This window comes from Mesoplodon bidens, assembly GCF_964165515.1.
Source record: "Mesoplodon bidens genome assembly, chromosome: 5".
NCBI lineage: Eukaryota > Metazoa > Chordata > Mammalia > Artiodactyla > Ziphiidae > Mesoplodon > Mesoplodon bidens.
In genome coordinates, this window is record NC_138161.1 from 8,200,961 (window position 1) to 8,345,139 (window position 144,179).

At 44.4% G+C, this 144,179-nt stretch overlaps 1 protein-coding gene across 1 annotated transcript; it reads left to right on the top strand.

The window, feature by feature from the left end:
* Positions 1-30,512: 30,512 nt before the first annotated feature.
* KCNJ6 (potassium inwardly rectifying channel subfamily J member 6) lies at positions 30,513-120,844 on the top strand (the record flags this gene model as incomplete). The annotated part of the gene is made up of 2 exons (XM_081234648.1): positions 30,513-31,433; positions 120,519-120,844. The coding sequence occupies exons 1-2, from the start codon at positions 30,536-30,538 to the stop codon at positions 120,842-120,844; spliced, it is 1,224 nt and encodes a 407-aa protein (XP_081090774.1). The 5' UTR covers positions 30,513-30,535.
* Between the last annotated feature and the right edge of the window lie 23,335 nt (positions 120,845-144,179).

Sequence of the window (144,179 nt, forward strand, 5' to 3'; positions counted from 1 at the left end):
CTTTGTCCTGCCCATTACACTACTTCCTTTGAAACCTCCAAAGATATCTTTTTTCTTTTTTTTTTTTTTTTTTTTTCCCGTACGCGGGCCTCTCACTGTCGTGACCTCTCCCGTTGCGGAGCACAGGCTCCGGACGTGCAGGCTCAGCGGCCATGGCTCACGGGCCCAGCCGCTCCGTGGCATGTGGGATCTTCCCGGACCGGGGCACGAACCCGTGTCCCCTGCATCGGCAGGCGGACTCTCAACCGCTGCGCCACCAGGGAAGCCCCAAAGATATCTTTTTTAATAAATATTTCTAATAAAATCTGTGGAAGGCATATCCTTGTTACCCCCCACACACACAAAAAAAAACAATACTGGGCTCAAATCAAGTTTTGTGCGGGACTGTGTCACTTCTGTAGGCTCTAGGGGGAAATCCATTTCCTTGACTTTTCCATTGTCTAGAAGCTGCCCACGTGACTCTTCCTCCACCTGCAGAACCAGCAACGTGGGGCCGAGCCCTTCCTGTGCTGCCATCTCTCTGGTTCTCCCTCTTCTACTTCCCTCCACCATGTACAAGGACCCTTGTAATTACAGTGGGCCACCTGGATAATCCAGGACAACCTCTCTACTTGAAGGTCATCCGATTAGCAACCGTAATACCACCTTCAAGCTTAATTCCCCTTTGCCATGTAACCTACATGTTCACAGGCTCCAAAGGTTGACGTGGGCATCTTTGGGGGGACGTTATCCTGCCCACCACACACTCCATCAGACATCCTGCCACTTCCCCACATAATGTGCTCAGGTGTCCGCTCCCACTTGCAAAACCAACCCCCTTTCCAGATCTTGGGGATTCCTCCCTGCCCTTAGCAAGGCCTCTACCAGCTTTTCCTGATTAAACCTCAAAGCTTCACCCCTTGAGAACAACCCAGCTCTTTGTTTCCTGAAGCCAAATCTTTGGAAAACAGAAGAACGTTGAAGAACTCCTCAAAGGCAAGACACACATCCCTCTGGCCTTCTCCAGGTGGGGAAAATACCTGCCCCTTTCAGGGAGGGAGAAAAGACAGCTGGTTTCTCAGCTGTCTTTCTGAGAATTGCCTTCTTGTGTCTGCTCGATGCCTGCAGTGTGCCTCTTCCTATCATTATGCTTGTCTGGGTTTGGGAACACATCTTATACTCCGGAACCTTCCACCAGAGCTCACACAGTGCCCTGCACCCATGTTCAAGCATTCACTGATTTCACACCAACACATGCAATGGGAGAGATTTTAGCTTTGTCTCGGCAGGGCTTCAAAAATCGTCAAAACTATAGAAGAATGTAGGGCTTTGCCACCAATCTCAATAGCCAACAAAATCCTACAACTGGAAAGCTTAAAACTTTTGCTTGGGATTTATTTGGATATTGTGCTAGAACATTTTAAAAAGCACAAGCCCTAGAGCAATCAAAGAGAATGAAGTACCATGTGGAGAGCATGAAAAAGTTGCAGACTACCATTCCAAATGCTTAGTCCTAAGGAAAGGAAATGACTCATCTGTCTATTCAAGAAACATTTATTGAGTTCCTATGATATGCAAGGCCTTGTTTGAAGTACCAAGTTTATGGTCACAGGAAACCTTGTGCTCTCTCTTGTTTCTCCACGGTTTAATCAGAGGGGAATTACTCAGAGTAGCGTGAGTATCGTGGAGGATGTGGGCTTTGACGTGAGACAGGAGGTCAGACGTCCTGGGTAAGCTACAAAACTTTCCAGAAACTTCTCCCCCCTATATCTTAACAATGGTAATACAAAGGACACCTGCTCACAGCATTTGGGAGAAGACAGAATTGCACACACAGAGTGAACTCCATAAATATCCCTCTTCACCCCTCTCGTCTCACAGAACACACTCAAAACAATCCCAGATCACTAGACTTCCAGGTAGAAAGAAGGAAGTGGCTCTCTTGTAATCCCAGGCTTTGTTTAAACTGTTCCCTGTGTCTGGGATGTTCCTAAGCCTCCGCTTTTCCACTTAAGAACTCCCTGCTTTCCTCAGCCTCTCCCTTCATACCTCATCCCAGACACTCAGTCCACCATCTCTGCATTCCCACATGCTACGGACTGAATTGTGTCTCCCCAAAATTCGTACGTTGAAGCCCTAACCCCCAGTGTGATGGTATTTGGAGGTGGCATCTTTAGGAGGCAACTAGATTGTGAGGGTGAAGCCCATTAATTGAATTAGTGCCTTCTAAGAAGAAAACACAGAGAGCATTCTCTCTCTCTCTCTCTCTCTCTCTCCATCATGTGAGGACATCTGCAAACTACAAAGAGAGTCCTCACCAGGAATTGAATCAACCAGAGCCTTGACCTAGGACTCAGCCTCCAGGACTGCAAGAAATAAGTGACTGCTGTTGAAGCCCCCCAGTCTGGTATTCTGGTATAGCAGCCTGAGCTGACTAAGACACCAGAGTCCTGGGATCACCACTGCTGCCCTAGTGGCCGTGTGCACCTACAGTTTCTTCAAGGCTGCGAACCCATAAGGGCAGGACTGTGTCCTTATTCCCCATCTTACCCCAAGCATTTAGCACAGGATCTACTGCCCTGAATTGTTTCCTGTCGCTGCCATAACAAATCATCGCAAACTTCTTGCACTAATAACACAGATGAATTATCTTACAGCCTTACTCAAAAGGCTGACATGAGTCTCACTGGGATAAAGTCAAAGTGACATTAGGGCTGTGCTCCTTGCTGGAGGCTCTAGATGAAGATCTGTTCGCTTGACTCCTCCAGCTTCTGAAGGCCACCTGCATTCCTGGACTTGTGGCTTCATTCTACCATCTTTGAAATTATGCTGCCATCTCTCCGGTCTTCTGTCTTCCACGTTTAAGGACCCAGGATAATCTCCCAACTGACTAACAACCTCACTTTCATCTTCAACCTCAATTTCCTTTTGCCGTGTAACATACATATTCACAAGTTTCAGGGAGTGGGATGTGAACACCATCGGGGCATTACCTTGCCCACTACAAGCCATAGAAGGAGAAATTGAATAAACCTGGATCTTAATTTATGATGCCTGCAACTCAGCAAAATCCTAGCACCCTCTTCCCGCTGCCATCCATTACAACCCATAGCCCCGATAAGCCTGGTCTCTGGTCTTGAATATCTCAGGAACTTATTCTGAAAAACATTGTGTTAGAGGTACAACACCAGTCCTATGATGCTTGAGTTTTTTCTTGCTGGCCTTTAGTCCAGCAACCACTTAATCTTCACTTGTCTCACTTGAATTACTACTGTAAGTGCAGGATAGCCTTCTGGGAAAGGTTCTGGAATGGGGATTCTGCCACTCTTCTTGCCCCTTCCACCTTCCCAAGAGGACACTGCTTCGTGAGTGGGGAACCCTAGAGAAAGCCCACACCTGATTTGTGCTTCTAGCAGGTTGGACCTCTAATTCTTTCTGTTTCTGGAAAATCATAGAGCATCTGCATTGCGTCCCAGTCATCTCTCCTGAAAGTCTCTCATCTGGGAAAATAGGGATGCATGCTATCTACTATTTATAAGGGAGTGTGGCTCCCTTGTTGATTTGGGGAAAAGTGAATTGTCCTGCAAAAAGCTCAAAGCGTTTTTATGAATATAACATTTTACTTCCCACAAGATCTTTACAGAGTTATAGACAGAAGAAATAAAAATGGCGGCAACTTATAGACGTAGTACTGAGCATATTTAAAGGCAATAACTGAGATTTTTAAGTGGTTTAAGTGGCCACCCCACAGAAGGTAGGTGTTGGCATTTTCTATTTGATACCCCAAATCAACCTGACATGCGACCAGTTCATCTACAGATAGATATGTGTGTGGAAACACACACATTCATATAATTTCATCCATCCACCAACTTACTCATTCAGGCAGTGTCTACTGAGCCTCCAATGTGTTCCCCACATCATCACAGGCACGGGGATGTGGAGAAAGTGGGTGAGACATAGCCACTTACCTTTGAGAGTTCAGGGTCTGCCAGGGCAGAGTGGCATGGAAGCGAGCCATAGTCATACGATGTGCTGAGTGCTATCCTTTGCAGGCACTGGGTGGGGAGGATGGGAACCAACAGTCTTGGGAGCTCCCCGGGGAGGGGAAGTTTGAGCTGAGTCCTGAGGACTCAGGTAAGTTGTAGGGGGTAAGAAAGAGCATGGAAGACAGTGGAAGTGAAAAGACATTGTCATGTGAAAGGACACATGTGTGAAAGAGCACCGTGCCCTAGAGCACCCTGGAAACTCTACGCTCAGGCAGAGAGAAAACCAAGGTCACATCGTCAGTGGCGTGGGCAGCCACTGCCAAGGAGCTTGGACTTTACCAGTGGGGTCCCTGAACGACGTAAAGCAGGACGGGAACACAATGGGATCTGAACTGGAAAGAGCCCATGAGGAAGCTCTGTGAAAAAGAAAGGAGAGTCTATTTCTGTTTTACACCTGAAACTAACACAACATTGTAAATCAACCATACCTCAATTAAAAAAAAAAAAAAAAAAGGAAGTGGAGGTAGGAAAGACTGGAGCCATGATCTAGACTTGGAGACACCTGCAACAATCCAGATGAAAACTGATAAGAGACTGCAGAACAGCATTTATGGGCTGATCACTTGTGTTTGAATGTGCGTTGATGCACAAAGGTACCTGGAAAGATGTCCATTAAAATGTTAACAAGAGTTACCTCTGGGGGCAGGACACAGGGTGAATTTTTTGCTTGCTTCTTTATACTTTCCTTGGTTGCTTGAAATTTTCTACCTGAGGATATGTTCTCTTTATAAGCAAGAACAAACAAAAAAAAGTTTTGTTTTTGTTGCTTATTAAAAACTGACAGTGACCCTGAGAGACTGAATATACAAATAGGCAATGGCCAGACCATGTATAAAAATAGAATGTTGACCCATATCCTGTAGCAATCTGCCCAGGAAGCCAACCCCTTATGTGCAATAAACAACCCAGGAAGCTAGCCTGCTTCCTGGGTCACACTGTAGTCAGAGGTGTAGAAACCCAGACTGTCATCTCTAGTAAAACCCAGGAAACTAAATATTGACTTCCATAACAACTGGCTCAAAATGACCGGGAGTTGATTAATAACTGACAGCTTTCCTAATTTTTATCTCTGCTTCCAACTTAGTACCAACTAAAGAAAGCTAACTATGCACCCCTAAGCAATCACATAGGATACCCCCCTACCCATTGGCCACCCATAGCTTCTCCAGACCTATAGCCTCCAATCAGGGCACACCTGAAGCCTTCCCTTTTCTCCACTATGAAGCTTTCCCACTCCTCTGCCTGCCTTTGAGTCTTTGCCAAAATTCAAGTTACATGGCTGACTCTCTTGCTATAGCAAACTCTAGTAGTCTTTGCTTTTCTCATGTGGTTGGTCTTCATGTATTCCACAACACAATCAGTTCTGCTACAGGGGGATAGTAAAGTGGGGACAAGAGGAAACGCTTTTAGGAAGAAGAAGCCATGGGATTTGGTGTCTACTGTCAGTGGGGTGAAGGAGAGAGAAGCAAGGATGCCTCTGGCTTCTGGCTTGGGATTCTGAGCAGATGCTGGTGGCATCCGTGGAGTCATGTAAAGGGAAGGAACACATGGGAGAGGTATGTGACAGGGTCTACAGGACACAGAAGGCACACATGGTGGAGGGGGTGTGGAGGTTAGGAGAGAGACTCTATGGAGGTGTGGGGAAATCTAGGGGAAACCGGCCAGGGATGGGGAGGCATCAGGGCTGGGAACAGCTGGAGCCATCACCACCCGGAGTCCACAGGTGCCAAAGAAGGAAACCAGAGAGAACTGTGGGAGAGAGGGCCACCGAACGGGACTGTGGTGGTAGGAAAAGGAACTCAATCCATTTCAATTCAACCTGGAGCCCACAGGAAGGCTCCACTGTCCACTTGCCCTTCCAACTCCTGTCAGTGCTTCCCATGAGCTAAACCCACCAGGAAATCAGAGGACGTGAGAGACCCAGTGCATCCATAATAGCCATTCTCCTGTGATGTGGAGAATCAAGAAGGGGTCAGGGAAGCTCTGCAGGGGCACTTAGAGAATACTTAGCCCAGACAGCCTGGGGATAATGAGCTCCATCTTGAAAATGCTCATTTTGAGGTTCCCATGGGAAATGCAGGTGGAGCTGTCTAGCAAGCAAGTCAATATGGCAGCATAGAAATTGAAAGATCTGAGTTGGAGAGGTGGGTGTGGAAGTCATCTAAATATCAGGAGAGTTTCAGCACAAGTGACCTCTCCCAGGGAAAGAGTGAGGGATGAGAAGAGAAGCAGGCTGAGGACAAACCCTGGGCGACCCCAGCACTGAGGTGGGAAAACAGGAGAAGGCGTCAGGGAAGGTCAATGGGAAGGAGAATGGATCAGAGACCTAGAGACAAGAATCAGGATGTTCATCAAATTTTCAGTCATACTTTTCAGCAGTCAGGTCTACCAATAAATTAGGGAAAGATCTAAACAAAGGTACAGGGTCAAACCAAACACAAATAACTTTTGAAGTTCATGGTCTTTGAGGGCTCTAGGGGCAAGGGCAATAAGGGAAGAGTTACTGGGAGTCACAGCATTTGCACTTCCTTGAACACATTTTCTAAAGTAATCCCAGCAAGGGACTTCCCTGGTGGTGCAGTGGTTAAGAATCTGCCTGCCAATGCAGGGGACACAGGTTCGAGCCCTGGTCCAGGAAGATCCCACATGCCATGGAGCAACTAAGCCCATGCACCACAACTACTGAAGCCCACGTGCCTAGAGCCCGTGCTCTGCAACGAGAGAATCCACTACAATGAGAAGCCCGTGCACCACAACAAAGAGTAGCCCCACTCTCCACAACTAGAGAAAGCCCATGTGCAGCAACAAAGACCCAACACAGCCAAAAATAAAAATAAATTAATTAATTAAAAATAATTTAAAAGATTTTTTAAATAAAGTAGTCCCAGCAAGCCCGTTTGACAAGCTGCCCTGGAGGAACTGATTTGGCGAGAAAGATTACGGTGACAAACTACGTGATTGTCAATACAGGCGACGTCACCAGTGCTTCGAATATGAGACTCATACCTTCAGCGCGGGATGCCAATCAGTGCTTGGTAATTATTGTTATTTTTCTTTCAAAATCCCCGAGGAAGTTTTAACGAACACAAAATTACAAATAAATTCATGAAACATCCAGTCGCCTAAAGCAAAAGACACACTGCCTTATCCTCACATCTCACTTCGTCCACTTGCAAGTGTCCGTTTTTCCAAGGGCTCTTCCTCTCTTCCAAGCCCCCTTGTTGTGCAGAGCACAAAAGTGAGGTGCTCTCAATGTCTATGTTCTCCAGCCAGGCACAAATTAGGTTATTGTTGATGTGCAGAAAGCCAGTCCATGCTTGAACAAATGGGTTAAATGGCCACCGTTTCCAAAGACGGAAAACGGTTCACACTAGCAGCAATTTCTTAACCCTTTTTCGACTAGTTGTGTTTAATTCTTATTCATTTTTTTCCCCAAATCCTGGGCCCCCAAGTTTGCTCCTCCCATAGAGCAGCCCTTTTTTTCTCACTTAAGCCAGGCAGTTGGCTGCTCCGAATAATTCCAGTCCCAGCACACTAGGAGTAGGCGTTGTTGAGGAGTGGATGTTCCACAACAGCCCTGTCCAGTAGAAACATAACGCCAGCCACTCGTGTTATCTTACAGCTTCTAGGAGGCACATTTAACTGGAAAATTAAATAGGTAAAATTGACGTAGTGATATATTTCATTTAACCCAATATAACAATACAAAGTATTATCATTCTAATGTAATCAATAGGAAAAGTATCGATGAGATATTTTACATTATTGCATTATTACTTTTCTCATTATGTCTTCAAATCCCCTGTTTCGACTGCACCTACAGCACATCTCAATTTGGGTCAGGCTCATTTCAAATGCCCAGTAGTAACAACGTGGCAGGTGGCTGTCATATTAGTGCAGATCCTGGACCCTCCTCTGGGGACCACCCCAGGGTTCTCTCCAGCAAAAGTTATTCATTCTTCCCAGAAAAAAATGAGCCCATCAGCCCATCCAAGGAGGAACTTGTGGGCTGCAAAGGCTCTCTTTGTTTTGCACGTATCAGGAAGTTATTAGAAATTATCATACTAAGTGAAGTAAGTCAGACAGAGAAGGACAAATACCCTTTGATATCACTTAGATGTGGAATCTAAAAAAAATGATACAAATGAACTTATTTATGAAAACAGAAACAGACTGATGGACATAGAAAACAAACTTAAGGTTACCAAAGGGAAAAGGTGAAGAAGGGATAAATTAGGAGTTTGAGATTAAAATATACACACTACTATATATGGAGTGGATAACCAACAAGGACCTACTGTATAGCACAGGGAGCCATATTCAATCAATAGCTTGTAATAATATATATATGTATAACTGAATCACTTTGCTGTACATCTGAAACTAATGCAACATTGTAAATCATCTGTATTTCAATAAAAATTTTTTGAAAAGAAAAAACCTAAAAAAAGGAAGTTATTAGAGATGGCTGGTGCAGGAAGGAGAGAGCTGGTACATCATCCAATATGCCTTATTGTGTGATGAACAGCATTATCCAAGCCAACGCAGGGTCCATTAAAGCAAACACACAAACAAAATCTCTCCTGGTCCACCTGAGCATTTATTTGAAAAATATATCTTGGGACTCGGGGAAAAGGAAATAAATAGGAACATTCGATTTATGGCTAGGAGCACCAGCATCTCTGGATTTATGATATAAGCCAAAAGTTTGCAAAGCTAGATAAAACATGACTTTCCGAGGACATATCATTTGCAACTGTTGACTTCCACAGGCAAGGCAAAGTCGAGAGAGGAACACCAATTTCTATTTTTCCTTTTAAAAAGAGCAGATGTAATTACTTCAGTGTATGTACTTGTGTTGAGAATTCAATCCAGTGACTTTAGAGAAAGCAAATGCACCTTTGCTGGAGAACCGAAAGCAAAGAGTGATTCAGTGGGAGGCTGAGCAAAACACACAGCACTGCCAATGGGCCCCAGGGGAGGAGCACAGGAGCAGGAGAAAATGCAATTTTGAAAGAACCATATCTCAAGAGCATGAAACCCAAACAGCATTTCAGCAGACAGACCCCAGGCACAGGAAGCGCAAGGCCATTTGCAATCTATGGGCTGTTAATAAGTCAGTCTCGGGAGATACAGAACACCAAATGGGCATCATAGTTACCCCCAAGGGCTGCCTGTTACCGTGACCTACGCCAGTTGTCAGTGGGAGCAGAGAATCAAAAAGAGCTCACTGTTTAAAAGGAGTGTGATGCAAACACTGAACACATACAGCAACAGAAAACCCCAGAAGCCCCTGTGCCAAACCCATCCCTCCACCCGGCTTCTCCGAGAGCTGACCAGGTGCACAGTCTAAGAAGTTCCTCTCGCTGAAGGTGGGAGTTTTCTCCCTTTCTACCAAAGTCATCTTCTGTGAGAAGCACACCTCAGCCACAGAACCTTCCAAGCTCATTCAAACGTAGACCTGAAAACCTAGGACCAGAATGGCCTTAAATTCCCAGACACAGCCATGTAGGGCTAAACAGCTTTATCGTGCAGTAATTTGCTGCTTTCTATACAGAAACAGTCCAGAGCTGTGGCTTCGTGGACCGAGAGCCTTTGCTGGTGTTCTGACCCCATCCCCAGAGCTCACTCAGGCTCCACCCTCACTAGCTGTGAATGGAAGGAATCAACAGTCTCCTTTCCAGATCTCTTTCCCTCCCAGGATGGAAGACTCAGTTTGAGTCCTACTGTGGTCAGAGCTGCCCAAAGGTGTTCCACGATGTAAGGCTGTTGCCTGGGAAAACTGTTTCTTCCTTTTAGCAAGATGAGACCAGAAAACAACACACAAAACTGGCAAAGAATCGCAGAGAAGTTGCCCTCTTGACTTTCCTTTGGCTTCACTTTACAAAGGTGCTTAATTTCACAAGAGAAACACACAGCCTGAGTTGGGAGAAGAAGGAAAAGGCAAATATTTCCAATGCCTGATGAATATGCACAAAGTATTGCAGGTTCAAGTGGGGAATCGTCGGCAAGGAGCGAATGAACGATAGGTAGAAATCCAGCCGACTTCTGGCCACTCTAACCCCAAATGAGACTTCCGTCTCCAGCAAACACACCCAAAGTGAGGCAAGATGAAACAGGTCTTCCCTTGGCATCAAGCCCGGATGGAGCGGGGGGGGGCCTCAAGGAAAGAACAAGCCATGCTTTCTGAGAACACTGCCATGCACCCCATGACATTAGTGCCAAGCCAGGAAGGCCAGCACCACAAAGGAAAAGATGATGCACCCAAAGTGATTTGTTGGGAAATTGATCTCAGGAGAAAAGCTCACTGTCACCCAGTCAACCGCAATGGCCCGTGGTGGCAACTTGTGTCTAATTTGCATAAGAACATGATTAAGGACGGCACCTCCCATCCAGTGAAATCGGTTGAAGCTCACAGGCATCCATCACAGTCACTGGTTATGAATGACTTGCCAGATGTTCTAAGCTGGCTTCGGCCCGATGGTCGGCACTGGAGCCTGTAGGGGTGAATGGTACATGAACAAGGTGCTGGGGGGACAGTCCTCACCCTCTGTCCATCTCCCTGCAAGGCCAGCGGCCCCGGGCAGGCATCCCAACACGATCCATCTCCCAGTTGCCCGTATGCTTCTCAGGCTTCGGCAGATGGGGAGGCATGACCTTCTGGATTTTTACCATCCAATGCAACTTTTCTTTTTAGGTGAAATCCACATAACATGAAAACTAATTTTTTTATTTTTATTTTTTGGCCACATCCTGTGGCATGCAGCATCTTAGTTCCCCGACCAGGGACTGAACCCGTGCCCCCTTGCAGTGAGAGCGGTGAGTCCTAACCACTGGACCTCCAGGGAATTCTGAAAACGAATCTTTTTGAAGTACATTTCAATAGCATTTAGTACACTGATAAAGGTGTGCAGCCAGCATCTCTATCAAGTTCCTAAACAGTCTCATCACCCCAAAAGGAAACCCCATGCCCATTAAGTGGACATCCCCTATTCCAACACAACCTTTAAAAGAACATCTTCCCTAATCACAAAAAAATATCTCCCCACACTCCTGCCCTGACCTCAGACCAGTTTCTAGCCACAAAAAAACGTGGCGTCCTCTGGCAGGGATTTAGGTTTTATTCATCTTCGTATCCCAGGGCCTAGCACAGTGGGTGGCATGTGGCTCCCAGTTGAAGTTATGGGGTCAAAAATGGTAGAGACAGGGCGCTAAGCCTGCACTTAAGGCGTCAGGGATGCATATTTCAGCTCATCTGTTTTGAGGCGAGCCCTGAAGCTGCACTTCACCCTAGACTCCGTGTGAAGTTCACCCAAGGCCTAAGCTGGCTGGGAAGCCAATGAGAGCCTCCAATGGGAGCCAGGAGGAGAGAATCCTCCTTCCTTTATGGAGTCCAGACCCCAAGGGCATCCCAAATGGCATGTCCACAGATGAGCTCCATAACACCGTTCCCTCTCCCCTTGGAAACCCAGCCATGGGTGGTCCATGGGATGCTGTGATATGATAATCACATCAGGAAACAGCAAGCATTTTTCAGGGATGGGCATTTGATTGTGGCATATTTTCCCCTAAGAATTCAGTCCATCTCCAATAGCAGCAGCAGCTGCCGCTCTAGGAATGGGGGCTTTGCCCTCATTCCCCACCAGCGAGGCTGCTGTGGCTCTTTCAGAGCAGATGTCCTTTTCTCTTTTGCTTCCAGCTGTGGGTTTCCACCAAATGAGTCACTTCAAGGACTTTAAGTCACTTGAGGCTTTAAGCACCCCTTCTGCCTGGCTGCCCCACACTGTGCCTCTGGGGAGGGTCCGGGACTTGCACTGACCTTTTGGGATGGGGTCTGGTCTGGAGGCTGCACTGGCCCTGGCACCAGCCTCCACCAGAGGCGAGAGCTTTGGGGAGAAGGGCTGGAGGGGATAAATACACAAAAATGCCCAAAGCCTGGGTGCTGAGGTCTGGGGTCTCCCTGGCGCCATGAGGGGTAGCACCACACTTAAACATAGAAGGATTGCATTTTCAAGCCCACAGGAAAAAATGCACTGGGTGAAAGCAGAAAAAGCCGCACAAAGAGTCTGTAGGTGATTCCCAGCCCTGGGCTGTACCTGTTTCTGGTTAAGTGATTCTATTTTAGAAGCTCGACTTCCATCTACCCTCTGAGTCTAGCAACAGAGTCTAAGGTAACCTCCCATGTGTGTCAGAGAATCTTCCTCTGTTTGGATAATATGTCAGTCTCGTCTTTGCTGTCACCGGGTGACTGAGTCTCTCTTTCCCAAGTCGAAGGGAGGGAGGAGGATCGTGGGTGGATGGGCCCCGAGAACAGTGGGTACGCTGAGAGTCAGAGCAGCCTGCAGTGCCAACCGTGTCAGCCAGACGGAGAGCGAGGGGGGCCAGCCCTGAGCAAATAGCAAAGAAGGCCAAGTGTGGACCCGACAGCCTCCAATTCCCACTGCACCCCAGGAACCAGCAAATCTGTATTTCAGATACATGTTCTGTGGAACCTAGATGTGGAATTCTGGGAGAAACACATTTAAGCAATTACAAATAATTGTAATATTCTATATCTATAAAGCAGGATGATTCGGAGCAAGCCTAGCTTGTTCTAGAATGCTCCAAGTGCGAGACAGGGTCGGCAGCATTTCCTAAACCTACTCTCCCTTCACTTTCCTTCCCCTTTGAAACAGGATCTCTTCACCCTCACTCTGGGATGCAGAACTTGTTCCAGCCGGGTGAAGAAGTCGGTTCATACTGGCTCATGAGAGGCAACTGTTACATATACAGGAATTTGGAGAGCTGGTCAACAGTTGATAGGTTGGAGTCAGCCGTCGTGGGAGTTTTCGCAGCACAGGAATAGGCAAAGTCTCTGATCAAGGCTTTACTTCCCCCCTCCCAGCCACCCCCCGTGGAGATGCTTTAGAGGCAAAACAGTGGTCTTAGCCCGATTTACGGAGTCTCCTGGACTTGGAGGGGGCGTCAGGGAGTCTGAGGATTCCCCATGTCTTGACGTCTCCTCCGTGGAATCCTTGGACTGGCTCCCCTTTGTGGGGCCTTTCGAGGCCTCAGCAGTTTCCCTTCTGCACAGACTGGAAGGGAGGAGGTGCGTTCCACTCCACCCCTCCCACTGGGAACACCTTGACCCAGCCCCCCCAGTCTCAGCCCCCCAACACTGTTTATGACATGTCCCCAGACAGTGACTTAATTATGAAAAGAAAAATGATATTCCTGGAGCCTGGCCAAATGGAGAACGAGAAACCGGCATCCAGCCTAGAGATTCAGGTTCTGCTTGCCAGCCCCTCAGAGCCTTGGGGGCAACACACGGCGACTCAAACAAATGAGAAAAACATTGAAAACCCAAAAGACTGTGGAAAGTGAAGGCAGTGAGATTTGATGCCTGCTCAGTCACCTGGTGGACTGCGTCCGTCAAGTGCCGTTTGAAGAGAACCCAGAATGCTGGTACAGGTTCACAGAAAACTGGGCTGCCCAGGAAGCTGGGGCAGAGGTGAGGGGATGGCCACACCTACCTGTCTGATGCAGGTGGAGGAGAGCCGTTCTCTTCTTTGAAACCTGGGGGAAGGCAAGCCTCAAGGAATGTAATCATATGTGTGAAAAATGGTGAGATGTGATTCTCACATCTACTGAAACCTCACGGAAGTCTTTTGAGAACTTATGGCTAAGATTGTATTTTATTTGCTTCCCAGGGAAAATAAGATGCAATGTAGTTCATTGGATAGAGACCATTCAAAAATACATCAAGCTTCCTTTTTTTTTTTAATTGAAGTATAGTTGATTTACAATGTTGTGTTAGTTTTTGGTATACAGCAAAGTGATTCAGTTATACATATATATATCTATTCTTTTTCGTATTCTTTTCCATTATGGTTTATTACAGGATATTGAATATAGTTCCCTGTGCTATACAGTTGATCCTTGTTGTTTATCTATTTTAAATACAGTGGTGTGTATCTGTTAATCCCAAACTCTTAATTTATCCCCCCCCTTCCCCTTTGGCAACCATAAATTTGTTGTCCATGTCTGGGAGTCTGTTTCTGTTTTGTAAATAAATTCATTTGTGTCATATTTTAGATTCCACATATAAGTGATGTCATATGATATTTGTCTTTCTCTGTCTGGCTCACTTAGTATGATAATCTCTAGGTCCATCTATGTTGCTGCAGATGGCATTATTTCATTCTTTTCAAGCTTCCTTTTAAAAGGAATTTCTTATTTCAGCCTGAAAAAAACAACTGTAGATGGGAAATATTTTTCAGGATGAAAGCTGATGGGGTAAGTTGTCTACCAGCAAAAAGGCACCTTTTGGGCTTCCCTGTTGGTGCAGTGGTTGAGAGTCCGCCTGCCGATGCAGGGGACATGGGTTCGTGCCCCGGTCCAGGAAGATCCCACGTGCCGCAGAGCGACTGGGCCCGTGAGCCATGGCCGCTGAGCCTGCGCGTCCAGAGCCTGTGCTCTGCAACGGGAGAGGCCACAGCAGTGAGAGGCCTACGTACTGCAAAAAAAAAAAAAAAAAAAAGGCACCTTTTTTGGAAAAAAAGGCGCCGAGAGGTGGGGAAGTAAGGTCAGTGGCCCAAGATAAGGGACCAAGTGGTTGTCTGGGGACTTGAGTCTCCAGACCCCAAATCCAGTGCATTTGCCCTCTGCAAAGCCCTGGCTGAGGACATACGCATTCCTGAGTGCTAAGGCAATGATTGCATGGAACAGGCTTCTTTTCAAAAGACTCTCAAATGCCAACAGCAGATTTTGCCAGAACAACACAGATTTAATGAAGTGCAAAATGTAGGCCTTTTGCATTCCAACCGGAATTTCACCAGGAATTTAAGCCACATCTCCAGTAAAAGCAATGCAGTTTCATTGATGCAGGAATTAGTGTAATCACTGAAATACTTTCGGAGGATACAAGCTTTCATAGGAAAAGAGGCCGTAGGCTTTAATCTGCTCGAAATGCTATCGCTTAAACTTTAAGTGCAAAATTAAACGACAGGATGCTTATAGATCGTGCAGTAAAGGTGAAGTTGAGGGGGGAAAGGATTCAGGGAAATAACCATTTTCTTGTAAAATTAAACATACCTTGTTAGAGCAGAGAAAATACCCTGAATCCTGCTCTCCATCCCCCCACAATTTTTTTGCTGGTAGCAGGTGGAGTCTCCCAACAGGTGTTTCATGATGGGGACCAGTTATCCTGAGCCCTCAATTACCTGGTCACTGCTCAGAGTGACCTGCCAGGACCCTTCTCCTGAAACCCAATTATTGTCGCTCCCGGGAAAGGGACAGCAGAGGAAACAAAATTCAGTTTTCCACTTGCTAGAATTCTGAACAGCAAGGGGTCTGTGGGAAGCAGTGAGCTGAAACAATTGTCCAAAGTTGGAACTCTGGCTAACGTGAGGGCTGAAGTCCTCCCTCCACTGTGAAAACCCGCGATGTGGTGTGGCCTGACTAGGCTCTGCCAGTCTTGCCCCAAAAAACTGACAGAAACGTCATGCCCATCAGTCAGGGAGGGACTGGATATTCTGAAACAGCTTCCCCTGTCCTCACCCTAGAGCTTACCAAACCCTTCATAGAAAATTTGGCACCTCACAGTTCTAGAATCTTCAGGAGGTCGTCTTGGAGCTCAGCTCTACTGCAGAGCTAAGAAACTACTTTCTCACCTCTCCCGGCCCCTCCTTGTCCCTCCTCAAGACTGGAAAGTCACATCTATTCTGTTGGCTCTCCAGGATGGAGGACCGCAGTCCAGGGACAGGAAGAAGAAAGGACTGGAACGGCTGTCCCCGTTCTGAGCTGGACACAGCCTGTCATCCTTCCTGTGCCAGGCACGGTGGCTTCAGCAGACAGGAAGGGGTGGTCCTCTCTCTGCGGGCGATGCTCGAATTCCACCCCTTCCCAACCCCGGGATATCTTATTCACTCCCATGCCAGTGCTTCCCTCCAGAATTCCCCATCGCTCCATTTCCACCAGCTCCTCCCCCACCTCATGTGAAAATCCAGGTCTCATGCTTATTATTCCCGGCCACCCTGCCCTCTCCCTCCACCTACAGACAAAATGTCTCCTGCCTCTTCAGCCCATCATCACCCTCTTCCCCTGCAGCCTGACTTGCATTCTGACCGGTCTATTCGGAGTCGCCAGTGGTCTCCTGGCTGCCAAACCCAATGACCTCTCCTCTGCTAAATGTGGGGCCTTGGCTTCCCTGACCTGGACCCTCCCCTCAGCAGAGCCTTCTCCCCTCTGCTAACTCCCTCTCTCACTCCCTCCTCAGACCACTCTCTGTCGATACCCCGTGGGTACCTGTGGTCTCGATTCCTTGGTGGTCCCTCTATGCTCTCATGTTCTGGGACAGTTCGCCCATCGCCCTCAACACCACTGGACTGGGACTTGCGCATCTCTGTGCTGTTTGATTAATGAAAAGGGTCCTAGATGCGCAGCCAGCACCCTGGACCAAACACAGTTCTAGCCATGTAACCTCAGGCGAAGACTTCAGTCTTTCTTTTTTTTTTTTTTACTGATTCTTCCTTTTGTTTCAGCACAGACTGTGACTGATCCTGTCTTTATTTACAATTTCGGTATTTTGCTCATCATGTATATTTTTGTGTTCATTTTGATTTTTTTTATTACTATTAGTTTCTGCTTTATAACAAAGTGAATCAGTCATACGTATACATCTGTTCCCCCATCCCTTCCCTCTTGCGTCTCCCTCCCTCCCACCCTCCCTATCCCACCCCTCCAGGCGGTCACAAAGCACTGAGCTGATCTCCCTGTGCTCTGCGGCTGCTTCCCACTATCTATCTACCTTACGTTTGGTAGTGTATATATGTCCATGCCTCTCTTTCGCTTTGTCACAGCTTACCCTTCCCCTCCCCATATCCTCAAGTCCATTCTCTAGTAGGTCTGTGTCTTTATTCCTGTTTGAGCCCTAGGATCTTCATGACATTTTTTTTTCTTAAATTCCATATATATGTGTTAGCATACAGTACTTGTTTTTCTCTTTCTGACTTACTTCACTCTGTATGACAGACTCTAGGTCTATCCACCTCATTACAAGTAGCTCAGTTTCGTTTCTTTTTATGGCTGAGTAATATTCCATTGTATATATGTGCCATATCTTCTTTATCCATTCATCCGATGATGGACACTTAGGTTGTTTCCATCTCTGGTTCAGCCTTTCTTGAATCACTGATTCAAGTCTGCCACACCGATTCCTGAAAGATGAGAATGAGCTGAAACAGCAGGTGAAGCCACAGAGCTCAACACTGACCCATAGGAAGGATTCGATAAATATTCACCCCGCCTTCCAACGGCCAGTCCCCCTTCCCAATTTAAAATTTTATAAAAGACACCAGAATTTTCCCACTTACCACACTGTTTTTGGACACACGAAGTCCTAGAAGGTCTTTTTCTTTGCACCCCTTTCCCTTCTCCTCCACCTTCCCCACCCTAGAGTGACCCTTACCCCCGACACCCCCCCGCAAATCCATCACTGCTTGATTTCGGTCTCTTCCACTCTACCGGGTAATTCACTCCAAGGGCACCCAAGTGAGGCAAGGTCCTTCTCACTGCCGCACTTTCCCTCGCGTTGCTCACACATGCATGCACATACTCACACACATCTTCACATCTCTCCACAGTAGCCGAAGGGAAAGAATATGAGCTTCAGAATTAGGCCAACCTGATGGAGAGTCCTATTTCAGCCCAATTTTAGATGCATAAGCTTCAGCAGATCACTCAACCCGACAGATCTTCATTGCCTCCCCTGCAAGGTGGGTCAACATTTCCTGGTGGCTATGATGCCCCACCCAGTACTTGGCACGTAGTATATGCTCATTAAAGGTTGGCTTTCATTTCCCACCTCCTTCAAGATGCCTTTGCTAATTAGCCCAGCCACTGCCTACCCCTGTCTCTGACATGCTGGCAAATTCTTAGTCTCTCATCCACCGTGTAGAGTGCAACTCACATTGATATGGGACAGTGTGCGCGTCTCGCATCACCAAGCAGGTTCTTCGCTTCCAGATGGGTCTACCCATCTGTGTCTTGAATTGCATCCGAATTTCTCACAGTTTCCAGGACAGTGTTGAGCTTATAAAAATGGTGATTATTACAGCTACAAATTGGGTATCTTCTTCAACCCAGACACTCATAATTTGTAACCATTTGTTCAATGTCTGCTATGGACCAGGTGACTTATTTCTTTTTCACAGTAACCCAGCAAAGTAGGTCTTATTATTCTCATTTTATAACTGAGGAAACGGACACTCAGAGACTGAAGTGCCCTGAGCAAATGCACACGGATTGGAGATGGGAAAGCAGTGTCCCAGAGAGGCCTGCCTGCTGCCAAAGGCCAGTGCCTTGTCCCAGGCCACACTGCCCAACGCAGTTATGTCATTTCATTCTCCCATCAACCCAGCAAGGCAGCATTTCACCCGTTTTACAAATAAAGAACCTGTAGCTCGAAGTCCCCCAGCTGGTGAGCAGCCCAACAGAGGTGCCTCAAGTCTGGCTGAGGCTAAGCCACGCACTGGACTAATCAGGAGAGAATCAGTGGAGGAATTCTCACTCCAGAAGGAAACCTCCAAGTCCAAGGTCTCTGAAGAAGGGGAAACCCTGAGGCAGCCCTGTCTTCAGAGAACAGGGAAGGTGGGAAAACTTAGACTAGAATCCATGGACTCAGAGCTCACTCTGGCACTGCCTCCTGGCAAGTCAGTTGGCTTCCCGGGGCCTCACTTTCTTCCTGTGTAATAAAAAGAGAATGAAATTTTGCCATTTGCAGCAACATGGATGGACTTGGGGGGCATTATATTAAGTGAAATAAGTCAGACAGAGAACGACAAATGCTGTATGGTATCACTTATATGTGGAAACTAAAAAATACAACAAACTGGCGAATATAACAGAAAAGAAGCAGATTCACAGACATAGAGAACAAACTAGTGGTTACCAGTGGGGAGAGGAGAGGCGGGGAGGGGCAACATAGGGGTAGAGGATTAACAGGTACAAACCATTAGGTATAAGTTACAGGGATATATTGTCCAACACAAGGAATATAGCCAATATTGTATCATAACTGGAGTATAACCTTTAAAAAATGTGAATCACTATATTGCACCTCTGTGACTTATAGACTATTATACGTCAACTATACTTCAATAAAAAAAATTTTAATTTAAATTTAAAAAGGAGGAGGACAAATAAATGATGCCCACAGCTCCAGAACTGCTAGCTAGGCACGCAAAGCACTGACTGGATCTCAGTCATCTTGCTCCCCTCCTCTGGGCACCCTTGTGCAGTACACACCCTACACAACTGTATGCAGTGGTCCTGAGAGGTTCTAACTGGTTCTCACTATCCAAGGTTCAGATTCTTGAAATCCAATGAGAAGAGAAATCATGGTATTGAATGTTGGTCTCCTTTGATCTGTCCAAAGTGACCTGTCACTTCCCTCCTTTGAGCACTGAACTTGCACGTTGTACAAAGTCATATCCACGTGCAGAGCAGCCAGGGTTAGTCCTCTGACCTGGCAGTGGCTACTAGACATTCTAAATTTAGGTTCATGTTGTGGAGCCCCCAAGCTAAGATTTTTAATAGGAACACTTGCCCTTTAGTTTCTGTCACATATTCCCAGTGGAACGTAGTCGCTGTTCTGCCACACGCACACACCTATGACTGTAAACATTCCAGTCTGTCAGAATTTCTGATTATTATAATGGTCTCCCATAGTTACAACAGCTCAAGGTACAGGACAAATAAAAACGACTTCACCTCCCTACGACACATCAGACGTCAGTGACAGGCATCACCACCAACCTCCAAGGAAGGAGACTCTTCAGATAAGGACTTATGCAAAATGACAAGCATCAGGGCAAGGAGCCAAAAGCAAACTACTGACTTTGAGCTTTAAGCACCACTTGTAACTACAGCTCTGAATTTTCTCTCAAATGTGTTCCAGTCGTCAATGGGAGCATCAATGGAAAAATGCAGGAATGAATATAACAGGAAAACCCCACCCTGTCCTCTGTCTGGAGCATCATCACCTGCAATTCATTATTGCTGTTTGTAAACCTTTTCCTGAAGTAAGACAAGAAAGCATTTTAGAAGCTAATCTTCCCCTCTCGTTTAGAAAATGGATATGCTTTTCTTTTTGTTAACACAATTTACTTTTTTATTGTGGTAAAATGCACGTAACATAGAATTTACCATTCCAACCATTCTATAGAATCTACAGTTCTGTGGCATTAAGTACATTCGTATTGTTGTGCCACCAACGCCATCATCCATCTACAGAGCTCATGATCTTCCCAAACTGAAGCTCCATGCCTATTAAACCCTAACTCCCCATTCCCCCCTCCCCCAGCCCCTGGTAACCACCATTCTAATTTCTGTCTCTAAGGATTTGACTACTCAAGGGACCTCATATAACTGAAATCATACAATATTTGTCCTTTTGTGACTTTATTTCACTTAGCATAATGTCCACAATGTTCATCCATGTTGTAGCCTTTTTAAGGCTGAATAATGTTTCATTGTATGTATAGACCACATTTTGCTTATCTATTCATCTGTTGATGGACACTTAGATGTCTTCCACCTTTTGGCTATTGTGACTAATGCTGCTGTGAACAGGAGTGTACAGGTATCTGTTTACATGTGCTTTTCTTGACCAGTAAGGATGGCGAAAGCTTTGGCTGATCTGTGATTACGCAGAGTTCAGTTATTTGCATTGTGAGATGCAGATTCAATTCAATGAGTCTGCTGACGTACAGATTTCTTGCAATTCACACTGGAAAATGAGCCCATCTGAAGCTCCTCCATGACACAGAGCCTGAGACAGATGTCGCCAATATTCCCTTCCCATCTTTCTCCTTTCCTCCTCATACCACACTTACCTCTCGGGAGGAAGCTTCATCCCTTTTTCTGTATGCGCCCATCCACCCTTGCTCTTGACAGCACTATGTGTTGACTTCCATTCCACCAGACCCCTCACTCCCACACTCCCCCCTTCCTTGTTGGGTCAGCTTCTCCGCTTCAGCTTCTTCTCAGGATGCAAATGTGCTAAAAACTCCCTGGGTTCAAAGTCACCAACTGTATTAGTTTCCTTGGCTGTCACAACAAGTTGCCACAAAGTGGGGGGCTTAAAACAATAGAAGTGTGTCCTCTCACAGTTCTGGAGGTCAGAGTCTGAAATTAAGGCATCAGCAGGACCATTCTTCCTCCAAAAGTTCTAGGGAAGAATCCTGCCTTGCTTCTCAGCTTCCAGGGGTTCCAGGGGTTCATTGCCTTGTGACCACATCACTCCACTCCCTGCCTTTGCCATCACATGGCCTTCTCTGTGTCTCTGCCTGTCCTTTTCTGTGTCATATGAGGATGTTTTAACTGGATTGGGGGCACACCCTACTCCGGTATGATCTCATCTTGATCCTTAACTACATCTGCAAAGACTCTACTGCCAAATAAGGTCACATTATGAGGTTCCGGTGGACATAAATTAGGGGGGTGGGACAAGGTTCAACCCACTACACTAGTAAATCCCAGTTGCCAAGCCCAATGGACATGGCTCAGTAGTTGTCTGCAGAATTTGTTTTGTTTATTTAGAAGAGAAATAGCTTTATATTTCCTACTGATTTTTTAGATGATAGAACTATTAACGGAAAGTTTAAACATAAAAAAATTGAAAGAAAGCAAAAACACCCACAAACTTACAACTCAGAGATTGATCTCAATTAACATTTTGGAGGACATTCTTCTACACACACACACTAATGCAAAAAGGCAATATATGCAAAGTAAACTATATGTTTTATTCTGTTTTTTCACTTAACGCTATGGCATGGACAACCTGCCAGGTTGATAAACACATACTCATTCATTCAATAAATAGGTGCTGGGGCTTGCTATGTGTCAGGCACTTTTTCCAGAGCCTGAGATCCATCAGTAGATAAAACACACAGAGATCTCTGCCCAGGAACTTCCTTTCTGACAGTGCTAACAGACAATAAGAAATTAACTCAATAAAAAAACTCTTTCATGCTGGAAGGTGAAAAGTGCTACAGAAAAAGTAAACAGTAGCATAAGGTAGAGAGGTGTGAGGATCTGAAGGAAGTGATTGAGATTTTTAAGAGGAGGTAAATGTCCTCATTAAGAGGTGATTTTTACACAAAGAGTTGAAGACCCCAAAACATTGGGAAATCATATTTAATAACTGCACAGTATTCCATTGATTATAGCTGCAACAATATGTTTAACTAGTGCTCTGTGGATAGACATTTAAGTTATTTCTAATTTTTAACTATTATAAATGAGGCTGCAATATCCCCTGCCTACCATAGATAAATGTTTGTAAAATTATTTTCTTAGAATAAATGTCTAGATCCAGAATTGCTAATACCAGGCATCTAATCATTTCTAAATTGTGAGACCTACTGTCACTCTCTCCTCCAGGAAGACTTTGCCAGTTCATACATCTGATAATACATGCAAGTTCACAATTCCACTGCCCCCAACACATACACTCCACATACTGTATTTATGGTTTATTTTTAATGTTACTAACTTTAGAGTAAAAAAATGTTATTATATTTGCGCTGCTTTTACTTTGCCATGGTTGAACATATGCTTTTCAGCTCCGAGTATTTCTTCTCTTATAAACTCCATATTCATTTCCTTTGATCATTTTTTTCTACGGGGGTATTTATTGCTTTTGTAAATCAGAAATATAGATGTGACGTGTGAAAATATTTTTTGTGGTTTGTCTTCTTGCTTTTTTTTTTTACAAACCTTTATAATTTTCATACTGACAAAAATACCAGCATTCCAAGATAGTTTCTGGATTCCTCTCATGGTTAGAAAGGCTTTCTCAACTCGGAGAACTATAAAAACACTCAAATCTTCCACTCCTTCTGTAGTTTTTATTTTTTTGCACTTAGATCTTTGATCCACTTGGAATTTATTCTGATATAAGGAAGAGGGAAGGGATGCATCATTTTTCTTCCAGTTGTCCCTACCGCGTGTGCCAAATGCCCCCTTTGCCCCCCTAAGACTCCAGTTCCGCCTGCCACCTGGCTACCTGCCTGCCCTCCCTCTTCTCCTCACATCTCTCATTCCTTCCTCAGCACCCGCTCTGGGTTCTCTACGTCCGGCTTCATATTGTAATTGTTTTCCAGAATCCTGTCTTCTATATCCTCTACTCACTCCACAGCCTCCAAAAGAACTTTCACCCATGCCCATAGTTACACTTCCACGCATATGTGCTAACAACCTCCAAATCTAGAGCTCGGTCCAGGTCACTGATAAGCTTCAGCCCGTAGGAGAGAGCAGACACTTGAAACGAAACCTGCCCAAACCACATCGTCCTCTGCCTTCTGGTCTCAACCATCCTGCCATCCCCCATTCTCCTGCCCACTCCCCTCCGCAGTCTCTAATCTCCAAATTATTTTAGTTTTGCTTCTTATTCAGCCCCCAATCCATTGCCGCCTCTTCACCCTCATGGCTGCTCCCTTGATCCAGCAGCCAGCCATTTCTTCTTACCAGCATGCCTCTAACCCAGAGGTCAGCAAGTGACAGCCCAGGGAGCCAGATCCAGCCTGCAGCTTCCTTCTGTGCTGCCCATGAGCTAAGAATAATTTTACATTTTTAAAGCATTGGAAAAAGTCTTTCAAAAAAAACAAAGAGTATGCAACAGAGACATGTGTTGCGTGCAAAGTCTAAACTGTTTACTATCGGCCCTCTGCAGAAAAAGTTTGCAGAACCTTGCCTCTAATCTACACTCCACTGGGAGCCTCCAGTGGTCTCAGACCTGCAGGCATTCTGTATACGCCCACCACTCCTCTGCCCACAAGCACCCCATGGGGGTTACTTATGATTTTCTTAGAGTCATGTGAAACAAATGTCTCAGTTTCTAAGTTACCAGATATATGGGATGGAACACCTTCAGATCAAGTACTTGATAATTATTTAGATTCTATGTGCTAAATTCCATTGATCACACGCCAGGAGAGTCTCAAGGATTTGTTAGAAAATATCTTTTTTTCTTTATGATGGTAAAAGGAATATAAAGTCATTCTGGAAAATTTGGAAAAATCAGAATGTTTAAGAGGAAAATGAAAAGCACCCATAGCCCCCCTCTCAGAAGTTCCCTATTAACACCTGTGTATTTCCTTCCAATCTTTGATTTTTCCTGTGCGTTTGAGATCCATCTCGTTTTTCCATTGGGTTTTTCCCCCACGATACTAAACATTCTTGAAGTGCTCTTTGGACATTTTCTTAGACAACCGTAAGTTTCCCCCATAGAATTCGTATATAATTTGCAATGTAGAATTTCCCATCAGGAGAGCATGTATTCACGGCAGCCTTCTCTCCACAAGCGGTGCCCCCAAAATTCGAGGTGCTTCCGGTAATTCTGGAATCAGGTCCTTTCCAGTTTGTAACTCAGTCACATGTTATTTCTTTGAGGTTAAAGTTCAACACCAGGCTATTTTGCACCTTACCTAGTTTTGTGTAAATTAGTCATCTTTCTAATAGAAAGAAAAAGAACATGGGGGTGGAGGGGGGCGGGAGAGTGGCTTTTTCACACAGAGTCACATTTACTCTAAACCAAAATAACTCAGGTTAAGTAAATCATCAAGATCCTTGGCGCCATTCCTCCCGTCCTTTTGCACGCTGTACAGCACTTCACAGTTAGCAGAGAGTTCCTCTACATTATCTCTGGTCAAGCCACGTGCACGATGCTGAAGGACCAGTGTGGCGGGTCTCACCGCAACTCTGAGGCGCATGCGCATGGCTGGGGGCCCGGGGCAAGATCCTGAGAGGCGGTGGGGGTCGAGGAGTGGGGGGGTGAAGTCGTCTGTGTCCCGGGCTGTGCAGGAACGCAGGGAGGTTTGTCTGCTTTCCCACCCGCAGCTGCAGCTCCCCACGCTGAGCAGCTCAAATGCTCTTGCAAATGCAATTCACACCACCCGGCCAAATTCACACCTGGGATTCCAAGAATGGTGGGAATGTAAATTGATACAGCCACTATGGAGAACAGTATGGAGGTTCCTTAAAAAACTACAAATAGAACTACCATACAACCCAGCAATCCCACTACTGGGCATATGCCCTGAGAAAACCATAATTCAAAAAGAGTCACGTACCAAAATGTTCATTGCAGCTCTATTTACAACAGTCAGGGGATGGAAGCAACCTAAGCGTCCATCATTGGGTGAATGGATAAAGAAGATGTGGCACATATATACAATGGAATATTACTCAGCCATAAAAAGAAATGAAATTGAGTTATTAGTAGTGAGGTGGATGGACCTAGAGTCTGTCATACAGAGTGAAATAAGTCAGAAAGAGAAAAACAAATACCGTATGTTAACACATATTTATGGAATTTAAGGGGGAAAAAAAAGGTCATGAAGAACCTAGGGGTAAGACGGGAATAAAGACACAGACCTACTAGAGAATGGACTTGAGGATATGGGGAGGGGGAAGGGTAAGCTGTGACAAAGCGAGAGAGTGGCATGGACATATATACACTACCAAATGTAAAATAGATAGCTAGTGGGAAGCAGCTGCATAGCACAGGGAGATCAGCTCGGTGCTTTGTGACCACCTAGAGGGGTGGGATAGGGAGGGTGGGAGGGAGGGAGACGCAAGAGGGAAGAGGTATGGGAACATATATATATGTATAACATTCACTTTGTTATAAAGCAGAAACTAACACACCATTGTAAAGCAGTAATACTCCAATAAAGACGTTAAAAAAAAAAAGGAAACAGAAAGAAACGTTAAGAGCTAGAGAATCAACCTTCCCTCTGTATCTCCCCTGCGCGCGCATTTGCATTCCTGCCCGGGTGCTGAAGCACGCTCACAGCTCAGACCTGGAACGGTCCTCTGCCCAGTCCAGGGCTCCCTGACACCGCTCTGGGCAAGGCCTGGAGGCTGTGCTGCCTTCCTCTGCTCACTCCACACCCCCCCACCTCTTCTCGCCGGCTTCACCCCTGCTGCCCCTGAGACTCCCACTTCAGTCGCCTCTACTCTCCAGGTACTCTCACATTTCATTGGCTGTTTTGGTTTCTCAACTCTGCCTGTTCCCCAGCAGCCACTGTAAAGGGGGAGGCCCAGCTCACCTCCCCATCTTCCCTTGGATGCATCTCACGTGCACTCACTGCCTCACCTGCAGTGGTGCCTCTGAGGCTGTTACCAAGTCCAAGCTCGTACTGCTTGCCCCACGACAGGCCGATAAATCAAGAGATGAGCTGTTGGGGCAAGGAATAACGATTTTATTCAGAAAGCCAGCAGACCGAGAAGATGACGGACTAGTGTCCCAAAGAACATCCTACCCAAGTTAGAATTCAGGCTTCTTTTGTACGAAAAAGGGACGGGGTGTGGTTGGTTGTTGCAGACTTCTTGGTGTTGGAATCCTTTGTTATTGCAGTTATTCACGGTAGGTCTGTGAATAGTCATGATGTTCCTATAAACCTCCAAGAAGACAGACTGTTATCCTCTGTTCTGCAACGTTTTATCTCATGAATGGAAAAGTGTTACACCTTTAAAGGTCAGAGCCTTGAGAATGGGCTATCCTGTATATTTCAGGCTCTAGGCAACATTCTTAACTTGTAGCAAAAGCAACAGAATACAAAGGTTAAAGTAAAAGAAACAGATCCCATATGGAGTCAGATTTGTGCTTCCCTACTCCAAAGCCACCTTTCCACCGTACTCCCTGGGATGTTCAGCTTTCTTTGTTTGCTTCCATTTTTGTTTGTTTTTAAAAGGCACTTAAGTAGCATAGGCATTGATACTTTTTCCCTCACACAAAACACAGACATTCAATTAACCACATGCTAGTTCATTACTGTCGACTAAACAAAAGTATATGCACACCTAAGAGTTGAGAGTTATGTTTTATTCAGCAGATACATTGAAGACTTCAAGCCTGGGAGGCCGCATCTCAAGTAACCCTCAGAGAACTGCTCTGAGGAGGTGGGGGGGGAGCTAGGATATACAGGAGTTTTACAGCAAAGGGCGGGTAGTGGGAGCAAAAGATTACTGTTAATAAAAGAAAACTAGGTATCTCAAATTAAGGAATTTAGTGCTTTTCTACACATAGGAAAATGCAAGAGTCTGGGCTCACTGAAATCATTCTTTTGATATGCACCTCAGCTATCCGGGGCCAATATCCCGTGTTTTCACATCCAGAGTCTCCTCAAGGCCCACCATGGGGAGTGGCCACAGTCTGATGGCTGCTTGATGGCAGATATTCTTTGTTTCCTTCCTGAGTTCCCTCAGGGCTCACCAGCTCACCATTGGAGGGCTGCAATTGCTGATGACTCTGGCATCCTCTGCTTACTGATATGGCTGGCAATGTTTTATTTCTCAAAAGACAATGTTAGAAAAACAAAATTCAACTGAGTACATTTGAAGATCAAGTTGGCTTTATTCAACAATTCATGAATCAGGCAGCATCCCATCTAGCAAACAGACAGGAGGGGCCCTGTACAAAATGGATGGTTTTTAAAGGCCTAAAGGGGTTGGGATAGGAAGTCATAAACAATGGAGGATTATTTCAAGCAAGGTCACTTGCCTTGGGGGAAGGCAGGGGTCTGTGTGGTAGGCTACCTCATCTGTGGCCAGGAAATTCCAGACTGACTGGTAAAAGGTCACATTCCTGGGAGGCACTGAACCCGGATAGGTATTCAGTCCCCATTGACTGATGTAGAGCTTAGCACAAGTGACTCCATTTTTGGATGCCTGTTTCTTTTCAACAACACCAAACCCAAACACCCCATCTTCACTCTCTTCCTCTCTCCCTGCTCTTTCCCACGCCAGCCCCCTAAGAACTCTTCTGTCTGCTTATCCATGTCAATACTGCTGCCCATAAAATTAGACAGAAGGCTCAATTTGATAACAGACACAAAATACATAGCCGCTCAAACACAATTTTTTTTTCTTGTTTCTAGTTGGATGGCAGCTCTCTGCCACCAGCTGGGGAGCCAGGCCCCTCCACCTCATGACTCCATCATCCCTCGTAGAAGGGGCAAGGGCATAGGAGGGGACACACCCACTATTTAAGGCCTTGGCCCAGAAGGGCACACCCACTCCTGATGGGCCGGGACTCGGCATGTGGCCACCCCTCAATGCAAAGGAGGCTGGGAAATGTGGTCCAGTGCTGAGCTAGGAGAAGGGAAAAAATGGATTTGGAGGATCAACTGTCAGGCTCCCTGGACTGTCCAGAGCACTTATCTCTAATCCTCCATTAACCCTTCAGACAGGAAGGTTACAACTGAGCCAGAAAATGGAGAAGACAGCTTCACACCGGGGGCTGGGGTATGTGTAGGTTGCCTCCATGAAATGTTAAAGCATGGAAGATGGCAGAAAAGTGTTGGGAGTCAGCTATTCAGACAAAACCCCCTCTTCCACTTCCCACTCCTGGGGAAACAAGAACCCAGGGTGACTCTGCACAGGCAGCGAGCTCCTCATCTGGGCCAGAGCCAGACCACACTGCAGCTCTGCAGACAAGGCTGCTCCACGCTGGCCGATCCTGAGCCGAATTCAGCCCACGTGAAGTCACACTTAGAGACTCCCTCTCAGGGCGAACTTAGCAGCAAGAGCTCAGACAAGAGGCCCCCTGGGCCACAAACATCCCACCTTGCCAGGGGTGCCTGCAGTGAGCAGGGACGTTGCCCATGACCTCCATCCAGATCCCCCAACCCCCTCCATCCTGTCCCAATCTCAGCTGCTTCCCTCGACTCCCGTCCTGGTATCTGCTTTGAAATAAAAGCAAGGCTTTATTTACAAATGAAGAGTTACTGAGGGTAGCGATCTACAGTCAAAGCTATCAAACCAAACATCAAGCTTGCAGACCAAATGCTGCCTCTCCCTTGTGCTGAAGTCTAAAACCAGGTCTCTGGGATTGATAATTAAGGAAACTATCCAACCATGAGCAAGGTTAATCCGTAAGTTAAGTTGGTACCACTCAAGTCCCATCCCCAGCTGTTTTCTTGTTCAGATAAATGTTTTTTCTCAACAGACTGTGTTTCTCCCTTAACCAAAGGGAGAAAATGCATGGCAAAGTCAAATGACACAGAATAAAAGCCTGAGGGAAGAAACTGCTTATAAAACTTTCAGAAAGCTTTGAAATTATTGGCTGAACAAGTAATTTCATACAGTGGTTTGTATGTATTTCACAGCAGCATCAGTTCCAAATGTCCCTTTGCACTCGGATTCCGGGAGAGTTTTCCTAATGCTTCGTCATCAAATGATTGTACTGATGCATTAATCATGAAGGCCATGAGAAAGAAAATAACCACAAGCCAAAACTGCAGATGTTAAGTGTTGAGGCAGAAACCAAATGAAATGTGTAAACACATAGAAAGAGAAAGAACATTTCCCCCACACTTTTCTTAACCTTGGCATTGCATCAACCATTAGGGTAAAATGCATGCATATTTACCAATAAAAACCAGAATTTTTTTAAAACTGAAATTTGGCTGACACCTTAAAGAGTTCACTCAAAATTCTTGCCCCTAAATATAAGGAGAGTGGCAAAGGAACAATTTATTACAAAAGAATATTTATTACATGTCTGTTCCATGCAGGCACAAATCATGCACGTGGTCTTGTTTAACTTTATAACAACCCTATGAATTGGCTATCATGATTACCATTTTGTAAATGTGAAAACTCAGGATCAGTCAATGAATTTTAATAGTCTATTGGTCTACTCAGGCTGCCATAACAGAATACTACAGACTGGGGGGCTTAAACAACAGCAATTTATTTTCTCACAGTTCTGGGGGCTGGAAGTTTAAGATCAAGGTGCCAGCAAGGTTGGTTTCTGGTGACCTCGGTCGGTTTGGAAGACCTTTCTTCCTGGCTTACAGACAGCTGCATTCTCACTGTGTCCTCACGTGGCCTTTCCCCTGTGTGCACACCCCAGGTGTCTCATCCTCTTGGATTAGGGCTCCACCCTTATGACCTCATTTAACCTTAATTATGTCCTCAAAGTCCCATCTCCAAATACAGTCACACTGGGGGTTAGGGCTTCAACATATTTGGGGGTGGAGTGGAGGTGCAATTTGGTCCATAACTGATAGCATGACCAGGAGCCCACAGTTGCTGAGTGGTAGAACCAATACTGTCTGAATCTAAACATTTCTTTATCCAGAGTGCACTGCCTCTCACATACCGCAGCATCTCAGAGAGAATGCGGACACATCCCACTGTAAAAGCTGACTCTCAGAACTTGCTGGCAGGGAGACAATTTCACAGCAGTTAAGCTCTGTCCCTGTGAGAAGGGTGATGAAGTCCTTACACAAGCTAGATCACAGAGCCCAGGAGTCCAAGGCAACCCATCCAGATGACATCCCCCAAAAAAGGCTTCATCTACACTGCTAATAGCTACACAAATGGTCAAATGATGGTTTCCTACCATATTCCATCCACAGTGGGATTTCCATGACCTCCAAAGAGCCAGCTTTTCATTCAGTTTTTCTTTTCTTTTTTCCAAACCACCAGCTAACGTCCTGGAGGGTGACTCCATGGACCAGGATGTTGAGAGCCCTGTGGCCATTCACCAGCCAAAGTTGCCTAAGCAGGCCAGGGACGACCTGCCAAGACACATCAGCCGAGACCGGACCAAAAGGAAAATCCAGAGGTACGTGCGGAAAGATGGAAAGTGCAACGTCCACCATGGCAACGTGAGGGAGACCTATCGCTACCTGACCGATATCTTCACCACCTTAGTAGACCTCAAGTGGAGATTCAACCTGTTGATTTTCGTCATGGTTTACACAGTGACATGGCTGTTTTTTGGAATGATCTGGTGGCTAATTGCATACATCCGAGGAGACATGGACCACATAGAGGACCCTTCATGGACTCCTTGCGTCACCAACCTCAATGGGTTCGTCTCTGCTTTTTTATTCTCCATAGAGACAGAAACCACCATTGGTTATGGCTACCGGGTCATCACGGACAAGTGCCCAGAGGGAATTATTCTCCTCTTAATCCAATCTGTTTTGGGGTCCATTGTCAATGCATTCATGGTGGGATGCATGTTTGTAAAAATATCGCAACCCAAGAAGAGGGCAGAGACCCTGGTTTTTTCCACCCATGCGGTGATCTCCATGAGGGATGGGAAACTGTGCCTGATGTTTCGCGTAGGGGATCTGAGGAATTCCCACATCGTGGAGGCTTCCATCAGAGCTAAGTTGATCAAATCCAAACAGACCTCAGAGGGGGAGTTCATCCCCTTGAACCAGACGGATATCAACGTAGGGTATTACACCGGCGATGACCGTCTCTTTCTGGTGTCACCACTCATTATTAGCCACGAAATTAACCAGCAGAGTCCTTTCTGGGAGATCTCCAAAGCCCAGCTGCCCAAAGAGGAACTGGAAATCGTGGTCATCCTAGAAGGCATGGTGGAAGCTACAGGTAAGGTGTGCCCCATCCGGGGGTATCTCTGGAATCGATGCTCATTTTAAACTGAACCTCACATTCTTATGTTGACAAAATATGGAAAACTGAACCTCACTCACTATTGACGCCACCTCTTTATTCATGAAGTTGTATGTGGCCTATAACCTTAAGTATGTCCACCACAAAGTCTAACAAATTAGCTTTTTAAAAACCCTCGGGAAAATAAATTAATAAACAATTTTTTAAAACACCTCTTAATATATTTTAAATTTTCAAATATTTACTTAAATTAAAATTTGATCTCTCTCTAAAGCAATTTTTAGATGGTTTTAAAGCATTGTTTAAATTAAATACTTGAGGTTATTTATTGCCAAGCCAGGAGGAAGAAGTTAAGCCTTTCAAAGGAAGCCTGACAAATTGCTTTAATAAAAATACATGTTTGCCCCTTCTTTGGGAGCCATTTGCAAGAACCACAGCCTTACGTTTTCTTTTATATCAAGTGAGCACTTGGTATCTTTTCTCTATACTCTAACTGCCAAATCCCCTATAGATATAATAATGCAGACCCAGTAAATAACTCTAACAGGAAAGAAAAAAATTGAGATCCACTCATCATAATCCTATTGACCCATCTGCTTTGAATAGCTAACTACTGGTGTATTTTAACAAAGATGATCCGTTCTAAAAATAGAGAAATGGTCTGTTATTACTGAAGTCTTCACTCACATATTTCCATACGTGTTACACATCCCAGGAGCAAAGGAGGTTCTGCCTGTATTTATCTGTAACTTTCTATGAAATAGAGCCCTAAACTCTGCCTTAAGCTAACAATAGTGCCCCATAGGAAAAGTATAAACTAGAACACTAATTCAAGCTTTGCTTTGCTATTCTTCTGAGTCATTAGTCTTGGGATCCTCTTTAGTTATACAATCTGCCCTTCTGTGCTTTGAGGTCTTCAACTTGAGGCTCAAGGTAGGTTTACACAATCTGAAAATGCACGGCCACCAGCCAGACCCCAGACTCTTCATCCACCCGTAACCTGACCTCAGTCATCCGTCAAATGAAAGTCATTGCCCCCATGTCCCAGCCTCCCTGGACCCAACAGGCAAAGTCATTACCTCTAACAAATTTCTCTTATAGTGGTAAAAACTTTTGCAATAGTTTTTTAAAATGCAGCAAACAATGAAAATGTGAGTAAAAGGCTTTGCATGAAGTGTGATCCTTTGCATAAGGCAAAAGGAACGTCTAAAACAAAAATAATCATTGTGAAATTATAAATAAGTGCTGCACATGTGCACTGGGCTATCTGTACCCTGAGCCTGACTTTGGGGTGCCCTCGTGAGCCAATAGTTGTGTGGGGGGGAGGGGGGAGGAGGGCGGGGAGAAACCAACTCAATAAGGGAGCTCCGTCATTTTCCCACAGACCAGAAACTACGCCCACCTCGGCCAAGCACGTGGACTCTGGGTCCCCCTAGTGGTAGCCACTGAGATACAGTCTCTGGAAGCATAAACTGACCACTTACGATGCGCTTTTAATATTAGATTTCTCGCTCTAAACTCTCCGGGTAGGACAGAAGGGAGGGGAGTGGACAAGCCTTGTTCTCCTTCCGTCTCTGAGCTCAAGAAGCAACAGCCAGTGGAGACGTACCCTCTGTTCACTGGTGTTAATCTGAGCTTCAAATTGCAGGAGCTGTGTTCCCTCAAATCAAAACCCAAGCTCTAAAAATAAGTCAGTCCGGAATAAGCAACTTACCTTTGTGATGTTTCTGAGTCGGAATTCTCCCTGGGGCAGACCCTGTCTTTCTGAAGATAGTTTGTAATGACTGAGCCTTTCCAAATCGGGGAACATCCTTTTGTTGGTGGTTAATAGTGATACCTCTGAGCATTCGGTGGCCTTTCTACTGCTTTCATAGAGAAAACTGGGTATTTGCCAGCAAAAAAAGAATCAAAGGCGACCACTATTAACTTTCTCAAAGTGATAATAATAATTTTCTAATTTCTGGAAAGTGGAGGAAGGAGTGTTCTAGAAAGTTCTGGGTTTGTCTAGAAGCTGGACACATCTTGATCCTTTCCTGATAGGATTCGTACAGTTCAGTCTTTCCAGCACATCTCTTAATCTTACAAGGCACACTTTTTTCTTTGTGAAAGCACAGCTGGGATTTATGGGTATTAAGTAGGCCCTTGGGGTGGGGGGAATGCTTCAATGAATCAAAGCCACAGGAAAAAAAATAGATGTGGACCAAATGCACCCTGAGGAAAACAGATTCACAAGAATCTAATTATTCATTGGAAGGCTAGATGGGAAACCAGGAGCCATGAAAACAGCAAGCTGACACAAAGGGGCCTCTGCTTGACTCATGCTTTCTTTCAAATATGTCTTAGTTGCCCTGAAACTACTCTCAGTGACCTCAGTTAGGTTGCCTCTTTCAAGGACGAGCCTCACCATCGCCACCACTGCACCTTCGATGCAATGCCCTCCCTCTTTCTGTCTTGCACGTTGTGGGCACACAAAGACCCCGATGTGGTATTTTCTGGGGATCCGAGCTACCACGCAGTAGGCTGACCCGGCAGGTCCTTTAGTCCCCTGGGTGCTCAGGCCCAGCACAGGCCAGCTGGTTGACACATTATACGCCGACCCCAACTGTGCTGCCCCAAGCCTGCTTTGTCACATCACTCAGGGTCAGGCTCGTCTTTAGAAAGTGGGAGTGAGCTCCTTGAAGGTCAGAGGTGAGTCTTGCCGCCCTTTGATGTTCTGCAGGTCCTGGCCCCAGTCTTTCACTCAGTGAGTTCTCTGGCCTCATAAAAGACAGACTCACACCCACAAAAGACAGACCCACGTTCTTGGTGGATGGTTTCGGTCTGGTCCTGCCCCAAGTCAGGGGGATGTGTCACCTCTCAAGAACCTTCCAGTCATGTGGTTCTATTTTTGAAAATGAATCAAACCCTGGAAAATTCTGACACCAGCCACCCAGACATCTGGGAACTGGCCGTGTCTCATCCCACAAATATATTTTTAAAGGGGGTCCTTTATGTTCCTGACATAGGGGCAATTTGGAGATAGTGATGTTTACAGAAGGGTTCATAGCTACGTAAACAAACATGCCGAGCAGCTGTGGCAAGTGTGCCTTAAATAGTAAAGCATTCATATAGACTGTTATTTATAGAGGGCAAATTGGCATAGAGGCTAGATGACAGCCACACAGAGCTGGGCCCCGTGCCAGCCATCTCCTCACTATAGGCTTTCTGATTGATGAACTTCCATATTTACCCCCAACGATTATGCAACTATGACAGGCAGCCCTTTCCAACACCTCAGCAAATATGTCTCCTTAGAATGAATCCCATTAAGCTTTTTTTTTTATTTTTATTTTATATCAGAGTATAGTCAATTCACAATGTTGTGTTACTTTCAGGTGTATGGCAAAGTGATTCAGTTATACATATACATATACCTCTTCTTTTTCAGAATCTTTTTCCATATAGTTTATTATAGAATACTGAGTAGAGTTTCCTGTGTTATACAGTACGTCCTTGCTGATTATCTGTTTTAAGCTTTTTTTTGCATTTTTTATTATGGAAACTATAAAACTTATACAAAAGTAGACCAAATCGTATAATCAACTGTCATGTACCCATCATTCAATTTCTATAATTGTCAATTCATGGCCAAACTTGTTTCATCTGTGTCACCCACTCACTAACTGCTCCTCCAGCGTCATATTTTATCTGCAAATATATCCATATGTCTCTAAAAGATAAGGCCTCTTTTAAAAACATAACTGTAGGGCTTCCCTGGTGGCACAGTGGTTAAGAATCCGCCTGCCAACGCAGGGGACACGGGTTAGAGCCCTGGTCCCGGAAGATCCCACATGCTGCGGAGCAACTAAGCCCGTGCGCCACAACCACTGAGCCTGTGCTCTAGCCCATGAGCCACAACTACTGAGCCCATGTGCCACAACTGCTGAAGCTCATGTGCCTAGAGCCCATGCTCCACAACAAGAGAAGCCACTGCAAGGAGAAGGCTGCACACTGCAACAAAGAGTAGCCCCACCTCCTGCAACTAGAGAAAGCCCGTGTGCAGCAACGAAGACCCAATGCTGCCAAAAATAAATTAAATTAAATTAATTAATTTAAAAAACATAACTATAACACTGTTATGACACCTAAAACAATTAATGATCATTTCTTAAGATCCAATATCTACTAAATGCTCCGACTTCCATTTGTCTCATAAATGTCTTTTTAATTTTTTTTTAAAATCTGCTGTTTGAATCCAGATCAGGTTAATGCACTGTTATTGGCTGAGATCTCTTCCAAGCCTTAGTCTATGAGCTTCCCTTTCATCCCGGTGGGGTTTTTTTCTTTCAAGTTTTTCTCAAAGAGGAGAATTTCTGAAATATTTATATACTACATAGAAAGCTGGGGAAAGTGGAGGGCGGGAGGAAGCCAGCCTAGTGAAGATATACTAGATAATGTTTTGTAGATGAGGAAGCAGAGTTGACTGTCCAGAAGTCAGTATCTATGGGTTACCAAGGAGGAGGGGGAGTGTACATCAGAAGTAGGCAAGCAAACCGGAAGTAGGTGAGGGCAAACCACCCTTCCCCACAGGAAAGCTCAGTTCTTTATTCACATGAGGAGAGCTTAGTCACATAAATCACATCACAGACCACGGGATTTTTGAGTTGTGTCTTCGCCCTACTCTTAATTACTTTACAGGTGAGGAAATGGAGGCCCAGCAAGACTAGCGAGCTGGCTAAGGTGTGATGGTTACGGGCAGAGCAAGAACTTGAAACCCTAAACCACTGATGATGTCCAGCCTCCAAGTTCAGTGCTCTTTGCATCAGGAAGGCTGTTGGTTCATGAAGATTCTGTAGAGCATGCACCCAAAAAGACGACTGGTATTTAACGTGCAGACAGGCTCTCTTTTCTCCCATCATTAGCTCTTTTTCTTTAAGGCTTCTCTTTCGGTCTCCAATGTTATCAGTTCAATTTAAAATTCTTTATTACATTCACATGAATTTTTAACAAGCATATATTAAAATGAGATGTGCCACAAAACTGTTCTGAAATCAAAATTAAATAAGCACCGTCTACAAAAATACTCCTGGAAGAATATAATGTTCTGTCAAATCTGATTTCCAAGAAGCATTTTTCTTTGCCATAGTTAAAATGTCACTTCACTATAACAGAGGAGAATATGAGATCACAGAGTTTGAAAAGGTGGCATTTCTCAGCTAAGATGGTTGAGGGTTAGCATTACAGTACTTTTAAACTGTTTCTACTAATGATATTTCATAGACGTTGTATTTTTCAAATCTTATTTTCTCCTTTAGATAAGTAGCTGCCATTCCCTCCACTGGCAAGTCATTGTCTCCAGATTTACCATTTTTCTTTTAAGAGTTGTAACCCCAGAGATGTGGGAGCATATGTATATGTATAACTGATTGACTTTGTTATAAAGCAGACACTAACACACCATTGTAAAGCAATTATACTCCAATAAAGATGTACCAAAAAAAACATAACCATTATAGATTATAAGCAGTATAAAAGCATTTATAAAGTATTTTAATTTTTGAAAATTAGTATGTTCTTTTAAAAAACTTAAGGGGGGGCCTCCCTGGTGGCGCAGTGGTTGAGAGTCCGCCTGCCGATGCAGGGGATACGGGTTCGTGCCCCGGTCTGGGAGGATCCCATATGCCGCGGAGCGGCTGGGCCCGTGAGCCATGGCCGCTGGGCCTGCGCGTCCGGAGCCTGTGCTCCGCAACGGGAGAGGCCACAAGAGTGAGAGGCCCGCATACCGCAAAAAGAAAAAAAAAAAAAAAAAAAAAAAAAAAACTTAAGGGTTTTAGTATATCTGTTACATAATTTCCTCATGCTTTATATTATTCTAGATTGATATGTATACTTGTTAACACATGGAATATTTTCATACTTGTTAATTATGAGCAAAATGTTTAAGTGCTAAACACGAAGTTTCTAAGCTTCTACATACAGTGGATATTAACAGTCAAACTTTATTAAATATAAATATGTAAACTTCAAACTTTCATCTAGAGTTGAAATATCCAGTACTGTGACTGCTCATATAAAAATGCTGTTATTTCACAGTGATTACAAGATTTACAAAATAGGAACTCAAATAATGATGCAAATAAGAACACCTTTTGCTTGGGGAAGACTTTTGCTTTTAATTTGCTTTCTATTTTCTAGTTTGAAAAATTACCATAAAAATGGTAAACACAGAAGAAAAAAAAAGAAGAGTTGTAACCCCAACTACCTAGCCTAGGAAAAGAGTTAATTGATAAGATTTGGAATGCTAAGATCTTGGGTGAAAATCTCGTGGTAAATCTCTATAAGGCGCAATTTAAAAATTCAAAGACATGTGAATTTATTTTTCCTGGATGGAAATCTACCACTCATCAACATCAAGAAATCCAACCATCCTTTCTTCTTCGAGCATTAGGTTCAGGTGATTTATTCAGGGCTTCCTCCCAAATGCGTACCTCAATACAATATACCTAGGTAGTGTCAGTGACTGGATAAAAACTGATAATACCTGCTCCCTAAATAGGGTAAACTTTTTGTGATCCTAAGCAGCTTGGGGACACTGTTCTGGTCCTAACAATCTGAGGTTGGACACAGTAGAGCACACGTAGAATTTTAAACTTTTCCACCACCCCTCTAGAAGAAAGATACTGTAACTCTGTTAAACATTATACCTCTGTTAAACATTATACCTCTGTTAAACATTTCTCATAATTTAGAAGGCACTTAGGATCTCATAACTTAGATAGCAGTGTACTGAGGTCACCATACACTATTGTGGTTGAAAAGACAAAAATACTGGATAATTATAAAACTTTTCATTATTAAAACATAATAGCAGGAAATCCATTGTTCTTCCTTCTCCAAATGGGCCATGAGGAGCTCATAAAATAGATGTTCATTAGAAGTCAGGAATGGCCGCACAATATATACAATTTAAAGTTCAAACCCAAGGGAAAAAATAGACTAGCATCTAAAAGTTAGCTCTGACTCAAACTCTGAAGTCAGTACTCACGTTGGAAAGAAACTGCACCGTTCAAATTAAGAGATGAGTATCAAAGAGTGGGAAGCCTCTAGTTAGTGCATCCTTAAATAAATCGAGCTTTATTATTTCCCAGGGCATTCAGTAATATGAGTGCTGACAGCATGATGCCAGTGAAGCATTTGTCTACCTGACAAATTCTAATGACCAGAAGAGGATCACTGGGGAAAACCATATAACTTATTCACACATGCAAACACACACACACACATGCAAACACACACACACACACACACACACACACACACACACCCCTCTGCTAAATAGCTAAACAGACAGAAGCCAGAGGAGCTTCTTCCCCAGTTAAGCATGCCTTTGCTCCTGTGTTTTACACCAACTCACACCAACTCACTTTGTAAGTGAGTTTGTTTGTTCTATTCATTATTTAGTATTCCTCTTCTTTAAAAGTAACCTCTCTTGGCCATAGCTCAGCTTATCTGTATTTCTTTGTATCATTTATACTGTCAGGCAATCCTGGGTTCAAACCACAGTTGCTGTATTCACTGTCGTGCTTAACTTCTCTAAGGCCTCAGTTTTGCCTCTCTAAAATGGGAACAACAGTGGTACCTACATCGTTGGTGACCTTTCAGCTTCACAGATTCTGTTAGATCAGATCATTCCTTCCCCCATAGACTGCACAGGGGAAAGACAGTAGAGAGGAGGGAAGCCAGGCATTTGGGAGGGTCAGTCCCAGGGGCTGGGTCCACTGTTTCCAGGGACTGTGCAGCTGGCGTCTCCACACGATGACAACTGACACTCCTCAGAAGGCACTCTGAATAGTCAAAATGGCAAATGTCAACCTGCGATAGCCGGTGCAAGACATGCACACTCACAACGTGAGAGTAAATGCCAGCCCGACCTCTGTCCCAGTTACCTACCACGAATGATGCGCTCTGAATTCATGAGGATAGAGTGGACTCAGAATAGACTTTGCATGCCTATAGATAGTAACATCTCATCGTTATAATTTCTGCCCAAAGGGGACATGAATATAGATTATTCTCAAGCCTTCTAAGGCAGCGGCTCAGGGAGGAAAGGACCAAGAGTCTGCATTTGAAAACAGGATTTCTATGTTCCCAATCCTCCTCCTAGGTTTTTATAAGAATGCTATGGTGTCAGCTGATGCCCCAGTTTGGAGAATGTATTTTTGTGCTGTTAATTCAACTGAATAATATTTATTTACATAATAAGTCCTTAGAGATACTTCTGCTTTAAAGTATAGATATACTTCAACAAAGTGGACAGGAAATGTGCATTTCTAGCATTTCTATATGGCCACCTCCATTGTTCTGTATTTACTGAGAAAGATCAAAGATACTGTACAGTCTGGCTTGGCTCAGTCATGCCGCAGTAACAAATACCTCCAAGGTCTTAGAGCACAAAGGTTTATTTCTCATTCCTATTACATGTCAGTTGCAACTCTGTTCACATCCTGTTGACTCCAAGATACAGACAAAAGGAGCAGCCCTACTTAGGACTTGCCACTCTCATGGCAGGGAGAAAAAAGAAATGACAAAACGCCTCGCTTCTGCTTGCCATTTATTAGTCATAGCAAGTCATATGGCAGTGCCTGATGTCCATGGAATGGGGAAATGTAATTCTCCCACAGGGACTTGGAATAAATAATTCAGAACAAAATAATACAATCTACCACAGGTACCCAAGTGGTTTTGAAAACCCCTAGACCGAGTTAAAAACTTTTTGCAAGTTAGGGCTTAAAATGTGCGGTAGTCATTAGAGTTGTTTGTGAAATATGTCCAGCTTTCGTCCTTCTAAACACGTCAGGATCACATTTCCCTGTTTCTGTTGGACACGGCCATGTGACTTACATTTGTCCCAACAGTATATGCATATGTCATGTGTATCACGCTGCTGGAAACCTTACAAGCTACATATGATAATTCCCTTCCTACTTCTATAGCTCTCATGGAAGCAGATGTCACAGTGAAGTTTCTGTCATTCTGGACCCTTGACTGGCTTTGAAGAGAAGACCCTTGCCAGCTCACTTGGGACTTATAGCATGACTGACTGAGAAATAACCTTAGGGTTGGGTTAAGCCACTGAAATTTGGGTTGTGTGTTACCACAATATTAGCTAACCTCTTTGGCCTGATACAAAATTTCATGCAAACATTTTGACAGGTTGGCTGTTGTATACTGCTCATGGCCCCAGACTTGCCATGAAATGAATTTTTGGCTAGCTACTTTGCAAAACTTCTCCTCCCTCCTTTAAACTCTCTCTTCACTGCTTAAGACTCTGAGGTCAGACAGGCTGAATTCAAATTCTGCCTCCACTCCCAACTGTCCATGGGATTGGGTGCATCCGTTTCCTTAACTTCACCAAACCTTTTTCCATTCTGAAAAATGGGAATGATACTTCTATTTATAAGGAGATTCCGTGAGATAATACAGGCAAGTCATTCATCCTGGGACCATAGTATGTGCTCAATAAATTTAGAGAGTGAATCTATGATTCTGTAAATCATACTATTCTCATCCATCATTCATTAGGTGCCTATTGAATGCCAATTACTTTATTAGATGCTTTCCATACATTCTTTTCAATCCTCAAAGCAATTCTGAAAGGTAGGTACCATCCCCATTTAACAAATGAAGAGGTTGATTCTGGAGTAGGGAGTTGGGGAGAGTAACTTGCCCGAGGTCACCCAACTGGTGAAGTAGTAAGGCAGGACTCCATCTCAGGGCTTCCCACCTTCCCAGTCTGTCTCCCTTGTGCCTCTCCAGGGAAGGCACAGTACACAACAGCACACTGAAGGTAGTGGTTATTGATTAAAGGTCATTAGTGTGTGGACGGTTATCGCTCAGTGATATATTCCCTTTTGATTACTGGCCTTGGCTTCCCCATCGGGCTCCCCTCACCAGACCGCAGGAGGCGGGTACGGGCAATCTGCTGTTTCATAACCGTTGGCACTGAGTCTCTTGAAAGGGCACCTACTTGTTCATACTCTCAGATTCTGCCCAATTCAACGTTATCAGGCAACCATGCCACTTGACACCGGGCCAACCCCATCTAAAACAGCCTGGTGCCATGCCAAGTATAACCCAAAGTGCAACCAAGCAGCCAGCGCAAAAACCCTTAGGGGAGAAAAAAAGAAAGTTTAACATTGAAAGGGAAGAATCAATCTTGATGCTGAGCTTTCTGCCAGAAAGCACAATAATAAAACGATTTAGACTTTGACCAGCCTAAGTAAACCCTGTTGAGGTTTCCATTTCACTGCAAAACATCCAATAAGACCCTTTTGGGGGTTTGAGGAAGATGATGATAATTTTTCTCTTGTCACTGAGGCCACCCTTAGAAGATTTTAATTAAACATTTGAGAAGTAAATACATTTTCTTTTACATTTTCTCAAGCATAGTTTCTATAGGGTGAATATTAATAGAAATCTGTGAAAGCTGATGGATAAAGGAGAGGTTGGTGGGTAATGATATTAGAGAAGAACCTACAGCAGGGACCTCCAAGGAGACAAGACTGAATGTTGAGCCTGAAAGGAACTAATGCTACATTCACATTGGCCCTCAATGAAGTATCTTTAATACAACTCAGAGAGCTAAAGTAGTAACAAAGTATTAGTAATAAAGTATTTGCTTTAGGTACTTGGTTGTATATGTTGTCTCTCTCCCCAAAGTTGGAAAAAGTGTAAAACCTAAGGAGAACAAAAATGATGCTGCAAAACAAAAATGTCTACGATTCTTACAGAAACGCTTAATAATCCACAAGGTCCAACATGCGGCAAGAAAGATTTCCAAACACCTCCCTGGGGCTTTACAGCATGAGTCCTTTATGTTCACCCAGAGGGACCTCAGCATGTCCAGCCTCACCTGCAGACCCTGTGTCAGCCCCCAAGGCTGGGGGAAGAAAGAAGCCACATTCAGTAAGCTAAAAACAGATGGGTCATGGCTACCTGGAAGGAGGCTGGCAGCTTGACTGGCCATCAGCAAACCAGGCCAAGAGCTAGCAAGGGCAAGGATGCTTCCAGTACCACCTCAAAGCCTCTGCTGCTGTGGGGACCTGGCACAGAGTCACACCCTGTGTTTGGTGGATAACTTAGCAAAAGCCTCACCTGTGACTAGAAATGCTCACTCCTGACATCAAAGAGACTAGCTGGGTGCACTTGGAGCTCCCATGTCAGCAAAGCAAAGTGTCCTCTATTGCCACGTTGAAGGGTGGAATGACACAGTGGCACTTCTTTCCTTGAGTTCACTCCAATACATGTTCACCCAGGTGGAAGGGGGCATCTCATGAACGAGGAGCATCTGTAACCTGGGCAGGAGATGGCCTAGTAGACAGGAGACGGAGAAGATGTTAGGCAAAAATGTGCCGTGGCCTTCAGTGTTTCTCACAGGCCCCACCCTGGGGTGTCTTTTTTTTTTTTTTTTAATTAAATTCATTTATTTATTTATTTCTGGCTGCGCTGGGTCTTCGTTGCTGCATGCGGGCTTCCTCTAGTTGTGGCAAGCGGGGGCTACTTTTCATTGCAGTGCACGGACTTCTCATTGTGGTGGCTTCTCTTGTTGTGGAGTATGGGCTCTAGGAGCACGGGCTCAGTAGTTGTGGTTCATGGGCTGTAGAGCGCAGGCTCAGTAGTTGTGGCTCGCGGGCTTAGCTGCTCTGTGGTATGTGGGATCTTCCCAGACCAGGGCTCGAACCCATGTCCCCTGCATTGGCAGACGGATTCTTAACCACTGTGCCACCAGGGAAGTCTGGGGTGTCTTCTTATGATGAAACAAAATCCACAGATGGACCCGAGGCATATGCATTTACTTTTTTTTTTTTTTTTTTGAGGTATGCCGGCCTCTCACTGTTGTGGCCTCTCCCGTTGCGGAGCACAGGCTCCAGACGCGCAGGCTCAGCGGCCATGGCTCACGGGCCCAGCCGCTCCGTGGCATGTGAGATCTTCCCGAACTGGGGCACGAACCTGCGTCCCCTGCATCGGCAGGAGGACTCTCAACCACCACGCCACCAGGGAAGCCCTGCGTTTACATTTAAATGCTTAGTCTCTTTATTTTCCCATCCACCAAAATCATGAGCTCCACATCCTCCTCTCTCTTCAATCCTACAACATCACTCCCTCTTAGATAACAACCTGGCTTCACACTTTGTTGAGAAAATAGAAGCAATCAGACTGGAACACTGGTCTTTCCACCGGTCCCTATCTCACCACCACACCCCCGCCTCCACCACCTGGGCCTTTCACCACTGTCTGGAGCCCTGTCCAACCCGGGGCCCAACCTGGACCGCATCCCTTCAGCCCTCTCAAAGACTTTTAGACCACACCATCTTCTTTCCCCCATCATCAATTTTTTTCTTAATAGTTTATTTCCGACAACATAAAAAGATTTCCTAATATCTATCATTTTTGAGAACAAACAAAAACAAAACTAAACTTCTCCTGGTACCATGTCCTTTTCCAGTACTGTCCCATTTCTCAACGCTCTTTCCCACATTACTTCTAGGAAGAATTGTCTGCATCTCCATCCCCACTGTTTTACTTCCCTTTCCAAATGAGCTACCATTCCTAGCACACCACTGACACACACTAACAACATCCATCCTGCTAGCTCCAGAGGCCACCCCTCTATTCCTGTCTTACTTGGCCTCTTCGCATCAACACACTGACCACTTCCTCCTTCTCCAGGCTTTCTTCCCCGGCGTTCACTACTACTTCTGCTTTCCCTCCTTCTTCAGTGAAAGCTCCTTTCCATCCTCATCTTTAAGCTATTTCTCCTTTTCCCCAAAATCTCAGGGCCCATTCCACCCAGAGTCCTAGCCTCCATTAATTATCCTTTTCTGTTATTTCAGCCAGGACCTTGGCTTTAATTACCATCTTTTTTGCATGTGACATCAAATTTCTATCTCTGGTCCTAACCTCTCCTCTGAGCTCTGAATTCAAAGATCCAGCTGCCTACTTGGCATCCCTATTTAGATGCTTGTACAACTAATGTGACCAAAGCAGAAACTAGATATCCTAGCATCCCCTAGAATCTGCTTCCCTCTCCATCTTCCCCATGTTCATAAATATCATCGTCGACCATGTAATGACTTTCATCAGAAACTTCGGGAGCATCCTTGATTCATCTCTTGCCCTTACCGTCCAGAAGTCCTAGAGATGTGACTTCCAAACTATGTCTATCCCTAAGGCTACTGCCACAGATTGTCATAATGTGGAGCCCACGGCATTCAACCGGGTCCCCCTGTTTCAATTTGACCACCCTACACAAATCCGTTTTGCACACAGCAGCCAGAGAGATGTTCATGAAAATGTAAACCAGAGCAAGTCATTCCCAGGCTGGAAACCCTCCCATGGATTCTGGCTGCCCTTGGAAACTCCAGATTCCCTGCCACGGCCTACAAGGCCCCTCTGGCCTGGCTCCAGCATGCTTTCACCCCCAGCCACTTTCCCACCCAACTCCCCGCTCTGCAGCCACGTGGGCTCTCCGTTCTGAGCACAGAGCTCCTGTGCAGGGAGGTCTCCTCTGCCCACCAGATAGAAACCGGCTCCTATCACTGTGCCTCTGTCACTCTGTGCAGAACTTGTCACCAGCGGATGGTATCCTGTGGACTTGTGTGTCAACAATTAGAATGCAAGCTCCTTGAGCATAGTACCTTGTCCTGCTCTTTGCCATAGTATACTGGGAGTTATCCCAGTACCAGGAACAGTTCCCGGACCATAGTAGGGCACTGCCTAAATATGTAGGTGCAAAATAAATGAATGCAGGGATGAATGCATGAAACATCCTATAGGGTCACAAACCAGATTCGTCCCTTAAGCACCAGAGAAAGTCTAGAGTCATTTTAAATTGCCCCCCTCCCCCCAAACCAACCTGGCCTTCATCCACCTGCAGCATCTCCCTCCTGACATTAAGAAACACTCTGGAAACTAACTCCAAGCACCCCTTCTTCAAGGCTCCCTTCCACTACGCACCGTTGAAAATCTCAGTGGCTCCCCAGGGCACTATCCTGGACCCTGATCACTCCCTTCTGCACATCCTCCCAAAGCAACCCATCCCTGCCTCTTGGCATCAACTCCTCTAGGTGTACAGGTTGTTCCCACAGGTACAGCCCCACCCCTGCCTCTTGAACTACAGACCCAGACAGCTAACTGGTCCTGGATGTCTCCATCTAAGTGGCTCTCAGGTCCCTTAACTACAACTTGTCCTCAACTCAGACCTGCTCCCTCTCCTGTATTCCACCCCTTGATGAATGGAACCTCTAGTCTTTGGTTGCCCAGGTCAGAAACGTGGTTGCCATTTATGCTCTCCCCTCCCTTGGGCACTGCATTCTTTTCTCTCCCAACCATTTCCCCAAGCCCACAGGGCTCCTTTGTGCAAATGAAGAAAAGCCATCCCTCCTCAAATCTACTGCCATCTGCTGGGAAATTTGTGTCATAAATATATCTGTACCACTTAGATTTAGTGAGTTGTGCAGTGTACAACCTGCACAACCGTATGTGGTGGCCCGAGCTAAACTTATCCATTCCACCTCGTACCCGTCTCTAGTATCCAAACATCTCTCCTCTCCAGCATCTTGGCCATTGCACTGGTTCACAACACCCCTCCCTCCCTCTGGGCTATTACACTGCTTCCATACTGACTTCCCTAATTATAGACTCTCATTTCTACAATTACCCTCTTTGCAATTAGTAGAGTAAACTTTGTAACTTACAGATCCCATCTCCTCACTCCCAAGCTCAAACATTCTCAGCAGTTTCTGGGTAACTAAAGAATCAAGTCCAATCTCGTTTGCATGTCACAGTCTTGCCACCTGTCCAGGAGCCCTGTCACTTTCCCCACTACCTGCTTGTGCTACTGAAATTCCTGAACGCACCATGGATTATTTTGCCTCTGGCCTGCACATGCGCCGACATTATCTCTGCCTAGAATATCCTCCTCCATTTATCTTCCCAATAACCCCTACTCACCCACCAAATCTCCCTTCAAATGCTGCCTCCTGTGAAACTTTCCTGACTGCTTGGCAAACTCTGACGTCCTTCCTCTCTGCTTCCCCTGCGTTTCTACAAATCTCCATGATATCTGACTGCATTGTGGATGACTGATCACATGGCTGGTTGTCCCCAACAGACTCTATATTTTGAGGATAAAGCTTATGCCCTTTTTCTCTATCCCCAACAACTAGCACAATTTGCCACATGGAAGGTGCTCAATAAAAAGAATGAGTACATTGATGGTTTTGTAAAAAGCAAGGTCTGGCCTTTCTAAATGTGTCTTAGACTCCCGGCAGCATTTCCTTTTCACCTGGCACCACCTTATCTCAACTCTACTGAGAGCCAAGGACTACATCTGCCTTCCCAATGAGGCTGTTATATCATTTAATTTAAAAATTAAAGACTTTTTATTTAAAGAGCGTGTTTATTTTACAAGATCCTTTCCCCATCCAATATTCACCAGGCATCTTATAAAGTCCATCCAATGTAAATACAGATAGTTTAAAGCAGAGATCCAAAAGGCAAACTTGTCCCAGAATTTGGTCTTAAATTACACAAGGGGCTCTTCCAAGTAGACATATCTCTGGTCCCCTTTCTAAAGCAGGTCTAGTCCACTGGAGGCTCAGTGGGGACAGGAGATGGGGCTCCCATAACAAGAGTCCTTCATGACTTTCTTTTCCCCTCATCCCACGCATGGATATTTCCTTCTGATGTTATCTGGCTCTGCTCACAAATCTCCTCCCCTCTGCCAAAGGACCAAGCAGATAGCTCAGAAGAGCAAATCATGGGAAAGGGAGATTCCTTTACCCAAGTTTCTAATCCATCAATAAATAAAGGCTCTCTCATTATATAACCCTCACCTTCTGCAGTGATGAAGGATGAGGGTAAGTGCTAGATCAGGACACACCAGCCCACATCTGAAGCATCCTAAGCTGGCTTTCTGAAGGTAAAAACTCTACAGGCAAAGTGTCTGAGGCTGAGGCGTACTCAATCTGCAGGCAAGGATTTTCCAGAACCTCCCATGTGCCTGGCATTGGGCAAAGTTAGACAAACACAGTCCTGCCCTGAGGGAACTCACATTTTAGAGCAGGAGGTTGGCAAAATGTTTTCTGTAAAGGGCCAGGTAGTAAATACTTCAGACTTTGTGATGTCTCTATTACAACTACTCAATTCTGCTGCCTTGGAGTACAAGCAGCCACAGGCAATATGTTTCCAAAGGACCGTGGCTGTGTCCCAATAAAATTTTATTTATGGACACATACTTTTCACGTGTCATAAAATATTATTCTCCTTTGGGGTATTTTCCAACCATTTAAAAATGCCAAAACTGCTTTTAGCTGTCTCCTGTTCTAGGCGATGGGACTGGACATAAGAAACAAGTTACTATACAAAATGGAATAATGTATATACAGAGAAAATTTTTAATGGGGAGGTGCGCCAGCGGGTACGGGAGCTCTGCTCTTGTACTCCCAGCCAGAATCCCACTTCAGGTGTGTGCCACATCATAAGTACCAGTGACAGCAACAAGCATGGCACCTCCAGGGAGGCGGGGGAGCAGCCAGAATCCAGGAGACAGGAAATCACTTACATTTGCTCTTCGCATTTGCAATCCCCCAGAATGAGAAGATAATGGGGGGCAGAGGGTTCCTGACCTTTGAGAGAGAGCTATAATTGAACTTCTGTTCAAAAGCAGAGATTTATCAGTAAACAGCACTATTATTAACATGATGGTTTAAAGGGAAAACAATTAAAGAACGTGAGTGTCTTTGTTTCGGGAGGGCTCGCACTGACCCTTCCTTTTGTGCTTGCTCTGTTTTTCTTTGGCTGAAAATTACTCCCCCTACTTAAAATTATACAACTCTCTCCCAGCAACATTTATTCTTTTGTTAAGTGAAAATATTTATTTATTAATTTATTTTTTATTGACGTATGGTTAATATACAATGTTTCTGGTGTACAGCAAAGTGATTCAGTTATACAGATTCTTTTCTATTACACATTAGTATAAGATATTGAATATAATTCTCTGTGCTTTATAGTAGGTCTTTGTTGTTTATCTGTTTCATATATAGGAGTGTGTATCTGTTAATCCCAAATTCCTAATTTATCCCTCCCCCACACCCATTCCCCTTTGGTAACTAGAAGTTTGTTTTCTACGTCAACATTTATTCTTAACATCAATTCATTTGGAGGTTGAAGGTCCTAAACTCCATTCCACCCCGAAAGAGCCTTTCTTGGTCCCAACTCCCCTCTGACCCCTCCCACTCTCACTCCCATTTTCTTAGGAGGCTGAGGGGGACGTATAGCAATTAGCCATCAATGAAGACACTCAACCTTTGCTATGAATTACACATCCACACAACCCCGCCCTCTATCAGGCGATCATGGGACTCAGTCCACAAAGAAAGGTGTCCTTAACAAATTCATTGGAAATGCCTCCAAGCAAACAACTTGCTGTCAACACAACTGCCATTGACCCAACCAAATATGGTAGGGGGAAGACCTCACCAAGACCCACAACCTGCTTTGGCTGTATTGCTACCTAATCGCAGGAGCTTGGTTCAGAATAATCACAGCAAACTCTTGAAAAACAGTTGCACATTGGAACTTGCCTTGACAAAAATCTTTTTCCCTAGAATGGATTTTCACTGGAAAACACACGTGGGAAAGCCTCAGCTTCTCTCCTGGTTCGCTTTTGTTCCCCGTCTTTCCCACACTGCTTTCTGTGGCTCCTTTTCCTCCCATTCTGAATTCTCCACACCTTGTAAAGTCCAACAAGCGCCCCTTCCTCTGCAAGACCTTCACACAACGCAGCCGGCCCCTTGTTCTCACCTCTAATCATGTCCCCTCCTTTTCCAAGTGTCATTGTCACCTCCTGAGTGGACCCTAAGCTTCTTGTCTTCTCTCTCTCCGGTCCCCATGGCACCATGCTGAGCACAGGAGACCACAGTACACATTCGTGAGAGCTCAGGGACCTGTCAAGGTACCTCCTGAGCTGCCCCTCTAGACCCCAAACATGCCAGGAGTTCTCTGCTAACAATTTGACAAGTGCCGGGGCCAGAATCTGTTCTGAGGTCAGTTATAGACACTCAGCATCACTCACCCATTTCGGATCCTCACGTTGATCCCATTAGCCGTGCTATATCACGAGTCAGGAACAGCAGGAACCGTCTTCCACATTTTACTACATTTGCTCAATCGACATACAGGTATCAGCATAGATACATGTGCTTACACATGTATATGAATTTGAGATTTTTTTTAATCATTTGAAAGTAAACTGTAGACAAGCTGCCACTTTGACCCTAAATTCTTCAGTGTATATTTTGTAAATGCAGAGACAGTCTTACAAAACCACAGTCTAATCATCAAAATCAGAAAATTGATATTGATACAAGGCTATTATCTAATCCAAAGACGATTCAGATTTTGCCAATTTTCCAAATAATTTCTCTTATTGTCAAAGAAAGTCACAGGCCATACTTTGTTGTTATGTCTCGATCTCCTGTGACCTAGTGGAGCTCCTCTGTGTGTCTTTAACTTTCCAAACACTGACTTTTTTTGAAGAGTAGAGGCCACTTACTTTGTAAAACGTCCCTTAATATGGATTTTTCTCATGTTGCCTTGTGGTTAGATTCAGGTTTTGCATTTTTGACGAATACAATAGAAGTGAAGCCGGGCCCTTCTCTGTACATCAGATCAGGAGGCACGTGATGTTGGTTTTTCCCAGCTTGGGTAGGGGTGCCTACCAGCTTTCTTCATTGTAAAGTTATTGCTTTTCACTTTGTAAAAAGCATCTTGCGGATAGACACTTCGAGACCATGTAAGTATCCTGTTCCTCCACAAACTTTCATTTTAGCATCCGTTGATGATTCTTACCCAAATCAACTATTACTAGGATGGTTATCAAATGGCAATTTTCTAACTCCATGATTCTTTCTACATTTAGGTGTTGGCTTTCGACACTAAGGAAGAGCTTTTCTCCCTGCATTACTTATCTATCTATCTACCTACCTATATCAGTTTGGACTCACTGAGTCTTATTTTATCCAATGGATTACAATCTACTTCTACCATTAATTATTTGTGATGCTCCAAGTATTTGAGATTTGGCCAATGGGACCCCCTACTGACAGGCTTCTTATCCTTTGAACATTTCCCCATAATGTTTTTGTGCTTTCTTGCTTTATGGCATAAAAAGATGCTCCAGGCTCACGTTTGAGTTGTTCCAGTCCCTGCTATGGAATCAGACATTTCTCCAAAGATTTTTTTCCTTTTAGTAGAGTATGGTCTTTAGCACCAAGACTTGGGCCCTAGGTGTGCAGAACAGATATCTATATTAGGCTCCTCCAATTACAAAGGAAAATGTCAGTTCTACCCCAACTCTGCTGGCTGCTAAATGTATGTTCCTGAACTAAACCAGTTCAGAAACTCTGCACTCCAGAAACTTGTCAGGGAGAAATCTCAAGCTCTCTTCCTCCAATATTTATCAAAAAGTTGGTCTGGAGTGAAGCATATGGGGAAGCCTGCCTGAAGTTACACAGACCCCACATTCTTCCAGAAGGTCTATAACCCAGCTTTTGGACCTACCAGAGAAGCAGAGAATAACCCTGGACTTAGAAGCCCGCTGCAGAAGGGTTTTACTGAGCTGCATGAAGTATAACCAGCCCCGTGAAACGGACCTTGTGTCTCCTAGAAGGCGATGTTGACTAGAGTTCACAGTCCCACCAGTTTGTTGCAAGCTCTCGGGAGACATTTCTTCATGTCACAGCACTAAGAATAGCTGGACTTTTGCTTAGGAATTGATTTCCTCTTATGTGATGTGTGCTGTAAGTTCTGTATCTAGCCAGGTCTCCCTTGTGGTTGCCATACTGCCTAGAACCAAATTTGGGGTGCATGTGGTTGTGGTGTGCATTTTCATGATGCCTCCTTCCTGGTGCTTTTTATGACCCCATCTTAGGTGGCTTTCTCTCCGTAGCATCACCCCCATCATGACGGTGCTATGTATATATAGGCTACACGTATTAGTGATGTAGAGCTGCCATTAAAAATACCACAGGCTGGGCAACTTCAACAACAGACATTCATTTTCTCACAGTTCTGGAGGCTGGAAATCCCAGATGGGGCTGGTGGTGGCAGATTTGGTTTCTGGTGAGAGCTCTCTTCCTGATTTGCAGATGGCCACCTTCTCCTTGTGTCCTCAAAGGGCCTTTCCTCTTTGTGCTGGGAGCAAGAATTCCCTCCCTCTTCTTAAAAAGACACCAATCCTGTGGGATTAAGGCCTCAGCCTTATGACCACATTGAACCTTTGTTTCCTCCGAATAGGACCCACCTCCAAGATGGGTCCTATTCGGAGGAATAGGACGTGCCTACAGGCACGTTGAGGTTTGGGGCTTCAACATGAATTTGGGGTGAGGGGACACAGCTGAGGCCATCGCACCATGTAAACTGCTTCTATCCTTGTGGACCACGTCAGAGTGATAATAAAGGGACACAGTGTTTGCATCCTCACTAACAGTCTGCAGCCTTTATTGCACTGACACCTAGAACACAGACCCTGACATGCCTACCACTTGATCAGTTGTGATTTATCTAAAATTATATACAGCAAAATCCACTAAAACTTGGCTCAGTATTCTATAATCAGACAGTATGGAAAAGTCCTTAGAGTGCCCCATCATTCCTTGCCCAGAACAACCCACAACCCTTCTCTCTTTTTTTTTTTTTTTTTTTTTTTTGCGGCACGCGGGCCTCTCACTGCTGTGGCCTCTTCCGTTGCGGAACACAGGCTCCGGACGTGCAGGCTCAGCGGCCACGGCTCACAGGCCTAGCCGCTCCGTGGCATGTGGGATCCTCCCGGACCGGGGCATGAACCTGCGCCCCCTGCATTGGCAGGAGGGCTCTCAACCACTGCGCCACCAGGGATGGCCCCCTTCTCTCTTTGGTGGAACGTGAGCTCATAGTTGCTGAAAGAGCTATCGGGATGGGAAGGTGAGAACCACCAGGGTAAACACACAGCAGGGCAGCCGTGGATCCAGTCAGCCTCATCTCAGAAAGCTAAAGTCTGAGGGCACATGACTACCTGAGGCTGGAGTCCTGGGCTTGCCACATGTGCCGCCCAGCCTGGAACTTTCTCCCTCCGGAACCTTCCCTACACTTCCCTTCCAAGTCCCTCTGGCAGGAAGGGTGCTGCTGGCCCAGCAGCTGGCCCAACAGGGTTCATCTGTGGCTCTGGGAGCTCTGTTTCAGCTCACGTGATAGGGTTTCCGCTTTTCTTCCCAAATCGTCTATCGAGTCGTTTTGAATTATCAGCTGTGCCGTGGCATCCACACTCCCCTGATCCCTCCTGCTTACAATTGCCTGAGGGGCTCAGGGAAGCAGTTCTGCCCAGCAGAGAGGCCCAAGGCTCTGTGCACAGCTCCTGCGCCCTGCGTACAGCTGCCCCGGGTCTCCCCTGTCCTGCCCAAGAGCCACGCAGCGCGCCTTGCCTCACACCTGCTTCTTGCCCACGGGATTTGGCCGTTTGGACCGCGGCCAAGCCGTCACCCAGGATTCTGTCTTGAGGACTCGTCCATCACAGCCCAGACCTACATGCTCCTTCACCTCCAGCTCAGGTACCGACCCGGGGCCCCCTCCTTGTGAAAGAGGCATTTGAGACACCACCCCGCAGTCGGCGACAATCATTAAGAGACCACGGTATTTACACCCCACCCCTGCTTAGATGTCATTGAACTAGTCATTACTGGATTGCTGCCTGAAACATCGATTCTATCATCAAGAAGCAAGAAAAGACCTATGGCATAGCACTTGGCACCGTCAATTTCAGAAGGAAAGATGATCACGTTTAAATAGTTGATCTGATAGAGTTGGATTAATGTTATTAATTTCCTGTTGTCACAACAGAGAGTATCACAGGAATGTTTCTCCCTACCCATTAACCCTTCTCTTTAATTGATCTACAACGTTGGGCTAAGTTCTGCTGTACAGCAAAGTGATTCAGTTATACATACCTACGTACATATATATATATATGTATTCTTTTTTTATATTCTTTTCCAATATGGTTTATCACAGGATACTGAATATAGTCCCCTGTGCTATACAGTGGGACCTTGTCATTTATCTATCCTGTATATAATAGCTTCCATCTGCTAACCCCAACCTTCCACTCCACACCCCTCCCCCTTGGCAACCACAAGTCTGTTCTCTGTGTCCGTAAGTCTGTTTCTGTTCTGTAGATAGGTTCATTTGTGTCGTATTTTAGATTCCACATATAAGTGATATCATGGGGTATTTGTCTTTCTCTTTCTGACTGACTTCACTTAAGATGATAATCTCTAGTTGCATCCATGTTGCTGCAAATGGCATTATTTCATTCTGTGCAATGGCTGAATGGTATTCCATTGTATATATGTACCACATCTTCTTTATCCATTCATCTGTTGATCATTAACACTTTTTAATAGAAGCCGGAAAACAAAATGGAACATAAACAGAGTATAGCTAGTCATTAATGAGACGGTTCTTACAAGGTTGCTCACAGAATCCTTTTCGTTGTCGTTATTTACAATACAAATAAAGATACGTATGAAAAGCTACCCCTTCTATATTAAAAGTAAAACTTAACATATCTAATCCATCCCTTGTATTCTAACTTTAACTAAATAACCATTTAGTTGAGGGAAGTGACTTTAGAAATTTGGGCTAAATAGATATTTCCTTGGCATATTGCCAGGCAATTGTGGATCTCAATGGGAGATCTGTTTCTTGGAGAATGTCAAACTGTCAATGCTCTGACTCTCTGAAAATGAATTATAAGTACACTCCTGTCTTCCTGAGCCACTCCGAAGCCAGGGTCTAAACTCTATTTCAGGGAGAGAGAAGGGCTCAAGCCCTGGACCCCGAAGTCCTCTCTGAACCAGGAGGACATAGTACATCCAACCAAGACATGGCTTATATTGGCCCCCACTTTCCCATCATTTTCCTGATCTTTTTACTAAAATGGAAAACAAGGATGGGGCATTATTCTTAATGTAAGTGCAGGAATTGGGGTTGGTACAGCTGAAGAGGTTATACTTGATCTTGTCTACTTTAAACCCATGAGTTTAAACACAATTTGAACCCCGTATGCAGCTCCTTGGAAATTTTTCTGAAAGGGAAAAAAAAATAAATTGCATTTATTTCTCAAAGGGAGAGGGAGAGGAAGTTGAAACACAAAAGTTAAATGGGAATGTGGGTGCCTCTCAATGTTTTTTAACCTCTGGAAGTGGACACATATATCAAATTCCATTGCCACCAACCCCAAGTGACTATCAAAGTGTGTTAGAATTCAACTATGTCAGGGATTGCGTGTAATAAGTGGGCAATCAGCTGAGGGTAGAGAAGTTTTCTTTTAATTACATAGCAAAACATCTCAGAAGACATATTTGATCCACGGTGGTGGATCATAGCAAAAGCATGTTGAAGGAATGAATACATTCATGTCTGTGCCCCTGTTTTAACTTAACGGGTCCTGCAGGGTCCACGGAGTTCTAATGGCTGTGCTTTCCAGGTAAGCACAGGTGTGCTAGTAACTCTACCGATTCCACCCCTGCCAGGTGGCTCCAGCCATATCTCACTACACCCCACTATTATTACTGATTTCAGCTCATGCCAAAAACTGAGAAAAGCACAGTAGCCTGAAGCTAAACCTGGAGACCATTCCAGTCAGGGGCAAAATTGTGAATCAGTTGCAGGGCAGGACATCCAAGAGGAGTTCTTCAGAAGTCAGACTCAGCTGGTGCTTTCACCCAATGGGTGTCAAGTCCTTCCAGCTTCCAACAAGATCTGCTGGGCTCCTTGATAGCCAGCAAAGTGAGGGGTTAGAACCCAGCTTGGTGGCCAACTCTTCACCCATATTGAAGGTAAATTGAAATTGAAAAGTCACCTGAAGCTTCACCATGAATATGTTACTCTGATCTATGCCTGTTTCTGATCCATCTTCTGTTTGGAAAAGGAAGGACTGTATGGATTTTTTTTTTTTAATTCATGTTTTTGCCCTTACTTTGGCCATAGGCTATTATCTGGGCCAGGTGCCATCCTTGGTAACCAGGTCCCTAGAATTGAGCAAAATATTCACAGGGCATTGGCAAATTAAAAAATCTTGAGGTTTCCTAAGGTTCCCACAACCGAGACCTTGTATCCCACCAATGCCTGTTACAGCTGTAAAGGTGTGTAGCTGCCCAGCAGACAGTGGCTGAAGTCGAAAATTTACACCCACATTTTATTAAAAGTATTGTAGTTGACAGTCCTTGAATTTTATACATTTAAACAAGATTCAAAGGGAAATGGTTACTGTCAGGTGTATGCTATAGAGTGGAAGCACCTAAATGTAAAAAAACCAAAAAAATTAAATGAAAAATGATAAACCTCTGGACATAGAATAGTTCATAATGTTGACCACAATGAAATAATAGTAATTTTTAAGTAATTATATCATGTGTTGATTATTTGTCAATTTTAATTACATAATGCTATACTGAGAAGGCAAGGGTTTTTATAAGGACAGTCTCTAGTTGATTGCAGTGGATGTCTTTCATCTTTCTAAATCCTCAATCCAAAATTAAGTTCACTAAGGATACAGCAGCTCGGGCCATTGATGATGAATAAGCTGGTGCCTTGGCCATCTGAGACTCAACCTTTGATTCTTAGCCTGGGACCCAAACCAGCCTGGATGATGGCGAAGAGACACTGCTTCCCTGATGTGAACTAAATGGTGTGAGGAAAGGATTTTCAGGTCACCCAAGCTTCCCACCCACTCCTGATGCCTGACAGGATATAAGAGACTAAGCCTTGTCTTTCACAATCAATGTGAGATTCAACATACAAATAGCCCAGCATGACATGTCCTGTGTTCTGACACTCCGTGGCAACTGTTTTCTCCTATTATCAATAGACTGTTAATTCCTGAGAGGGAAGAAAGGAGGAAAGGAAGGAGGAGGGGGATTTATTGAATGCTTACTAAGTACTAAGCACTAGGGACTGTGGTTGGAGAGCAGATAGATAAGGAACACTCTGAAAAACTCAACGCCCTCTTCTTGGGAGGCTTTGAAACCAAAGAAACAGAATGTGAACACCGAGCCCCTTAAAAGGAAAGAGAAAAAGAAGGTGGAACCCCTTTGAGGGGTGAGTGAGAAGAAAAGGAATATACACTTTGCCTACCAATTTTTCTTGTCACCTTTCTCCTTTATAACCCAGCAGACCTTCTAAAATTCGTGATTTTGAAGTGATTCCAGAATAGGAAATTCATCAAGATTTCATCTCATGAAGGACAGTGGAGGGTAGGAGAGATCATTTGCTTCCTTACTTGGGCTCAGTCAACTAGAAAAGGATCCCTTTTTAAAAGCTGTAGACCCTGAAAGTTCTTTCCTAAATGGTACTTCTTACTCTCTCCTGCACTTTAACTGTACTTTCAAGAATATATGTATATTATAATATATAATATATATTATAATGCAACATATAATATTATATATTGTACATATGCATACATATATGTACATAAATATACATATACATATACGTTATGTATATCTATATGCATATATTTAATGATATCTTCACTACAATTGAATTATTACGTTGGCCAAAAACTTCATAACATCTTAGGGAAAAACCCAAACGAACTTTTTGGCCAACACAACACATTAGTTGAGTGTATATTCAAAGAATTCTCCATTTGACCTCCAGCATGCTCTCTCTGGATCTGATATTTTAGCCGACACTTCCACCCATAATGTCACTGGGTCTATTAAATACCTTTTCTAAAACTGTAGGACTAAGAGAAAATATTTACTAAGCAACCAAGTCTGGTTTCCAGCCAAGTATCAGTACAGGCAGGTCTCATTAATGAATAATCTCAGGTATCTTCTCTGACACCTGCATCCCTCTTCCCCAGTTGTTTGGCCACTGGAATTCAATATCCCAGAACAAGCCTTGCCAGCGTTCAAGAAAAACCAGAGCCTGAGAGTAGTTAAAACGGTAAAAGGAGATTTTAATCAGGCACTATTACAATAGAGGAAACAAAATCTCAGTGTAGAACTGGGCTCAATTCCAAATACAGTGTGGACCAGCAGGGACTTTTAGCCAAGGTGGTGGAGGGGGAAGGTGTCGGTGGATGGAAAAATACTAAGAGGAACCAATTGGGGTGAAAGAACATTCTGACTAAACCAACCTAATAGGACTCTTACTGAAGGCGGGCCAGGGTGATCAGACGTCATCTAGGGAGTGGTGAGGACCAAGAACCAGATCAGATACTGAGGGTGATCAGATATCAAGGAAGGGGGAATGGGGGTTCTGGCTAAGCCGACTTAGCAGGACTTTTGCTAAAATTGGGCGATGCAAAGACAGACACATAAGTCCCGAAGTCAAGGCCTCATTGGAGAGAGGGTTCAGAGGAGCCTCCCTAAACTCAGGTCAGGGACAGTCTTTGTCACCAGCAGTGGGTTGTGTTACACACTCCACTAGGCTGACCAAGATGGTGCAATTCACCAGGGAGAACAGTGACCTCTTGTGACCAGAAGGTGCATGCACGTCTTGACCCTACCCTGTCCTTGACCCAGATACCTGGTCTACCCGGACCCCCAGTTCCTTTATCTGATGAGAGGGGATAATAACCTGCCTGGCTTAAATGAGATTACATAAACGAGCTTAGCATAGAATCTGAAATATTGCCAATCGAGAAAAAAAAAGTCTTGCTCTTTAAATACTGGTATCTCTCTAGTGCTCTGAGGCTCTCTACTCACCTGTAAAATGACAGATAGTTCAAACTCCTAAAAATGTCAGGTTAGAAAAAGCACTCATCCTCCTTATTAGCTGGTAATTCTTTCTTAGGTTGAATCTCAGCAGGATGAGCTGGGAATTCCATCACATATAATTCAGGTAACTTTAGAACACGTTAGCTCTAAAATTATCTTTATAGGGAAAAAAAAACCTGTCTGCCAAGCCCTTACCAAAAATATCAGCTAAACTAAGAACTGGAGAGCTGCCCGTTTCTCATCAAGTGTTCTATACCTGAACCAGGTCAGACGAGAGGGATGCCTTCCATCTTGGATGCTAAGACTCAGTGAACAAGAACAAGAAAATTTAAATCATTCAGAATCATTGAATATGGTCTAAATAGCACTAAAAAAATTCCAATCATCTGACACTTGTTTATCCAGCAACTTGATCCATCTAGATTCCAGAATCCAACTAAGAACCCAAAAGTGAGGGGAGAAATGCAACCACAAAAGACATCAGAGTGTCCACTGATTAAACCTCGTGCATTTTAGCACAGTATCTAAGGCTGACGTGAAGATAAGCAGAGCCTGTTTCTTTCTTTTTTCTCATAAGAAATCCTGAGGTCAGTTGACTGGATTCCCAGACCAGAGAAGACCAGAAGCAGTAAATAAAGGGATGAGATGGGTTTGTAAACAGCTGACATGTGGAAAGCAGTGAGAATTGGGTCTGGCAGCAAGTGAGGAAAGCCCAGAGCCCTACACCAAAGAAAAAGAGCACAAACACGCAGCCGTTGGAGCTATTTAGGAGAGAAGCCCACGTTCCTACACCTTCCAATCTCCTGAGATCAGGTCTGCACTGAAGCGCAGCACAGTATTTAAGGTTTCAGCAACATGGCACGGGGACATGAGAACATGCTTAGATGACACTCGGGCATCGTCCGCTTGCAAAGAAAGGGGAGTGTTTGCCACACTGCCGAAAGAATTCTGGCTTCAACCGAGAAACGTTTGTTTATTTATATTGCCATTTAAGGGGAAAACCTCTGTCGTCTGGAATATCCATCCTGCGGCGTGCAATCCCACGTGGCTGAGCCAGTGGCTGCGGCCCAGCCAGGTATGAGCCTTCCAGGCTCCCAGCAGCCCAGGTCTCCAGCCCAGTCTGTCCCAAGTGAGGACGCCCCTGTCACACTGTTCTAACCCAAGCCAGCACCTAAAGCGCTTCTAAGGGCCCTGGCAGTCTGTGTGGATGATGTCCTCCGCCCTAAGGGGCTTCCCTGTGTCCTAGAAGGTACCCTGCCCTCTGGGGGCCTTAGATGCTCCGTGTGAGAGGATGGCATGGACTAGGGGACCAGCCCACTGGGGCAGCCACGTGAGCCACTCTGGGCCTCACTTTCCTCATTTATTTGACCAAGTATTCTTAGGAGCTTGAATTTGCCTGCCTTTAGGGAGGGTGCGTGCTCCGGGTTTTGCTGCAGGCCCCCTCTCTCCTCCTGCCCCCAGCCCTCATTTTCACCTTCATCCTCTCCCTCCCCATCAGGTCTGTGTCCTGGCACCTAGGTGCCCAGGAGTCTGAGGCCTGTGACCAAATAACTAGGCCCCCGTCTACCCTTGTATCCTGGGAGCATCTAACGCAAGGAAGGGGGCATGTGGAGGTCAGAGCACCAGATTCAATGCCTGGTTTTTGTTTTGTTTTTTTTGGCCACACCACGCGGCATGTGGGATCTTGGTTCCCTGACCAGGGATGGAACCTGCGCCCCCTGCAGTGGGAGCACGGAGTCTTAACCACTGTACAACGGAGTCTTAACCACTGTACAACCAGGGGAGTCCAATGCCTGTTTTTTAAATCATAGGAGTTCTTTTCCTCCCACACAACAGACAGCCTGATCCACCACCTACACAGCCAGTTTGATTTGGGTAATGAATCTCTCTTTATTTGCTTCAGTCTAAAGCAATTAAATTTTACCTGTCACTGTCCTCAGCTGTACACATAAGAGTCATCCAGAGCAAAACCATTTGATTGCCAAAGAAGGATCAATGTCTGGTTTCTCATTTTTTTAGTCATTTTGATTTTGATGTTTTTACATTACAAGTAATAGTGGTACATGGTAAGAAATTCCAATAGCATAAAAGAATATGTAATGAAAAATACATCCCCCGCCCACCCCCTCTTTTCTGGTGGCTCTACCGGGAGAGAACAGTTCACAGCCACTTGTATGCCTTCCAGAAATGTTCAATACTTATTAAAGCATACGTCCACATGCATTAATACATATTTATATTTTGTTACACAAGTGGAAGCATACGTTTTTGCTCCTGGTTAATTGCTTTTTCACAATGTAATCTATGTACAGATTCAAGTATTCTTTTTGTTTGTTTGTTTTATTGTTTTGCTTTATTTATTTATTTATTTATTTATTTATTTTAATAGATTTTTTTAACATCTTGATTGGAGTATAATTGCTTTACAATGGTGTGTTAGTTTCTGCTGTATAACAAAGTGAATCAGCTATACATATACATATATCCCCATATCTCCTCCCTCTTGCGTCTCCCTCCCACCCTCCCTATACCACCCCTCTAGGTGGTCACAAGGCACAGAGCTGATCTCCCTGTGCTATGCGGCTGCTTCCCACTAGCTATCTATTTTACAATTGTTAGTATATATAAGTCCATGCCACTCTCTGACTTCATCTCAGCTTACCCTGCCCCCTCCCCATATCCTCAAGTCCATTCTCTATGTCTGTGTCTTTATTCTTGTCCTGCCCCTAGGTTCTTCAGAACCATTTTTTTTATTCCATATATATGTGTTAGCATACGGTATTTGTTTTTCACTTTCTGACTTACTTCACTCTGTATGACAGTCTCTAGGTCCATCCACCTCACTACAAATAACTCAATTTCGTTTCTTTTTATGGCTGAGTAATATTCCATTGTATATATGTGCCACATCTTCTTTATCCATTCATCTGTCAATGGACACTTAGGTTGCTTCCATGTCCTGGCTATTGTAAACAGAGCTGCAATCACAGCAAGATCCTTTTTGACCCACCTCCTAGAGAAATGGAAATAGAAACAAAAATAAACAAATAGGACCTAATGAAAGTTAAAAACTTTTGCACAGCGAAGGAAATCACGTATTCTTTTAAACTGCAAAATACTAGTCTATTTTATGGATGTGTGATCATTTATAGAGCTAGTCCTCTACTGATGAATATTTAGATAGCTTCCTACATTTTTTCTATTACAAACAACACTACAAGGCAACTCTTTGATTTCCATAAAATAGATTCTTAGAAGTGAGATTGATGGGAGAAAAGAGGATATGCATATTTTGCTTTTAAAGATACTGCCAAGTTGCCCTCAAGAGGTTGTGTTGATTTAAAAGCCTGCCTCCAGAGGGGCTCGTGCCTGAGTAAACAGATTTTCACCCACGCTGGATATAAGCAGCTCATTGATCTTTGCCAGCAGGATAAGTGAAAACTAGGTGTCATTTACATTTCTTAGAGTGGAGTTGAGTATTTTTTATATATTTCCTGGTGCTGCTTTTTCTGCCCTTTGCCCATTTTTTCCAATGGATTTTTAGCTTTTTCTTATTGATTTGGAAAGCCTTGTTTTATATAAAGAAAATTAGCCCTTTGCCAGTTACATGTTTTACACATACATGTTTTTCACAATCTATCCTTTGTCTCATGGCTTTCTTTGTTTTATTTTTTTATCTTTAGCCTGGATATTTTTATAATATTTTTTATTTTATGTAGTGAAATATCACTTTTTTAATAAGATCTCAGTTTTATGTCGTAGGCATGCTTATATTTTAGGTACATAGGAATAGGCCTTACCTATTCCTATATTATTAGCATAAAATAACTCTGCTTTGTTTTCCCATAGTCCTTTTTTTTTTTTTTTTGTGGTACGCAGGCCTCTCACCATTGTGGCATCTCCCGTTGTGGAGCACAGACTCTGGACGCACAACACACAAGCTCAGTGGCCATGGCTCACGGACCCAGCCGCTCGGCGGCATGTGGGATCTTCCCGGACCGGGGCACGAACCTGTGTCCCCTCCATTGGCAGGCGGACTCTCAACCACTGCGCCACCAGGGAAGCCCCTCCCATAGTCCTTTTAATAGTTTAACTTTCAGACTGAGATCTTTGATCCAGCTGGACTTAGCTAGGGAGCCAGCTTGCATTTTGCTCTGAATGACCAGCTGATTGTCCAAACACTATCCATTGAATAATCCATTTTTCCCTCAGCTGATTTGAGTGCTTATCAACTTTGCACTTTATGATTTTTCCTGACCCTCTTCAGCAAAAGAAAACACAAGTCAATAGTAAATATTCCTGATCTTTGGGTGACTGTTTCAAGTATCAGTCTAAGCTCCGCTAAGTTGCTTATGCCAACACGACTTTTTACAATTGTTATTATTGAACTGTATCCCCCAAAATCCATATCGTAACGTCCTAACCCCCAGGACCTAAGAATGTGTGCTTATTTGGAAATAGGGTCACCGTGGATGTAATTGGTTAAGATGAGTTCATACTACAGTAGGCTGGACCCTAATGCAAAATGACTGCTGTCCTTATAAAAAGGGGAAATTTGGACACAGACACGTGCTCAGGGAGAATGTCACATAAAGATGAGGGCAAACATGGGGGGTGGTGCAACTTCAAGCCAAGGTTCACCAATGATGGCCAGCAAAGCCCCAGAAGCCAGGAGGGAGGCCTGGAACAGACCTTCCATCACCACCCTCAGAAGAAACCAAACTGCGCACACCTTGTTCTCAGACTCCGGCCCCCAGACCTGTGAGACAGAAGCTTTCTGTCGTTGAAGCCCCTAGTCTGTGGCACTTCCTTATGGCAGCCCTAGCAAACTAATACAGCAATTATAGGGAAAGTTTTGACTTCTTATTCATGGCTGGAGACCCGTTCATTTGCTGTTGGAGAAGCTTCCGTGGGGAACACCTCCCCTCTGTGCAGGTCGGCCTCACACAGATGTGGTCACTGTCCATCTCAGGCCATCAGTGAGATGCACTCTGGGCCACACTCCCACCCACCCTGCACAGTTTGATGCTGCAAGCAGCCAGCTCACCAGACTGCAAAAGCCATGCCCTCTCCCTCCACCTACCCAAGTAAGGGATCCTCCCCTGCGGTACACCAGGAAAGAGCTGGGCCGGGGGTCCAGACCAGCAACCTGCCGTGGTGAGGCAGCCCCCTCCCCATACCTGGCCGTGCTCAGCTCCAAGCCTTGGCCTTGGCTTCCTTCCGTCATCTCCCCTCCTACCACCTGCCAGGCTCTGAGCTTTCCTTTCCTCTTCCTGGAAACAAACAAACATGCTGAGCTGGGCAAACAGACCATTCCAACCATTGAAGAGACAGTGCATCTGAGTTTCCTCAGCTGAGAAATATTATCTACCATGTGCTCCTAAAACTGTAGAAAAGCCAGTGGGCTAAGCGAAGGAAGGGGAATGGGAGGAAAAGGATGCTCCTTTCAGGGAACCCTGAGGAATGATTTATTCAAAGCTGCTCTCGTTAAATGCTGTTTTTAAAAAAGAGCAAGAACCGTGAAAATCCTTCCAGAAATGGGGGTTTCTCAACAGCCACATCACACTGAAGTCCACAGCCACGTCTGTCACCGGGGAATCCACCTTTGCGACACTGGCCCCATCTTTTTCTGCAAATACGCCTTTTCTTTCGGGATTGCTTTGTGCTTATATGTGAATTTTGGGTGATGGCTTGTAGCTGATTTCCTCCCTCTGGAAACACACAGCTGAAGAAATTATAATGTAAATCAGGATGGTAATATGATTCAGAGAACACGCTTTTCCAGGAATGCTTCCCTCAGAGATGAGAGGCAGCGTGGGTGGAAGCAAGCTGGATCTACTCGGAAAGGTGAGCCTGGATGCTGGAGCTCTGGTTTGGCCTGAGCACTGTTCCCGAGGGTCTGCTGCTCCCTGAAGCATCCCTGCCTTTGCTCCCTGTGGCTCCAGAGCTCTTGAAAACTGCTAGGTTTGCAGCACCTTCCCAGCAGGCTGCAGGGTCAGATGGAGCCCCCTTCAGTAGTTCTTGGGTCAACAGAGGACCACTCTGTCACTGCTCGGGCACCAACCGATATGTAGGGGGTTGAAGGGTGACCCGCCCCACAAAAGATGTTTATACCCTAAGCTCCAGTATCTCTGAATGTGACTTTATTGGAAAAAGGGTCTTCGAAAATGTAATTAAGCTAAGAGTTTCAAGATGAGATCATCCTAAATCCTGTGACAAGTGTCCTTATAAGAGATAGAAGAGACAAAGACGCAGACACAGAGGAAAAGACCACGTGAAGACGGAGGCAGGGATTGGAGTGATGTGGCCACAAGCCAAGGGACATCTGGAGCCATCAGAGGCTGGAAGAAGCAGGAAGGATCCTCCCCCAGAGCCTCCAGAGGGAGCACAGCCCTGCTGACACCTTGATTTCAGACTTCTGGCCTCCAGGTCTACAAGAGAATACATTTCTGTTGTTTCAAAGCCACCCGGTTTGTGGTGACTTGTCATGGCAGCCATGGGAAACGAACGCTCCATCTCTCCAAGTAATCTCTCACCTTCTACTATCTCCTCACAGACCATCTAAATAAATAATATTTGTGGAATAAAGAAACGGACAAGACAGAAAAGTGTCAGGTCCAGGCCAGCCCCCCAACATGTGGGCACGCCAGACCTCTTTCGCCCCAATAAAGAAATAGAGAAACAGGTACCGAACACCTTCAGCCGCCAGCCAAGGCCAGCATCCCACTCACACACCCTGACCTCAGATTACACGGGAGCTCCAGGGACGGTGGTCTCAGTTGGCCAAGGTGGCTGCCCAGAGCCCTGACCTTCCAGAAAATGCCCTTTTTACCTTCTCTTCTTTTTCTTATTTTTTGCTGCCAGCTGACTTCACTAGCATAATTCACCAGCCACATATACACTCACAGAGAGAAAGTTTAATGAACAGCAAGATGAGAAAACATTACTCATGTTTTTCCTTTTTCAAAAAAGGTTATGAACGATCTGAGTGCAGACATCCTAAGGAAGCAAGCCCTTGGGGGATGGATCAGAGTGAAACCAGCAGGCTTGTGCACACACTTTTCAGAAGCTCCTGACCAAATGACAGGTTTCCATTCTGCTCAGGACAGCGCAGGATCCTGTGCTAAATTCATCGATAAGCACCTGTCACTCTCCTGTCGGACTGAAACCAACACAGGAACAATCCACAGAAGATGAAGAGACGGGTCCAATCAGAGAAGCTTGGCGAGTCATCAAATTACCATCTGGCTATTTCTAGATCATCCTTCACTTGGACCATATTATCCATGCCGACACTTTGGGAAGTTCCTCCCCTCATCTGAGAGTTTCACGTTGTTGCATCAAATGAAAAATGCCAGGAAAAGTCAAGCATTGAAAACTCTCAACCCCTGGGAAGTTAGAAAGACAAGAGGAAATCTCAACCTTGGCATTGTTATTTCTGACCGGGGCCATGGGACTAAGCTTTTTACTCCTTGATACCTAACAGACAGATTTCTTGAGGTTACTTAGAAATCTTGCAGTCAGCTCTAGGGTCATAGCTCCCTCCACAACTGGCATAATCCTCATCCCAGTGCCCTTGATGGGAACCTCTGCAGAAACACAAGATCTGCCGCAAACAGTGAATGCTGCCTGCTCTGGAGAAGGGATTCTTTAGTGAGCCCTGAGGTCCCAGAGGTGTGGGTTAAAAAAGCTCCATGAAGGGTCATGGAGATTCTGGCTGCGGTGTTCTGTTCAGTATGTGTATTAGTATGGACTCTCCAGAGAAACAGAACCAATGGGGTAAAGATCAATAGATGATAGATAGAGAGATAATAGCTAACAGGTAGATATAGATAGACAGACGACAGATAAAGAGGCTTATTATAGGGAATTGGCTCACATAGCTATGGAGGCTGGAAAGTCCCCAGATCTGCAGTTGGCAAGCTGGACACCCAGGAGAGCCAATGGTGTAGTTCCAGCCCAAGTCCAAATCCAAAGACAGGAGAAGACCAATGTCCCAGCTCAAAGACAATCAAGCAGAGGAAACAAACCCTCTCTTCCTCCACCTTTTTGTTCTATTCAGGACTTTAATGGATTGGATGACCTCCCCACATTGCGGAGGGCACTCTGTTCTGCTTAGTCCAACAATTCAAATATGAACCCTATCCAGAAACACCTTCACAGACACACCCAGAATAATGTTTGGCCTGGGCAGCTGGGGGCCCCATCAAGTTGACACATACAAGGAATCATCACAGTATGGATACCCCAGGTCTCAATGGCAGCCACATGAGGCCCAGAGTTGGCTGGTCAGCCGCTCTGTGGCTCAGACGGTGAGCATCCTTGGAGACTGGTGCAGTCTCAGAATTGTTGGTTTTGTGCGGGGGGCGGGGGGGGATGAAACATGCTAGGTGATCACGGGAAGCACAACTCTGAGAAACAGTCCCATCACAGGGCTGAAATGGGCGTGCCCTTGACAGCAGCCAAATATTCTGGAAGCCAGCAGAGTGTCGCCATGCATGCTGGTTTGACCTTCCTGCAAGAGCCCTTAGAAATTCACAGACAGTTGCTCACTGAGGCCCTGGCTGATTGGACCAGGGTCACAGTCTGTGATGAGCAGAGTTTCGTTTTACCTTCACTCACATCATTCTTGGGCACATCTTTCACTCTGACCTGTCCCCAGAGGGCTTGCTTCCTCAGGAATTTCTGCACCCAATTGGAATCTTCATATGCTCTTTTCACTCCAAAAGGGGACAAAAATGAGTAAAGAACAAGTAAGAAATGTAAAGCAATTACACTGCAATAAAGATGTTAAAAAAAGAAAAGTCAAAAAAAAAAAAAAAAAGAACAAGTAAGAATGGGCCGTTATTTATAGATACTCCTGGCCAGTTGGGGAAACCAGTTGAGAGGGAGTGAATGGGATCTACACATCTAGCTTTTGTATCAGAGGAAAAAACAAAAACAAAAAAAAACATGACGTGCTGTAGACCATTTATTTATATACAAATATCTAGCTAGAGTCAAATAAGAATTTTAATAAAAGTTGTCACAACAGTAACTGGCCCTTCTGCTGATTCAGGGCTTCCCTGGGAACTGATGCTCACAGATACACAGTTACTTCAAAAATATGAGTAATGAGGATGTTTGATAAAGATTTTTCAGGTCAATAGATAGGGTTCTTTCAACCAAGTCTAGAAGGGGAGACTGTATGATATGCTGAGTCACTGCAAAAGGCAGCAGGAGAATTTCCTGAGACAAACAGGGCGCAGGGCTCAGCACAACCCCCAGAGCCCAGAGGGTCCTCCATGGTGACAGTCACTCCCCTTCATTCACTCCATCGTCGGCCTGTGGACATCCTCACCCTTGTGATGCGTTTGGGTTGGCAGAGCTCACCAACTAGTTAGGATGAGTGTCAATTCCCACCTTCCATTCATCACCAAGCACTCTCTTTCTTCCCCACTCTTCCACCTTTTTTTGTTTTTGTTTTTGTTTTCACGGTACGCGGGCCTCTCACTGTTGGGGCCTCTCACTGTTTTGGCCTCTCCCGTTGCGGAGCACAGGCTCCAGACGCGCAGGCTCAGCGGCCATGGCTCACGGCCCCAGCAGCTCCACGGCATGTGGGATCTTCCCGGACCGGGGCACGAACCTGTGTCCCCTGTATTGGCAGGTGGACTCTCAACCACTGCACCACCAGGGAAACCCCACCTTTTTTTTTTTAATTTTTTTAACGTCTTTATTGGAGTGTAATTGCTTTACAATGGTGTGTTAATTTCTGTTGTATAACAAAATGAATCAGCTATACCGATACATGTATTCCCGTATCTCCTCCCTCTTGCACACTCTTCCACTTTTGCCCAAAATTCATGCAATGACTACCAGTAATAGTTAAAACTAGCCACCACTGATTGAGCAATTACTGCATGCCAGGCACTGTGCTAAGTACTTTATATGGACTAACTCACAGAATTGTTATTGACCTTCTATGATGGAAATACTATTATCACCCTAATTCTGTGGGTGAGGAAGCAGAGATTTAATTCACTTGTCCAAGGGCACAGGGCTTCTGTACTGGTCCTCTATTGCTGCACAACAACGTACCCCAAAAGTTAGTGGCTGAAACAACAAGTAGGTGTTGTCTTACAGTTTCTGTACATCGAGAATCAAGAGCTGCTTAGCTGAATGGTTCTGGCTCAGGGTTCTTCATGGGATTGCAGATGAGCCAGAGCTGCGGTCTCCCAGGGGCTTGATGGGGCCGGAGGATCCATTTCCATGTGACTGTTGGCTGGAGGCTTCAGTTCCTTGCCTTGTGGATCTCTCTATAGGCTGCTTGAGCATCCTCACAACATCAGAGATAGTTTTCCCCAAAACTGGTGGTCCAAAAAAGACAGAGAGAAACCTCAGTGCCTTGAATGACCTCATCTCTGAAGTCACACGTTATCACTTCTGCTTTTACTTCTTCACTTAGAAATGAGTTACTAAGTCCAGCTCACACTTATGGGGAGGGAAATTAGGCTCCAACTCTTGAAGGGGGAATAGCAAAGCATGTAAATGGTAGAGCTATGATTTGGATCACTCAGTCTGGCTCCAAAGGCCATGTACTTCACGGTTATGGTCATGATTCCTAAGTTTACTGGATAACATGGGTCTCTCAACCACACATGCAAAACTCTGTAGCTGGTCCAGTTATACTCCCTTCCAGGTTCAGGCACCACCACCTATCATAGTGGCTTTCTAGGTGTTGCTGGAAATTGTGCAACAAGAAAGATTAGGACCCTAGAACAGAGGTTTCTAAACCTCCCAGAGAATATTAAGTCACTTAGGAGTACACTCCCCACCTCTCTCTGACTTTGCTGTGGAGAAGCCATAATTCCCAACTATTATTCCCTGCACCCAGAGGTATCTATCTAAAGCACAGTGCTGACCACATCACTCACTTCCTCAGATCTTCAATAGCTCCCCATTGTCTATAGGATTCAGTGGTACGTCACTGAAGGCTCTTCACAATGTACACCTAATTACCTGTCCAGTATCATCTCTGCCCTCACCTTCACTTCAGCAACCCATGCCTCGGCCCCAATGAACCACTCACTAAATACTGTTCCCTCTACATAAATGCTGGTCCCACGGCTCTCCACTTATCCTCCAAGGCTTTCCTGATAAATCTCTCTTCTCTGAGATCTTTCTGACTACCCGCCAAGTTAGCCAGCAACTTCTCTCTAGCCCCATAGGACTTTGTACGTACCACTCAAGTTGCATTTAACACATTGCATTGTGAATTTATACCCTCCACTAGAAGGATATTTCTGTGAGAATAAGATCTGTGGGCCAGGCAGACAGCAGGCACTCCAAATGTTTGCTGATGAGTAGATGGATGGACAGACAAATGGTTGGACAGTTGGCTGCCTGGATGAATGAGTTGATGGATGGGTGAGCAAATGAATGGGTTGATAAATAGATGGGTGGGTGGGTGGGGAGATAAATGAGTGGATGGATGGGTGGATGGATGATGGTTGGATAAATGATTGGATGTATGAAAGGTTAGGTTGGTAGGTATATGGGTAGATGGATGGGTGAATGGCTGGATGGAGAGACACAGCTTCTGATCTCATGGAGCTTATAACAGTCATATAAAAATAAGATTAACTATTGATATATATTCTAGAGAAATTTACTAAAGAAAAATGTTATGGAAAATAGCCTAATCAGGATAAAACCATATGAAAAACAAAGTGTAAAATTTTAATACAAACAACAACAAAATGGGAGGAAAAGACAAGAGAAGGACAGGAGAAGAAATGAAAGGGCAAATAAAAGCACCAGTATTTCACAAACCCAAGGATTTCGTTCTCTTGAGCAATGTTACTGTTTTTCCCCCAAAGGATTGAAAATAAACTCTCTTGGCCAACTTGCTGTCTGGGTAGGACACAGGCTGCATATGTCCCATGTGCCTGTGAGCAGACCCAGCACTGAGCTGTTGCCATGGAAAAGCCATTGTCCCGGGCTGTGTTTACAGAAGTCCTCTTCCTCCCCCGCCCCCAGGCTGTCACAGAGCACCAGGTTGGAGCTTGCCTTAAGCCACAGGAGGGATGGGTCCTGCAGTCAGAGGCAATAGTCCAAGGCCAGCAGGGTGGTGGGCACTGCCGGCATGCTGGCATCTGGGGAAAGTGGCTAGAACCAATGGAGGATTTCAGCCACTGAACAGATAGAGCTCCCGGGTGCAGCCTCAGCCTAACCAAGAGCCCTATCCTTACAGTCAACTGGGACCAGAACTGCAGTCACTCCTCTTAAGGTCTCAGGCCACAGCGCTGGAGAAAATGGAGGAGCTGCAGAGCCACTGTGAGCCAGGAAACCTCCAGCAGTGTGGGCAGAGGCCCTCGGCTTTCTGGCACGGTTCCTCCACCTTGGCGCTGCTCACATTTGGGGCTTTTGGTTGTGGAGCCATCCTGTGTGTTGTAGGGTGTTTTGCAGCAGCGTCCCTGGCCTCCACCTTCTAGTTGCCTGAAGCAGCTCTCCCCCAGTTGTAACCATCAGAAGTGTCTCCAGAAGTGGCCAATGTCACTGCGGGTGGGCAAAGCTACCCACTGAGAACTGATCTGACAGGAAGGTCGACCCCTCTGCTTTCCTGTTGTTTTGTTCATTCACTTGTCACTTCCCTACAGGCCCACCATGGGCACAGCCCCTCACTAACATGTCAGTGTCCTCCGGATGCCCAGGACTCTGTGCACATGCCCACAGCCCTCGGGGGCCCTTCCACTGGGCCCTGGGATTGTTCATCCGTGTTCATGCTTCGTTCCACAGTGATTTATCAGGTGCCCAGTGTTGGCTGGTAGCGGGATACAATGGTGGCCAGAGGACAAGGCCTGCCCTGGGGAGCTTAGAGCCCATCTGCCACCCGACTATGAGCTCCTTGGGGTCACAGGACACATGCCTGACCCATGGCAGGACCACCTCCTGGAAGAAAAGCCCACAGCCCTCTCTCAGCCTCTGACCCAGCGGTCAGTTCTCCAGGCTGCAGGCATCGCCAACCTTGCTTACCGCCCTCAGACCGCGGGCCCTCCATCCGGCCTCTCCCAGCACAGGTCAAGCTTTCAGATGCCCACAAGTCTCCTGGGGATGGTGTTGACAGGCAGATTCCGACTTAGTAGGTCTGGGTTCTGCGTTCCAACCAGCTCCAAGGGGATGACGTCACTGGTAGTCCTGGGGACCACCCGTGAGGGGTGGTGGTCCAAGCCACAGTTAGGAAATCTGACAGATGCCTCGGGCAGGGTTAGTGCACCGCCTCCCATGGACATGGGGACTGCAGGGGCATCCACCCTAAAGATGACTCTAGCAACAGGAATTTGAGGATGGGGGTAACACTGACAGACTTCTCAGGGGCAGACCTCCAAATTCTTCTTCTCCAGTACACGGAAACCGTGTAAGAGTCAGCTTGCTGGTTTGCTATTGCTTCTAGAAGAAGCGAAGGCCTCTAGTGACGGTCTCCAGGGTCTGAATCTAGAGGTCAAGGCCTCCTCTCTTATCACACACCCTCTCCTTGGGGCTGGAAACTTCTGCTCAGGTTGGGGCAGAGAGGAGGCGGCCTAGGACTAAGGCACCCGGGGCTAAATTCATCACTGCAGCCATCCCCTCCCAAATCCCGGGACCAAGGAGAGATCAAGGAAGAGCTCCTCCCAGAGATGGTGGGGTCCCGAGGACCCGAGGTGCAGCCCGAGGTTTCCCTGCGACAGCACCTTTCCTACATGGCGTTCGCGGCGACAGCCCAGGGCTCTTTGTCCAGCGCTGTCAGCAGCGACCGAAAGCAACCTGGGCCGTCTGACCATCCCCGAAAGACACGCGAGTGTGCGCGCCACCTGGTGGTGCAGAGGCCACACAGCGGGCCTGAGAGGGCCGCGCAGCCGAGGTGTCCATGGGGCTGGCGGACAGTTTCTGAAACCAGTGCAGTCAGTCGCTGGAAAACATCGCTGAGGTTTATTCTGTGCGCATTCATATCTCTGAGGTATAGCCATCACCTCTGAAACTCCAGATAATGAACGGAAAGGGCTGTGGGGTTTGCACTGACCCTAGACCAGACACAGTAATAGGACAGTAAATAAAACACAGTTGAGGCCTCCTGGGCTCAGTCCAAGCAAGACACGTAGAGCATGATGTGAAGGATGTCCGCTGAGTTAAGCCCAGGGCACCTGGCAGCTCTAAGCAGGGCAACCTGAGCCCACCTGGGAGGCTGGGGGTTGGGGGGCTGTCTGGGGAGAGCCGCCCTTGCCACCCTAATGGAGCAAGTTGTCTGTATTTTATGCATTCATTAGTCATTAACTGAGCACATACTATGCAGCGTTCTAGGCAGTGTGGACACAGCAGTGAGTGAAACAGGCCCCGGCTCTCATGTGTTTACATGCAAGGAAGCAGGAGTGAGAGGCCAAGTGAGAAAGTACATGGGTCAGGGTGGAAGGTGCACAGAGGAAAAGGAAGTGGGAAACGGGGCTCTGGAGCAGGGGACAGGGGAGTCAGGGAAGGTCTTTCTGAGAAAGTAATGTTAGAACTTGCCTTGACAGGGAAGGTGTGGGCCATGAAGATCTAAGGGGGAGAGTGCTCCAAGCAGAGAGGACAGGAGTGCAAAGGCCTAGCGGTGAAAGGCAGCGTAGAGAAAGCAAGGAGGCTCATGTGGCTGGTGCGCAGGGGAGAGAGGGGGTGGAGCGGAGAAGCGAGACCCCTGGCTCCAGACCCAGCAGCCCTCATGGGCCACTGTAAGGACTGAGGCCTTTGCTCCGAGAGGGGAGCCGTGAATGGAGCTGAGCTAGGAGGGGCGAGACGTTCCGTGCATTTTCAAAGGATCATCGGCTGGTGTGTGAGCTGGGATGACCCATGTCCAGGTTTGCCTGGGATTCAGAGGTTTCCCAGGATGTGGTAGGACATTCAGTGCTAAATCTGGGAGTGTCACAGGCAAGCCTGGACCAGCTGGTTACCCTGTGTGTGGCCGGCAGCCAGGAGAGGGGGAGAAGTCTGCTGCGGGAACTCAGGTGAGACGCACTGCTGGGGCAGGTGGGGCTGGAGGTGGGAAAGCCACCCATGAGCTCCACATCTACACCTGGGCATACACATGGACTAGTGGGTTCTTCCCTGCCCCACACTCCAGAATAGCCTGTTTTTCACAGCCTCCATGGACCCCAGATAGAGGCCAAGTTCACGTGGGTGCATAGACTGTAATCACTAAAGGGAAACCCCAGAGCTGAGAGTCACACCATGAAAGCGGACAGGTAAACCCTGCTCTTCAATCCTCTTCTCTTCCAAGTCTCCTCCAGGCGTCTCCAATGCACAGACAGGACAAGTACCAGTGAGAGTCTCTTCCCCTTCTTGCCACCACTGATCCACCTGGCAAACTCCTATTCACCCTTCAATGCCCAGTCCATCTTTTCTGAAGACTTCCTTGCAACACTTTCACCCAGGCACCCCTTCCCTTCTCTCTGCCCCCTCTAGCCTTGAACACACCTTTAAAATTAAATGCCTCCATCTATCTGGTTACCACGTACATCAGAGTCTGCTTCCTCAGGTCTGACCCCTCCTTACATCCTGGTGCCCAGCTCCGCATCTGGTCCATAACAGGGGTATGATGAGTGAGTTGGATCCAACCACAGAAACAAGTGGGCTTGGCCATTGGACTAGGAGAAGCCCTGTTCTGAGACACACCCTCATCTCCGAGGCTTGGAGAAGAAACCTGTGCCTGAGAAAATGAAAGCCCCAGGAGGGAGGATGGATGGGCTAGAAGAGCAGCTCCCTGGAGAGAAGCAGGGTCAGACAAGGGAGAGGAAGCAGCCACCTCAACTCCCCTCCTGACCTCAGGAGCATCTTACAATAGTAGGTGCTCATCACGCTTTCAGCATGCACAGAACTACCAGCACTCCTGCAGCCGAGGTCAGGCCACCAGGAGTGAGGGTTCTGGTCCACAGGGAGCCTGTCCCCGGTGGTCCTCAGCTATGGCTGCATCAGAACCATCTGGTGAGCTTTGAGCAAATACCGCCCGCAGGCAATGACACCAGAATCTCAGGGTGGAGCCCAGGCACCAGTTCTTTTGAGAAGCTCCCAGGATCTCTGATGTGCACCCAGGGGCAAGAACCTCTTCCCTAGCAGGAATGCTTCTTGCCCTGTGCCCAAGCCCCATTTGGATCTGGCCCCACTGCACGAGATGGACCTGGAACAGTGGTTCTCAGTCAGCGGCAAGTTTGTCCCCAAGAGACACTTGGCAATGTTTGGAGACATCTTGGTTGTCTCAACGGGGGATGCGAGATGCTGGAGAAAAGTGGGGATGCTGCTTGACATACAACCATGCTGACCCAAGAACCCCTACTGCCCCTTCCTGTTGAGCTCTGCCAGAGCTCTGCTGTCCTCGCACTGGGGCTCTGTGGGCTGACCCTAGGCTGGGCTGGACTTCCTGGTCCAGACAGGATGCGCATCGCTTGGGGCTCTATGTGCTGAGAGCAAAGAGCTGCCAAGCACTCCCACAAAAAAGAATTATCCAGCTCAAAGTACCCATGGTGTGCTGTTGAGAAACCCTGACCTAGAGATACAGGTGGTGAGCCGGAAGGAACTAACACTCATTGGCGCTTACTGTTACACACCCAGCTCTGGTCTGGGTGCTTTGCCTCTGTCGTCTCATCTGATTCCTAAGAGGAAAACAATGAAAGAGGTACTAGCATTGGATTCCCATTTTACAGATGAGGAAAGTACACCTCGGAAAGGTAGGGGGACCTGCCTAAAATGACACAGCAGTGCTGGTGGAGGTGGAGGTCCCAGTGTTCCCAAGTCCAAGCTCATACTGCTCGCTGCACTACAGGCCAGTAAATCTAGACAAGAGTTTTTGGGGCAAGGAATAGGGACTTTATTCAGAAAGCCAGCTGACCGAGAAGATGATGGACTCATGTCCCAAAGAACCATCTTGCCCGAAGTAGAATTCAAGCTTCTTTTTTTACTAAAAGGGGAGGGAGTAAAATCAAACATTTCCTGGTCCCGGTCAGCCTCCAGAGGGGTTATGTTAACTTCTTCCTTCCTGTGGCCATTCACAGGTAGACCTGGTCAGGGTGTTTTCTGTGAGCTAAACAAAGGTATTTTAACGTAATGCTCAGTATGTATAATTTAAGTTTATAGGCAACATCCCTTTGGTGATTAACTTGTAATAGAATGCAAAGCTTCTTCCCTATGATGCCAGCAGCCTTCTTAGCAGCATTCCCCTCATCATATAGCAGCACCCGAGTCATGCCATCCTGCCCAGACCATGAGGGTCCAATTCAGCTGAGGGTCGGCCCAAAGGATCCAGGCTGGGGACTTGGCAGTACCCAACAGGAAGCCAGGACTAGGGTACTCTTGGGTCGACAGAAGTTGACCTTGCCTATTCCCCAGTCTCTCCGTCATACTCCATCTTCTCCCCTCTCATCTGAGCTCCCACCCTGGTTAGAATCCCCCCACTCCTGGTTGTTTGGTTTACAGAAAATCATTTCACCAGTGCAGGCCACAGCCTTCTCACCTACAAAATGCGGAGTAACAGTGTCTTGCTCTCGGGTTCTCAGGGTGGCTGTGCGGTATAAACTGAGATCACACGTCGAAAACAACTAGCAAAGTCCCTGGGCATCGTAGCATGTGTGCTCGTTTCCTCCTTCTACCTACATCCCATCCGTTCTCTGGCTTCCATAATGTGTCTTCCAGGAAGCCTTCCTTAACCACATCTGACACTCCCTTCTCCAAATAACTAAACCACCAAACCTCTAACACGCATTCACACAACACTCCCTACTGCTGTTCAACCCTCCGTCAGGGTATTTTGTTTCTCAGATACGCTTTAAATTACTAAAAGGGAGTAAACTTTCAAGTACACAGTTTTCTGTGATCCTTGTTGGAGGGATGAACAATTTCACCCAACACACCCTTGGATCCACCTAAAACCCTATGTTAGTCTTATTCGTCTGCCTTGAACCACTGAAAGAGGCAGGAGGGGCTATGCTCCTAGACAGAGCTGTGTGAATCCCAGCTCTAACTCTTCCTGGCACCAAAGTGGCAATCTCCCCCCCTTGAAATTAGGTGGACTAGTTAAAAATTACCTCCCCACCTGATCTTGCTGTGTTTCCTTTTACGATTCAGAACTACTTCCGATTGCCATGAATCTGCATCCTGCCAATTGCTAAATGTTTATTGTAAAACCAGAGTGAGTAAATGATTACCCCTTCCTTGGAGAAATGACTCTTGCAAAGATTACCACATCCCCTACCTTGGATAGCCTTGTCAGCTAGGCTCTCTCGGGGACAACCTCCCCATGTGAATGCTCTGTTTTACTGTTGTGTGATCTATAATAATAATAATAATAATAGTTACTGGGCTTCCCTGGTGGCGCAGTAGTTGAGAGACCACCTGCTGATGCAGGGGACACGGGTTCGTGCCCCGGTCCGGGAGGATTCCACATGCCGCGGAGCGGCTAGGCCCGTGAGCCATGGCCGCTGAGCCTGCGTGTCCGGAGCCTGTGCTCCACAATGGGAGAGGCCACAACAGTGAGAGGCCTGTGTACCGCAAAAAAAAAAAAAAATTAATAATAATAATAATAATAATAATAGTTACTGTTTATTTAATGACTATTCCCCCAAGTGACTTCCATTCATTATCTCCTCTAATCCTCACAAGGATCCCAGAAGGTTTGTACTGTTGCTATCCCATTCAACAGACGACTAAACCAAGCCTTAAAAGGAAGGCAAATACCATATGATATCACTTATATGTGGAATCCAAAAAAAAAAGGATACAAGTGAACTTATTTACAAAACAGAAATAGACTCACAGACATAGAAAACAAACTTATGGTTACCAAAGGGGATAGAGGGGTGTTGGGGGGGAGATAAGTTGGGAATTTGGGATTAACATGTACACACTGCTATATATAAAATAAGTAAACAACAAGGACCTACTGTATAGCACAGGGAACTGTACTCAATGTCTTGTAATAACCTATAATGGGAAAGAATCTGAAAAAGAATAGATATATTATATATACTTATATGCATATATGTATATACATATATAACTGAATCCTTTTGCTATACACTTGAAACTAATACAACATTGTAAATTAACTATACTTCAATTAAAAATTCATTCATTCATTCATTAAAATTTTTAAATGTATAAAAGGAATATTTCCTTTTTCCAATCTCTGTACAATCAGTTATCTATCCTTTAAATGTTTAAAAGAGCCCACAGTAAAACCACTTCAGTTTTTGCATCTAGTATTTCTTTTTTATGAAGTCTTTTAACTACCAATTTAGTTTCTTTAATAGTTATAGGACTATTCAGGTTTTTCTATTTCTAACTGAGTCAGTTTTTGGAAGTTACATATGTTTTAGAAATTTGTCTCTTTCATCTCAATTTTCAAATTTACTGGTATAAATTCATATTTCTTGTTACATTTTTACATCTCAAGGCATCTTCAGTATGTACACTCATTAATTCCTAATTCTGTTTATTCAAGTTATCTTTTTTTCCCACTGTGTTCATCTCATTAGGGGTTGGTCAATTTCATTAACCTCCAAAGAATCGACTTAAGCCTTTCCATTACATTATTGTTTTCTCTTTCATTATTTGCTACTTTTATCTTTATTGTCTCTTAACCTCTTTTTCTTTGGATTATTTCTGTTACTTTTTTCTCTTAAAGTGGGTGTTTCACTCATTCATTTTCTGTCCTCTTTTTCTTTTCTAATATAATTTAGAGTTAATTTTCTAAGAGTCCCTTTAGTTTCATCCCACAAGTTTTAATATGTAGTTTTTAAATTATGGTTCAATTCCAAGAGTTATCCAATTTCTATGATCTCGGATCATTAACAGATAAATTATTTAGACATGACTTTGTTTCCAAAAGCATGGCACCTTATTAATCTGCCTTGTTATTGACTTCTAATTTAATTTTGTTATGGCTGGAGAATGTGAACTGAATGATAGTTCTCTGGAATTTATCAAGTCTTGGCTGCTGATTTTGTACATAGTCAATTTAATAAATAGTCTGTATGTCTGTAAAAAGAATGTGATCCCAGCCCTTGGATGCAGTGTCTGACACATGTTCTCGATATTAATTAAGCTTGTTAATTGTGTTTTTTGTATCGATACGTGTGTTCTTACTGATTTCTTGTCTGTTTAATCTATCTGTTACTGATAGAGCCTTCATTACATTGGTGAATGTGTCCATTTCTTCTTGTTCTATTTTGAGACATGTTATTAGATGTACATAAATTCAGCATGTTTATATCTTCTGATGAGTAGAGACTTTTATCATTATGAAGTGATCCTTTCATCTCTTGCAATAATTTTAGCCCTAGTCCATTTTGTCACATATTAATATAGCTACACAAGTGTTCTTCTGGTTACTATTTGCCTGATATACATCTTCTTACTATTTTTCTTCAAACTTTCTGTACTCTTCTGTTCTATGAATGCCTCTTTTTCTTTTTATTTTTATTGGGGTATAATTGATTTACAATGTTGTGTTAGTTTCAGGTGTACAGCAAAGTGAATCTATTATAGAAATACATATATCCACTCTTTTTAGATTCTTTTCCCATATAGGCCATTACAGAGTACTGAGTAGAGTTCTCTGTGCTATACAGTAGGTCCTTATTAGTTATCTATTTTTTACATAGTAGTGTGTGTGTGTTAATCCCAATCTTCCAATTTATCTCTCTGCCCCTTAACCCCTGGTAACCATAAATTTATTTTCTACATCTGTAACTCTACTTTGGTTTTGTAGACAAATTCATTTGTAGCCTTTTTTTTAGATTCCACATATAAGCAGTATCATATGATATTTATCTTTCTCTGTCTGACTTACTTCACTCAATATGAGAATCTCTAGGTCCATTCATGTTGCTGCAAATGGCATTATTTTGTTCTTTTTATGGCTGAGTAATATTCCACTGTATATATGTACCACATCTTCTTTATCCATTCCTCTGTTGATGGACATTTAGGTTGCTTCCATGTCCTGGCTATGGTGAATAATGCAATGAACATTGGGGGTGCATGTATCTTTTCAAATTATGATTTTCTCCAGGTGTATGCCTAGGAGTAGCATATATTGCTGGATCATACAATAGCTCTATTTTCAGTTTTTTAAGGAACCTCCATACTGTTCTCCATAGTGACTGTACCAGTTTGCATTCCCACCAACAGTGTAGGAGGGTTCCCTTCTCTCCACACCCTCTCCACCATTTATTGTTTGTAGATTTTTTGATGATAGCCATTCTGAACGGTGTGAAGTGATACTTCCTTGCAGTTTTGATTTGCATTTCTCTAATAATTAGTGATGTTGAGCATCTTTTCAGGTGCTTTTTACCCATCTGTATGTCTTCTTTGGAGAAATGTCTATTTAGATCTTCTGCCCATTTTTTGATTGGGTTTTGTTTTTTTGATATTGAGCTGCATGAGTTGTTTGTATATTTTGGAGATTAATCCCTTGTCAGTTGCTTTATTTGCAAATATTTTCTCCAATTCTGAGGGTTTTCTTTTCATTTTGTTTATGGTTTCTTTTGCTATGCAAAAGTTTTGAAGTTTAATTAGGTCCCATTTGTTTATTTTTGTTTTTATCTTCATTACTCTAGGAGGCGGATTGAAAAAGGTCTTGCTGCGATTTATATAAGAGAGTGTTCTCCCTATGTTTTCCTCTAAAAGGTTTATAGTATCCGGCCTTACATTTAGGTCTTTAATCCATTTTGGGTTCATTTTTGTATATGGTATTAGGATGTGTTCTAATTTCATTCTGTTACATGTAGCTGTCCAGTTTTCCCAGCACCACTTACTGAAGAGACTGTCTTTTCTCCATTGTACATTCTTGCCTCCTTTGCATAGATTAGGTGACCATAAGTGCATGGGTTTATCTCTGGACTTTCTACCCTGTTCCATTGATCTATATTTCTATTTTTGTGCCAGTACCATACTGTTTGATGGACTGTCTCTTATAAATAGGATGCTGTTGGATTCTTTAAAAATTCAGTAGAACCACCTTTGTCTTTTTACTAGGGAATTAGTTGAGTGCTCTAGGTCAGAGGTCTAAGGGGGGTTTATACAACTTTTCTGTTCACATACTCCTTAAAAATTTGGGCAAACAGGCCTCTCACAGAGTTTTAATTTGACATCTAACATGTTTATCATAAGTTTAAGTAATTGCAAAAGATTTTTGGCATGCTGTAAATACTGACATTAACTATAAAATGATTACATAATTCATTTAAATATATTTTATGAAATATAAATATATAGCAATTTAATAGTTATCACCTATTTTAAAAACACAAGACAAGCTTTTCTTTAAACATCTGACATTTTACAGTGTCTTTTTTTTTCCCTTGAACTTGTATTTTCATTTCACCTCACCCAGAGAATTCTTTCATAGTGTGTTACATTTTTTGTGCTTCCAGATCTTTTGATTACAATGTCAGACTTCTTTGCAACAAGAATACATACACAAATTTAAATTAAAAAAAAAATTCTTGTAATCATAAAACTTCAAGGATTAAACTGTTTTCTTCTACATAGATATCATTACAACATAAGTAGAACACAAATGATCAAAATATAAATATATTTAAAAAAAACATTAAATGGAGTTCCCTGGTGGCCTAGTTGTTAGGATTCAAGGATTTCACTGCTATGGTCTGGGTTCAATCCCTGGTCAGGGAACTGAGATCCCACAAGCCATGTGCCACAGTCATAAATAAATAAATAATATATTAATTTTGGGTAAATAATTATTAAGTACAAACAGAAAAATTTTATTAGATATACATCTCTTAAGGACTTGTGTGGAGTTTTTATTTTTCTCATGTAGCTGTAGATACTATTACTTATTGGTAGTCTGAGACAGGGAGGAGCATTATTTTCATTCCAATTTATTATTTGTTTAGCTACAAGTACTGATAAGTATTATTCCTATAAATACATAAATAGGGGTAGAATGCATATCACTATAGCTTGTCACTCAGTTCTTTGAACTTCTTTGGAATAATTTGTTTTAAAAATTACATATTGATTAATCATCAAAAAATATTTCAAATGATCCACATGCTGAGACATGAGTTAGGTCCTGTTTTACTTTTTTTTGTTTTGGGTTTTTTTTTTAGTTTTTCTCAATGTATACCATTTTTAAAGTCTTTACTGAATTAGTTACAATATTCCTTCTGTTTTATCTTTTGGTTTTTTGGCCATGAGGCACGAGGGATCTTAGCTCCCTGACCAGGGCTCGAACCTTCACCCCTGCATTGGAAAGTGAAGTCTTAACCACTGGACTGCCAGGGAAGTCCCCTGTTTTAGTTTTGTTAAAAGCAAATCCTTAGAAACCAGCTACTTACAAAAGGGTCTGTTACTCTTACCGAGTCCAGGCTCATACTGCTCACCACATGACAGGTCATTAAATCGAGAGATGAGTTGTTGGGGCAATAAATAGCAACTTTATTTGGAAAGCCAGCAGACTGAGAAGATGGTGGATTCGCATCCCAAAGAACCACCTTACCCGAGTTAGAATTCAGGCTTCTTTTATGCTAAAAAGGAAGGGGGTGTGGTTGGTTGTTGCAGACTTCTTGGTGTCAGAATCCTTTGTTCTTGCAGCTGTCCACATAGGTCAGGTCATGATGTTCCTATAAACCTCCAACAAGACAAATGTTATTCTCTGTTCTGCAACTTTTTATCTCTGTATGAATGGGAAAATGTTATACCTTTAAAAGTCAGAGCTTTGAGAATGGGCTATCCTGTATATTTCAGGCTATAGGCAACATTCTTAACTTGTAGCAAAAGCAATAGAATACAAAGGTTAAAGTAAAAGAAACAGATCCAACATGGCGTCAGATTTGCTCTTCCCTATTACTTACTAGTCAATCACATTCTAGTCACATTCTAGTCATTACAGTCAATCACATTCTCAGTTTCAAAGAGTTATACAGAGTGTGGGTGTGGAAGGGTTATCAAGACTATTACCAAGAATATCTAATACTATTAACCGGTATCCAATTAATTATATAATAATCAAAATAATCAAAGTTAATTATGCTGGTTACTCTTGTAGTTAGAGGCATATCTTTTAGACTATTCTCCAAAAATTTTAGAAAACTAGAAATATTCATTTCAATAGACCTTTTCAAAGGTAAAGTTGAATAGGGTATTCAGTAATTAAAGTTGTGGCAGATTTTAATGCAAATCTTTGCCCTGGAAGTCTGAATAATGTTGAAGAAACTCTAAAACACTATCTTACCACTGATACATGCTGCCTTCTCTCAAAGATGTCATAATGACCTGCTAGAAGTGGGTAGTCTCACTTTCTCGTCGTTAAAATCATGCAGATGGTCCATGGAGTGAAACACCAGCATAAGACAGGGCTCCCCAAGATCAATGGGGTTAATAAAGCAAAGTGCGCAATTCCTGGTGCCAGGCCTGCATGCAGTAAGCTCTTTCTGTCTCAAGGTGGAGAACAGGCAGAGAGGGTGCTCGGAGGCCGATGGGCCTTGCCAGCATGCCTTCTCCCAAGCCCAGATATTTCTAACACAAGGAAGCAGACAAGGCATGGAATCCTATGTGTGTGTGCATGTGTGTGTGTGTGTGTATGTTTGCTGCTTGGGTGACAGGAGACATCACCGTCCAAGAGTCTTTGTTTTGTCCTCGTGGGAACAATACATGCTGTGGCCATAGTAGGAGATGAAAGGGACAAGGTGGCTAAAGGGAGACTGGTGCCCCATGTGCTAGCCCGCTCTGCAATTCATCTGGATTCAGAGCATCGCACCTGGGCCAGAACACCTGTGTCCAGTGCTCCCCACCCAGGGCAGGGCATGCAAGACCCAGAGTGGTGCCCAAGTAAAAGCATGTCCACCGGCTCTGATATTTCTTATTGCCCCTTTGGGGCCTCGGGAAGTCCTTTCACTCTGGGACACTGATGCTGGTGAAATGTGGCCATTCTCAGTCAAGAGCAAGGAGACAAATCACCAAAAAAAAGTGGGGAAAAGAGACTTCAGGTGTGTGCCAGGTGGACGCGTTCGGGAAAGGCTCCCCAGATGGTGAGGCTCTGCAGGTAATGCTGTGCCGAGCCTTCCAAGCAGAGCCCGCCACCCAGGTGGACCCAGAGCAGCCTCACCGCAGTGGCCCCTAGCCATCTCCACTTCCCCTCCCGTTCCCTCTTCCTGCCCCTCGGGACTTGCCTTTCCTCCCAGCTTTGTCTGTACTGACACCTACGTTTTTATCGTGTGTCGGCATTTTAAGTATTTCTGAAGGGGACAGTTTTCCAGTTGCCTACACTGCTAGACGCAGAAGTGCTTGTGTAGTTTTACAAAAGGTTTTGAATCTCTACCCGGTAAGGAAGGCCAGAAGAAGCCAGGAGTGTACCAGACCTAATCCTGAAGTCGCAAACTTGACCAAGCGTCACCCTGTCCCTGACAGCCCCCACCTGTGGACTGTGGTCCTTCCACTGGGTTGGGCTGGAGACCACTGGCTCATGTGAGTACCCTCCATGGTGAGGAAGCTGAGGGACCCCAGGGAGGTCCCGGGCCGTGGTGACCACAAGCTCCCCTGCCCTCTGGATGCGTCTCCCATCCTTCCTGTGCTCTTCCCCTTTTTTATTCCTGCCTCTTTCTCTTTCTCAAGCTTCCTTTTTTCCATTCTCATCTTCTCCGCTACGTCTCAGACCTACCTGGATGCTTATAGCATCTCTAGCAGTTGGGGTCACAAGAGATCTACCCCAGGTGTGAGGGGGTGGCAGCTGAAAGCTGGGGCTCGGTCTTCAAGGGTCACCCTTGGTCACCCCTTTTGGTTTCACTTCTACGACTCATTTGGTGCCAAGTTCATGGTCAGGAATGCGACCTTGCAGCACATTTCTTATGTGGAACAGTGTGATCTGACTGTGCTGCAGGTTCCAGCCGTGCCTGGAAAAAAACAAAACCCAGAGACAACCTGGAACTCTTCCTCCGAGCTCCACCCGCCGCTCTGAGAACCTCCATGAACCAAGTTCTAACCGACAAGCCCTGACAAAGCAGAGAAGCATTTGGGACCAGGAAACTTGATCTAAATACATCTCATTGGAAAACAGAGTGAGGAGTCTTCCCAGCTCTGTTTCCAGCTAATGTAAACGCTGAAAACAAATTACTCACTTGGGGAGCGAGAACAAGGGGTTTTCTCTTTTGAGGTGTGGGAGCCAATATTTCTAGACAGATAATGTTTGGGGGAGGCAGAATGGAAAGAGGATTGGCCTGGGGAATGGAGGGTCTAGGTGAGCCCCAGGCTCTGCCACTAGCCGGCTGGGCCGCCCGGAGCAAGCAGTCGCTGCCTGTCTTCCCACCTGCCACGGGAGGGGGGCGGGGATGGCCTCTGGTGTCCTCTACAGCCCTGATGAGGCAGGATCTGTGCCACAGAGAGTTCTTTTGGCCTCAGCATCCCCTTCCCTCTCATCAGTCCTGCCTCTGGTGTGTGCATTGCCTGGTGTGACCTTGGGAATGAGCACAGTATTTAGGTATATTTTCTCTTTCCCCTTATTCTGTAGACAAGCCAAAAAAAAAAAAAGAAAAACTATCACCACCCCCCATTTCTGCAAGGTATTTTAAACCATCAGAAAGTTGCACACAAGCATCACTTCTGCCTGCTCGCTGCAACATTTTAGCAAATGAAAAGCTCATTTCAAATGTTCCGCACTGCGGATATTTTAGGACCAATGTTAAATGGCTGCACAGCAGCAGAAACTTGATAGAGACCCCCGCACACGTGCAGAGGCATTTCCAAGAGATCTCAGTTTTCTCATCCAAACTAACTTGCAATGTCACGCTTGTCGTCAGGGTCCAAATCTTCTGTCTCTCCCTTGAATTCATTGTGCGTTCCTGCTACTTGCTTGCGATGCTCTGATCTCGCTTTTATTTTCAACTTAGTCACTAAAATGAATGTCTCCGTCAGGCTGTGGCTGGTATGAAATCAGTTAATTGGGCCCTTTCTGCAGATGGCCATGTCCCCTGCCCCCACATCACTCAAAGAAATTCCGTTCCATGTGTAACAAAGTGATCGATAAATATTTACAGAAACAGGAGGCTTGTTTTAGGAGAAAACATCCTAGTTAGAAACATGAGTCTCAGAGCTTGAGTCCAGTCAGGCATGGTGTGATGATCTTGAATAGCCAACGGACCTGAGTTCAAATCCCACACTCACCACTTCACCAGCCTGCAAGACAACCACGGGAAAGACACTGCCAGAGAACACAGTGTGACGTTTCCCCTGAAAAGGCACTTCACGTTGCAGGGACTTTTCCAAAGCAGGTGGTGGCCCAGATGGGTCAGTTTTGAGAAATCACCACTTTATTTACTTGTCTTTCTATGAGGAATGATATGGCAAAACTGAAGGAGTGTGACTTCCACCAAGTCCAGAAAATCAGGGGAGCCCCTCTGGTTCATTGTGGTCATCCCAATGGACCCTCTCCCAGTGGAGAGAGTCCCTTGACTTTATTTTTTATAGCTAATATTTTATAATTCCTTTAAATGGAGTATAATCCATAAAAATTTTGAGTCACTGCGTTATACTACCTGAGCTAATATAATATTGTAAATCAACTATACCTCAGCAAAAAATTAGGTTAATAAAAATTATAAAGGCTCGGGGTCAGCGTTACGAACCAGCAACCTGTACACAGGGCCCTGACTTAGTTTAATGCTCCGCTGTCACAGTCTTAATATTCTTAGCAGTTGTGAACAAGAGGCCTATATTTTCACTTTGCATCAGACCCCACAACTTGTGTAGCCAGTGACAGTGTCCCTTTAAAGGAAGGAGAAGAGAAGAAGGCGGGGAAGAGGACCCAACGTTCCCCACAGAGCTTGGGCAGGCTCTCCTGCTGCTGATGGAGAAGTGGGGCTCTTCCTGGGGATGGTGGGGCAGACCCCCGGCCATCTCAGGACCAGCTCCTCCCGAGTCAGAAATGCCTCCCTGGACTCCCACTGGCTGTGCTTCCTGGGGCCAGAGCAAGAGCAGAGGTGGCCCCCCCAGGACACATGCCTCTTCTCTCCAGTCCCCGTCTCCCAACTGGTCCAGCGGGGGTCCTTGGGACCTATGTGGGTTCACCCTAGCAGGTATGTCCAAGGTCTCCTGCAGCCCCTCAGGCCCAGGGGTGCCCACACAGCCAACTCTGCGACTCTGGCCAACACGGGCCTTGGAATAAGATCAGAGCCGCTTGCGGGAGGGCATTCCCAGGTCCCAGACACCTGGGGCTTGGTGGGAGTGGAGGGGGGGACTCCTTGTCCCGGGGAGTGAGGCCGGTGCAGGCCCCAGGGCAGGGGCACCCCGAACTCCCCCTCCACCCTAGGGGCAGCCTCTCCCCCTCCCCCGGACCTTCCATTGGAGCAGCACAGGGATGCACCTGGAACCTCTCTCCAGGTCAGAAGGAAGCACAAGTGCCATGACACCCCCCAGGGGTGAAGGAAGAGCAAACATCCCCCATTCTTTCCAGTGGTTTCCAGCACCTTCCAGAGAAGAAAGCCCCAGGGGCCAAGTCGTGCATGACCACCACCTCTGTCCTCAGCCCACACCCAGCCAACACAGCACCCCGGCCAGAAGCCAGACCAAGGGTCTGTTCTCCAGGGTGCCATCCAAGCAGGCAGGCTGGGTGAGGACACAAATGAAAACTGCCCTTGGATCGGATGCCAGCTCCCAGCTCCGGGAGCTCCACCCGGCTCACTCCCTGCAGCTCTACGCAGCCTGGGGGGTGAGAGGCGCTGGACAGCCCCCTCGAGGTGGGGGCACCGGGGGCCAGAAGTCAGCCCAGGACAAGGGCCGCCAAGCCATCGTCTACACCACAAACCAAGCCGAGTCCGCAGCTGTGCCTTCGGAGGGACCAGCAGAGAGAGGTGAGCTGCTGGGGATGCTGAGGCAGACCCCTTAGCGGTCGTGAGGGGTCTGAAGCCTACGGACTCAAGCCCAGCATGCACCTTCCAGGGAGGAGTTATCCAGCCTAGACCCTGGACACACCCCAGAAGGAGCCCCAAGCAACGTGATGAAGGTGCCGGTCCCCAGGAGCAAACACAGTGCCCGCAATGCTAGGCAGGGAGGAGGTGGTGGTGGGCAGCAGACGCCAGTCTGGGGAGCAGGGGTGCGTCACTTTGGGGGTCACAGCACAACACGTTGCACCCAGCCAACGTGGCCTCTCAAGCCCAGTCCCCATGGGCGTTCTGCTCCACTCAAACCCACGGAAAATGTGCTGACACTGAGCCATAAGTGATCCATGGACCCAGGAGCTACGTCTTTCAGGCTATGTGCATTTAAAAGCCTGGAGCCTAGCTGAAACCTTGAGAGTGAATTGGTAAGAGAAGGTCTCAGAGGTGAGGCGGGTCTGTTATTCCATCTGCAGAGAAGGCTGGATCCCAAGGGAATGGAGAGGGTGCTGAATACTTCACTCATGTCAAGGGTATTTGCCTCTCCCTGTGTCCCCTGCTTTTGAATTTTCCCCCCTGGAAAAAGGCTGGACCTAGGGTAGGCACTAACAATATTTCAAATGAAAAATACAGTAGAATATATAGTGACAACAACAAAAACAGCATTGCTGCTGTGCATGCAATACGCAAGCATGCTGTGCCTGTCCGGTCCCCATCGGCTGTGCCAGGATGATCAGTGGCCATCATCAGCACGATCCCTAAGCCCACGGGGGTCCCATGTGTTATGGGAACATGGAGAGAAACCACGGGACAAAGGTGGTGGTATGACACTGTGTTCATGCAATGCCCCCGGGGCTGGGCTGCACGCGTCCCAATAGTGGCATCAGCCAACTCCAGACACAGGAGAGGAGAAGATGGTGATAGCACCAGAAGCCGGGCCAGGGAAGGATGTGCCTCTAGAACCCGTCCCCAGCACAGCAGCTGCTGGCCTGGCCTCCTTTTTGCCTCCGCTCCCTTCTCTTCCATCTCGAGGCTGGGCTCCAGGTCATGGTCTCTGAGGAAGAAATGCTACCGCACCAGTGTGAGTCATCACCGCCGGGAACTCCCGGGTTATCAGGAAGAATCAAGGGAAAGCCCTGCACTAATCATGGAGCTTTCAGAGGCCAGGAATCAACTGAACAATCATGGAAGGTCACATCACATTTGAACAGACCATTCTTTAACTTTGCAAAGAATTTTCCCACCATTGTTCTCGTCCATCCTCCCCCACCTATGTCCCAACTTCCCCCTCATACACTTTCACACACTCACTCACACACACAATCACAGCCTGCACAGAGATCCGCATACAATCTAGAATCACTTCTTCCTTGGAATAAAGAGTCTGTTGAAATTCTTGTAAAGAACAGCCAGTGAGCTCATTCGGCTTCTTTACAAAAAATAGCAGCTTTGATTTGCATGTCACATTCAGAGATGTCATCTTTGAAAGTGTAGTTATTTCAGAAAGCAATGTGGCTACCACTGGGGGGGCATTGGTCTGGGGGCTCAGGGTTTCACATCGTAGCACTGGGTATCAGTTACCCTCTTCAGTGCCAGTAACACACATGCGTGCATACACACACACACACACACACACACACACACACAAGCTGGAGCACAAAGACCAGAGTCACAAGCCCAGGCAGGACTAACTAAGATACAGTTTGACCCAAGAGTTCCAACGATGTCATGGGACCTTGCCTTCCTCCTCCTCTCAGCTGTGCTTCCTCTGTGCTGCCTCTGTCTCAGCCAGCCTCTCTCACACCTCTCAGGTTCAAGTTCAAAGGGGAAGGGCTAAGGTCCTTTCCTGTAGCTCGCGTAAGTTCTGAGAATCACTGTGATCGACTTGGGTCCCACGTGACCTCGGGAAGGTCCACGCGGGTTGGCACTGACCTGGACACGGGGTCCTCACCGGAGCCCAGGAAAACAGCTGTGTCCCCAAACACAGCCAGGCGCAGGGCAGAGAGGATGAGGAAGCAGATGCTGGGGAGGCGAACCCCAAATACCCACCACATCGGGGCTCCTCCAGGAAGTCGCCTCTGCTTCCAGCAAGTCACTTAATCATAAAGTTGCTCTTCGGTCAAAGGGGAATGGCAGCAGCTACTCCCCTGTCATCACAGAGCGCTTGAGAAGATCAAAGGAGGCCAGTGGGAGCGGGAGGGAGGTGGGGACAGGCCCTGCCCGAGGGCACAGTCAGGGCTCTGACCCCCGGCTGGCCGGTGCCCTTTCTCCTGCACGTGCTGCCTTCAGGGACTGTGGAAAGGGGATCTGGGATTGTCACTGAACGAAAGCGAGCTGGGAGGAGTCATCAGGAGACGCGGAAACTTTATTTCCCCCTGGTCAACACAGGGGACTGTTAGTTACATCAGGAAGACAGGAGACCTGCCAGATAGCTGACAGCGATGCTCCATGATCCCAGTACCTCGGACACAGCAGCCCGGAGGGATATCGGCTCGCTGGCTCAGGAATGAATGAATGAAAACATTGAGGAGATGGGCAGCAAGCTGACAAACTGTGCAGGATGCTTTTACACCCATGGTCCCCAGTGCTCCTAAAGCTCCCACGAGACAGAATGTCAGCTTCTAAGAGATGGTGAAAGTTGCCCAGAGACAACCAGCTTCCTACATGGGCATCTCTTGCACATGGCTCCAGACCCTTTTGGGGTCTCCATGCCTGAGCCTCCTCGTCGTCACGGGGTCTGTGCTGGAGCAGGGTGACTTCACATTTGGAGGACTGTCCTTTAGAGTATGGAGTCGTCTTACCTAATTTTTCTGGAAGTTGTTATAACTAAGACTGTGTCTCCAACTTTCTGTGGAAAGCATTTCAAGCCCCAAAAACAGGTCATATATTCTTACCTAGGGTAGCCTGTTAAAGATTTAAAATATTACATAGGAGAGTAAGAGAGGCAAGATAATTAGAGGAATACGTTTGCTCAGAATACCAGATTAGAATTACATCAGAACTAGAGGCAGGATAGGGGAAAACTATGAAAGAGGAGAGTATATAAAATACTAACTGAAGTCCCATAATCCCAAATGTATTAGTTTCCTGCCATAGCAGAGTACCGCAGACTGAGAGGCTTAATCAACAGAAATCTAGTCTCACAGTCTGGAGCCAAAAGTCCAAGATCAAGGTGTCAAAAGAGTTGGTTCCTTCTGGGGGCTGAGGGAAGGATCTGTTCCAGGTCTCTCTCCTAATTTCTGGTGGTTTGCTGGCAATCTTTAGCATCCTTGGCTTATACATGTATCACCCTGATCTCTGCCTTCATTTTCACATGGTGTTCTCTGTGTGTGTGTGTGTGTGTGTGTATGTGTGTCCAGATTTCCCCTTTTATAAGGGCACCAGTCCTATTGGATTAGGGCTACCCCAATGACCACATTTTAAGTTGACTAATTATATCTACAATGACCCTATTTCCAAATAAGGTCACATTTGAAGACACGGGGGTTAGGACCTCAACATACAAATTTTAGGGGGACACAATTCAACCCATAACACCATTCATCCTAGAATCAAAGACCCGTTGATAATGGTGGTTTCCCTAAAGCATTTGCTTTATTTTTTTCAACACATTTGGAAGCTTGCCTCTACCATCAATCACTCACCCTACTTCCCCCTAGAGTATTTTCGTCCCTCCCTTCCTTTGTTATAACGTCCCATGAAGAGAATGTACATTCACAGGCCCCAGCCAGCACCCTCCAAGCCTCATGCCCTGGCATGCTTGGTGACAACTTCCCACCTCCAGCTCAGCCACAGCCTCCACCCTGGGCTCACAGCCTTACCGCCAACCTTACCAATCCATTGACTTTACTCCAAACCCATCATCACTTCTTCCTTTCTCCAGCCTAAGTTCTTCACTTTTTCTTCATGCAGCCTAAGTTCCGTCTTCCACCACTTTAATAAAATTCTTGGCAGTACATTAAATTTTTCCTTTCACCCTTTTGTTCTGTTGCTAGCATAGTTGCACCAGCTGGAAAAATGTCAGCTCTGCGGAAAGCCAACCATCCACCATCCCTAAGCTGCCCTTGAGCAGCTGATCTCTGCTGGATAATCCCATACACATGAAGGGCAAATGAGCATTGTTATAAATTCATGGCACCCAACCTCACATGGCCCTTCACCACCACCCAGTAACACCACTATATTTCTCTGGTCAACTTGCTCTCCCAGGCTCCATGAGAAGCATTTGAAACTTTCTCCACTCATCCCCCCTCAGCAAATAATCACACCCCTTACTTCCTAAAGGAAATGGAAAACATCAGATGAGCACCCTTCGATTCCTCTGCAAAACAAGCCTATGAACCTCCCTCCACCTCAGTTCATCCTTTCCTTCCCTCCATTGCAAGAGAGAAGGTGGCCCTCTTCCTGCAGAAGTAGGTTCCTACTCCTATGCTTTGGATCTCATCCCCTCTCATCTTCTCCAAAAACTCAGGTGACCAACCATCCCAGTTAACCTAAGACTGTTCTGGGTTTTGCACTGAAAGTCCTGGGTCCCAGGACACCCCTCTGTCCTGGGCAAACAAGGACAGCCATTCACCCTAAAACACTCTAGATAAGGTCCTCTTTCTCCTGAATATTCAGCCTCTCCCTTGCCAGTGAATCCTTTGCATTGGTCTGTAATTGTACTCAAGTCTCTCTTATTAAAAACCTAACAAAGGGGGCTTCCCTGGTGGCGCAGTGGTTGAGAATCCACCTGCCAATGCAGGGGACATGGGTTCGAGCCCTGGTCTGGGAAGATCCCACATGCCAGAGACCAACTGGACCCATGAGCCACAACTACTGAGCCTGCACGTCTGGAGCCTGTGCTCCTCAACAAGAGAGGCCATGCTAGTGAGAGGCCCGCGCACCGCAATGAAGAGTGTCCCCCACTCGCCGCAACTAGAGAAAGCCCTCGCGCAGAAACGAAGACCCAACACAGCCAAAAATAAATAAATTAGTTAATTTAAAAAAAAAAATTGGGCTTCCCTGGTGGCGCAGTGGTTGAGAGTCCGCCTGCCGATGCAGGGGACACGGGTTCATGTCCTGGTCCGGGAAGATACCACATGCCGCGGAGCGGCTGGGCCCGTGAGCCATGGCTGCTGAGCCTGCGTGTCCAGAGCCTGTGCTCCGCAATGGGGAGAGGCCACAACAGTGAGAGGCCCGCGTACCGCAAAAAAAAAAAAAAAGTAAAAAAAAACTAACAAAGATAAAGAAATGCTCTCCTGTTTCCACAGTTCCCCATTGCTCTCTTTCTCTCTCCCCACACAAGCAAATTAAGAATTGTCTAGACTTCCCTCCTCCCTCTTCTCTTTGCCCATCCACACCTCCCACGGGGCTCTGACCCTACTGGTCCAGCACCACGTCTCTCACTCAGCTCCTCAAGGACTTCTAGTCTCCAGCTCCAATGAGCCAGTTCCGATCTTCACTTTATCTGTCCTTCCAGCCAGTTTTGAGGTTGACCACACTTTCCCTCTGGCTCTGCTCTCTTCCCTGGGCTCCTATGACATCTAACCTTCATGGTGTTTCTTCCCCTCTGTCCATCCCTCAGGCTCTTGTTCAAGCTCATACTCCTGTCACCAGCCATGAATGTCAGAGCTTCTCAAGGTTCAATCTATGCCCTCTTCTCCCTCAGTCTATCCTGTCTCCAATTCTCATTCCCACCCACAACTTCAGTTACCCCACACCAGTGACTCTTAAGCTTACCCCTAACCCAGACCTGTCCTTAGAGTTCCTAAATGCTTCATCCAACGGCCCCTGTGAAAGTTCCTCTTGGAGCTTGGGTTTCAAAGGCACCATAACGCAACACAGCCAAACTAAATTCACAAATACCCCCTAAGCCCGGTCCTCTCCCAGGAGCCCGCATGTTGTGTACAGAACCTCCATCCATCCAGATGCTCCATCCAGAAACCCAGGCGACATCGGGCCCCTGCATCTTCCCCATGCCCCTCTCCAATCCAGCTTCCAGCTCAGCCCATTTCAACGTCTACCTCTTGAATCCAGCCACTCTCTCCCTCTCTGTGGCTGCCCCAATCACCCAGACCATCAGGAAGGCCTCTAGCTGCCCTCCTGTGACCACGTGCGCTGTCCTCCAGCCCACTGTCCACACTGCAGCCTTTTTCAATGAAAATGCAGATCAGGTCCTTTCTGGCTCCTCCTCAAAACGCCCCCAATGACCTCTTATTGCTTTCAGAGGAAAGGCTGAGTTATTGACATGACCACAAGCCTGCGCGTGGGCCCCTGCTCACCACTCTAGCCCCGTTGCCCATTATGGCCAGCCCACACTCTCCCACCACAGGGTGCTGGCTCACCAGTCCACTAACTCCCTTCTCTCCACATTCCCCTTCACCTGGGTAATGTTAATTCTAACCCCAAGACAGCCTTCTCTACTCACCAGTTTATACCACGTCCCCACCCTTATCTACACTCATAGCCTTCTATACCTTTTTCTTACATAAAACTCATCACAGTTTTTATACACTGATCAATGTTCATCACCCCCCCTAAACCACAAGTTTCAAGAGGACAGGATTTGTGTCTGGTGTTATTCATTAGTGTGTCCCATAACCAACACAGTGCCTGACTCGTATAATAGGCGCCCACACTTGCTGAATTACTGAACGATTTTTATTTATGTACGTGACACCTGATCCAGGCTGGCTGCGAGAGTGAGCACCCACTTCAAAATAACAAAAGATTTGTGTAGTGCCGGTAGAATCAATCAAGTAACCCACTCTGGGGATATTATTTAGATATTATCTTCAAGTATTTAGTGAGCTTATGCAAGATACAAAATTCTGTTCAGGTTATCTAATTAAGGGATGAGGGTGGAGGTGCAGAAATACATTCACTAAACTCCATGGACTGGGCTTCCCTGGTGGCGCAGTGGTTAAGAATCCACCTGCCAATGCAGGGGACACCGGTTTGAGCCCTGGTCTGGGAAGATCCCACATGCCACGGAGCTACTGAGCCCGCGTGCCATGACTACTGAGCCTGTGCACCACAGCTACTGAAGCCCGTGCATCTAGAGCCCATGCTCTGCAACAAAAGAAGCCACCGCAATGAGAAGCCCGTGCACCGCAGCGGAGAGTAGCCCCCGCTTGCTGGAACTACAGAAAAGCCCACGCACAGCAGCGAAGACCCAACGGAGCCAAAAATAAATAAATAAATAAAAATGAAAAGTAAACTCCATGGACTTACCGCCTAGTTGAGGAACTAAGACTCACACTTAACTTTTTTATAATAGTGATAAATAAAACCCTAAAAACAGGTCAAGGGAAAAACAATAGACAGAATATGAAAAGACCCTAGTGAGTGGTACAGACAATAACTGAATCAGAATCCCTGAGAATAAAGCTGGCTGGGATGCTCAGAGAGGGCATTAGATGGGACTTTGACAGGCAGAGGAGGAGATAGAATATTCCAGAAGGGAGGAATGGCACAAAGGTGTGGAGGCTGCTGCCCTCCGACTGCTCTCTTTATGGAGAGCTTACAATGCATCAGGTAAAATTCCCTGCATGCCTTGTATAGTACACCCCACAGCAACCTGGAAAGTCTTATTATTCTTCTTTTACAGATAAGGAAACTGAAGCTCAGAAAGACAAAGCAACTTGCCCCAAGTCACACAGCGAGTGGCAGACAGACAAGGGGAGCCTACTCCCAACAACGACTGTGGGCTGCCTCCTTCCCGCCCAGACCCACCTTGTCAGGCTGATTGCTCATAGGGGACAGGAGGGAACGGGCCCCAGACATTCTGAATCAGCCTCGAGTGGGCCAGGCAGGATCAAAGCCACATCTTAGTGCAGTACTTTTCTAGAATGCAGACACTCCAGATAGATTGTTTTAAGAGCTGGAATGAGAGTTCCTGGTTATTTCCACAAATGAGGACATCCTTTTGTTTATCAAGTCCAGAAAGAGATAAATAGACATTTGTCTCTCTCATACTCTGCCATGAATCTTTGTGCTTTACGTAGAGGCTTGAGGATATTCAATCCCTCTAAGAGTCCAGGGCTGAACTAGTCGCCAGGGACCTAGAAAGAGAGACAGACAGACAGACAGATAGAGTGTGAGAGACAGAGAGAGAGAGAGAGGAAACCAAGCAAGCTACTGGGTGTTCTCCCTGACCCAGGGAGGGTCTTTCTTCCATTTCTTCTATTAGAGTAACACTGTCACTTTTGTGAAATACAAACTTCTTATCAGATCACTGAATCAGTGAGGTACAGGGAGCTCCCAAGTCAGATTGTTAATAAAACTCCTAAAATTATATTTGAAGGACTGCCACCTAAATGGCAAATTCCAACTCATAATGGAGGAATGCATGTATAGTTCAGAGTCAAATAAACATTTAACTTTAAAAAAAAAAAAAGTGAAGATTTTGCCCCAAACGTGTCGCCGAGGAAAGACCCTATAAAATGGTCAGGTGAAAAGTAATGCCACCACAAGTCTACTCCACCTCTTCATTTAAAAGCAGAGCTGGAAATGTACAAGGGAGGGCAGAAAGGGAGCACTGTGCCCAATGTAAACGTGTCAAACCACGCAGAATCTCCGCAGACTAAAACCATCCCACAAAGTGTTGAGAAAGCCTTTGCAAAAGCGAATGCACCTAATGAGATGGTGCTGGATGATTTGGTGCCCCCTGCAGGCAGGAAGGCTCCCTGGAGCCTGGAGAGGATGGAGCCCATCTGTGCACTGCTGCTGGGACCCAGGCTGAGGAGGAGTACCTGTAGAAGGACCCCCAGTTTCATCTCCTATTGACCCCTCTCCCACACTCTCTGCCTGAATCCCTTGGGCCCATGTGCAGACCAGCGCAAACTCACCTCCACTCCAGACCTCGGTGGCCCATTTCTTGATTATCTGTCTCATTTTGTTCTTTCATTATTCCATCCATCCATTGATTTATTGAGCACCTGCTATTTGCAAGGCACTGGATAAATATTGCATCAGGTAGAAAGCTTACTCTTGAATAGGGAAAGGGAAAGTGAGACAGATATGCAAATAGCTATGGTTCAAACAGGAAATGAGCTGGGATGCGGGCGGCCCCAGCACAGTCTTCTGTGCTTTGGGCCTTTGCCTTGGCTGGTACTAATCACTAGGGATGCTCTCCCTCTTGGCATTGTCTCTGCACTCCTTCTTAGTCTTAATAATTCCACCTGACACCCTTTTATGCAAACATTTTAGCGTTCTTTAAAGTTGGTCTTCCACTATACATTTTCTGATTAATGCAGATCAAGTCCTAAGTTATTACTTTCACATGCATTGGTGTATACTCATGATCAGTATTTTCACAGTAAAGGAGTCCTTATGAAGTGCTGTGAGTTGTAAAGTGAAATACACGGCCTCCAATGAACTGAGAAATATTCCCCAAACCCTTCTCCACCAAAAAGGTCACCAAGGGGACGTAAAACAAAGCCACCAAGGCCGTCCAAGGAAAGCAGGGCTGCATCGTCCATGAAGGTCTTGGCAGGGGCATGTCCCTGGTGCATATAGAAGATGCTCACTGAATCAAGTTTATGCCATGTGGTCACCTTCTATTCAGTGACATAGAATAAACATACGGGATACAAATGTGGCTAAATCAGAACCCAGGCTACTTCATTTGGAAGCAGCGCCTTTTGAAACCTCAGCAAAGGACAGCCTACCAAAGGCAACCTGCGGTTCATGGCTGCATCTCTGTAGATGGTGCAGACAGCCCCTGGCAAAAGACTACCGTCATCCCCACAGCTTCCCACCATGGAAACCCTAGTTTCCAATTGATTTCATCATGAGACTGTCATGGAGGGCTTTTGCAACCTACAAAAATATTCCTCTCTATAGGTCTCCTTCAATTTCTCATTCTATATTCTTTAATAACTTGTATTGAGAAGTTATACAGTTGTAATGAATTCTGAGTCTGTGGAACAATACTGAACAATTAGAGGAAACTGAAGGAGTGACCAGAGGAGAAAAGGCATCCCATCCTCCTTCTAGGAATATAAGTGCTAGGATTCCTCAGGTCAAAACTTCTCAGGTCTCTTCCACCATAGCCCATGGACATTTTAATTGCAAAAACTAAATAGAGGTGCTTCCCTGGTGGTGCAGTGGTTAAGAATCTGCCTGCCAATGCAGGGGACACAAGTTCAAGCCCTGGTCCGGGAAGATTCCACATGCCACAGAGCAGCTAGGCCCGGGCGTCACAACAACTGAGTCTGTGCTCTACAGCCTGCAAGCCACAGCTACTGAGCCCACGTGCCACAATTACTGAGCCCGCATGCCATAACCACTGAAGCCCACGCACCTAGAGCACTTGCTCTGCAACAAGAGGAGCCACCGCAATGAGAAGCCCACATGCCGCAACGAAGAGTAGCCCCCGCTCGCCGCAAGTAGAGAAAGCCCGCACAGCTACAAAGACCCAATGTAACCAAAAATAAATAAATAAAAGAAATAAATTTATTTTAAAAACTTTTTAATAAAAATTGGCAAGGGATTTGAAAAAAATTAAATAGAAGTGAAAGGGAGAGAAAAGAGAAACACGTTGATTTTAACAATACAAGTTCTTTCAAAAAAAAACAAACTTTAAAACCCCAGCGTAATAAATCCAGTAGAATGTGGCTCTAGAAATGATGGACCCCAGGAAATAACAAAAAACAGGGGAGGAGGCTCGTTTTCATCATCTCATCAGGCTGAGAAAGGTCCTGTGACATCTATGGTCCGGGAAGTAGCACAGTGAAATCAAGACCCTCTCTTCCAGGAGCAGAAAACGTGCACCTACTGACAGTTTGGTTAGGAGAAAATGCTAGAGGAGTGAAGTTAGATTATCCAGAAAGGAAAATAAACAATTCTGGTTTTCATCCCCCAATCTAAATATTAACCGGATGACATCCATCCCCCTGAGGCCATGGACCAGTTCTCCAGGTTGATGCCCACCACGTGTGCACGAGCACTGCCCAGAGGAAAGGCCAGGCGGCTTTCCCCATGGCTCCCCTGAGGAACATTCTAAGAGCTCGGCAAGCAGGTGGCAGCAAGGAACCCACTACTTGCAAGACTATGGCCCCAAACTCTGCACACAGAGCAGCCGGCCTCAACGATGCCAGCCTCCACCCTCTCAGGCAGAGCCTCTTCCCTGGTGGGCCCCTTCCAGGCCTTGATCCCCAAGTCCTAGCTCTTTGGGAGAGCATTTTAATTCTTGAAAGAGAAAGGCAGAGGTCATGCTCAAAGCTGCCTCTTCCATGAGCTCCTGACATCCCCCCAGGACTGTCTGAAGAGCATCCTTGGCAGCAGCCACCCTGCCCTGGCTTCTCCAGTCCAGAACAGGTAATGCCCGTAACACCTGAGACATGGTCCTGGCTCAGATCACGGGTCCCGATCTGAGGTTCAGGAAACACAGTCACTGTCAGCGGTGCTGTTACTTCCTCGCCAGCTACACTGATGTCACCCAAGCCACAGACCCTGCCCTCCATTTCCTCCGGGGGTTCACCGTTTTAAAATAGAGAAGCAACTTTTCTATGTATCAGTAGAAAAGTTGAGGTTCATAAGGCCAGCAGATCAGGAGATAATTGCCCTTTTGCAAAGACGACTTGTTACAGATCCCATGGCACGCCACGCCACGGAGCGGGGGTGTATTGGGAAGAGCGCTAGGGTTGGCCAGGAGGCAGAGGGAGAGGGGAAAGGATGGGGAAAGCTTTTATTGTGGTTTCTGTGAGGAGTGTTGACCTAAAAAAAACCCCACATATTGGGCTTCCCTGGTGGCGCAGTAGTTGGGAGTCCGCCTGCCGATGCAGGGGACGCGGGTTCGTGCCCCGGTCCGGGAAGATCCCACATGCCGCCGAGCGGCTGGGCCCGTGAGCCATGGCCGCTGAGCCTGCGCGTCCGGAGCCGCAACGGGAGAGGCCACAGCAGTGAGAGGCCCGTGTACCACAAAAAAAAAAAAACACACGTATTTTACCAGCAAAGTGAGTTTATTCAGGAATAGCAAAAAATTGCAGTTCGGGACAAGCAAACTATGGTGAACCATAGGCAAGTGCAGAGAACAGAGGAGGCAGCTTGAAAGCAGGGAATCGGGGTGGGCCGTGGGGTTTGCCATTAGTTGCAGACGGCGGGCAGCTTGCGCTGTAGGGTCAGAGGAAACCTTTCTTCCTGCCCGGGTCTGTACGATTCAGGGCTTCCCGGCTCCATTTTCAATGAGGTTTCCTTTAGCCATTTTCACAGGAGGGGAGGCAAGGCTGAATGGGCTGGTTTGGGTGATTTTAGCCGACTCCGAGCCTAGGAGCGGCCCCTGGTTGTCTGACACCTGGCCCTGGGGTGATTAGGGCAGGTGAACAGTGGCCCAGGAGTGTGAAAACCTCATAGAGGAATTGGTTCAGAGTGTCGACTCTGGATTGGTCCGTTTGTACTTAAAACTTTCTCTCACAGGCAAGCTGTTTACTATCAATCAACATGTGCAGGAATTGGCTAACCCTGGGAGGGACAGTCCCTCCAGGGTCAGCAAGGCCCCAGGTGTCAAAGCATCAGAACACAGAAAATAAAAGACATGGTTAGTACATTAACTCAGAACCAAGCCACAAAATACTGCTCCCCCAGCCCACCCTGACCCTAAAAACATACACGGCCAGGTCTTTATACTTAATAAAGCACTCTTAGAAAGACCCCAAAAATCATGAGGTGCAAGGAAATGAGCTAAAAAGAATCACCAGTGCATTGAGGGTACAATAAGCATAACATAACAGCCTAGGCTTAACAGATGGTGCCATTGACTAGGAACGCGTTAAGGGCTCGGCACCGTGCTAGATACTCGTGTATTATTCCATCTGACATATGATTTGTCTTCCTCCCACTGGGACCGAGGAGGGGATCCCCCCTGCCTTCAGTCTGCCCCGCGCACACAATCTACGCCATGCTGCGCAAGTGCCACTGTCACAAAGAGTCTGAGTTAATTGCAGACACACCATGACCTAGAATCCAGGCACTTGCTGTTCCTGTCTCTGGGGAACTCTGCTCAGCATCTCCGGCACACCGGCTGGAACATCGCAGCATCCCTCCCGGAGGAACAGTGAGAAGAGATGGAAGAGATTAGCTCGAGGAGGAACACAGTGTCGTTATACGGACACTTCTTGCCTTAAAAGGCAGAGCCAAGTAAATGATGAGGCTCCCAGAACATGGTATCATGCCAGGATAATAACAAGCAAGAAGTGAGAATAGAAACCAAAGGGATGGTCCTGTCACTGCCCGGAGCTCAGGCGGGCTAGAACCCAGACACCTGGTGGCGATTCGGAGCCAAAGGATGACGCGTGGTGAGGGTTTATCTCACCACACCAAGTTTCCATTCGTTCCTTAGAAATGTTTGATTCTCATTTAACATCAAAGCCCCGTATTTGAAACGTCATACCCTCCTGGGTTACATTTTTCACCATACATGGTTTGGAATGAGGAATGTAGAGATTAGTTGATACATGTACTTGAAATCAAGGCTTCAACACAGAATTTAGCTTAAGCAGGCTAACAGGATGATGCCTCCTTTCTAACGGTATGACGCATGTTTACGAGGATGTGCTCATTCAAAAGGCTTGCCTCTCAGGCTACAAGCCAAACCCAATTTTCCGCATGTCAGGAAAGAATCCAAATTTGAAGAAAGGGAGCAGAATAGAATCATAAGTAGGAGTGACCCCAAGTTCGTTAACTGTTCACCCTTAGTTGAAGAACAAGGAAATTCCAACAGATCACAAGAATGTCACTAGATTTGTAAGTCAGTCTGTAAAGGTCTTCTTTGTTTTTAAAAATCTGTTGCTTGTGGTTTAAAAATCCTTTAGGGTCTGGTTTTACTGGGGGGTTTTGTTTGTTTGTTCATTTTTTCAAAAGAAAAACACTGGCTTTCTTGCAGTCGGTGTTTCCCACACTTGCTGCTTTTTCCCTTGCCCATCACTTTCCCTCCCCCTAGGGGAAGGGCACCTTCGAATCGTCCAGAAAATGATTTTGAGGAAAGGAGAGAGGGCAGGAAGTTTGGCTATTGTTTTGCAGGTATGCCCTTAACTTTAAGAAGAATTTAAAATATGCTCAAAGCATTTCCTTTTTTTTCTTCAATTTTATTGAGATACTATTGACACACAGCACTGTGTAAGTTTAAGGTGTACAGCCTAATGATTTGACTTACATGTATTGTGAAATGACTATCACAATACACTATGACTACCACTAATATCACTACTAGTTAACATCCATCATCTCATACAGATACCCAAAAAAAGAAATGAAAATGTTTTTTCTTTGTGATGAGCTCTCAGGATCTGTTCACTTAACAAGTTTGAAATATACCATACGGTGGCATTAACTATGGTCATCATGTTGTACATTACATCCCTAGGACTAATTTCTCTTATAACTGGAAGTTGGTACCTTTGGACCATCCTCCAGTTTCCCTTCCCCACCCCTCCCACCTCTGGTAACCACAAATCTGATCTCTTTTTCTCTGCGTTTGATGGCTTTTTTTTTTTCAAATATAAGTGAGATCATACAGTATTTGTCTTTCTCAAGCCATTTCCTTCTGACAGGCTATTAACAAGGCAGAGTACAAATGGGTCCTCCGAGACACAGAAACTGTATCTCTGCAAATTGATCAAACGTGGCTCCCAAGGTGTAAAATTAATGAAAACATAAACAATTATGAAAAGGCAATAAAAGTGAACTATGTCTAGGCCAGGCTTAAGCAATACTTAATTTTCAGTGAAGGGGCTCCAGTTTTCGTACACTTCTGAGAGATAAGACAGATTCATAGACCTAAAGGAAAATCAGGAGGAGGGGTCGCCCCATTCTGTTCCCTTCCCACACGTAAATCATCCCTAAAAAAAATCGAGGGCTGTACACATGCCTCTTACAGGCAGAGACAAACCTCAGGTTGGAGAACTAAAAGTTGTTTTGATAGGTGTTACTGGCTTCGTATTCTTGGCCAAATCAAATGCAAATCAGTTGATGTTCTTTTTCTCTGGTAACTGTGTCACCTTTGCCGAGACCCTTCTCTTCACTTTCAGCTTTCTACACAACTGCCCAGGTGCAAATCTGTGGCAAGGGGTGGTCTAGAGACCTAGGTCACCCACTGGGATGCCAACGGTATCCACAAGATGCCAAATTGAGCCTTTGTTGAAGTGTCTAGTTCTCCATGGTAGCACCTTAGCCCAGAGCTTGTTTGCAAGTGGCGGATGGAAACTTCAAGGCACAGGGGATCTGCTAACCTGAAGCCCCGTCCTGCCCGGTCTTCAGGGCCCCGCTAAAGGCATCCTGGTCCAGAGCCTTCCCCGCCGGCCCCAACCCAGAGAGAATCCCTCAGCCTTTAAACTTGGAAACACTCCCTGGGCTGCTCATTTAGGTTTGATCACAGGCAGCCTCTAACTACCCATTATCTTTTTCCCAGGTAAAGGCGTTCCCTCTCCAACCGGATTTGTGCTATTGTAAAGGTTATCAGTGAAAGAAATGCTGGTTATGCTTTGTCATTTCCTCTCATTTCTTCAGTTCCCCAGGTCTTTACTGGGCACTTACCATGTCCCACTCTGGGCACGGTTCCAGAAACATAAAACAGGAACAGTCCCTGTTGTCACAGCGTTTATGTTCTATCAGGGAATACAGGCATTCCATCAAGAATTGCAGTGAGAGACAAAGGGAACAGGCGGGCGTGATGGGTGAGAGTGACAGGGAGGCCTAACTCAGTGCAGGGGTTAGGAAAGACCCCCTGGAGAAGACAGTATGGCCCCCAAGGAAGGTCTCAAGCCATCCAGGTGAGAGGAGGATGGACTTCAGGTAGTGGGAGCAGAGACCCGGAGAGAAAGCTGTAAGGATTGGGGGTTTTATTCGAGGAGCAGATAGGGAGTCACTGAAAGGCTCTAAGCCAGGCACAGATACAATCAGGTCTGCTTTGTTCCAAGGTCACTCTGGTGGCAGGAGGAGAAAAGAGAGGAGAGCAGAAAGGCTGAAGGCAGGAGTTGCTGCTGGAGATGATACGGGTCACGGTGGTGGCCAGGAGGGGAGGGAACAGCAGAGATCCCAGCCATATTGCAGAGGCAGAATCAACCAGATGCGTTCAGGGAGTGGATGCTGGGCGGGGAGGAGAGAATTCTGTCGGGCTGGTGGTAATGGTACCTGGAATCAGAAACCTGGGATGAGGAGCAGGCTTGGAGGGAAAGTGGCTGCACGTGTTCCATCAGGAGCATTTAATGAGACATTGGAGGGGAGATGCCCAGTGGGCAGGTGAATGTCTGGGTCTAGAGATCAGGCATGAGGGTCAGGCTGGAGGTTTGAAAGCCAGCAGCACATGAAATCACATGAGTGAATGAGATCATCCAGGGAGAGAGTGTAGACAGAGGACCCCGAAGCCCCAGAAGAAGGCCGTGATGGCCAAGAGGACCGGCATGGCCAGCTACAGAGCCAATCCCATGAGCCTGCACATAGTAGGAGCTCCACAATCATGTAACTGATTTTTGCCGGGCATGATCACCCATCTGTTGCCTGCCCGCTGTTTCACCTGCGTTTGGGGTTTTATAAAAAGCTAGATAGGTGGGATGAGGTCATCATCTAGAGTTTCCCTCAACATTTTTAACTCTCAATTGCCACAAAAACAATGTAGGCAGTAGTTCATGTAAGTTTTAGTCTTCTCAAAACCACAGTACATGCTTTTAACACCGATGAATCAATGTACCGGGCAGGAGCCCACAAATCCATAGAAATGGTCCATCTGTACATCTGTACCCATCAAAAAGATCCTAAGTCTTTGGAAAAAACTGAGCCCCACGCCCAAATGTCTATATTGTTCTAATTATCAAACTCAAAACTGGTTTTACTAGAATCTTAAAGTCAGTTGAAATAGGATGTTTATGTTGAACTCTACAAAGAGTAATAGGATCACATAAGTTTTCCCAAGTTTTGTAAACTCATCAGAGGGCATCCTCAGGCTCACAGACTCTGATTTTCCCCTCCAAGACAAAGGCATTTTAGTTATAAATGTCATTTTATGTCTTATTTGAGAAAGAGTTCTAAAGATTTTAAGCCAACTTTTAAAAACTTGTTCAAGGGGAGTTTATAATTTTATAGACAACACTCAGATAAGTAGAGACAGAACTGACTTTCTCTGTGACTGAAATTAACTCTTCTCTTAAGCTCCCTTTTTGTTTCCTCCTAGAAAAAAGAAATCTTAAATTTGGGAATTAAAAGGTAACAATCACTTCCAACTTTTTTTTTTTTTTTTTTTTTTTGGCCACACTATGTGGCTTGTGGGATCTTAGTTCCCCGACCAGGGATCGAACCTGCGCCCTCGGCAGTGAAAGCACAGTGTCCTAACCACTGGACTGCCAGGGAATTCCCTCACTTCCAACTTTAAATGGGGTTAACTCAGATCTAAACTGTCGTTAGAGATGTCCCCCTAGGCCACCCTAGGATCGCTCTGAATTGGGGTGGGTTATACATCATTTTGGCACGAGGGATAGAGGGGTGTGGCTTAAGTACATCCTGTCTCCTTGCTGCTCCCCCCAAGGTCTTCAAGGGTATCCCATGGTGTTCCTGTGTCAGATGCAGGTGCCGAGGCTCCTGGGTAGAAGTTTCTGGGCGACTCTCCCCACTGGGCCTGCCAGTGGCTCCACCCTCTCGGTGGAACGATGTGGGAACACACACACGCACTCCCGTGTACACACTCTGGAACACACGCACTTGCACACACACGAGGGGAGCTTGCACAAGGGCAAAACGCACCCACATACACGCAAACATGCACAGTGCACTCACATGCACACACATACACACACCCACTCACTCTGGGGCCCGCCCCATGCCGCTACCAGACACTCCCCTGTCGGTGCTGGCAGCCAGCCTCTCAGAAGCTGGGCCGACCCCAGGCTGCTCCATGACATCTGAAATCTTCCAGGACCATGGAAAAGGCACTGAGTCCTGACGATCTCCGATTCCACTCCAAACTCTTTAGGGCCTTTTGTCTTGGCCTCTTCCCAAGGTCAGGCCCAAGGCAGGGGGTCCTGAGCCATTTCCTGGAAACCCGGGCAGTGTGCAAACACTAGTCACATCCCCAACACCTCCACCCGGTCCCCCCTCTCTCCCCAGCTGGTCTCACTTTCCTGAATGGCACAGGAAGACTTCAATTCTCATAGCTGTGGCTTCTGGAACTCCCAAGTCCTTTTTATTTTCTCTCCACAACGTTTTGCTCTTGTCAATGAAAGCCCTGCTGTCCAGGCCACTGGTGCAACTTTGGACTCAAAGTGTAATTTATAGTGTGTCAAAGCTGAGAGCTGGCCCCTCTCCACCCACCCCACGAAGCCGTGAAACGCATTCACGCCATGAGTGGGAAGACACAGGACAGCCAGGAATAACCTAGGATCATCAGGAACAAAACTGCATTCACAAACGTTCCAAAAGATTTCCCCTCTGCATGTCCATGGGTCCCTCCAGGAAAAGCCCCACTGCAGGAATCGGCTCTAAAGTGATGCTTCCCCGACCAACAGAGAGCACAGTGAAAACTGAAAGGCTGGTGGCCAGCGTGGGACAAGCACTGACAGGGGAGTGTCTGGCAGCAGCGTGGGGCGGGCCCCAGAGTGAGTGGGTGTGTGTATGTGTGTGCGCTTTGGACGTCAGCATCAGGACCGGTTTATTGCTTAGCACATTTGATAGCATCTCTATGTAGGTCTAGACCCAGAGAAAATTCTCACCGTCTCCTTGCCCACCCCTTTAAAATTCATATTTTTTGATGAGAAAAAGTAGATAGAAATGAACATCAAGAACAGCTTTGAAGGGGAATTGAAGTTTGGGGGATGCTTTAAGGCAATATGCCATTCAGGAGAATATGGCCAATCGCCCTGAACTGTCGTAGTGATAATGAGAAACGCATTCACTCATTCATTCATTTACTGAAATTTGATGAGAATTTATCATCAGTGGTGCTGGGTCATTGGCCCTATTGCAGCCCTCCACTGGAAGGTCAGCTCTATGAGGTCAAGGTCATCACTGAATCCCCATCACCAAGCACAGAATATATACGGCACTTTGAAGGTACTCAATACATTTTTACTGAACAAATGAATACATTAGTCTTCATTTGGTTTTGGTCTAGTTGGCAGATCAATGGACCCATGTGTTAACCCCAGCAGTCTGGCTAGAGAAGGTTAACACACATCAGGGCAAACTGGTGCCAGGGTCAGACAGATTGTTTTAGGATGCTGTTGACAACCAGGCTAGAACACTTAGGGGGTCTGTTGCCTCTCACAAGTGCAAAGTCCATGGACAGATAAGGTGTCTGCTCCCAGTCATCTTTTCCTATCTTTCTGCTTTCACAGCCCCAATATGGCCACCAGCAGCCAGCAGGGCTGTATGTGCCCTGGTTCATGATCATGAGGAGAGCTTACTTCTGACCATCACTTTATGCAATGGTTTGAAATTCATCCTGAACGAACCACTGAAGGAACATCATATGCCTTCTGGAGCCAATGACCGTGGCCAAGAAAATGAAATGTATCAACAAGCTTAAGCCAAGTGGGACCCCAAAGTTCATGGGCTATAGTGGAGGGGGTGTACCTAATAAAACTCTGAGGACCTTTAGGAAGAAGGAATATAAGCAATAAGTATTCATTGCAAGTTCATGATTATCCTCCTCTCTTAATCCTTCTTTGTTTCTCTGATCAATCCGCTGTCCCACTCTCCGCAGAAAATTTCAAATCTTCCCCCACCCACCTCCTACTTCAATAAGAAAATAGGCACTTTCAGACAGAAATTCGCTCAACTCTGCCCCGTATCACAAATCTACCTGGACCAATACCCACGGTCTGTAAGGACAGAGCTTCCTTCCGCCACCTTGATTTCCTAGCTTTACCCGTCTCTCCAGAACCATAAGCTACTGATTACATCTTCTCCTACATTAGATGGAGCCTCTCCCACTCAACCAGAGTCTTTTGCATCAGTATTTGAACGTGGGCAGGTGTCCCACGTCTTTAAAAACTCACTCAGTCCCATGTCTCTTGCTAACTATTGCCTTCTCTCCTCATCTTCATAGGCTCTTGAAAAACTTTCCTAAATTCACTCACCCCATTTCCTCACCCCAAACCCATTTCTCAAACCACTTCACTGACTCCTTTACCCATCAGCTCTCACTAAGTTGATAAGGACCACCGTCTCTGAAATCCAATGTATACTTTTCAGTTTGGGGCCATTTTCTCTCATCGGTTCTTGGCACTGTTAACCACCTGCCTTTCTTGAACACTCCTCTCCCGTGGCTGTGCCACCCTCCACTGTTCTCTCTTTCTTCCTTTCTCTCTAGCCACCCTCTCTCTCTCTCAACATGCTGGGCAAGCTCATCCTTCTCCACCTTCAAATGTTAAATTTTCACAATAGTCTCATCCTCAGTTTTTCTCATCACAAACCCTTCCCTGGGCAAGTTCATCTGCCCCCAGGCTTCAATTCCATCCACATGTCACTGACATCCCAAGTATATACCTAATCCAGACCTCTTCTATGGATCTGAGACTTGGTTATCCCAAGGACCTATTCAAAATTCTTGCATATCTCAACGTCACAATAAAATTAACATTCCCAACACCAAACATGTAATTTTCCTGCACTCAAGATTCCCAGTGGCACCACCATCCATCCCATTGCCTGAGCCAGAAATCTGGGCACCATTCTTGGCCCTTCCTTCTAACTCACCCCCATGAATAATTCATTACAGAGGTCTATCCGTTTGGCCTCCTAAATACATCTTCAGTCCATCTTAGTCTCCCATCTCCACTGGTTCTCTTCTGCTTCTGATAACCATAATTTCTTCTTTGTCCTTTTGAAGTAGCTTCCTCACTCTTCTCCCCACATACACTTTGCCCTCCTCCAAGTCATTTTTCCCTCTGTAGCCAGAGCAATATTTTATTTAGTTCCCCTCACCCCTACCCCAAGCACACTAGTCTTTCAGTTTCTTGGACATCTCAGGGACCCTCCTCCAACAGAGCCTCCTTCTGCCAGAAATGCTTCCTTGATATAGTCCACTTACCCCTACCTCACTCATTCCGTTGCTCATCCTTAAAGTCTTAACCCAAATGCCACATCCTCAGGCACGGTTTCACTAATTCCCACGCCAACCTAAGTGTGATTTCCTTCTTATGTTTTTAGAAGAATCTACCTTTCCTTCATTGCATTTATTACAGTTATAATTTTACATTCATTTAGATGTTTATTCCATTCTTAGAAGACTATAAATCCGATGAACCCAGGGACCATGTCATCTTCCGATGCCCAGAATTCGTCAAAATGTCAGACACATAGTACGTCCTCAATAAATATTATACGATGAATAAATAAATGAATTATTATCACCTGGGCCCTTTTATTCATTTAGCCATTAACAAATACTTACTGGGCATATTATCAAACACTGTTGCCAAACACTGTAGCAGAGGACAGAGATAAAGTAGTGGCCAAGACAGAGCTCCTGCCCACAGGCACTCCCATCCCCAGACTTGAAAATGTAGGAATAGATATTGACAATTGAAATTTAGTGAGGAAGATTCTGGTAGGGTGAGCACTGGCCACTGAGAAAGCACATGACCTGCCTATAACCCAGTTGCAGTTTAACTAAACCCTTTCTTCTCTATTTTCCCATAAACCTCTTCCTCCTCACATGCACGCACACACCTTCTCCTAAAGCAGAATTGTTTTGTTCTTTTGTTTTTGCTTCTCTTTGTTTTGTTTGAACCTAGGATCCCACAAATTTCAGCGAGTTCCTGAGCCCTTGAGCCTTTGCAAACAGTTGTATGTTTGCATATTTTAAGAAGAGAGGATCCGTGAATTTCATAAGATTCCCAAAAGGGTCCTTGACCAAAAAAAGTTAAGAACCACTGCCTGGAAAATGCAGAATAATGGGGAACAATGAAGAGATGAGTGACTCTTCAAATATCAGGCATCAAAGGGTATTTTGAAATGTTCAAAGAATAGTAAGGCATAAAGTAAACACTGACATCAACAGGAAGATGAAACATGATGTCTGTCTCCAGATCTTTCTCTGAATGGTTTTTATTCCTTTTGAAAAAAATCAACAAGCAACCAAACACTTGATGTAAGGGAAAAAATGTTATTGATCAATGCTGCTAATTCTACAAGAAAGGTCAGTTTTATGCTTGACCAAGGGAAGGAATGGCACTAAGAGAATTGCCAGTGATGTCCTTAAAGAGAGCCCTTATGTCAAGGCTTTCACCTGCGAAATTTCTTGTAGATGCCGTCATCGTTTCTCTACTCTGGTCATTATTTTCCCAGCTATGACAGATGAGGAATAAGAGAAGCTAAGTAGCCTATCTAGGCCACACTGTGGCTCTGGGAAGCCCAGATTCAAACCTGGACCTGTCTGCTTCCAGCTCCCACTGTTCAGCTCCACTGCATCATTGAGAAGCCTATGGATTCTATGATAAAAGGAAATGAGCACGTCCAGAGATTTCAAATTGCTTTAGCAGAAGAAAATCATCATAAGCTTCCTGTCCTGAACTATATTCCCTCTGCAGGGTCAAAATGAGAAATAAGAATGTGTGTGCATCTAAGTTTGCTTTTTACAAAAGGAAACACAGGGTAAAGCAGAAACAAATGAAAATGGCCACGTATGGGAGGTGGGCAGAAACGGGATAGAAAGAGGTGGGAATGAGACTTTTCTGAATATATCTTTTTATGCTGACTCAATTTTTGAACTATTTAAGTGGTTTAAAATTTCTTTAAAAAAAAAAAGGACGACAAAAGCAAATCCTAAAAGGAAATACAATTAGAAACAAATGAACCTAACTAGATATAAAACAGATAACAAGGCCACATAGAAAAAAGGATGAATCCAATAACTTTGGAATTCAGTACTTGGATTGCACTACCTCAGTGGGAATAGTCTAAGATTCAAAAGAATTTCAATTTTTAATTTTACCTCATAGGTTTGTGGATGATGGTTTCAAAAGTACACAGAGCACCTGTACTATTAACAAAAGGTTGTTTATTCAGATCATATGAGATAGTTTGCTACTATCTCTTTCCTTCGGTAGAAACTCACAGGACTTACAGAGTAAAAGGAGGAAGTGTTAAGATAGTCTTTGATTGGTGAGTGTTCTATTACAGAATTTTTGGAAGCAGGGAAGTGTTCTAATTGGCTTTCAAGTGCATTTGGCAGTCTTTGGTTCACTATTTACTGGTACGTACTGGGGCTTTCTTGTAAAGTCACAGGGGCTTTCCTGTTTCAACTAGAAGCATATCTGGTCCTCTCCTGTGAGGTCTGAGTCTTGTACAAACAATTCTTCAGTAGACTTATAGGTGTGATAATTCCAAAGCTGCTTTGTGTGCTCATAGGATAGAGCCAATGATAAATGTATAGATTTTTGGGAACCCGGAACTGTTGGAGAAGAGAGAAACAAATATAGAATGGGAGAGGTTGAAGAAGAATCCTGCAGTTTATGATTTGATTTGAGGCTATCTCATGATTTCTTTCAAAAAGAATCAAGGTAGTTTAGTGTCTCCAAGCAACATTCTGAAGCTGGTAGCCACTGCTCCAGATTGAGTAGAGAATAAGTACATTTGTATGGAAGACAAGGTAAGAATGGACAGGCTTAGGAGAGCTGGTGGGGAACAAATGGTAGATATGATGGGAAAGACAAATGGTGAGCAGGTATTATTTGTCATCAAGTTACAACACCCTGTGGCAACATCCCTTGGGCCATGATGATTCATCTACTCTCCATTTTATTTTGTAAATATAAGTATAAGGCACTTCTAGGAGTTATAAAAGTCACAATGAACACATGATCCCTGTTTTCAAAAATAGATATAATAGTGTGGCAGTTGAGGACATAGGCTCTAGAGACAGGCTCCCTGAATTAGAACCCTAGTTCCACTCTTACTGATATTAGTCTGCTAGGGCTGTCATAACAAAATACCACAGACTGGGTGGCTTAACCAACAGAAATTATTTTCTCACCATTCTGGAGGCTAGAAGTCCCAAAGCAAGGCACCATCAGCGCTGGTTTCCAGTAGGGCCTCTCTTCTTGGCTTGTAGACAGCCACCTTCTGGCTGTGTCCTCATGTGGCACGTGGAAAGAGAGGAAGCTCTCTAGTACCTCTTCCTCTACAAGGACAATGGTCCTACTGGATTAGGTGACTTTGTTTAACCTTAATTCCCTCCCTAAAGTTCCTATTTCCAAATACAGTCACATGAGGGGCTTAGGGTCCAATATAAGAATTTTGGAGGCACACAATTCAGTCCATAAAACTGTGTGACCCAGAAAATTTACTTAACCTCTCTTTGTCTTAGTTTGCTTATATGTTAAATAGATATCGTAGCATCATCCACCTATGAGAGCTGTTGTAAGATGTTGTTAGTTGGTTGATGCACATAAAGCATTTGGTGCCAGGCATACAATAAACACTTAATAAATAATGTTTCTTACTTAATTCAATACTTGATTTATGAATTTATCAGTTACTTTGGAGAGAGTACAATTGGGAGTACACATGTAGAATGCCTTTTATTAAACATTTTTAAAAAATACACTTTTCAATATTTTTTTGTGTAGCTAGAGGTGAACCTCACTGGCCATTCAAAATTTCAGTAACAGAAGTACAACTGTTTATGGAAGGTATTCTTAACCTGAGCATAAGACAGGGCTTGTTGTTGTTTAAATGATCAGCAGTTGGCTGAGCCTAATGAATTAAAATCACTATTACATTATGGCAGAGATTACTCTATACTGCTTCTTTTTGACACTGGGCTTGGTAAATCACCAAGATCGTTCTCCCTCACGAAGACTTATAAACATTAGTGCAGAACACGTTATTACTGCACTAATTCAGTGCAGTTTTTATTGAGAATGAGAACAAAGAGTAAAGGAAAACATTACATCATGTAGCCTGGTATTCGAAATAAAAAGACAAAATGCCTGCAGTCAATTCTTTGTTTCTGAATATTGGCAATATAGATTAATTTTACAGAATTCCAATGTGGTGAGGGTGGTTTATTCCATCTTATTTTATTGGAATCACATTCTCCAGGCAATTTTGGTGCATTTTCTATCTACTGAGTGCATACCTCCAGCCTTATCCAGAGGGCTCTCTCTTGAGGATGACTTTCATCATATTGGTATTCTGCACAAAACATCTCCAGTCATCATTTGTCGCTGTGAATCTAAAAATAAGGCCTTGCCTGTTAAATCTCCATCTTGCAGGGTCTGACCTGTGTTTGCTCAGTGCCTGTTAGATCCCTCAACTGGGCCTCAGTCTGGTTTCCTGGCTTCCTGGGCTTTTTGTTCACCACCAATGACAAGCAGTCCCTCCTTCACCACTCCTTATTCTAACGTAGTCTTACTCAAGAATGAAACACCACCAAAAAGATGGACTGTTTCTATTCACTTCCAAGTGAGTTAAACTCTTGGAAGATTAACCAGAGAAGCTCTCAGTGGAGAAATTACGAAGTGCAATAATTTTTTTTAAGTCGCACACACACGCGCACGCACGCGCGTGCCTTTGGGCTTTGGGGAAATAACTTAGACCAGACAACGCTGTTATGGAAATCAAGCAGGCTCCTCAAGCACAAAGTCAAAGGCATGCCTGACCCACGAACACACCAACAGGCCATTCCTCCTCTAACCCCACTGGCCTCAATGCTGTCTTGCAATGTCAGTGTCCACCTGTTTCTTTCAAGATTGTGAGGCCAGATTCCCCAGGGATGTGACATGAGTGGTCTCCACACCTCAGTTTCCTCATCTGTAGAACAGGGATAGAATAATAGCACCTGCTCATGGGGTTGTTATAAGGATTAAATGAAATAGACAAGGTAAAGGGCTTAGGGAAGCCCAAGCTCACAGTAACTACTTGGACTACTTGGGAATATCCTATGAAGATGGCAATGATGTGATAATGAGGAATGAGAAGAAACGGGGACTATCATTCATAGCACAGGTCTCACATGCCACGTCCTCCTCCCTGATTTTGTCTTGCCCACCTCTAAGCTGACTCTCAGTTGTGGAATTTCCTGTGGTTATTTGTACAGAAAGCAGTCAAGGAGGCTAAGGAGGCAGTATCCTACTCTACAGAGACCCAGTTTCTGACTCACTGTCGAGGAAATAAAAATGCACGAAAAACTAGTTGAAGGGTGAGAAACCCAATCATGTATTTCTGTTTAACCCCACTAACTGGATCACGGAGCCAAGGAGATCATGGATGGAGGTTACGCCCCAGATGCACTGAGCCTCCCTCCTTCCCCTGCCCCCACCATACATTCCGAAGACCCCAGGCACCCAGTTGGATGTCAGTTATCATGAACCCTTGGTCATTAGGGGACGCAGGCAAGGGTCCTCATTTCTGGAAGTCCCAGTCAGAATTCCTGATTCTGAGCTTCTATAGGAATGAAAAGACGGACTGTAAGTTCCCTGAGGCTGGGAACTCAGTACCTAGCACATGGATTCCATTGAATAAATATGACCCAAATAAATGAGTGGTTAACAGTTCTGATCACAGGGTAACTTTAAGAAAAGACATTATAGCTATTTTGAGCCAACAGATGTTTGGAAACATTTAAATAATAGTACAAAGCAGAATTATATAGATTAGATTATGTCACAATTCTTTTTTATTGTTTCCAATTCTTTACATAAAAAAATAAGTTTGTATAAACAACAAAGACCTACTGCATAGCACAGGGAACTATATTAAATATCTTATAATAAACCATAATGGAAAAGAATCTGAAAAAGTATATATATATATATATATATATATATATATATATATATATATATATATATATGTATATGTATATGTATAACTGAACCACTTTGCTGTACACCTGAAACATTGTAAATAACTATACTTCAATTAAAAAAAGAAAAAAAACAGTTCTGAAAACACAGAACAAGAGGAGCCTTTGCACAAAAGATAAGCAGGCTAATACTGCAACAACAAATGGAATTAGCAATCTTTTAAAGTATAGCACTTGGTAAGTACACAATAATGCATGTCATGTATTACATTACAGGGTATAAGAAAACACTTCCAATTTGACTGTTCGATTTAAGAGCTAGAACATTACTGCTATATCTACTTCTGTATTCCTTCTCCACCCTAATGTAACTACTTATTTTTATCATTCCCTTAATTTCTTAAAAAAATAATTTTGGATGTGCCCCTGAATGATATATTACTTATGCTTACTTTTAGCTTTATACAAATGGTATCATTTTATATATTCTATACAACTTGCTTTTTCAATATTATGTTTTCTAATTTATTCATTTATACACTGATGTTTATTGCCTATTTTCCATGGATTCATCCTGTTGTTCTTTTACTAATTTCTTAAGTTGGATATTCTGCACAGACCTTCTTCTTTTCTAATATAAGCATTTAGGTCTATACATGTCTCTTACTTTCCATGTAGCCCACAATCTTGACATTCTACATTTCAGTATCATTCAGTTCTAAGTATTATTGAACTCCCATTAGAGTTTCTTTGTTGAAGTCGTTTCAGAGTATGATTATATGTTATGAAACACATAGTAGTTTCTTTTCATTCATCGTTTCTTTTTATTCATGATTTGCATCTATTCATACACAGAATTAGGGGATACTCTTCTTCAGTTTTGTCCTCTGTGAGATTCCCCACCCTTTTCAGCTCCCAGACCCCCTCATCTCTGTCTATAAAGACAGGATTTCTCTCCACGTGTTGGCCACCCATACTGCTGCCCGGTTTCACAGACTCAGAGTTCATTCTCAGAGTAAGGCAGTGAGAAGAGAGGAAAACGCAGCCACAAACTCTTTGGTCCACAGAGACCTCTTTTCCCAGTCCTCTGGCCAGAAAGATTTTCTCCCAGCTCCGGACTACGGAGCACTGAGGGTTGGGTGCAGAGACACAAAAATTAATGAGGGCTCCCCACCCCCATTCTCCAGCCCAGAGGGGCACCTTGTCCTGGTCCTTTGGCCAGAAAGACAGGGTTTCTCTCTGAGATTTTGTTGCAACCCCACAGCCCAGTTCTGCATAGGGACCACTCTCAGGTTAAAGCCAGATGATAAAAGAGAGAAAAAAACAAACCAAGAAATTTACCTCCAAACAAGTCATTCTTCAAGTTTTGGTACCTCTCCCCAATCTTCCCACTAGTGGTAACTTTTCAGGGTCTGCAGGTTGTTGCATTTTGTGTTTTGCCTAGAAGTCTTCATTGTAAGCAACGGTGCTGCACTGACTCCATCTTCACCAAGCCCAGAAGTCCCATCCCTTACTTGTTATTGAACTTATTTTTGATTAAAATTAGGGAGTTTGTAACTTTCCAGTGTCTAGTTTGTATTTTAGCTGAGGGTCCTTCCTAGGTAATCTGACATGACGTAGAAACAGAAATCTCCCACTTTCTTTTCTAAGGACCACAAGCCATCTTTTAATTTAATAATACATGTCAGACATTTCCAGTCAACATTTCTCTATAGTTCCTTCGGTCCATTCTCTTCACTTAACAACAGGTATTTGGGAGGAACCTCCAATGTTGAAGCACTATGCTAAATGCTAGGAATATGGATATAAAGAAGATAAATGAACTTTGAGGCATCCACAGTCCAACAAGGAAACCAGACACTTAGCATGAGCTGCAAAGGCTGTGAGAAGGCTGTGATGGGATGTCACTGAAATGTCCTGATAGCCGTGGGCTCCTAGCTCCAACTTAAGTGGGGTCTGTCACAGAGGGCTTTAGAAAGGAGATAATAAATCAGCTCTTGAAAGATGAGCAGGAGTCCACTGGGGGAAGGGCATTCAAGATAAAGCAAATAACACAAATACAGGCATAAAAATATAAATGCAAATGGCAAGACAGCCAGCACGCTCAGAGTAAAGGCTGTGATCTGAACTTGGAGATCAGATTTCTCAGGTTTTATTCATCTCTACAAAAGGAGCTTCTCTTTTTCCAGAGATTACTTCAAAAACCTACCTCAGTGGCTTCCTTGGTGGCGCAGTGGTTAAGAATCCACCTGCCAGTGCAGAGGACACGGGTTTGAGCCCTGGTCTGGGAAAATCCCACATACCGTGGAGCAGTTAAGTCCCTGCGCCACAACTACTGATCCTGCGCTCTAGAGCCCGCGAGCCACAGCTACTGAGCCCTCGTGCCACAGCTTCTGAAGCCCACGTGCCTAGATCCCGTGCTCCACAGTAAGAGAAGCCACTGCAATGAGAAGCACACGCACCGTAACAAAGAGTAACCCCCACTCGCTGCAACAAGAGAAGACCTGCGCACAGCAACAAAGACCCAATGCAGCCAATAATTACTTAATTAATTTAAAAAAAAAACCTACGTCAGGACACCGTAATGATCTTTCTGATATGAAAAACAAACACAACTTGCATACACACTGATTGAATCTTTTTTTTTTTCTGACGACCAGGCGGTCTCCCTTTACTTTATATTTCTGTACATACATAGATAGGTAGTATCTAAACTTTTATGTGCATGGTAAACATACATGTATCATTCCTGTTTTCCATTATTAGTGTTGTGGATATTTTCATGTTTTTCATTTTTAATCTTTTTTATTAAGCAAAGAAAATTCTGCATCCTCGGCTCACAGTCATTTCAAAGCCTGAAACACAATCCGTGAAAAATTGGTCTCAGAGTCACGGTCGCACTTCAGTGAGTTAAGTGACATCGAAAATCACAAGGGCTCCACTGTCACACACTGATGTAATTTTGGCGGCTGCACCTTAGTTGGTTTTATTTTGTTACTTTTTCAACATCAGTAAAAATCACATTTTTTCTAAGAATGGACTGGGACCAATGTCAATATGTAAGACAGGAATCTTTCTGAAGAAAATGAAAATTATCAGCTTACACTAGAAATACTTTTTGATCTTGTTAGACAAATATATTAATATTCTTTTCATCTCTTTTCAAATGGATTAGGACACAAAAATGTGAATAAAAATTGGGAAAGCAGCCACAAGCATTTGTTTAAATCTCTCTTCTTCATTTTTGATTATATAAATTAATCCTATTAAAGGGGTACTATGAAAAGCTATTTTACTATCCATGTGGAATTCAATAAGCACATTCTTTTGCTAGGGCTGCCATAACAAAGTACCACAGACTTGGGTGGCTTAAACAGGAATTTATTGTCTCATAATTCTGGAGGCTAGAAGTTCAAGATCAAGGTGTTGGCAGGGTTGGTTGCTCTCTCCTTGGCTTATAGATGGAGATGACCATCTTCTCCCTATGTCCTCACATGGTATTTCCTCTACACATGTCTGTGTAACTTATCTCCTCTTCTTATAATGACACCAGTCATATTGGATTAGGACCCCCTCCCAATGACCTCATTTTAACTTAATTACCTCTTTAAAGACCCTCTCTCAAATAAGTCACAATCTGAGGTACTGGGGGTTGGAACAACATAGGAATTTGGGCTGGGGGACAGTACAAAGTTTAACCACTGTTTGTTTTTGACAAGCGGCCCAAGGGAACAAGTTATTTGCATTGGGCAAACTCTGTCCCAAGTCAGAAAGAGACAAGCCTTGTAAATGGGATTTTCTAGGGAACTGCTAGAAGCTTCAAATGTTGACAGTTCTGAGCATGAGGCTTTGAAAGAGCTCCAATCCTGTTCTGACCCCTCCAGTAGTTGCTAGACTGCTCTTTTGCACCATGATTGCAGGCTGTTGATTCTTAAGGCTAACGTGAAGCTGAGCAGGGGGAAAGTTCAAATTTCCCAAAGCTCAGGGTTCTTACTGTGACTCAGCCATTTTTCTTGAGCAAACACTCCTGGAGTTCATTTACAGAGTTCTAGAAGGTTTGCTTTGTCAGTTTCTGCCAGCTTTCTCATTGCTTTCATGGAGGAGAGGGTTTTCAGAGGTCCTTTCTCCATCGGTCCCAATGACATCCTCTTGGCTGCATCCTGTGTTGTTTCTTCATACCTGTATCCCAAGTTTCTAATTCTCTCTTCAGTCAATTCCAATTGGATGTTAAACCTCCATATAGATTTTAATTTTAATACTTGTATTTTTAATTTCTAGTTCCCTTTGGCCATTTACATAGCCAGAAATCAAAATCTAGGTGAATTTTATTTTATTTGCCTGTCTCTGCTTTCTAGTCATGTCACAATCAACATATGCTTCCTTAGTGGGAAGAAAAGTTTGAACGTTATTTTATCACCTTTTCCTTTTGACTTCCTGTTTGTGCCTCACTCTGAGCTCACAGAGCCCTGTCATCCCCTGTCTTCCCTCATCGCTCCCAAACACAGATAAAGAGTTGATAACTCAGAAGAGAAACGTTGAGAAATAAAAGCAGGATGCTGTTGCTCTTTGCTTTACAATGCCCAGTAGCCCTGCTGTACTTGTTTCAGAGGCATGGGTGTGGGCGGACCAAATAATTGGGTAGTCAGGGAAACACTGAGGAAGGGTAGCATTCAGTTTTGAGGTTCAGAGGAAGAGCAGAATGTGGGTGAGGGCTGTATGGGCTCAGACTCTGCCAGCTGCAGTGGGTCAGTCATTTCAGTCCCTGGGCCCCAACTTTCTTCTTCTAGCCACGAGGAACAGGTGCACTGCTGTGGGAATATTTTGTAGATCTGAACCCTTCTGTGTAAAACCTACATGTGTCCTGTTCTCCTTACCACACCTGCATTCAGCATAAAGCAATTGCCTAATATATCTTATAGGCTGTCCTAAGGAATAATATACTGACTGACTGGCTGGCTGCTTCCCTGGATGAATGAACACAGGGCTGCAGTAGGACTATGGTGAGTCCTACGTGGTTTTACCTTTGCGGGCCCTTTATTCCATTTAAAAATTTTCTAAGTATACTTTTATATAATTATATAATATAATATAAAGTATATAATCTACCTTATGTAATATGTAATATACTTTATATAAAGATGAATATTTTCATGGGCCCCTAAAAGCACTGTGGGCCCTTGGTACTGGACCTACTGAGCTAATGGAAAGTCAGCCCTGAAGGAATGGCTGAATGAAGGCTTCCATTTCCTGAGAAGTTTCATAAGAGAATTCTTCGACCTCAGAAAAAAAAAATGCACCAATGGCATTCCCCGTATTTTACACCAAGCCTGTTGCCTAGTTTCCTTTTCTAAGGAGATGGGTGGGATTTCCCTTGTTCTGCCTTTTCATATTTAAAAGGAAGCTATCCCTGACTCCTGGGCTGCCAGGAGCTCACATGGCATTTTTGTGCAAATTAGAAAAAGTCTTCTTGTCTATAAGCAGGAAGGGCGGGTGAGATGGGGGGCAACTTTAAAGTATTATATTATCACACGATCTGAACAACCATCTCCACTGGTCCTGGGGAAAGTATAAATTCAGATCAGCATCCCTTCCAACCTCATTTGGGGGACCACAGTAGCTGCCTCTGTGTCACAGCAAAGGGAGGGTAACACAAATCCGTGGCCTCCAGCTGAAAGGCAGCATAAATTTAGTTTAAAATGTCAAATTTCATTGTAAGTCTGTGGCCAAAACCAAGACTCAAGTCCCAGCAGGGCTCAGGCAAAACCTCTAAAAGCAGTGTGAGACCAGAGTCATGACCTCAGATGATCCTGAAGTAAAAAGTGGACAAGGCACAACCACATGAGTGTGCGTGTGCACACATGCTTTCCTGTGTGTGTGCTGGACCTTACAGGCAAGTGCCTGCAAGTGCCTGGTGTGAGCCAGAACTTTCACGTTGCTCCCTGGGATTCCATGCGGAAGCCTGGGGTCTCCACCACACGCCCTCCTGCATGGTAGCACATGTCTACAACAAGAAAGACACCTCCTTGTAGTTGTGACACTGTTACCAAGTCCAAACTTGTACTGCTCGCCTCACGGCAGGCCAATAAATCAAGAGATGAGTTGTTGAGGCAAGAAATAGCAACTCTATTCAGAAGGCCAGCAGACTGAGAAGATGGTGGACTCACATTCCAAAGAACCATCTTACCTGAGTTAGAATTCAGGCTTCTTTTATACTAAAAGGGGAGGGGGTGTGGCTGGTTGTTGCAGACTTCTTGGTGTCAGAATCCTTTGTTCTTGCAGCTGTCCATGTAGGTCAGGTCATGATGCCCCTGTAAACCTCCAACAAGACAAATGTTATCCTCTGTTCTGCAACTTTTTATCTCTATATAAATGGGAAAGTGTTATACCTTTAAAGGTCAGAACTTTGAGACTGGGCTATCCTGTATATTTCAGGCTATAGGCAACATTCTTAACTTGTAGCAAAAGCAATTGAATACAAGGTTAAAATAAAAGAAGCAGATTTAATATGGAGTCAGATTCTGTTCTTCCCTATTATAGCAGCCTATGTGGGTCACAGTCTCAACACCACATGCAGCAGTCCTGCCTGTCTCCCTGAGTCCCCTGGGTGATGCAAAGCCCACAGACAAACACACTAAAGCCTCCATTCTCCTCTCTGCAGGGATGACGTGCCAAGCTCGAAGCTCCTACATCACTAGTGAGATCCTCTGGGGGTACCGGTTCACCCCTGTCCTGACGCTGGAGGACGGGTTCTACGAAGTCGACTACAACAGCTTCCACGAGACCTATGAGACCAGCACCCCATCTCTCAGTGCCAAAGAGCTGGCCGAGTTAGCCAGCAGGGCTGAGCTGCCCCTGAGCTGGTCCGTCTCCAGCAAACTCAACCAACATGCAGAACTGGAGACTGAGGAGGAAGAAAAGAACCCTGAAGAGCGGACGGAGAGGAATGGTGATGTGGCGAATCTAGAGAACGAATCCAAAGTTTAGTCCCCTGGCTGGGCCACCCCTTCTCCTCTCCGCCCACAACCTTCCCTTGTCTCTCATTCTCTTTCTTTTCTGTCTCTCTTACTTTGTTCTTTCCTTATATTGAAGTTTGGCATTACCAGAAAACAAATCTTCAAGGTGTAAAATATCTACCTGCCCTCTCAGTTATTCAGATTGACAAGGCAGATTCAGATTGGGTTAAGGTGTCATGTGCCCTCATTTGTGACCCGAGCCTGGTCTCCTCCCTGAATACGACACATCCAAGTCCTAGAGATTTCTGCTACTTACCTGCATGTGTTGTACAATACCAGATCACTCAAAGAGTGCGTCAAAGAGTTTACCTGGGATATGATGAGGAAGGTCTCTGGTGCCTATTCATTCATGCAGTGAGACATAGAGTCGAGCCCTCAGTTTTATACATCTCAATAAATTTCATCTACAGGGCGAGGTGCTTGCCCTCTGCAGGCATTGCAGTTATAGGACCCAGGTGAGGTAATGACAAAATACTGTACATATGTATGCCTTATGTAATTATTTTCTTTTGCAGTTAGTAATAAAACCCAGCATGTACAAAAGTACTGTAGAACAAAACTTCTAAATAATGTACATAGTTGTAAAATTAATGTAGGTTTAGATATATAACTTTAGAAATAAGATTTTTAAAAAAAAAGATTCCCAAAGTACAGTAGGCATTTCTTTTCTGATGTCCTGTTTTCTGGATTTCTTTGGTCCCATTGACCGCTGGCCCTTTAGTGCATGGCCTTTGCTCCGAGTCCCAGACTGGCAGCCGTTTGGGTACCTCACTGTTCCCTTTAATTGAATCTAATAAGCCATAGGTCTGGGAGAAGTTTGGAGGTTCAGTAGATGGCAAAACACACCACCAGTATGCTGATATACTGTGAAATGTTTACAAAACTGAGGTCTCTTTTTTAAATAACAAGACCTCACTGACTAGCCTGGGGCAGAATTTCAGGAGGAGGACATGCTCTGGCATGTCACCAACGATGTGTGTTTTTTGGTTTTGTTTTGTTTTTGTTTTCTGCCACACCTCGCGGCTTATAGGATCTTAGTTCCCTGACCAGGGATCAAACCTAGGGTCCCAGCAGTGAGAGTGCCAACTCCTAACCACTGGACCGCCAGGGAATTCCCACCAATGACGGGAATTATGTGTTTATGCTTTTCAAGTTAGCTCTCACCCTTTGTAGTACCACAGTTTGAGAAACTTTTCTTCTACAAAACCATTGACTCTCCAACTATTTTCACTCTATAATCACAGTTTAAAAATGAGACAGGTTAAGTTAGTAAAAGATGGTTTGGGTCTAAAGTCATGAAATTCATAATGGCATGTAATGGGCGAAGTATATTGTAATCACTGATCTCACACACCTTGACTCCATCTGGCACTATTCCTATACCTGGGGGGCTTATCCATCAGCATTCCTTGCATTGGTATTCATTATTATTATTATTATTATTAATTATTAGTTTATTATTATGAAATTTCCAGAGTTCAATATTTAAAGATTAGATCAACAATCTTGGTGACTGTCTAAGAAATCTTTCTAGAGTATGCCACAGGTTAGAAATCAAATCCAAAGTGTCTCCCAATCAAAGAAAACAAAAAACTACAGCCTTAATTCATTTTAATCTGCAAAGATAAAAAGAAAGAAAGAAGGAAAGAAAGGAAGGAAGGAGAGGAGAGAAGGAGGGAAGGAAGGAATAGTATTTTGTACTGAAAATCTAATTTTCAAAACAAAAAAATGTTCAAATGAAAAAATAAGAAAAGGAAGAGAATCTTAGACAAAACCTCAAGGGCAGGTGGAGATTTTGCACTGAAACAGATCTTTCACATTAAGTTGGCATTTATAAACTGTTTGTTCCCTAACATAATCATCCATCATAAATATTCATTGACTGGATCCAAGTTCATTTTCAACGTCTACAGCTGTGCTCAGTTTGAGGCTTTGCACCATGGAGGTCAAAGAGCTCAAACTAGCTGTCCCTCCCTGCTGCACTGGCCCTCCCTGACCAGATAGCACAGGCCTTCACACTGTACTTTGGGGACCTTGTCTACTAAAAAGCATGTCCCAGAGATAAGGAAAGTAACTCCTCAATTTGACATGGGGGAGTGGGTCTCTCTTCTCCCACTTCTGACACCTTGTATCAAGACAACTGCTTCTTGGCACTGACAGTATGGAAAACAAAACTGTTGGCCATAACTCTTTCCTTTTGCCAACATTTCACTTTTCGCATTGAATATTTGTTGAATCATTTATTCATTCCACACACTCCAAAGAGGAGGTTGTAGTTGAGGAGGAGGAGGGAGCCCCATACACTTCTTGCCAGGCTGTGGGGAGGTACTGTGGCCTTACCTCAGTGTAGCCTTAGGAAGGGCCCTCTTGCCTTGGGGGCACTATCCCTGCAGCATCACCAGAGTTGCAGGGCGAGGCATGGTAGCACAAAGCAAGATCAGCTGGGGCTGCAAAAAGTCTGCTAATTTAGCTCCTAAAGACTCAATGGGCCTTTTTAAATCCATTACTAAGGCTTAAAGGACAACACACACCCTGTTGTCTGGTTGGAAGAGCAGTTGGGGGCCCTTGAGCACAACTGAATGAAGAGCCTTGACAACCCTTTGGTCAGACACACACGTCAGTTCTGTATCTGTGACGGGGCACCCAGGTGTGAGGTCTTTCTCTATTTCTCACTGTCTTTGGTGTCAATGTGGTTGGAGATGGAACAAGAACCAAATCTCATTTTTGTAATGTGAGCCTCTGAATCTTTAAATGAGGATGCTCCAGAAGAACCTTTTATTAGAATGTCCTTATCAAACATGTCTATTTTTCTACAATTATTGATAACGCAGTTTAACAGTGTATTTTGTCAACTGTTAAAATTTGGAACTGAAAAAAGCTCATTAAGACTGAATTTTCTAAGTAGCAAGTATTGAATGGTGTTTTTCATTAACAGTTCAGCAAAGATGACCCTACAGTTTCTACCCATTCTCTTCCACCATATCCAGGCTCCAATCACTCAGTCACTTTGTTAGCAAATCCAGAGCTATGGAAATAAATAAGCCTATTTTAATGCACCAATAAGCATAATGAATGAGGATCACGCTCAACTTGATATTTTGGTCTGTTTGATGATGTATTTGAGTCCCTTTCCCATAAAAGCATGGCAGTATCCATTAGCCAGATAAGAACTTTGGGCTAAAGGGTTACAGTTTGCCACAGTTGACTCCAGTTTGGAGGAAAGGGCAGACTCAGCTGGGAGCATGACCTCCCCAAGGGCTGACAAGACCCTCAGATTCTCATTTCCACCCACCCCAACATGCTTTCCAACTGGAAGAGCACCTATTTATTTATGTCAGCTTTATGTAACTGATAAAATTGTTTATGTCTTTGGATGTCCCATGGGCAAACTATACTCTTTTGGATTAACATCTTTGCAATCACTGTAATGTCAGGTCATTACTTTTCCATCCCCTCAAAATATGGCCTTTTAGCCTGGTTGGTCCAATACATAGACACTCTATGTCCAGGAGAAGGAAACCTCTCTTTCCCCACTCCCTTCCTCCATCTGTCCCTCTCTTTTGCTCTTTCCCTAGTTCTCCAGTTCCAGTTCCATTGATTTAGGTCAATATCTTATGTTCCCTAACAGAAATCCAGCTACTGTTTTTAAAAGGTCAATCTATTTCTTAAGCACAATTTTCTCTTGCTGGTTTAACCAAACTAGGGCTCTGAAATGTCTGTTTTTCATTATACTCTAATTTAAAAATTATTTATGACTTCATTTAAAAGTCTAAGTTTTGAAGTCTCCAAGCAACATTCCTATGTTTTCCCTTGCTACATTTTCTTACATTTCAGGTTTCTTACTTTTTCCCCTTTGCTTTTTTATTTAGATTGAAGCCAGTATCTTTGGGTTGTTCAGAAACTGTTTATAAATATGGGAACTGGTGGACAGAGAAAGAGACTCTAAAAATTCCATTAGAAAACTACTTTAACTCAGCAAAATAATGTGAAATCATTTGCTTAGCTAAGTGATACAAGATTAATATATATATATATATATATATATATATATATATATATATATATATATATATATATATATATATATATATATATATTCATAGTCATTTCCAAAACAGCTTGCCAAGAGTCTGACTACTTTACAGTCTTTCTTTCCTTGACCTGGGTGATACTCTATGTGATTCAGAAGAGTCATAAGGGTAGTTGAAGATTAAATGTCCTACATAGATGGTAAACATTATCTTCTATGGTTTCATTTCAATGGAAGGCTATAAAGTCAAAAAACATAGGCAACATATACATAATAGATGATTCATTGATATTGCATTACAATATAATCAACTAATAATACCTTGTTTCTAGACTCTATGGCCACCCTGCATTTAAGAAAATGTTATCCTTTAATTTAAAATTGAGTAAAGCATACCTCTTCCTAATATTTCTGCCCTTAACATCTTGGAGAGCTTTTGATGTAGAGTGTCATCTAGCAGTCAAAGCTCTGTCAGGCTACTATTTGATTTTGACAAAGCACAGTATGTACAATAATAACAAAACAATATTACACCCTACGTTGTGTGGTGTTTTGGAGCATTCAGAGTACTTGCACAAGTTTTCTCATTTAATTCTAATCCACCATCAGAGCTTGAGTATTATAATTTAAGTTTTATAGACAGAAAACTAGGGTTTGGGCAAACTAACTTCCCCAAGGCTACAAGGCCAGTCAATCACAGATCTTGGTCTCAAACCCAGGTGCTGAGGCTAAAACCATGGGCTCTTTTTACTACAAAAAGAGTCAGCAAACCAACTCTGCTCACAGAATCTGGCCCACTGTCTGTTTTTGCACCACTTGCGAGCTAAGACTGATTTTACATTTTTAAATGGCTGGGAAAAAGAAAAAAAAAAAAAAGAAACAAGAGAAGGATACTTGGTGACATGCAAAAATTATATCAAATTCAAATTTCTGTGTCCATAAATAAAGTTTTATTGGAACACAGGCACACCCATTGGTTTATCTGTTTCTATGACTGCTTTCACAATACACAGCAGAGTTGAGTAATTAAAACAGAGGTCACATAGCCGGAAGACTAGAGTATTTACTCTCTGATCCTTTACAGGAAAAGTTTGCCAACCCCAGTACTGTGCTATTAAATACTATTAATACCATTAAGTACTATTACATATTGTACTGTACTATTAAAATATTCCTGGGCAAATTAGAATGATGACATTCTTTTCCGGTATAACTCTAATTTCTGGTATTGTGCTTAGGTTTGTTCAAGGAAAAATAACTCATTTTTTTGTAAGAGAGACAACTGCTTCACAGGACTTTGAGCTGGGTCTCAAAGAAAAGCTCCTTTCTTTTCATAACCATTCCCCCAAGAGTGGTAAATAGAGTAAACAGTCAGGCAAGAGCCAGTGGCCAGCTTGGAAAGTGATGTGGTACAACTACTCATTAATGAACAATTTAAAAAAATGGGAATTCCAGGGGCTGAGCTATTGCTTCGCTGACATGCATAGGTATTTAAATATGTAGACAGCTGGGGCCTGGGTCTCTGCTGAGTGGGATGAACTGGACTTGCAGTAGTTGTCACACATCCAAACAAATTCCCCTCCCCTACATGCCTTCCCTCTAATTCTTTCCTGGAATAGAACTAACTAGACTGCTGAGCTGTCTCTCCATCTTCCCTTGCTAGTTTCCTCTAGCCCACAATTGATCAGCGTGATAAGAAGAAACTTAAACCACCACTCCTCTTTAGTTGTACTTGTTCTGGCTCCCTCTTGGTACTCAGCTAAAAGTTTAACATGCAAATAAAAACTAAATGCTTCTCTTAGAAAACAAACAGGTTCTGTGAAAGAGCTCAGGAAGAAACAGGGGCATAGTAAAGGGTTACTGCGTTGTTTGCTGCTTTCTGAGTCTGAAGCACAAGATAAAAATTGGTAACTACAGAAATATTGGATCAAAGAAATTCAGACAATGGAGTTTTGAGATAAATCAATACTAAGTGACATTCTTTAGTATCACTAAGCTGAACTCACTTGTATTCTAAGGAAGCATTTCCAAAGCCAGACATAGGTCAGTCAAGTTACGTTTTTTATCTCTTTAGTTCTATTGAAAAATATATCAAGTTCTCTTATGAGTGCTTTCCTGGAAGTTAGGTGGAAAAGAAAAAATTTTGTCATAAATCATTGTGATGCTGTATTGCTGACAGATAAATGATGGAAATTGAGATGAATTTGGTCCTGTGTCTGAAACTAAGTAGTTGATGGTATCTGCGATCATGCAAAAACTTGCGACCTTGCAAATGCATGGAACAGCATAACTAAGTGGGAGGGGAAAAAATCTCAAAGTTCAACACCATAAAACTTAAATAAATGTTAAAAGGAGTCAAACTGTTACTTGGCCTCATTACCTTGGTGAAAGAAAGCTTCATGCATCCACCTAATTCAAATAGGAGAGTCGTAGGGAAAGAGGACAAAATACTTCAGCACTCACAAGAACAGTTAATTGAAGTCATCAACATGACTAAGTGATTGAGATTTATCACCAGTGAAAATGCTATTTATAAAGTTATTTTTAGACACTACCCCCCTAGACATCAGTCCTAATGTGCCCTGGGGTCAGCTAGAGATTTGTGACCACATAAGCAACAGAGCTTGATTTCAGAGAACTAAATCTTCCTACTAACAAAGCGTAATGGACAATTTCAGGATTAAGGCTACATACCTGTTGTATTAACACGGATCATGAATACTGTGGTATCAACCAGCCAATCTTTATAAGAATAGGAAGGGCTGATTTTCTCAGGCAATGTAAATATCTGCTACCAACAGGCACTAGTGAAATAAACATGTAATTCATCATCATTTCTAAAATTCTAACAGAAACCACAAAATATCCATCCAAAGGAGCAAATGTCCCTGGAGTCCAGGATAGGATCCCTTTGGCTACTAAAACCCCAGTCCAAGCGGTATGCCTAATGGAATATGTCAATAATGGGTCTATCACCACTAAACACAAGTAGCAGAACTGGATCAGCTGTAGTGCACAGAGCTGGGTTGTCGACAGCTGTGCATGATTGGAACCTCTGGGTCTTTAGCCAGCCTTCTTAGAGAAGGAGAAGGAACACTGTTCTCAGATCCAGGCATAGCAGGTGCCGTTCTGGCATCATATCTCAGCATGGCTGACTGGGGCGGTGGGGGGGTGGGGTATGAGCCATACCCTCCCTTGTCCCTTGGCTCAGCCTTGGGTAGTCCAGAAGCCTTGTTCACCCACCACCTCTCTGGGTGAGCCTCTCCCTCCAGCCCTGGTTTCTGCCCATTTAGACAATGAACCCCCAGAAGTGTCTGCTGGGAAGCCTGTATCTTTTGAGCTTCTCTTGGCCAGCACTCTTGACCCCACAGAGCACCCACGTGGGTTAGGGATGATGACTCTCCCTAGAAGAACTGAAGTAAGATCTTTTGAGCCCCCTATGCACAGGGATGTCCCTCCCATACGTAAGTCAAAATCAAACAATACTAATGCATAAATGAAGTAAGTGTAAGGAAGTCCAAAAGAGTTCTCATTTCCCATGGTGATTACCTCACTGCTTTGTTTTCCTTTACATATCTTTCTTCAGCCTCTATAAATTCTCACTTTTCAGCCATCTCCCTAGATGGTCTGACCTTGTCTCCTCTTTTTAAGTGAGAGGTCTTGATCTGTCACCACAAATCTACTCCACAACCAAACAAATGCTGCCCCAGTCAAGAAACTTTACATCCCTTCTCTTTCCTCTGGCAGAGCCACCAAATGTGGCAGCAATGTTTTGGGGTTTTCTTTTTATTTGCAAGGAACGCCTCTGGATTGCAACTCTTGGAGACACAACTTGTGCTGTCCCCAGGTGCCCACCCAGCTTTCACGTCACCTCAGGTGGTCATCCAAGCCTTCTACCCAGCTCCTCTTTCTGAATTTCCTCCCTCAGCTAACCACTAACAGTCATCTTTCCTGGCACCTTCCTCTGAATGTTCATTCCATTCTTGAGCAGTAGCCGAGAACCTATTATTGGGGCTAGTCCTATCTCTTACCACTTCATTGTCCACCACCAGTTTTAATTGAGCATATACTATGTTCATGGTCTGACTACCTGAGACCAAAACGTAGAATATTTTGCTCCTGCCACATAAACGTGAGCTATTGAGAGCCCACGAGTGATGGTCGGGCATTTTGACATCAGCCCATAACTGAATAGAACATCAGTGAAGTCTTGTGTGGAAGAGACAGCTGTACTTTTCCAGGGAAACCTTTTTGTCCTTGTGACTAGGTTAGCAAGCTTGCCAAAGATAGTCCTGAATATCTTTATTCCACCCAATGATTCTGCATCTAAAATGAGAGCCACACAGGGACAACAGTGAACTCTCAAGCCTGTACAGGATTCTGAAACAATGACCCCAAAATCTGCCTGTGCAAAGTGGTCTTTCCTCCCCCACCATCTGCACAGACTGTGCTCTGGGGAAAAACCCAGCAGCTATGTGGTGCCTGGTTACCTAGGACATTCATGGCTGCTGCCATGACAACCATAGCCTATCGGTACCGACCACTCTATGGAGTCTTTGATGAGAACCTGCAGAGGCCCCAGGGGGCTGAGGCTCCCCAGGACTGCTCCACCTGTAGATAGCCTTGGGGGAAACCAAGGACACATGGGACAGTGCCCAGGCAAATAGGTATTCATTTAGCATGCCAGGTGTGAGATATTCCTACCCTTCCTCCTAGGATGGCATGCACGTAGGTGGCCAAACTGCTCCTTAAAAAGCTATTCTTTAAGCCATCATCACCATGCACACACTCTCACACCAAAATCACATTTGCCTTTAAAAAAAAAAAGATTCCAAAACCAAAACTAAATTCACATCATCTGATGTAATAGATGTTCAAAGAGCTGCCATCTTATTAATCTCTGCCTAAAAGATTAAGATTGGTCCACAATAAATAGTTAGTGTTTCAATAATAAGCTTAAGTACAAACAAAGGCGATTTTTAAAATTTACTTACAAATTCTTTTAGAAGCCCTAATTTCAAATCAGAGGTATTCATTTTTGCCGCCAGGATGCAAAGTCCCCCCAGTACTATTTCTCCTTGAACTTGCCATTTTCCATCTGGCTTTGAAACTGAGAAAAACTCCTTGACATTGGCATGAAAGGTGAAGTGGAATTTAACACTGAATCTTTTAGAGTTCAATTCAGTCTGGCCCCATGAATCAGGCTGGAATAAACTCTGCTAACCAGGAATGTCTCAGCAACAATCCCACTGGACACCGACCTCATGGAAACTTTGGACATGGTGGTAGTCAAGATGATGGCCTGCTTTCAGAGAGAGGATCTTAACATTCAAATCTCTAAGTCATGCCCACACTGTACAAGTCAGGCCAGATCAGATCCCAGAGTTTGCATTTCACCAGGTCAGCTGGCCGTGTTCAGATGGGTGTTAGGGAATAAGTGAGAACTTTCCACAACCTGAGCAGCTTGACTTCCATCTTACTTTTTAATTCTATTACAACAGGGATCAACAAGACGTGTGGGCTCTTCTCCTGTGGTTCCTCTCTATTTGTATCTTCATATGCTTTTCTTCCTTTTCTAAAAGACTCCGCTAAACATACACAATGCAGTGGGAGTTTCCAGTTTTTTGTAACTAACACATCAACTGACAAATGCATACACACATACATACATATACACAAATATACATGCACTTATATACATGCACACGTGTGCGCGCACGCGCACACACACACACACACACACACACTTATCCTTCCCAATCCATTATGAGCTGGTCCACATAAGTGAATTTCCAGAAAGCCAAAGCCATAACAATAATAATCACTTCCCCCCAGACCCCCCTCACCATCACTGTGATATTCTTTCTGAAATGTACCATAAGCTTTCCTGAAGCCACAGGCAACGGGTCATACATAAAGTAGCCTTTTTTTTTCACTGGTATGTAGGAAACCTGGATTCAGTCTGAGGAGACTGGGATTCTGGTCCTGGTTCCATCCCCAGATGGCCCGTGTGATCTTGGATAAATAAATGAACTGCTTTGAAACAGTTTTCTCATCTTCTTAAAAATTAATAAACCTTATTTTCTTAGAGCAGTTTTAGGTCCACAGCAAAACTGAGCGAAAAATATAGAGACTTCCCATATACCCCGTCCCTGCACATGTGCAATCTCCCATGTTATCAACATCCCCCACCAGAGTGGCTACATTTGTTACAATTGATGAACCTATCTTGATTGTTGTTATTGCCTAAAGTCCATAGTTTACATTAAGGGTCACTCGTGGTGTTGTACATTCTATGAGTTTTGACAAATGTGTGATGTATAACGACATGTTTCCACAACTGTAGAATCATACAGAATAGTTTCACCGCCTAAACATCTTCTGTGCTCTGCCTAGTCATCTCTCCTTTCCCCTAAACCTTAGCAACCACTAGTCTTTTCACTGTCTCCATAGTTTTGCCTTTTCCACAAGGTCATATCGTTGGAATCATACAGTATATAACCTTTTCAGATTAGCTTCTTTCATTTAGTAATACACATGTTAAGTTCCTCCACATCTTTTCGTGGCTTGGTAGCTCATTTATTTTTAGTGCTGAATACTATTCCATTGTCTGGAGGTACCACAGTTTATTTATCCATTCATGTACCAAAGGACATCTTGGTTGCTTCCAAGTTTTGACAACGATGAATAAAGCTACTATAGATATTTGTGTGCAGGTTTTTTATGTAGACATCAAGGTTTTATTTTTTTTTCATTTGGGTAAATACCAAGGAACATGAAGGCTGGATCATATGATAAAACTATGTTTAGTTTTGTAAGAAACTGCCAAACTGCCTTCAGAAGTGGCTGTACCATTTTGCATTGCCACCAACAGTGAATGATAGTTCTTGTTGCTCCACATCCTTGCCAGCATCTGGAATTGTCAGTGTTTTGGATTTTGGCCATTCTAATAGGGGTGCACTGATATCTCATTGTTTTCATTTGCATTTCCCTGATGATATAAGATATGGAGCAGCTTTTCATATGCTTATTTGCCACTGTACTTCTTCTTTGATGAGGTGTCTGTTCACGTCTTTGCTCACATTTTTAAAATTTTTGTTGGGGCATAGTTGTTTTACAATATTGTGTTAGTTTCTGCTGTACAGCAAAGTGAATCAGTTATACATATACATATATCTACTCTTTTTTAGATTCTTTGCCTATATAGGTCATTACAGAGTATTGAGTTCCCTGTGCTATATAGTAGGTCCTTATCAGTTATCTATTTTATATATAATAGTGTGTATGTGAAAATCCCAATCTCCCAATTTATCCCTCCCCCCACTTTCCCCCCTGGTAACCATAAGATTGTTTTCTACACCTGTGACTCTATTTCTGTTTTGTAAATAAGCTCATTTGTACCATTTTTTTAGATTACACATATAAGCAATATCATATATTTGTCTTTGTCTGACTTACTTCACTCAGTATGAAAATCTCTAGGTCCATCCGTGTTGCTGCAAATGGCATTATTTCATTCTTTTTTATGCCTGAGTAATATTCCATTGTATACATGTACCACATCTTCATTATCCATTCCTCTGTCAATGGACATTTAGGTTGCTTCAGTATCCTAGCTATTGTAAACAGTGCTGCAATGAACATTGGGGTGCATGTATCTTTTCAAATTATGGTTTTCTCCAGGTATATGCCCAGGAGTGGGATTGCTGGAACCTATGGTAGCTCTATTTTGAGTTTTTTAAGGAACCTCCACACTGTTCTCCATAGTGGCTGTACCAATTTACATTCCCACCAACAATGTAGGAGGGTTCCCTTTCCTCCACACCCTTTCCAGCATTTATCATTTGTAAATTTTTAAAAATAAATTTATTTATTTATTATTTATTTTTGGCTGAGTTGGGTCTCCATTGTTGCGCACAGGCTTTCTCTAGTGGAGGTGAGTGGGAGCTACTCTTCCTTGTGGTGCAAGGGCTTCTCATTGCGGTGGCCTCTCCCTGCCGCTGAGCATGGGCTCCAGGCACACGGGCCCCAGCAGTTGCAGCACACAGGCTCAGTAGTTGTGGCTCTTGGGCTCTAGAACACAGGCTCAGCAGTTTTGGCACGCGGGCTTAGTTGCTCCGCAGAATGTGGGATCCTCCAGGACCAGGGCTCAAACCCGTGTCCCCTGCATCGGCAGGCAGATTCTTAACCACTGCACCACCAGGGAAGTCCATTTGTAGATTTTTTTAACAATGCCCATTCTGACCAGTGTGAGGTGATACCTCATTGTAGTTTTGATTTGCATTTCTCTAATAATTAGTGATGTTGAGCATCTTTCCATGTGCTTTTTGGCCATCTGTATGTCTTCTTTGGAGAAATGTCTATTTAGACCTTCCGCCCATTTTCTGATTGGATTGTTTGTTTTGTTGTTGTTGTTGTTATTGAGCTGCATGAGCTGTTTGTATACTTTGGAGATTAACCCCTTGTGGTCACTTTGTTTGCAAATATTTTCTCCCATTCTGTGAGTTGTCTTTTTGTTTTGTTGATGGTTTTCTTTGCTGTGCAAAAGCTTTTAAGTTTAATTATGTCCCATTTGTTTATTTTTGTTTTTATTTTCATTACTCTAATTTATGTCAGAAAGTGTTCTGCCTATGTTTTCCTCCAAGAGTTTTATAGTATCCAACCTTACATTTAGGTTTTAATCCATTTTGAGTTTATTTTTGTGTATGGTGTTAGAGTGTCCTCTAATTTCATTCTTTTACATGTAGCTGTCCAGTTTTCCCAGCACCACTTACTGAAGAGACTGTCTTTTTTCTCCATTGTATACTCTTGCCTCCTTTGTCATAGATTAGTCGACCATAGCATGGGTCTAATCACTTTGCCCATTTTTTAATCAGGTTACTTTCTTATTGTTGAGTTTTAAGAGTTCTTCATATATTTTGGATGATAACAGCCCTTTATCAGATGAGTCTTTTGCAAATATTTTCTCCCAGTCTGTGATTTGTCTTCTCATTCTGTTGACAGTGTCTTTTGCAGAGCAGAATTTTTTTTTTTTTTTTTTTGCGTTACGCGGGCCTCTCAGTTGTGGCCTCTCCCATTGGAGAGCACAGGCTCTGGACGCACAGGCTCAGCAGCCATGGCTCATGGGCCCAGGCGCTCCGCAGCATGTGGGATCTTCCCAGACCAGGGCACGAACCCGTGTCCCCTGCATCGGTAGGCGGACTCTCAACCACTGCGCCACCAGAGAAGCCCAGAGCAGAAATTTTTAATTTTAATGAAGACCAGCTTATCAATTCTTTCCTTCATGAAATATGCCTTTGGTGTTGTATTTTAAAAGTCATTGCCATACCCAAGGTCATCTAGGTTTTCTCATATGTTCTCTTCTAGGAGTTTTCTAGTTTTGCGTTTTACATATAAATCTATGATTCATTTTGAGTTAACTTTTGTTAAAGGTGTAAAGTCTGCATCTAGATTCTTTTTTTTTTTTTTTTTTTTGCCATGCCACATGTGGGATCTTAATTCCCTGACCAGGGATCGAGCCCTCATGCCCTGCATTGGAAGCACAGAGTCTCAACCACTGGACCACGAGGGAAGTCCCCTAGATTCATTTTTTTTAATATGAATGTACCATTTTTTCCAGCACCATTTGTTGAAATAACTATCTTTGCTCCATTGTATTGCCTTTGCTCCTTTGTCAAAGTTCAGTTGACTATTTATGCAGGTCTATTTCTGGGCTCTCTATTCTGTTCCATTGATCTGTTTGTCTGTTCTTTCACCAATACCTCACCATCTTAATTCCTGTAGCTTTATAATAAGCCTTGAGATTAGGTAGTGTCAGTCCTCCAACTTTGTTTTTCTCCTTCAGTATTGAGTTGGCTATTCTGGGTCTTCTGTTTCTCCATATAAACTTTAGAATCAGTCTGTCAATATCCACAAAATAACTTGCTGGGATTTTGACTGGAATTGCATTGAGTCTGTAGTTCAATTTACGGAGAACTGACATCTTGGCAATATTGACTCTTCCAATCCATGAACATGGACTATCTCTCCATTTATTTTGTTCATCTTTGATACCTCTCATCAGAGTTTTGTTAGTTTTCCTCATACATATTTTGCTAGATTTAAGCTTAAGTATTTCATATTGGGGAGTGCTAATGTAAATAGTGGTGTGTTTTTTATTTCAAATTCCACTTGTTCATTGCTGGTATATAGGAAAGAAAGTGATTGACTTCTGGTAAATTAACCCTGTATCCTGCAACCTTGATATAAGGGCTTATTAGTTCCAGGAGTTTTTGCTTTATTCTTTCAGATTTTCTACATAGACAATTTAGACAATTATGTCATCTGCAAAGAAAGACAATTTTATTTCTTCCTTCTAAATCCCTCTAAGCACTGCTTTCACCACATCCCACAATTTATGATAAGTTGTGTTCCCATTTTCATTGAGTTCAAAATATTTTTTTAATTCTCTTGAGATTTCTGCTTTAACCTATGTGTTATTTAGATGTGTGTTGTTGAATCTCCAAGTACTTTGAGATATTTCATCTATCTTTCTGTTATTGATTTCTAGTTTAATTCCACTGCAGTCTAAAACAGACATGGCATGATTTCTATTCTTTTAAGTTTGTTAAGGTGTGTTTTATAGTCCAGAATGTGGTTTATCTTGGTGAATGTTTCACGTAAGCTTGAGGGAAAAAAATGTGTCTGCTGTTAGTTTCATCTTTTTCAGCAAGTATTTGAATCCCACAGTCTCTGTGTCTATGACTCAGTATCTGTTCCAGCCAACATCACCATCAGATCTGGTCTATACCATCCTTCCTTACACTAAATAGCCCAAGATGGCTTAGCTTTAAGTCTTAGCTGCTTTTAAGAGTTTCACTGATTCCTTTGCTGACAGCAGTGAAATTTCATCATCACCCATATGCTTGTCTCCAGCTTCCCCTTGTCAACCACATCCTTCTCTCCTCTCTTTTACCACAACTAAACCTGTAGCAAATAGACAAGTTGTGGGTGTGAGTTAGGTACTTCTAGGAAAGTGAGGTATTACCAGAGAAGCACTATACTCTCCTCTGCAGTAGAAAAAGCCCCAAGGAAGCTTAGCGTCTTTGATAGAAAAGTGCATGCCTACATCTTAGGTTCATCCATGAACAGCTCAGTCAGCTCCAGCAGGTTATTGGCAACTTATTTTTAACCTGAATCCAACTCTACCTTTTCTGAAGCATGCACCTGGGATCCCAGGCCAGCCAAAAAAAAAAAAAGAATTAATACTAAACCAAGCAGAACATAATTAAGGAGGCAAAAAGCTTACACCATAATAACATTTTCATTCAACTGCTTTATTTCAACCATATCACTCTCTTCCACTATTAATTGAAAGATAATTCATTATGTTTGTCTTTCCCAATAAAATAGCACAATACTAAGACCCCAAACATTTACTATGGCCCTATAAAATATGAGGTTGTTATGTGAGCCATTTCCTACGATAGAAAGAAAACTATTCTGGAAAGTTCACTAGTTCAAAAGTCCTAAGCAGTGCCTAAACTTCAATAGTCTTAACCTGAATCTGTGAAATTGAGGGTAATTCTTAATCTGGTTTGAGCATTGCATGTTTGTAGACATCCATGTTTCTCTTGACCTGGAAGTCCTCAGTCCTACCATCACACAGAACTGTCAGGAACTATTTAAACAAAACAAAGAACGGTCACTCCCAGGACCAGGTCATCAAGCTGGGGTGTCACTGGGGTGCATGTTGGTGTTCCAGGTCCAGTATCCATTCCTAGAGAATGCAGGTCTTCTAAAAAGAGACAAGGCACAGACATATTTGATCTTCAATGTTGTTCCCAGAAATTCTTTTAAGAACTTGAGTTTTGATAAATTTCTCCTACAGAGAAATAAAATATTTCATTTTCAAGGCTCACGAAGTTCACCAATGCTGGGAGCAGCCATGCACTTGTATTTCCATTCTCAGGGATCTAAACCGCCGACTAAAACTAGAAAAAGAAAGAACTCTACTCAAAATATTCTGAAAGCTGGCTGATGCTCCATATTTTATTATTCTATATCTACATGAGCTTGACTGAGTACTGGCCCATGAAAATTTGTAGTACAGTGGGTGATGCCCTAGGCAAGTTACTCTGAAGACTAAGAAATGTTGACTTCTTCCTCTGCCCTCAACAAGCCTACAACTTCATGGCTACCAGCTCTCATCACATGACAACACGTGCTGAGTGCATCAAGCCACACAAAAGCCTGGTGAGCAGATACTGACTCCCACTTTACAAATGAAGATACTGAGGCCTAAGAGGGAAATTAACATACTCTAGTTTTAAGAATAGGACAACCTAATAGAGAGGGCACAACAACTGTTCTGCAATTTAAAGAAAGCAGATCAGTTTCCATGTAAGCCATAAGGAGCGGTTTCCTGGGAAAGGAAGGGATACTTGTCCAGACATTCCTTGAGACTAAATGGGATTTGGAAGATAGAGGTCCAGGAGGGAGCGTCTTCCTTTCAGTTTGAGGAGCCAGCATGAGAGAGGGTCCAAAGATAGGCATACACAAAGCAAGATTGGGAGATGGTACCTAGGCCAGGCTAGATGGGCTGGGATGGCTTATTGTAGATTTGATGAAATATGCATTTTGAAAACTGGTGCTAAATTGTAGAAGACGGGATTCCAGGATAAGGAACAAAGACCACAGAAAGAATAGTACAGCACCATTTATTAATAAACCCACCACCATGCTTAAAAAGCTCTTAAGGCTTTAGGATTGAATTTTTTTAACAGAATAACTTTCACTAGAAAAAGGCAAAATGTCCTTGACAAATTTGTCAAGCACTTTGATATGATTCAGTGCATCTGTAGAAACAGAATAAATCATTGGTGGAATTTCAATAGCATTTAGTTGTAAATTACAAGTCCAGAAAAATCGTAAAACAAGGGTTATTACAAGAGAGATTTATAGATAGTAAACAATACAATGCAAAAAAATGAAGTTTTACTTAAGCAAAACCAACGATCCTTTAGTGATAAACAGAAAAAAATAAGAAAATGCATCTTTCAAAAAATCCTACCAAGGTTTCTGACTTTTCCTCATGATAAGTGATTAGATTGACTTCTGAAGTCAGTATTGCCAACCTTCCCTCCACACTTTTTGGAAAGGAAAGCCAGGTAGGGCTCAAGTGCTGGTTTGGCTCCTGACCCACCTTTCAGTCCTTTTGTAACTCAACTTCAAGTACATCTGTGCACGGACAACGAGGCGAAAGCATGCTAAATGCGAAAGCACAAATTATGTATCGAGAAATCACTACAATATGCCAAATTTTTTTACAATAAAAAAACGTATCTTTAAGAACTTGCTGTGTTAGGGAAACTGTTTACATATTGAGGTGTTCCTCTTTTTTTTGACCGGAACAATAAAAGAAAAATTTGATATGTCCTTGGTTTCTTCTTGTGTGTGTGTGTGTGTGTGTGTCCAAAGAAGTCAGCCTTTTCTGCATGTGGGAACATGAATCATTTTTGAAGTGCCATATCCTTTCACAGGACCACCAGGAGGTCAGAACTCCCCCCGTATAAATCAAGGACGGTGTCATGGGTTTGTAATAATCCTTTCCCTCTCTCTCTCTCTGGCTCTCCGTCTCCGTCTCTCTCCCCCTTCCCCTCCCCCACCCACCTGTCCACACGCTCTGCCTATGGCCAGATTCCTGCATTGGGGTGGTCCTGCTCCTTCCCACACCTGCCCACCCAGGCAGGACTCATTCTATACCCATCTGCTGTTTGCACCTCATGAAACTTTAAAAGATGAAAGGGACCTCAGGACTCACAGAGCAGTTCACAGCTGCTTGTCACAACTCTAAATGTCTTAACTAGAGAAGTTTAACAATACCAGACAAAGTCCAATGTTGAACTGAAGAAACGTTCCTAAGACAGTTTTCCATGTTCTCAGTGTTCCATTTTGCATGGGGTTGGCTTTGCCCAACTCCAGCACCTCAACTCTGACTCCAGAGAGTCTTGGCCCCCAGCCCCTTCTAGGGAGGCATGAAAGAAGCCCCTGGGTCCAGCAGAGTTTCCAAATGGCACATTGGTCCCCTCACACTATAAAATGAACAGAAGACATTGCATAAAAATATACCTGGGTTATATCATTTCCCAGAGCCTGCTGGATGTGAAATAAAACCCTCAGGACACCATTACTATTTCATCCCACTTTTCCTAGTGTGACCTCCCCCCCAGTCTCACTGTTGCACCTGGTAGAGTTACTAACCCGTCTTCTGCATTCCCTGGTCCCTTATACATCTGTCCCACTTAGCACTCACCAGGGTCAGAAGAAACCCATGGGTATGTCTCCATCCCTTCAGGTACCCAAGAGAAGAGCCGCCGTCCCTGCTTCTAGCTGACTCCCCTGGAGCCACCCTCCACATTACCCTGGAGCGATTGTCTAAAGTAACTCCCCAGCCACAGGCATAGCTGGAGCCCCCTCATCTACTCTGGTGTTTTCCAAACTAAGCTGCAGAAACTTTTCTCTGACAGACCTCTCAAGCAGAAGCTCATTATCTGAATTAGATAAAAGATGAGTTGCCCAGTTGCAGTAGGGGTGGAGCTTAGGAGTCCTGCCTCTCAAACCCAAGTGCCCTGGGCCCCTGTCCTTGGAGCCCAGGTTAATAATCACTGTTGTGCAGCATCATTTCCAAGCTTCGTGCTGGGCCTTATAAGGATGGGCCAATGTTCCACCCCACTAGCCCTCTTTATCCAATGTCTACATTCCCCAACAGGGCACGCCCTCCCAGACCACCTAGACTTTGAAAACATTGCTTTTTCTTCCTGGAATGTGAATCTGGGGCCATCTGGGGAGCTCAGATATCCTTCCCTAACTCCTCCAACCACAGCAGGCTTCCGAATTTCCATCTTCAGAGCTCATAAGCTGGCACTGCACTGTATATTAACTCTTCTTGTCTGTCGTCCCCAGTAGACAACAAACTCCTTACAGCCAAATAGTGTCTCACTCATCTGTCCCCAGCACCTTCCACAATGCTTGGTACTTAGCTGGTGTTTTTTTGTTGGATGGATGGATGGATGGATGAGTAGGTGGATGGGTGGCTGGATGGACGATTGAGTGTGTGGATGGATGGGTAGATGGGTGGGTGGGTGGGTGGGTGGATGGATGGATGAGTAGGTGGATGGGTGGCTGGATGGATGATTGAGTGTGTGGATGGATGGGTAGATGGGTGGGTGGGTGGGTGGGTGGGTGTATGGATGGATAAGTGGATGAGTGAGTGGATAGGTGGATGAGTGAATGCATAGATGGATGGGTCAGTGAATGGGTAAATGGGTGGGTAGGTGAATGGATGGTTGGATGGATGGAGTAGAAAGAGTAGTACATTCATAATTTGCCATTCAGGCAACTACAGCAGCCACAGAAACTCCTATTATTGCTTTCACAGTTGCAGTATATTTTGAAAATCTCACTCTTTGCCAACCAAGAATGATCTGGTGCTTCCTTCCATCTATAGTAAAATGGTTTATCCTACCAAATTACATCATCTGATATTTTGACAAAACATGCTGCACTGCTCACATCCTACCACCCTCTAATGTGTAATTTCTGTGAAATTCATTAGTTTACATTTTTAAAAGAGGTCCTCTTGAGCAAAAGCAAGAAGAACTACAATCCTGAAGCCTGTGGAACAAAAAACACATTCACAGAAACATAGAAAAGATGAAAAGGCAGAGGGCTATGTACCAGATGAAGGAACAAGATAAAACCCCAGAAAAACAATTAAATGAAGTGGAGATAGGCAACCTTCCAGAAAAAGAATTCAGGATAATGATAGTGAAGATGATCCAGGACCTCAGAAAAAGAATGGAGGCAAAGATCCAGAAAATGCAAGAAATCTTTAACAAAGACTTAGAAGAAGAATTAAAGAAAAAACAGAGTTAAACAATACAATAACTGAAATGAAAACTACACTAGAAGGAATCAATAGCAGAATAACTGAGGCAGAAGAACGGACAAGTGACCTGGAAGACAGAATGGTGGAATTCCCTGCTGCGGAACAGACTAAAGAAAAAAGAATGAAAAGAAATGAAGACAGCCTAAGAGACCTCTGGGACAACATTAAACACAACAACATTCGCATTATAGGGGTCCCAGAAGGAGAAGAGAGAGAGAAAGGACCAGAGAAAATATTTGAAGAGATTATAGTGGAAAACTTCCCTAACATGGGAAAGAAAATAGCCACCCAAGTCCAGGAAGCTCAGAGAGTCCCACACAGGATAAACCCAAGGAGAAACACGCCAAGACACATAGTAATCAAATTGGCAAAACTTAAAGAAAAATTATTGAAAGCAGCAAGGGAAAAATGACAAATAATATACAAGGGAACTCCCATAAGGTTAACAGCTGGTTTCTCAGCAGAAACTCTACGAGACAGAAGGGAGTGGCACAATATGCTTAAAGTGAAAAGGGAAGAACCTACAACCAAGATTACTCTACCCGGCAAGGATCTCACTCAGATTCGATGGAGAAATCCAAAGCTTTACAGACAAGCAAAAGCTAAGAGAATTCAGCACCACCACACCAGCTCTACAACAAATGCTAAAGGAACTTCTCTAAGTGGGAAACACAAGAGAAGAAAAGGACCTACAAAAACAAACCCAAAACAATTAAGAAAATGGTCAGAGGAACATACCTATCGAGAATTACCTTAAACGTCAATGGATTAAATGCTCCAACCAAAAGACACAGGCTTGCTGAATGGATACAAAAACAAGACCCATATATATGCTGTCTACAAGAGACCCACTTCAGACCTACGGACACATTCAGACTGAAAGTGAGGGGATGGAAAAAGATATTCCATGCAAATGGAAATCAAAAGAAAGCTGGAGTAGCAATACTCATGTCAGATAAAATAGACTTTAAAATAAAGAATGTTACAAGAGACAAGGAAGGACACTACATAATGATCAAGGGATCAATCCAAGAAGAAGATATAACGATTATAAATATATATGCACCCAACATAGGAGCCCCTCAATACATAAGGCAACTGCTAACAGCTATAAAAGAGGAAATCGACAGTAACACAATAATAGTGGGGGGACTTTAACACCTCACTTACACCAGTGGACAGATCATCCAAAATGAAAATAAATAAGGAAACATAAGCTTTAAATGACACAATAGACCAGATAGATTTAATTGATATTTACGGGACATTCCATCCCAAAACAGCAGATTACACTTTCTTCTCAAGTGCGCATGGAACATTCTCCAGGATAGATCACATCTTGGGTCACAAATCAAGCCTCAGTAAATTTAAGAAAATTGAAATCATATCAAGCATCTTTTCTGACCAAAATGCTATGGGATTAGAAATGAATTACAGGGGAAAAAACGTAGAAAGCACAAACACATGGAGGCTAAACAATACATTACTAAATAACTAAGAGATCACTGAAGAAATCAAAGAGGAAATCAAAAAATACCTAGAGACAAATGACAATGAAAACACGATGATCCAAAACCTATGGGATGCAGCAAAAGCGGTTCTAAGAGGGAAGTTTATAGCTATACAAGCCTACCTCAAGAAACAAGAAAAATCTCAAATAAACAATCTAACCTTACACCTAAAGGAACTAGAGAAAGAAGAACAAACAAAAGCCAAAATTAGCAGGAGGAAAGAAATCGTAAAGATCAGAGCAGAAATAAATGAAATAGAAACAAAGAAAACAATAGCAAAGATCAAGAAAACTAAAAGCTGGTTCTTTGAGAAGATAAACAAAATGATAAACTGTTAGCCAGATTCATCAAGAAAAAGAGGGAGAGGACTCAAATCAATAAAATTAGAAATGAAAAAGGCGAAGTTACAAGAGACACCGCAGAAATACAAAACATCCTAAGACATTACTACAAGCAACTCCATGCCAATAAAATGGACAACCTGAAAGAAATGGACAACTTCTTAGAAAGGTAGAACCTTCAAGACTGAACCAGGAAGAAATAGAAAATATAAACAGACCAATCACAAGCACTGAAATTGAAACTGTGATTAAAAATCTTCCAACAAACAAAAGCCCAGGACCAGATGGCTTCACAGGTGAATTCTATCAAACATTTAGAGAACAGCTAACACCCACCCTTCTCAAACTCTTACAAAAAATTGCAGAGGAAAGAACACTCCCAAACTCATTCTATGAGGCCACCATCACCCTGATACCAAAACCAGACAAAGATACTACAAAAAAAGAAAATTACAGACCAATATCGCTGATGAATATAGAAGCAAAAATCCTCAACAAAATACTAGCAAACAAAATCCAACAACACATTAAAATGATCACACACCATGATCAAGTGGGATTTATCCCAGGGATGCAAGGATTCTTCAATATATGCAAATCAATCAATGTGAGACACCATATTAACACATTGAAGAATAAAAACCATATGATCATCTCAATAGATGCAGAAAAAGCTTTTGACAAAATTCAACACCCATTTATGACAAAAACTCTCCAGAAAGTGGGCAGAGAGGGAAACTACCTCAACATAATAAAGGCCATATACAACAAACCCACAGCAAACATCATTCTAAATGGTGAAAAACTGAAAGCATTTCCTCTAAGATCAGGAACAAGACAAGGATATCCACTCTCACCACTATTATTCAATATAGTTTTAGAAGTCCTAGCCATGGCAATCAGAGAAGAAAAAGAAATAAAATGAATACAAATTGGAAAAGAAGAAGTAAAACTGTCACTGTTTGCAGATGACATGATACTATATATAGAGAATCCTAAAAATGCCACCAGAAAACTACTAGAGCTAATCAATGAATTTGGTAAGGTTGCAGGATACAAAATTAATGCACAGAAATCTCTTGCATTCCTATACACTAATGATGAAAAATCTGAAAGAGAAATTAAGGAAACACTCCTATTTACCATTGCAACAAAAAGAATAAAATACCTAGAAATAAACCTACCTAGGGAGACAAAAGCCCTGTATGCAGAAAACTATAAGGCACTGATGAAAGAAATTAAACATGATACCAACAGATGGAGAGATATACCATGTTCTTGGATTGGAAGAATGAATATCATGAAAATGACTATACTACCCAAAGCAATCTACAGATTCAATGCAATCCCTATCAAATCACTGATGGCATATTTATGGAACTAGAACAAAAATCTTAAAATTTGTATGGAGACACAAAAGACCCCAAATAGTCAACTCATTATTGAGGGAAAAAAACGGAGCTGGAGGAATCAGACTCCCTGACTTCAGACTATAC